General features: G+C 38.9%; 2 protein-coding genes across 3 annotated transcripts in view; both read right to left on the bottom strand.

Annotated features, from left to right (window-relative positions):
• Positions 1–3,111: 3,111 nt before the first annotated feature.
• Positions 3,112–89,584, bottom strand: spns2 (SPNS lysolipid transporter 2, sphingosine-1-phosphate). The gene is made up of 13 exons (XM_055199412.2): positions 89,100–89,584; positions 69,344–69,409; positions 36,639–36,775; positions 29,712–29,863; positions 24,752–24,818; positions 21,990–22,132; positions 20,996–21,148; positions 20,706–20,895; positions 18,076–18,141; positions 17,379–17,477; positions 11,635–11,798; positions 9,203–9,239; positions 3,112–6,078 (listed from the first exon to the last, which is right to left on the bottom strand). The coding sequence occupies exons 1-13, from the start codon at positions 89,329–89,331 to the stop codon at positions 6,067–6,069; spliced, it is 1,518 nt and encodes a 505-aa protein (XP_055055387.1). The 5' UTR covers positions 89,332–89,584; the 3' UTR covers positions 3,112–6,066.
• A 26,866-nt stretch (positions 89,585–116,450) lies between these two features.
• The window catches only part of spns3 (SPNS lysolipid transporter 3, sphingosine-1-phosphate (putative)), a 20,852-nt gene continuing 18,281 nt past the window's right edge, over positions 116,451–119,021 (bottom strand). For both annotated transcript variants that reach the window (XM_055199414.2, XM_055199415.2), the window contains exon 13: positions 116,451–116,888. In XM_055199414.2, coding sequence (XP_055055389.2) covers positions 116,848–116,888 — 41 coding nt within the window. In that variant the 3' untranslated portion in view covers positions 116,451–116,847. The remainder of the gene's footprint in view (positions 116,889–119,021) is intronic.

Here is a 119,021-nt window from a genome sequence, read left to right as displayed (position 1 = left end):
ATAAAATCCCAACAGATGCTCCACTCATGACAGGATGCGATATAGTTTAAATTAGCATTTTAGCTTCCTCTCCATATCACCATCACAGACACATCTTCGTTTATGAACTAATTTTGAAACTGTCTGGCTTGTGAACTTATTAAGCATTGTGTTTTGTATAGATCAGTTTTTCCCAATCCTGGTCCTCAAGGACCCCCTTCCAAAAAGGTTTAAATGTTTCCTTATTTTAAACACCAGATTCAACTAATTAGCCTCCTTCCAAAATGGTAAACATGTCTCCCTAACAAGCGGATGAGTTAAATCAGGTGTGTTAAATAAGGAGACATCTAAAACTTTTTGGGAGGGTGTCCTCGATGACCAGGATTGGGATGCACTGTTTCCTCTAACCCTTAAATGGATGAATGTTTCACTCATCACATATTTGGGTCTTTAGCAACCCGCAATGCATATAACACCGATATACATTGTTAAAATTATGTAGTAATGACATTCCAGGCCTCTAAAGACCCAATATATGTATTTAAGGGTTAAATAGATACTGTAAAGGATTCTGAGGAAAGGTTAGAGGAGGGTCACTTGTGATTAGAAAAGCTGCTGTGATCAATAGCTGTGATTGAATGCAACCATAGATTGTAAGTTTGAGCAATCAATTATGTTTAACTAAAGTTAAACACCTCATCATTATCGGTTGACTTTTTGCTAATATTCTTTCATTTCAAGTCTTTTATTGTATGTGTTTTTTGAATAAAGGCAGAGAATCTTGTCAGTTTTTAGGTATGAGGAAATTGTGTTCTCAGCTGAGGCAACTGTTGCAGATATTTGTGATTTTTCTCAATTTGCTATTATACGCAGTTAGAGTAACACCGTAGGCAAATATTGTTCTTTCATCTGTAACATAGATGAATGTGAGGATGGTTGCTAGGCATATTTTTCTCATATTTTCACCGAAACTCTCATCAATGGGGAATGTAGGTGTTTCATGCCTTAGACTGTGTGTGCGTGTGCTTGCATGTCTTGTCGACACACTGGTGACCTTCTTCATCCAAATTCTTCTTCTCTGGAGTCACAGAAACTGTTGCCGGGCAACAGAGGCGCAGAGTGCCTCCATAAACAATGACGGACTTTATCTAGGCCCCCAATTCTGGGTGGACCCTTAAACTGCCCGATGAACATGAATCCTTACCTGAGCCCACCCCTGCTTTCACCTGCAGCAGTAAAAGTATCCTTTCTATCTTCTCAGGTATGTGCTAATGGCTCTCCATGACATTAGAGCCCATTCATAAACTCTTGAAGTGTAGCTTTGGGATAGGGTGTCCTGCTTCAGTTGACTTAAAAAATTATATATGTATATATATATATATATATATATATATATATATATATATATATATATATATATATATATATATATATATATATATATATATATATTTCAGTTATTCTAGTCTGTAGACTCTCTGTTCTTCATTAATGGGACACTCCACTTTTTTTGAAAATATGCTAATTTTCCAGCTACCCTAGAGATAATCAATTGAGTTACCGTTTTTGGAATCTATTCAGCCGGGGCCTCATTTAAAAAGCATGCGTACGCAGATTTGATCGTAAAGTGTGCGCACGCAAAATCCACGGGAAAGTCCATATTTATAAAAACTGTCTTTGACATGAAAAAAGTACTTAGCGCCACGTCAGGGTCTGAGCAGACGTACACACTTTTGCTTATCCGATTGCTGCAGGTTTTTGGAAATAAATGCCATTCTTGCTGCTCGTTAAAGATTTAAACATTGACAAGCACACTTTTATATGTCTATGACATTAATTAGGCATTGTTTAAAGGCGGAGATCTGAAACTGCTCGGCTGCATACTAAGTTCAAGATCATTTGCGATTTATAGATTTGAAAGGGGTACGCGCGTTTTTTTGCACGAACGTTCGGTTTATCAATCACATGTACGCATTTTTGATAAATGATCGTAAGATCAAATGTAGGATGGTTTTTACACAGCATCTTATAAATGAGGCCCCCGGTCTGGTGGTACCACTTTTAGCATAGCTTAGCATAATTCATTGAATCTGATTAGACCATTAGCATCGCACTCAAAAAACTAAAAAGTTTCAATATTTTTCCTATTTAAAACTTGACTCTTCTGCAGCCACGCTGTGTACCAAGACCAACAGAAAATTAAAAGCTGCGATTTCCAAGGAGATATGTCCAGGAACTACACTCCCATTCCGGCGCAACAATCAAGCACTTTGCTGCTGTAACATGGCTACAGCAGGCGTAGTGATATTATGCATTGAAAATAGTCCCCTTGGTTACTTTCAATTGCTGGGGACTATTTTCGGGCCCTGCGTAATATCATTGCGCCTGCTGCACCCAGTAAGTCCTTGATTATTACGCCAGAATGGGAGTATAGTTCCTAGCCATATCTGCCTAGAAAATCACAACTTTTTATTTTCCGTCGGTCTTAAGACACGATGTAACTACAGAAGAGTCAAGTTTTAAATAGGAAAAATATCGATACTCTTTGGTTATTTTTGGAGCGCAATGCTATTGGTCTAATCAGATTCAATGAATTATGCTAAGCTATGCTAAAAGTGGTACCACCAGACACGGAGATCGGCTGAATGGACTCCAAAATGGTAAAATTCAATTGTTAACTCTAGGGGAGCTGGAAAATAAGCATATTTTTAAAAAATTTAAAAATGGAGTGTCCCTTTAATATTTGTTTTATTTAGCTGTCATTGGGGCGGTACCCTTTAAAAAGGTCCTAATATGTACTATTAGGTACCAATATACATGTATCTTTGAGGTAATAATAAGCTCTTATTGATACCAATATGTACCTTTGAACCACTATGTACCACCATAGTACCACTATGAACTTTTAAGGTGCAAAGCTGTACTTTTTGATGCGCCCCAGTGACAGCTGGGGTACATATTTTTTTTCTAACAGTGTAGATGGCCTTTTTTAACATCTTCCTACCTGGTGAAGAAACCCTAAACCCGTCTAAAACTAGCAAACAGACCAGCAAGCCAGCTCAGCTTTCTTCGAGTTTATTGCTTTAGTATTGGCCCTTGTGCTGAATTGAATAAAAGAAGACAACATATTGCTGCGTTTTGATTAAATAAGTTTATTTTGATCAGTTACATATAGGGTTTATATCCCCGTGGGAGCATCACAGTAAACGTCCTAGATACTTTTCTTCTTTATAATCACATATGCTCTAAAAATAAAATCACCTTTTAACTTCTGCTTAATATCAGAAATAGGTTACATTTTACAGAATTCTTGTATGACAAGAAAATGTGCATTCTGAAATACCCAACTCTCACGATTGATCACGATTGACAATGATCTCACACTTTTTTTGTTGTTTTTTGTTGGTAAACTTGGCGTTAGAAATATTAAGCCATTCATCTCCAGATCACTGTGAGCGTTGCCTTTCAAACAAATAAGCAATAATCATATAATAATAATTGTCAGCATGTAATTTAACTTTTAAAAGCTAGTAGCCAGGCAGTGAATGGGTAATAATCCCTCAAAGCTAGCACTTGATGCCAGTGTCAAACTATTGGATTAGACAGTAAAACAAACCCCCTGATAAGCACACCAGTTACACACCCAGATACTTGTGCAAAAAAACAAAAAACAATCAGGTAAATGATCAGATCATTCTTGTAACAAAAATAATCATACACGTGTCATTTTTTTGGCATGCTGTGCCTGTGTGTGCGCGTGTGTAAATAATTGGCTCGTGTTGATCTGTGAACACACAGATCGCTGAGATGAACAATGGTGATGAGGACTTGTGGGCATTTTTTGAACAAAAAACTGTACATAATATCTATAACATACATTTTCCCTTTATACCATCTTATCAGCACGGGTAGTGAATAAACTTAACAAAAACATAATAAATACATTGCATCAAAGCAGTTTACAATATATTAAAATCGCTGCATAATATAGTTTATCTTTATAGTGTTTATATATATATATATATAAAACTCATATTTGTAAAAAGAAAGAAAAAAGACATCTGTAAAAGAATAACAATACAAAAGCTTCATTAAGATCAATTTGCATGTGTAAACACATTGGATTGGACAGAATCACATTCAAAGGCTTTTCACCTGACTTAAGCTTAGAGGATATGACTGGCGAATAGGGACGGTAACATTCTGACAACTTAAGTCAGACCTTCAAAAAATAAAAAATAAAAGATTATGATAAAGCTTTTCCCCCTTTGATCAACAGGCAAGGTGCTTTTTATGATGGGAAAAAGCCTCTGTTTCCCTTTAAGAACAGAATTGTTTAAGACACAGACACACGTTTGCTTCGTAACACCAGTTTGCGAAAAAAGTGACAGCGGTGTGAACTGAGAAATCTTAATGAAATCTTATGAAAATATTCAAATTATTGCCACTGTCAAAGCTTTTATGTTTTTTTAAAATTGCATATATTACGCACTATATTCTGAAGCCAAACCACACAGGCCATTAACAGCAATATATATTTTCTGCCAGTGCAGTATCCCTTCGTTTCTAAGGCTTTTCATGCAAAATATTCACATTTTAAGCTAAAAACTAATTTCTCTGAATAAAAAATAAAATGATTTGTGCCAAATCTTAAGGGGCGGTTTCCCGGACAGGCCTTATCCTAGTCCCAAATGCATGTTTGAGCTACCTTAATTTAAAAATATCTGACGTATTTTAACATATATCAGTGCCATTGTTTTGTCTCAAGATGCACACCAGTATAGTTTTTTTTAAATGTCCTAAATTAACATAGACCTAGTCTGGATTAATCTAAACCCTGTCAAGGAAACTCCCCCTAAAAGTTATAAAAATGTTTAATCTCAAAATTTAATGTCCCTCTTTTGAAAACGGATGGATTGTAGCAGGCTGACTGAAACATGTCTGAAACATATTATCAGCCTTTCTTTCCCTCTTTTCTTTTCAAATAAACGGATGCGTAAATCCAAAAGGTAACCCATCATACAAAGACTTCATTCTTGTAGACCGAGCTTTGAATCTGGCCTGGCTGGTTGTGTAACCCGGCACTATGGAAAAAAATCTGCACTAAAAAACACAGTTGCAAGATAAGCGACGATAACCTTGGCTTTGTCCGAATACTTTCAGTATTTCTGCTTTTCTCTTGGGCAAACTGTGTGATGTGCCTGTGTCCTATTTAACCTGGCGGACTGCTAGGTTACTTCTGATCGGTTGCTGCGAGCTCAGTATGAAAGGCTTTACAAGTTTTCTTCATTAGAAAAAGATAATATTTACAATCCAGTGTCCTTTTCAGCTAAAGTATACGCTGTCTTTACAAGTTCCTCCAGTTTCGGTTTTATAAACGCACAGTTAGAGAAGAATAGAAACGATAATTTCACTTGTCTCAGGTGTCATGCGTGAGTGCATGATATAAATGGCACTGCATTAAATGGTAAGTGCTGAGAAGAAAGCAAAAATACATAATGAGCAAAGAAAAAGCTCTTTATAAAAGAAACAGAGGACCAGACCTACGCATCTGCTGGAGTTCTTAAGGCAGGGCTCGGTTTGTAGTTATGTTTCATAGTGTATATTACATATTTAGGTTTACCGTTGAGCCCTGTTGACTTGTTAGCATGATCGGTACTGGTCCCCTTTAGGAATGATGCTATGGCACTTGGTGCAGATCGACAGGCAGCGTTCCGGACACGAGTGTGTCCGTGCTGTGTTCAGTAGTATGGCACAGAGAGTGCTAATTCACCCTCGAAATACCCATTAAGAACCCGAGTGGCTCTTTATTTACCCCTCTTACTATACATCATTAAAAGCTGCACAGCTGCTGATTGGCTGACCTTTATACATTGCATTGACTCTTGCCAGCAGACGAGGTGCGATCGAGGTTTCCAAGGGGCAAGCAAAGTCTTTAATCCGAAAAGCCCTCCAACGAATGAGCGGATAAAGCAGAGATGATGATGCAGTGATAATAGAAAATGTTGCATGTGCGTTTTGTGAGTTAGCTGCTAGGTTTCTTCCTTCTGTTTGTCGTCTCCGCTTGCCCACTTCATTGTAGCCTTCTCATTTGGTGATCTGAGAGAGAGATAGAAAGAGAGAAATGTGTAAGTGTCTTCCTGTTGTAGTTGTTGAATAAGATTTGGTGCAATAACATTCCAGTCTCTGGTTTCACAACATGAAGTTTCATTTTAATTATTATAACTCGGTAACCCACCGAGCCATCTGCGTGCTGCTGGTAAGCCAAACCAAACACACTCACACAAACACACATGCTACTGATCTTCTCAGTTCTCTATTGCTGGGTGTAATGCTGTCCCCAGCCCCCCCGCTGACATCCCAATGTGTCTATCCCACATCTGACAAATATTTGATTTAGTGTAATTTTAAATGGGACATTTTGCAAGACCTGAAATTTTGATAAGATCTGAAATAAATCTCTGGTGTCCCCAGAGTACATATGTGAAGTTCTTGCTCGAAATACCATATAGATAATTTATTATAGCATGTTAAAATTGCCACTGTGTGGGTGTGAGAAAAAATAGGGTGTGTCCTTTTAAATGAGCTGATCTCTGCACTAAATGGCAGTGCCGTGGTCGGATAGTGCAGATTAAGGGGCGGTATTATCCCCTTCGGACATCACAAAGGGAGCCAAATTTCAATGAGCTATTTTTTCACATGCTTTCAGAGAATGGTTTACCAAAACTAAGTTACTGGGTTGAACTTTTTCACATTTTCTATGGGCCGGGTACCCGCGGATACCCGCATAAAAGTGTCTACACTCTAAAAATGGCTGGGTTATTTTTGACCCATAATGGGTAAATATTGGACAGACCATGTGCTGGGTTAAAAATTGACCCAATGCTGGGTTATTTTAACCCAACTGCTGGGTTATTATACCCCATGGTTGCAAACAACAAGTCACATTAGCTACAAAAGTGAGCAACACGCACTCGCTTGATGGGCGTTCCTTGGCTAGTTTCTAAAAGCGGTATCAAAAGTCACTTTAGAGGTATTGTTACATTACAAGAACGGTGTTTTTGGATTTAAAAGTATTTATTTCTCAATAAAAGTAACAAAATATATGAGATAAAATGTCAAACTTATCAGATATATACATAAATACGCATTTTCCGCCATCTTGAATTATTTTCTCAGACTTGACCACAGACCTACGTCAAGCTGCTCCTTCACTCCGATTGGCAGTTGCTTTGTCGCATCGCTCAGCATTTGCATAAAATAGCCTGCTTGTCTATTTTGGCCCAACCTTGCTCGCGCAGCGGCGAGCTCATCCCTTGTCTCTGGCAAACGGCCACTCCCATTGAATGAATAGTAGCCGGTCGCTCTGTCTCTGTCTCTTGTAGCCAATGTGACTGGGGGGTTAAAATTTTTTGTTAAATCAACTCAGATCCACAAGTCATGTCAACAGAGATGAGTTGTCACAACTTACAAAATACAGTTGAGAGAAGTCAACTTAATTTTATAAGTTATAACAACTCACCTGTAGTTATAACAACTCATCTCTAGTCAAGATAAATAATAGTAAGTTGAAATGACTTGCAAATCCGAGTTGATTCAACAAAAAATTTTAAGGCAGCAAAGTATTTTTACAGTGTAGCCTATTTAGGTGCCGATGGTAGGCTACTTAAATGGCACAAAACAAAGCACACTTTAGCCTGTTTCATTAGCCCATTCATGGCGCTGTCGTGATGTTGAGAGAGATATGAGATAAAAATAAAGCACTTTAATTAAAATGATTTTAGCGTGTGTGATTTATACGTGTGCGGGTACAGGTCGGGTAACGGGCCAATTATTAACGGGTCTGGATTTAATTTTAATATTATCACAGGTGACGGCTTTTTGTTCTTTCAGTAAAAACATCGAAATATCCCTCAAACAACCTAATCCCTTAAAGTGTTGCATCGCTTTAGCTTTGGATTACCACATCCTCCATCTGCTATATAATTCAAAGGCATCACTTCATTTTCCATTGCCCTCTGTTGGTTTCACCCTCTCTGTACATTTCACCCCTCTCTCACATTTTTCCTGCATTGGTAGCAGGACTTTCCTTCTGCCCTCATCATGACTATCATGCCACAATATGCATTGTCCCTCACCCCCACTATTGTGGTCACATCACCACGCTTCTTACAGCGCACGTGTGGATGTCTGTATATTATGTAATGCTGCTGTTTCCTGTCCACTTTGTGCTTTGACCCCTATACACTTCATTGATCAGAGAACTTTTCCCATTTATATAAGTGACCGGGGCAGTATGTCTTCTCATTTATGCTAATTTACGTGCCTCTAACAGGCTTGCCCTCAAGGCCACGGTTGGTGCTCGGTCCAGCAAAGATAACATATTGATTTAATGGCAACCCAGATGAACATCAGGAGATTGCTGAAGGCTGTGTGGCGTACGCCCTAAGACTGGGATGTTTTTACACTTTCTAATTAAATTAGGGACTAAATGCAGTAAATATGGTTTTGATAATTACAAAGTGAACATGAGTAGGAAGCATAGACTTGGGGCAGCTTAACTGCAACAGACTATAATAGTCAATTTTAAGCCAAATTTAACAATCACAATAACATAAAGAGGGAATATCCACCCTCGCAACCGAATAGTTTGGGGACATGTTTGTTTTAGTGTACTGCTCCCACACACATTGTCCTCCACCTAAAAGTCTGGCAGCCAAAAGCCTGTTTCCTCAAATGTAAGATGTTTTCTTTTTCTTTCTTTTGATGCTGCGTTCGTTCTTCGGGGCAAGTAGAGCAACTGTAATTATACAATCAGACTCATAACACTGAGTGTTAAAAGCTGATAAGAGAAGAAGGAGAAGGGGGCAGGAATAGACCTTGAAGCGGAGCCAGATTTGAGATTATTAACCGCTCAAATAACTTGACTATCAATAGCCCATAGATAATACAATAAACAATTGAATTCTATTCAAAAGAGACCGAACAAGCATCGGTCTGAGGTCTGAAACAAAGGGTAAAAAAAGGTTAAGTGCGCAGCTCTGGAATTTCATAAAGGCGGTATGTTATCATTTCTCCCTCACAGTCCGTCCTAAATGCTTTCCCATAAATAATCTTAAACCATTGTATTCTCTTTTTAAAAGGTCACCAGGACACAATTGCGTAAGGAAATGACCTGGGGGGCTTTGTTGGAGTTAAATACAGGAATTTGACCAGGTCTTACCTTTACTGTAGATGGCGGTCGGGAAAGTTGGTCCCCCCTGGAGAAACAGAGAAAACAGAATAATGAGAAAGCAAAGCTTAGAATGCTTTTGCGATCATATAGGCAAGGTCCATTCAAGTACAAATTTGTAGCAGCAATAATGAAATGTGAAATCTGGAAGCTAAAGCTCTGAGTATGAGGTAACGCAGAGGCAGCTAGCGGTTATGCGAGTCAGTGTGACCACAAACGACTGGGGTAGTAAAAGAACCTGGTTCTTGATGCAGGAAAAATCATAATTCTGAGTTAAATTGACATACGGTTCCTCAATTTGGGGAAAAATACCATTGACATGACCTTTATTTTTGATTTTAAGAATTGAGTTCTTTGCTTTTCTTCTTATCTGTGCAACTGACAGGACATGCAAACTGTTGGCTTTTTCACTTCCAGCTTCACTGAAATGTGCTAGTCTTGCCCAAAAGCAGTTCAGGGGTGTTTACATTTATAAAATGTGTCCCAATGGACGCCATACCATCCGATGCCAGCATAGCAAAGGATATGAGATGAATGCGTTCATTTTTGCGTGACTGCTCGGGGTGCGCAGTGTATTCCCTGTGCTATAAATAGCTTCCTTTCGGCCCAAAGCAGCTTACGAGTTAGAAATAATAAAGCACTTTTCAAGCTCGATATATATTCCTTCGCTTCAGTGAGCAGCTTTCATTTAGCATGGTGTGGTTTATAAATAGAAGAGGACGCATAAGGACAAGGGGGAACACTTTAAAAGATATTGTGAATACAATACTACTGGGCATGAAAAGCACAGTTCTAATAAAAGGTCTATTTTTAGACTCCACTAAAGCGTGGAATGATGCACTGCTTAAGAAAAACTTTTATTGTGGATGTTATATAAAAAAGTATGGGTTGTTTAATGTACTAATGCACAGGATGTTATTTTCAAGACGATTTACTGAATCCACAAATATGAGTGTTTAATCTGAAAAGCTGCTGAGCACTGTGAGTGTATTTCAATACATTGCATATTATAGAAAATATGATTAAATAAAACATTATTGCAAAATATCTATCCCCACTCGCCTGTGTCCATAAATTACTGCGGTGCTAAATACTGGAGCTTTTCCAACAGCTCATTTTCCAAATTTGCTCCCTGGTTGCTGTTTATTAAAAAATGTGAAGCATTAAAGCGCCCGTGCAGGATTATGTGGTTCATACAGGATGCAATTCGGTGGCCAAGAAAGCCTTGCTTCACACTGGTGTGGTGAAACATCTTTTTAAAGTGTGCATCCTACTATATAATGATACTGTAGTTCGCTTCTTTAAATACTATTACTCATATACACATGTATTTATACATATATGTATAGCCAAATGGTTATTTATTTCTGTATCATTTAATGGCAATAATATGAGAAGTGCTATATAAGGTTACTTCTAACTTACAAAGCAATGTTTGTAATGAGTGGCTAGACAAGAGGAAACATCAACCTCATGGGTTGTGTCTCCAAGACCTATCGTGGGAAGATCTTTAGAAAGGCCGCAGTAATCCAAGATACCACCCTGCCTAAAAATGTCCCCAAGCAGACAGGAAGGAAGTCATTTTTGAGTGGCAACACACACAGGAAATCCACTTGATAAAAGACCGCCGCAAAAAAGAAAGTGAGGCGCAGTTCATGTTCATCTTTACCTTTTAAGGAAATATGACTATAATAGAACAATAATTATTTTAAAATGACAGTAAATATACTTTTATGTCTAGCTTTGGCATGTATGGGTGTAGTGAGAATAGCAAATGATAACATTGGTGCTTATTTGATGTTCAGTTTCTCTCAAGTGACTCTGGACAGGGTTAAGTCTGAAGAAAAAGTGGCACTTGTGCTGTTTAGTTACTGTAGCTTTAATGCTGTACTTAAATGATATACAGTATTTTAAAATCTATCCTATCCTATCAGTTATTCAGACTGTCATTGTTAGAATAGACTGAGAATAGATATAAATCTCTGTCCACCTATCGCCAGCCTAACTCGGATTAGCCAGATCCACCTGAGGCTATTCACCGGGCACACATGGATAGTCAAGATAGCCAAAATCACCATGGCAACAGCTATTCTTTGGCCCGTCATTGTAAGTGGAGGAAATGACAAATGAAAACCCATTTAGGAATGTAAAGCATCAAATCTTGGGGGTGAACTAAAGCACCTTGTCATTAGATAACTGAAGCACCTTACAAGCATACAGTAAGTGATCCAGTACAGCATTGTGTTAGCAGTGCAAAAGGTTCCCAGGGAACACGTGTACTTATTCAAATGTATTGCTTTTAATGCATTGTAAGTCCCTTTGGATAGAAATGTCTAACAAATGCATAAATTAAAATGATTTTCATTGAAAATTGAGCTGAATACCGTCAATCTAAGGTTATGGGTAAAGGCACAGGTACTCACTGTTGCTCCGCTTTGTCACGATCATCGAGATAGAACAGGGCGGTGGCGAGGAAAAACATCCCTCCCAGAACGATGACGAAGGGGCAAAGCATGAGGGCATAGCCCAAGCTCAGGAACTGCCATAACTCTGACATGGTATAGCTCTTCTGCAGCGAGTCTGATATCTGCAGGAAGACAAAAAAAGAACACTTGTTAGTACAAGCTAAAAAAAAGGATGTGTTAATTTTTAACACATTGTTTTGTTTTGTGTTATCCTATTTACCACATTATGTGTCATTTTCTGTTAATTTTGTGTTCAAGTAATGAAAGGGACAACACAAGATGTGTTACAGCAACCAACATGCACCAACATGTATCTTTAAGGTACTAATATGTACCCTTTAGGTACAAAGGTGTACTTTTTAAAAAGTGACAGATTTGGGTCCTTTTTTCTGAGAGTGTACAGTACTTCTGATATAATTACTAAATTAATCTGTTATCATAAGAACTAAGGCGCGGGTCCCATGGGTGGAGTGGGAATGCTGATTCAAAAAGATGTGTGAGTGGGTGCTGACAGTGAGGTCTGTGTGTGTGGCCCACACTCCTAGCGTGCACATATCTCATGCATTTAGTATGCCAAACATTAATGTTGAGCTATTTCTTCAAATAAAATAAAATAGGGTGTTTCTAGTGCATGTCTAAATAAATTTTTTCAAGATAAGATTGATGTAGATTGTGGCTAATAGTCTGTTTTTATAAATAATTGCACCACCCACTTTGCTGTAAGTGTGTAGAGCTACAAACAGGTGCTCTGAATGTTTTTATATCAGTTACGGTGAAATGTAGCATTGCAAGGAAAATGCCATTTTGTTCATAGGTTTGGCGCACACAAACAATGTGTGTAAGACAAGTGCTGTTTGCCTAATGCTGCGTTCACACCAGCCGCGGTAGAGGCGTCAAGCGCAAGTGATTTCAATGTTAAGTCAATGTGAAGACACGTTGATGCGCGTCTGAAGGTCTCACCGGGTGAATGAAACGTTAAAAGCGCCGCAGTAGATGCCGATTCCACATCATTCGCACGAAAGCCGCGAATTGAGTTTTGCCGCGGGAATACAATCAGGAGATTGCTTTAGTAGTGACGTGATTACGGGAAGCCAGCGAAGTCGCAGAAGCCCCTCCCATGACGCAAATTTCCACGTGAATGTCTCGATGACCAGAACTTCACACGCGCCTTTCACACGTGAATGAAGCGAGTAAACTCAAAATGTTCAAGCAGCAAACTAGACACGGTAGACGCGAATTTGACGCCTCAAATGCGGCTGGTTTGCACCCACAGTAAGACTACGTTTACACGTGAGCGACTATTTTCATAAATGGACATTTCAACCTCTTTGGTTTCAAAAATAACTTTGTGCACACATGTCAGTTTTCAGAAAAGTGTTTATTGACATGAACTCATGTATATATGCCGTCAAGAGCATGCCAAACCTCTAGGTGGCGGTGTAACGAGAAGCTCAAGCCCACGTAAGCCAATCAGAATCCCGAAAACAGCAACAAATTACTTCCTGTTTAGGGTTGCCCGATAAATCGTATGCGATACCACGCGCATCACGTCAATAATGCAGGTTCCTTGATTAGTATTAAATCGCCAACAGCTGATTTCAGATTGCGTGACATTGACTGCACAGAGCCGTAGTTCCCTGACAAGCTGGGCCATATCGCATACATATCGCAGGCGATACGTCCCCGATAATTAAAGCGAAAATGCCCCGATTGTCAGTGAACTACGGCTCTGTGTAGTTAAAGCTGCTCCATTTGAAACAGCTGATAGCGATTTAATACTAATCAACGAACCGGCATTACTGGCGTGATGCGCGTGACAAACACATGCGATTTATCGTGCAGCCCTATTCCTGTTCCTCTTTTGAACAAGGTCGCACTTTTGGTGTAGGTGCGATCTCTGGCGCATACTGTGATGTTGGCTGCCTAGCATCCGTTTGTCTCAGTTTACATGCAACCGTGTAACCGAAGATTTTTAAAATCTCCACTCTGGATTTTTTTTTTTTTTTAGAGAGAATCGGATTCAGAGGCGAGTTCTCCGTTTGCGTGTAAACGAAGGGCGCAAATGAAGGGAAATGTCTCAGTTTTTCAAAATAACCCTGTACGTGTGAACAGGGCCTAATACATGTTTTAAAGTCTACCAGAAATCTATATTTCTACCCAAATAACATTGCTCCGAGTCAGACACCATGCACGTCCAATGTCTGGAAACACTACAGTGTGATTGTCTAGTGTCAAAGTTCCTGTGGTTATCCTCTAAAAACTCTTCTTGTTGTTCTTTAGCGTTGGAGGACTCAAGTACGTCACAGGAACCTTCTCACCAGCTTGTCAGAAATTATCGAGTATCTGTGTGTTGATGCATGGTTTGGTCACACATTCGTGAATTTGACAGGCCTAAAGATTTCCTTTGAGGATGAACCCCAAGACCATTATTCAGCGTAATAGCACACTTGCTTTCCCAGAAGTAGCTAGGTCACTTTAATTCAGCACAGCCTTCACTCATTGCCACAAAACTAAAACACACAAAATATGTAACAAAACATTTGGCATTGTCATAACCGCACTGCCTTGCTGTCTGCTATAGAGTTACTGAGAACCGCAGGTAGAGAAATTCAAGTAGATGGAATGTGGTAGGTTGCTTACACTGCATCCGAGTGAACTTGACCCCTGCTCTTTGAGAGAAGGCCAACACATTCCTGTCAATTAGGACGGCTTAAGGCACGTCTGGACCCTGAAATGCTAATTTTTCTAACCGTTCTCGTATTTGCATGTCTTCTGGAGTACAAGACTAGTTTTAGTCTGGCTGGAAAATTGTTTACTATCTACCTGCTGCATTCTCTGTAAAGTCCGAGCTATATCCCAGCATAACAATATTGTGGCATAAAATCATTATCTGTGCCAGACAGGTGGATCAAATTCCAACGTCTGTGATGGAATGATAAAAAAATTGTATAAACAACTCACAGGCAGATTAGTCACACTTTTTCCTTTGCGCGGTCATACTTTTAAACAATGTGTGTGTTCAAGTAACAGATAAAGGCCAAGCAATCTCTTCCTAAGTACATGCTGTAAATGTACTTGCACTTGGGGTTGAATGTGATAATGAATTAAGTGAATAATAGGCCTGACCCCGGAGTCCGCATGAACCTGAACCTGTCAAAATCCTCTATAGACGTTACTGTTTAACTTGGATCAGCTCCAATGCCTCCTGTTCAGAATCCCAGGAATGTCTGGCAGGAGTCGGAAGTCTAGGAACCACTGTGTCTTTTTCCAGAGTTGAGAAGAATGGTGGTTACATTGCACTGTGATCGGTTTGGAATTGTTTTGTTAACATGAACGAGAATGGAAATCGGAAATGGGAAACAGCGCCAGGGCCGGCGTTAGAAATCGGAGAGCACAATATCGCACGGCCCAAGGAACGGCGGCTTATTGTAAGACAGAAGTGCTTAAGAGTCCGAAGGGAACACTTGTGCATGAATGTAGCTTTGTAACGCAACAACAGAATTTATGTCTCCTGAGGACAAGTATTACTGGAAAGAGACGCAGATCAGAAAAATAAAAAACCTTTGGAGGGCTTTTTACTGAAAATACGCCATTGTGATCTAAAGAATAGGAGTCGTGTCGAATGTGCTTTTTTGGGTATCTTTACATAAAACCTGAATATAGACATCTAACTCACTTCTGTTTTTTAAACGTCATGTTATCTCTCAAAACTGTTTGTTTGTCAATAAAATGATAACGGTTATCCATTTAATGTGCTAAGCAAAGTTACCCATTGAAACTGAGTGAACTGTACTCAAACAGTAAAAAGTTTATTCAACTTAAGAGACTTGAAGAACTTTGCTAACTCAAAAACTGTATTTATAACTTCCAAACGGAGTCATTTCAATACAACAGCCTCATTTTAACAAACACTGCAAATAATTACAAACTTTTGGTGGTTGTTATGAGTTTCATGGCATTCGAGCTGCCAGTTAAGCTAAGAAAGATTCTGGCACAGCAAATTTACTTCAGTTTAACGTTAAATCAACATGATTGGTTGAGAAGGCATTCCAGTTCACAGCATGCTTAGCATGAGAACGCATTACGAGAGCATTTTTTGAAATGAAGTAATATTTTATGGGGTTTTCATTAAAGAGAAAGACTCAGCTGTTGTTAAACATTCATTTATGTTAGAAAAATTTGCTATTTTTTAGTTTTGTAGTTACCGTTGTTCAGAAAAGTAATGCATTACAATATTAAGGTACTCCCCAAAAAAGTAACTAATTGCATTTCTTAGTTACTTTTCACGGAAAGTAATACTTACGTTACTTTTGCGTTACTTTTTTAACTTAGCGTTACTTTTTTAATTAATTAATTAAACTGAAAAGTAACTCGCATTACTTTTTTGAAAAAAATTACTCAAATATTAATGTGTACATTTAAAAATCGATGTATTACTTTACTCGTTACTTCAGAAAAGTAATATGTAAGGAATAATTGACGACGGACCATTAAATTATAAGAAAATAATGCACACCCAAGGTGCAATGCGGCACGACGCGAAGCAGAGTGTGCATTATTTTCAAATAAATCAAAGGACCGGAGTCAATTATTCCTGTTATACCACGGTTACCACAAACATTGCTCTGGTGCCTATTTTTAAGACATTTGACAAGTTAGGTGTGCGGTTATCAGAAATTAATGCATACCCACGGAACATTTCTCAGCCAATCAAAATACAGCATTCAACAGACCCGTGGTATAAAATTACGTAATGCATGTTACTTGTAATGCGTTACCAACACTGATAAACACTACTTAAAGCAGGGATAGGCAACTTCGGTCTTGGAGGGCCGGTGTCCTGCAGAGTTTAGCTCCAACCATAAATAAACACACCCGAAGCAGCCAATTAAGGTCTTACTAGGCATACTTGAAACTTTTAGGCAGGTGTGCTGAGGCAAGTCGGAGCTAAACTCTGCAGGACACCGGCCCTCCAGGACCGAAGTTGCCCATCCCTGACTTAAAGGGATAGTTCACCTTAAAATGAAAATTCTGTCATTTACTCATCCTCATGTTGTTCTAAACCTGTATGAATTTCTTTTTTCTGATGAACACAAAAGAAGATAATTTGAGAAATGATGGTTAACACACTGCAGATAATGACCATTGACTTCCATAGTAGTAATAAAAAATATGATGGAATTTAATGAGTACCATCAACTGTGTGCTTACCATCATTTATCAAAATATTTTCTTCATTATTTATCACAATACTTCCAAAATATTTTTTTCCTACTATGGCAGTCAATGGTCACTATCTGCTGTGTGTTTACCATCATTTCTTAAAATATCATCTTCTGTGTTCATCAGAAAAAATTAATTCATACAGGTTTAGAACAACATGAGGATGAGTAAATGATGACAGAATTTTCATTTTAAGATGAACTATCCCTTTAAGATGAAACGGTAGTTTTAAGTATAGTGTACTTTTATTTTTTGTACTTTTAAATATTAAAAACAATTAAATGTAAACGTTTAAGTTAGGATTCATTGTAATTTATAAATATTATTTATGGTTTACTTAAAGGTTTTGAGTACTCTGAACTTGTCGGGATTTACAGTCTAATCAAAATATTTAACCTCTAAAAGAAAGTGTTTTTTAAGTTCATGAACTGAGTACTGCTCACTAATTTGGGTTTACAGTGTGTGTTAGATATTCTTACCAGGCCAATGAGGTACGGGCTCCCAGCGTCCCCTAGTAAATGTGAGGTAAAGCCTTGAAAGGCAACAGCAGTGGCTCTTCTAGTTGGTATGACAACATACTACAGAAAGAGAGAAATAGAGAGAACAGGTTCAAGAGAGTTAATGGGAAAACAAGAGTGAAAATTTCACATTAAATCATAACAGGAAAACAAAGAATCCACCAAGTATTTACTTAAGAAGACATTGTTCACCGTGTGACCATTAAAGTTCCACCACTGTCAGACTTTTTCATCCGCTCTGAGGCTGGCTGGAGTTTAAGTATGTAGAAAACGCTTGGCTCACAAAAGTTCACGACAGCTTTTCTTACTAAATCTTTCACTCTGTCTTAAACACAAACACACGCGCTCTCTCTGTGTACTCTTAACACACACACACACACTCATCTCGCCTTTTCCTAATTCATTCGATTCAAACGCAAAAACACAAACTGAAATTGTTATTCCGTTTTATTTTCCACGAGTGGCATTTCCATTAAGAGCAATCAAAGGCAGCAATTTTGTCTTGGGCCCCACCCAGGCCATATACCAAACCTTGTAGTCATGCATCCTAGCATTCAAAATAAGAAACTAGCTTGAGAAGATGACCACTTTTGTTACAGTTAAGGGCTTTAAAGTTTCCACTCAGCCCTGCCGATAAATACAGGCTTTCAATACGTACCATTAAAATGTCCGCAGTGATGGCCCAGTTCAAAAACAGCAGCGTCTCTCCAATGAAAATGCAGATCTGAGAGAAACAGAAATAACAGAAAAAAAGAAAGGTCAATTGCATTTCATTTATAATTTCTATGTAATGACAACTTTACCTTTCATATATAGAAAGCAGTGTTTAATGCTGGTCAAAGGCTACTAAATAAAAATAAACTCAAATTTAAAGCAGTTGCATCAAATGCAATTTTATGTCTGACAACTGAAAACTTAATTTAGCAATATATGTAAACACACTTTTCCAGTTCCATGAGAAGAGACTAACTGACTTCAGGTTTCCCACAAAATTTAACTGCCGTCACACAGCGTCTAGTCCCAATTTCCAAACTGCTTACTGCCAAATTAAGAGAAGTATTGAAAATCTCTGCTAAACAGAGTGACTTGACTGTGTACAAATGTGACTGACGGCAGCTGCCGGGCAGACCTGAGGTCGGTCCAGACGGGATTGTGGGAAAAACCTTACATTGCAGGGGAATTTGATATCTCCAGTGGCTGTTCTGTATCTGACAGGGTTTTGTTTTATGCTGAGAGAGGTATGTTGAGCATAACTGACAGCGGGACAACCTCAGGGTGTAAAGCAGAGGCGAAGGTTTGGCACGTTGTGTGTGCACGTCCACAACATTCCATTTTTAGTATACATCGGTGTAAAATAATACTTAAAAGCATTTTGTGTGTGTGTTTACATGTAAGAAACCCTGTCCCAAAGTGAGTTAAGGCTCAGACAGTGTGACGGACGGACAGCCAGGCTAAAACTGTAAAGCCCTGCAGGACTCTGGTTAAAGGCTGTAGTTTGATCAGTCAGTACACCGAGGAGACAGCAGCTGTCCTTGCTGGAACAGACACTCTCTCGCTCGGCCTCTCTCCAGCACCCTGTCACATTCTCAGACAGCACATCTGTCACTATCACATTTTCTCGCCCCCAAATATTTTCACTACTTAAAGTTTTAGATTCCTTGTTTTTTATACGGTACATTTGGATGTAATTACAGAGGCTTCTTGATAGGTGTTTAAGGGGTGCTTATGTCTTTAGTTGGTAGCTAAGTATATTTTTTTATTTAGCACTTCCGCTATAATGCTACCTTGTTTGAAAAGCTGGCATGAATCAGTGGCATACAGTATTTAGTGGCATAGTGTCTCTGTCTTAAGCTGTTAATAAAGGCAAAGAGAAGATAATCCAGGTATATTTGTACCATTATATAACTAATGGCATAATATAAAAAAGTGGCATAAAGGCATGTGCTTAAAGTTTATGTAGATATGTCTCCATGTTCTGTCCCTGCTGTTAATTTCTATAAATACCCAAAAATCTGTGTTCACGTACTGTTTAATCTGCACAAGCTGTTTCTCTATTTAAGACTGATATAGGACATTGCATGTGACAAATACAACCAGATTTTACAACATTTTGGAAAAGTTATATTCGGATTTAAAGGAAAACACCACTGTTTTTCAATATTTTACTATGTTCTTACCTCAACGTAGACTAATTAATACATACTTCTTTTTATTCAATGCGTGCACTTAATCTTTGTACAGCGCATTGTGAATGTGTTAGCATTTAGCCTAGCCCCATTCATTCCTATGGCTCCAAACAGGGATGAATTTAGAAGCCACCAAACACTTCCATGTTTTCTCTATTTAATCACTGTTACATGAGTATTTACACGAGTAAGTATGGTCGAACAAAATAAAACTTTTGTTTGGAGCCATAGGAATGAATGAGGCTAGGCTAAATGCTAACACATTCACGGAGCGCTGTACAAAGATTTAAAGTGCACGCATTGAAAAAAGAATGGTGTGTATTAATTCATCTAAGTTGAGGTAAGAACATAGTAAAAACTGTGGTGTATTCCTTTAAGGTACAGTTAGTAGCCCAAGCCTTTCATAGTTAAGGCATGGCATTCAAATGTTGTCCAATGTAAATAAAATGTATTAGACGTACAGCAACACCATATAGGTGGTATTATAACAGTGTAACAAGTTCTTTTGTCCACAAGAAAAGCTAACAGTCCCTAAAAATACGTTAAGTAATTTATTGCAGAGCATTGAGCATTTTGTTCTGACCTGTTTTTTAAATGTGAGTGACCTGGTTTAAATTTGTTTTCTTATAAAGCTTAAAACTTAAAAATGGCAGTCCTTTTGTTTCTCAGCAATAACTGCACCCTTTTCCTGGTTTACATGCCAATAAAGCAAGCAGTGCCTGCCTGCCTGCCTTTCTTATTCATTTAGTGTTGGGTTTGAACCTAACAACCCTGCCAAGCAACTATGGGCTTTAAAGCAACTACATGCAAAAGACCTTAAATCGTTTAAACCTTTATACTGAAATTTGAATATAAATGACCTAGCTTTGAGAGAACTTGTGATAAGAGATTAGTAAGATGTGAGTTTTATCAGAGATTGCACATATAGGTACACCACAATAACATGGCAGCCAATAGACGAGAACTATTAAAGCATCTGATCAAAATTAGAACAACAATAGATTCAGCAATAGCCAAAGCACTGCACTGTAGTCATAGACACTAAAACAGCATGTTTTCACTAAGCATAAGAACATTTAACTCAAACAATAAGGCCACTTACGTATGCGCCCACAATGCTCTTCTTGGCCACAACGAAGATGAGGCAGATGAAGATAGCGGAGCCCAGCATGCTGACCGCACACACCAGTGGGTCGGCACGCTCGGTCTTCTGTCGAAAGAGTCGTGTGGTCACAGCGCCGATCACCACTCCCAACAAACCAGTTACACAGGTGATGGCCCCGAATATCAGACTGAAGATGAGAGAGAGACATGTAACCTTTGTGTTTGAAAGTAATGGGATTTTTTTTATTTGAGTGTGTGTGTGTTAAGCGTGTACATGTGTGTTCTGACCTGTCTTTGCTGCTACATGGCTGAGTGGTGCAGCTGTGTGCGGTCTTCTGCACCACCTGGGCTCTGAAAAGGTACTGCGGGATCCAGATCCCAAACGCACCCGTGGCAAATGACACCGCGGCCGACGCCAACGATGAGAAGACGTAACTACGGCTGGGGGGAGCACATCAGGGGTATATTGTTATAAAATAATAAATTTTAATCACAAAAATAATACTGTCTTAAAGGTACACTCCACTTTTTTGAAAATATGCTCATTTTCTAGCTCCCCTAAAGTTAAACATCTGATTTTGGTCTGGCGCTACCACTTTTAGCATAGCTTAGCATAATCCATTGAATCTGATTAGAACATTAGCATCGGGCTAAAAATAACCAAAGAGATTAGAAATTTTTCCTATTTAAAACTCTTCTGCCATTACACTTGTTACTTTTAATAGCAGGGGACTAATTTCAGGCACTACGTTATATCATTGCGCCTCCTGCAGCCATGTTACAGCAGCAAAGTCCTTAATTACTATGCCAGAATGAGAATACAGTTCCTAGCCATATCTGGCTAGAAAATCACAACTTTTAATTTTCTCTCTGTCTTAGTACATGATGTAACTACAGAATAGTCAAGTTTTAAATAGGAAAAATATCAAAACTCTTTGATCTTTTTTTAGCGTGATGCTAACAGTCTAATCGGATTCAATGGATTGTGCTAAGCTATGCTAAAAGTGCTAGCGCCAGACATGGAGATCAGCTGAATGGATTCCAAAACAGTAAGAATCAAATGATTAACTCTAGGGGAGCTGAAAATTAGCATATTTTCAAAAAAGTGGAATGTCCCTTTAAGCCCTCATTATGTTTATTTTCCAAACAAATAAGGTTTTCAAAGTCATTCCTTTACCTTACGTATTTTGAATCCACATACGCACTATTATTTCTTACCAAATATAATCACATTTGGCTTTAAGTTAAAGATCCGGGAAAAAAAATTTTAATATTGGCATACTTTTTGGCAAGAGCTTTCATGTCACAGAGCCAGGAAGTCCGTATCCTTATCCCTCCTCCAAGCTGGTCAGCAGTCCCTCTCTTTGGTTCAGGAACGAATATAAGAATGAGGGTTCCGGCAGTCAATCCCAACATTGGAGAAACCTTGATACAGAAGATACATCTTTATGTAGAGACTAAATTTGTTTATTTAAAAAAAAATAGTGTTACAATTTATCCAATTATAACCTTTAAACATGATATTAACTTGTCTAATGCTACGTACACACCATTGCGTAACTCACTCTAGATTACTTGCGGGATTAAACTTTGTGTCATGCGAATATTTTCAACTTGGGCGAAGACGCGTTTTGAGGCGAATAGTGCATGTTTTCGCGTCATTCGCATCGCCCCACACGAGGACGCGTCTGATCGCATCTTTGCATTGACTTTGTATGTAATCTACTTGCGCAAATCGTTGAACTCGCATCTGATGTGAACCCACAGTTAGGGATCAAATCTTTGAGTGGTCGTAGCCTATTTGGAAATCACATATATTTTCCCATAAGACCGAGTTTTCAATTCCATCACATGGTTTTTATTGCCCCAATCTCCCCTACACTGTACTGTAACTATCCCAACATTTTCTGGTATTACAATGAGTCAGTGCCACTGTCAAACAAAATCTCGTCTATTGAATAACTACAAGTTTAGTCTAGCGATTTGTTTAACATTTTGGTCCATACTATGGTGCTTTTTTGTGATTATCTGATGTTTACTGAGAAGATTTTTGTAAAATTAAGTCAGTTTGTATACCGCTGCTGACACTGTACACTGCTGTGTCAATAGGACTTCAGTAGGTGTTTTTCTTTCCCAGTTTTTCTCCCTTGTGTGGAAGCAGCTGTGATCCACCAGGCCATGAGCTATTATCTCTTTTATCATCCTTCCTGATGGCTGCAGCAAGGCAGTAGTGTGCATGTGTGTAATGCGAGTGTATGTGTGTTAGTCGGTTCGCTCGCCCACATGGACGGCCCTCAGTCGCTCGTGAAAGCCAAAGCAATTCTGTCTGTCAGGTGCAATCCTCCAGGAGATCATTTATAGCACATTAATGCAAAGCTTTGCTGTAAATGCCGTGCCTTAGTGTATACTGTATGCATGCGACTATGTATGTACACTTGTACTGGTGTTGTAATCTGCAGTGCAAAAATCAGAATTGCACTATACCGCGATTCAATACTTAAATACATAAATGTGTCTCTATGTGCTTTTGATAAAGAGCTGCAGTTTTTCTTTAAACCCTGGATTTGGTCTTGTTATCGCTCCATAACTAGAAAATCCAGCAGCCGTCAAAGAGGTCTTTGCAGTAAACCTTTTTTGGGGGGGGGGGGGGGGTCATACTGCAGGGATCCCTCCTGTACTCTTTTGGTATATATCAAAGCCTGCGTTGATAAGTCATCTGAACTCTGACTCCGTCCCGTGCTCAGCTTTGGTATTTCCTGCCAATCTAAAGGCTAGCATGGTGGATTCCTTTGCGCCAGTTAAGGTTAAAGTTGGAAAGGTGGACACCGGTTATAGATCAAAAGTGTCATCAAAGAAAGAGAGATCAGGGTGTAATTTCCTCTCTGATCTGCAGAAGATTGATACGTGTCGCAATAATTACGACATAATCCCACACGTGGAACACCATATAGTCTCCACTCCAAAAAAAGGCACCCCACTTGCTCCCTCTTCAAGAAAGGAAGGCCACTGAGTGCTTTTGAAGCCAGCAAAACAAGCGGAAGGTGGCAAGGAGTGTTTTTTCCCTTCTTGGAGCAGGATATGACAGTCTGTTTTCACACTCATTTAAAGTACTAGTGATGATTAATTCTCCTCTCGACCCTGAGCTTTGTCCTCGCAGGGAATGTTTTACCCTAGTCGTGTTAACGCTTAAACAATGGTGCTCTGCTACTGTTTGCAAAAGCGTTCCCGAAAAGTAACTCGGAATAAAGCCATCCACGTCTCCGAGGGCCATAAAAGTGTCATGTAGAGAGGTGTTTTTGTTAGCTCGGGGGTTTAACGCTCCTCTTAAAGTCTGCTATTAGCCCTAAGAGCTTGACAACCGAATGGCACGGGTGTTTAAAGAGGCAGCCACACACGGAGCATAATTCAGGTTCACGATAAGACCCTCTGTGCATTCTTTATGACCACAATAGGAATGACTAACGAAGTCCACCTGTTAAGTTAAGCATTCACCTGTTAAAGTTAAACGGAGCAAGTGAAAGGCCTGGCTTTCTAAAATATTTCTACTTTCATTACAAAGTGGTCGAAAAAGATCCCTTCCCTTTATTCAGTATGAGTTCTACTATTAAAAGGTGCTTGGTTTGGCTCTTTGGTTAGGGGCTGTAATACCTTAGGAATATCTCCAACAAAAGGGTCTTTGTGCTGCCGAAACCGAGGCAAAGAGGGGGTTCGCTTACAAAGACTGCAGTGAGAACTGTGTGTGAAGAGGTTGTTATTGCATTAAATGAAAGACTTAAGGATACCGGGTGTGAGAGAGACCCAAAGGAGTTGGCGGTAATGCTAAATGAATGCGCTTAAGCTGGCTGGATCGTCAGTGGCCAGCGCCGAGGCTTCAAGGGAGTAGGAATGTAGAGACGATAAAAAGTATTTTGGGATTCACCTGTCTGCCATGGGTTTAAGAGATATTTAGACAAAAGGAAATGGTGGGTATTTCTGGAAGCTACACGTGCTTCCTCTTAAATATTGATACACATACAGAGGGATTCACACATGAAAATCTCTTACCCTTAGTGCCCAGAACCAACCCCCTCCAGCATCTTTAGCTATGGATCCTAGGATGTATCCGAGACCACTGTGGAGGAGAGAGTAAAACATATAATCACATATATAAATGTCGCTAGATGATACACAGAATGCATACGCAATTAAAATAATAATATATCATTGATGATATAAAAATATGATGTGCACTTTAATTATATCACCTATTTAAGCACACGTTATATTCTAGTCATAAACTCCCAGACATTGGCATGTCTGGCTTGCTCTCTTTCTGCTTCTCATGCCCATCTGTCTTCCCCACCCAAAGCTGTGTCATGCACCCTAAAACTTTCATGTGCTGGCTGTGCTCAGCATGCATACTAATGCGCCTGATAATGGATTTACACTGAACATCACCTCTGGCTATGTAAGTGAGTCAACCACTTAGCTTCACTCAGGGACCTAGAGTGACAGATCGGCTTTGGGAGCGAGCGACAGATAAAGGCAGAGAAGATCATTAGGGATACAAGCCAGTTTTCCAAACTGATTCTAGATTCGGGGACTGTGGTGAAACGCCAACATCAAATGTTCAATTGACCTTATTCTCATAAATTTAACACTCTGAATTCCCGTCAGTAGTTAGATGATGTGGCTGCACAGTGCATGAACTTTTCTTGGAGTTTTTAAAGGGCATGCAAGTGCCATTATAGGAATCGGATGAAGAAAGGCACTTAAGGTGGGATGTCGTGAGTCACGATTCTTCAGACGCAGACCAAACTCCCTCAGCTGTACGTCCTGTTTACAGTCTGCTAAGGTTCATAATTACATTGTTATGATCTCAGAGTGGATGAATCACACAACAACTATTCTATTTGCTGGCCGATTATGTGGTTCAAGAGACGCTAGATGTTATTTGACTAGCTGTCACCTGTCGATATATATAAATAGTTTTGACGTCATCACTTAAAGATGTCTATTGGGTGTCCCGCTTTTTTCTTTCTGGGTGTTTTCTGCATTCCATCAAATAATTTATTGTCAGGTTTCTGCAAATGGGTAGGGCGTATGGTTACATTAAAGGAATAGTTAACTTTAAAATGAAAATTCTGTCAACATCACCTGTATGGATTTCTTTTTTTCTGATGAACACAAAAGAAGATATTTTGAGAAATGATGGTAAACACACAGCAGATAGTGACCATTGACTCCCATAGTAGCAATAAAAAATATGATGGAATTTAATGGGTAACGTCAACTGTGTGCTTACCATCATTTATCAAAATATTTTCTTCATCATTTATCACAATACTTTCAAAATATTTTTTTCCTATTCCTACTATGGAAGTCAATGGTCACTATCTGCTGTGTGTTTACCATCCGTTCTCAAAATATCTTCTTTTGTGTTCATCAGAAAAAAGAAATTTATACAGGTGATGTTGACAGAATTTTCATTTTAAAGTTAACTATTCCTTTAATGTAACCATACGCCCTACCCATTTGAAGAAACCTGACAATAAATTATTTGATGGAATGCAGAAAACACCCAGAAAGAAAAAAGCGGGACACCCAATAGACATCTTTAAGTGATGACGTCAAAACTATTTATATTATAAGGTTTAAAACCACATCAGGATGAGTAAATGATGACAGAATTTTCATTTATCTCTTTAACCGTGGGTTCACACCAGCCGCGTTTGAGGTGTCAAATTCGCGCCTACCGCGTCTAGTTTGCCGCTTAAACATTTTGAGTTTACTCGCTTCAGTCGTGCGTGAAATTCTAGTCATCAGGATATTCACGTGGAAATTCACGTCATGGGAGGGCCTTTCATAGGCTTCTGCGCCTCCGCCCGCTTCCTGTAATCACGTCACTACTAGAGCAAGCTCCTGATTGGTTAACGCGCCGCGTTTTTCTGCCAAAGTTCAAATTTTTCAAGTTGCGCGTTTGCCACGGCAACCCTCAATTCGCGCCATTCAGGCGGAATCGTGTCTACCGCACCGCGCTAAACGGCTCATTCACGCTTGACGCCTCTACCGCGGCTGGTCTGAATGCAGCATATGAACATTTTCCATCCAAAAAAACTTTAAAAGGTAGGAAAGTAATGATATTTTAAGAACCTTTGACTGAAAGGTTCTTTGAAGAACCAAAAAATATTGCTTTTCTACGGTATCACCGTGAAAAACTATTTTTCAAAGCTTTATTTCTAAGAGTATGGTCTGTCTCCCATTGCGTCCTTGGCCATTTTAGATGAACAAACTCAAATACAAACATTGGAGTTCAAGATAATGCAATATGAGTCGGTGAAGTTAACCTAAATTAAGATCTATGTGTTATAGGATGCAGTTGTTATTGTGGATGTTTAATGTAAATTAAAAACACTTAAGGATTACAATCTGGTACAGTACTCAGTGTTTCAGTGTTGTATTGTACATTGGGTCCTGGCATAACTGCGGTGTTTTAATCATCCTGTTTAAATTTGGGTCGACCCTCCCAGCATTTAACCTCACACACAGTTCCTGTGTTTCCAGACACCCGCGCCAGGCTGTCGCTCAGCAGGTAAACTGCATTGTTTTCCTACAGCCACCCCTGGTACATCCAACTGATGTCCAGCCTGATCTGACCCACGAAACAATGACCCACGTTAGAGAACTCAAGGGTTTCATCATGAGCAAATTAGAAACCCTTGAATTTCCATAAACATAAGCATGATGTCTGAACATATGTTGTAACAGTTGGCCATTTTTATTAAATGAAAAACGAACTTGCCACTGTGTTGATGATCCGGATTGGTTAGTGATGCTGCTTTTACAGTATGTTTGTAAGGAATCATACCGTTTAATAGTAAGCTAATACTTTCATTTTTTTATCAAATGAATCATGTTTCCATGTTTGTTAGCAACTGAAAAGTTTTTCCATGTCCATAAGAGGACTTAAACCTTTCTCTCATGGCTGAAGTCACTTCCTGGAAACAGTAACAACCTGACTGCAGATAAACAAGGCGCTGGGCAGGAAGTATGGCTGCAAATGGGAGGGCTGCAGTCTTTCACCCCTTATTGTTCCTACTGTCAATCGCTTTGTTATGGCCGAACCCTATTAGCCAGCACATACCACAACTCTCTTAGCCCTACACAATTTTTCCATCCTGTCCTTTAACTGCACTTAATCTCTCATCGATACCATTACTAACCCTCAGAACAAGCCTGATAGCGACAGCTGCTGTGCTCAGATATTTCTCTTCCTCACTTGCATTTTTAAATTGACAAACAACTTTGTCGAAGTTGAATGCGCAAGTGATTAAATATCGCCAAGCTGAAAGCCCTCCATGCTATTAAACGTTTGTGGTTATTGTTTGTCTTGGCCATCTGGATAACGGGTAAATTGCATGATGCGTGTTGGCTTGCAAACGTTATTCCGCTAAAAATGCTACACACGTACATGCATACATTTTTTATCACCTTCCTTCTGTTTATTTTCCTGTCCATTTTCTCTCCCCCTGGTCTTTTTCCACTTCGGTGAACAAAAGAAAATGCCACGGCTTTTGTTAAATGATCGAATAGACAAGCTTTAAGTCTTTCCATGGTAGCATCAGTATCTATTTGTCCCAGGCTGATCCGACCGTAAGTCTCTGTGTCTGAGGCGGTGACCATACGAAATTCTCCATGGACTGACCTTGTGTCGTGATGGTAGCTGAGATTATCTGGCTGTCAGAAGCTACTGTATTACCTTCAATTGCAGTTCACTCGATCTAACTTTATTCACAGCAAAGTCTCAATGCACATTTCAAATTCTTATTATTAAAAGTACCAGGATAATATTTTAGGCCGACACACTCAAAGGCATGGAGAATGATGTTAGTAGTGCTACCGTAATTATACAATCATATCTAATGAACATCTACAATTGAATTGCCTTGCAAAATGAAATGCTTTCACTGAGGCTCTGTCCTTCCCCTTGCCTAAACCACCAAAGCCTCGTTCTCACTGACAGCATTTTAGGTTGCTAGTGGACTTTACGTTTCGTAGATTGCCTACCATTATTGGTGGGCTGTAGCTTTTCAATGACCAAAATATCGATAAGAAAATAACAGTATTTATTGCTAAATATTGACCTAAAGAGATCGGATACAAAACCCTTTAAATGCATCTGACATGTTTTCTTGTAAATTAGCATTTTTTATTAGACTCTTATGCTACGTACACACCAAACGCGTAGCATCGCGTTGCTTGCTCTAGATTACTTGCGGGATTTAACTTTTTGTCATGCAAATTTTTCACTTGAATTTAATATTTTCAACTTGTGCGAATGCGCGTCTGAGGCGAATAGCGCGTGTTTTCGCGGCAATCGCGCCGCCCAATTTCCGTTATTCGCATCGCCTCGCGCGAGGACGCGTCTGATCGCGTCATTGCATTGACTTTGTATGTAATCTACTCGCGCAAATCGTTGAACTCGTTCGTTTTGTGTGTATGCCCCATAAATGCATTCTTCCAACAAACCGATATTTCTGTATGACTTGAGGCCGAGATTAAGCGGTTTTGAAGTGAAAGTATTTATGTATATAATGTGCACTGAAAAAAAATTATTCATTCAATTTACTCCTTGTTTTTAAGGTAAGTGCTTGCAATCAATTTATTTAATCTTCATTTAAACAAACATTTTTTTTTAATAAAATAAAATAAAAAACTTTTGTTTAAACGTAGCTTACTGTACATAAATTGATTGCAACCACTTACCTTAAAAAATTGAGTAAATTGAATAAATTCGGTTAATATCATTATCTCATTTTTGACAGAGATGGTGTCTAGCGGCTTTTGAGTCTGTGCTTACGTTCAGGGGAAGGTGTTTGTATATAAATGCTGACCATCTATTGGTTTATTTTTTAATCATATTGCCTGTTTTCAACACATGCAACTGTTCACATTTTAGTCACTTTGTAGCTATCAGTTCAAATGATCCTAATTTCAGTCTAATAAGCCAGGCATAAAGACTCACCTTCCCAGTGGGATGGCCAAGTAGAAGACAGACAGCATCACAGTCCTTTTGTTGTTGGTGAACAGGTCTCCAATGATGGTGGGAGAAATTGACGAGTAGCTTGATTCTCCGATACCCACCAGACATCTGGACACCACCAGCAACCAGTAATACTGCAAACAGAGAGGTTTAGTGATTAAAAAAACGGTCAATGCTTCAAATGATGAGGATGTGGTATTTTGTTCAATTGCCAATTGATTTGTAATAAGGATTATATTGAACTAGACTAAATTCTTGAAGCCTAATTGTTTTACTGTAAATAGTCATGCAATAATTCATTGACATTTAAACATAATAGATCAAGATTTTCAAGTTCCATTGTAAATCACATTTTTTCTTCCTTCAGCTGCCCTGTTGTACATAAAAGATGTTCATTCTTGAAAAGAAATAGCTTCTGTCAATTGTGTCTGAAACTCTGGTATTTAGTCCGCCCTTTTTTAGTTCTCTTCCTTAATTATGATCATTTATATTGATTATTAACCCAAAAAAGAGGAACCTTGCTCTACATATTACTGGCAAAAGCAGCAAGTGTGTACATTTCTGATAACATTTCTGGTAGCATGTGGCTGTTGTCCTCTGACCTCTATAGGGTTACGTGCAATAAGGGAAGGAAGCCAAATTAAGAAACCACCCTTCCCTGAAATAGCTTAGACCCATTGTATATGTAGCCATTCATGTGAAGACATGTGGGTGTGTAATGGACGTCTATTTTCATGTTGGAGAATTTGGGTCAGTCACCCAAGTAAAAAAGCTTAAAAGGTTATTTCTCTCTCTCTCTTTGTTTTATGCTGACACGGTATGATTCTCTTTAGCTTATGATCTTTATTTCAAGTGGTTTTCACTCCTAATGCACTGCTTTGATTACATCATGTACTGTATTCAGCATTTATAGGGTTAAGTATAGCTCAGTCATTTTAAAATAGATATTGTACTTAAAGGAATATTCCATTTTCTTAAAAGAAAAATCCAGATAATTTACTCACCACAATGTCATCCAAAATGTTGATGTCTTTCTTTGTTCAGTCGAGAAGAAATTATGTTTTTTGAGGAAAACATTGCAGGATTTTTCTCATTTTAATGGACTTTAATAGACACCAACAATTAATACTTAACTCAACACTTAACAGTTTTTTTCAACGGAGTTTCAAAGGACTTTAAACAATCCCAAACGAGGCATAAGGGTCTTATCTAGCAAAACGATTGTCATTTTTGACAATAAAAATAACAAATATACACTTTTAAAGCACAACTTCTCCTTTAGGTCCGGTCCAGCGCGACCTAACGTAAATGCGTAGTGACGTAGGGAGGTCACGTGTTACATATATAAAACGCACATTTGCGGACCATTACAATAAACTGACACAAAGACATTAATTAGTATCAGTTGACAGACAACAACGTAGGAACGGTCCTCTTTTACCACACTTGTAAACACTGGGGCGGAGTTTCGCGTTCGTCCTCTGTGACCTCTTGACGTGATGACGTATTGCGTCGGGTCACGCTAGCGCATGAAGACCGGATCTAAACGAGAAGTTGTGCTTTAAAAGTGTATATTTGTTATTTTTATTGTCAAAAATGACAATCGTTTTGCTAGATAAGACCCTTATGCCTTGTTTGGGATTGTTTATAGTCCTTTGAAACTCCGTTGAAAAAAACTGTTAAGTGTTGAGTTAAGTATTAATTTTTGGTGTCTATTAAAGTCCATTAAAATGCGAAAAATCCTGCAATGTTTTTCTCAAAAAACATAATTTCTTCTCGACTGAACAAAGAAAGACATCAACATTTTGGATGACATGGTGGTGAGTAAATTATCTGGATTTTTCTTTTAAGAAAACGGAATATTCCTTTAAATATAAAAATGGTTTAAGGCCATTTGGACCTCACTATATTTGTGTTTAATTCTCTAAATTGGTGATGTATATGTGCACACGCATTCACACATGAGTAACAGTGGGGAGTCTAACCACACCCAGCACTGATGGAGTGAGAGACAATTTGAGGAGCAAATATAGATGGTCTCTTGAGACACCCGGTCATCCCATTACGATATGAAGCACATATACAGCAGAGAGACAAACACACGTGGATAAAGAAAAAAATGTGCCACATATCAGACTTTCGAGTGTAATATCTCCTGAGAGGAATCACAAAGCCACCTGACCAGCCAGATGCTGTTGTGGCAGACATTTGTATACTTACAAGCTTCCTGCAAATGCTAATGAGACCAAAGGCATGTGTGTGTACGCGCAAGGGTTACTTAACTGTTTTGTTATTTGTATCAAGTCATCAATCTTATGTTTTCAGTTTTTTATTAAACATCATATTGTTATCTGCAGGTGGGATGTTTTCATATCTGCTGATTACACTGTATATGACTTTATATACCCAAGTACATTACTCTAACTCGTGTTCTTCATCACTTATTGTCTTCCACCTGACAGTCTTTGGTGTGACAGCAGTCAGTTAACATACTGCCAAAAAACAACTTTACTGTAGTTGAGCATTACATAATTCGCAACAGGGGAATTTCTTTAGTGTACGTGACAGCAATCAGCAATAGGACTTCAGACTGGATTATCCTCTGCCACGGGAGGATTTCCCTCTCCCTTTCCCTCTCTCTCTGCTGCTATCCGTGACTTTGGTCGAAAATGACAAAAGCTATATGTTGTTTGCTTATGGACAAAAGTGCTGTAAGGGAATAAAATAACAAAGAGATGGATGGAAGGAATGCAGACAAATGGTTGTTTGTTTGTTACACAACCTCCCCCTTCGTCACCCCAGCGCACACACACATGAAATATTAATGCTTACTGTCACTTATTGTACATGCACGCATCTGGAGGGTGACTAGTTGGGATGAGACACACACACACACATACACAAAGACATATTTCTTTCTTTGTATGCCCTGTCACACAAACATACAGTGTCATATATAGGAGGTGACATAGCCCTGAACTAAGAGTATATATATATATACACACTCTTTTTGCCTCCCCATTTAAGTATTGTATTTTTGTAATTTTGGCTTGTAAGTCAAACTGAATTTATGCATTGATTACATTTATAAAGTCTAATGCATTACTTCTAACAATATTTTATAAAAAGTAAATGAAAAAATACCAGCCTTGTATTTTCACACACATGCACACTTCAGCCTCTATATATTATGTGCATATGTTACTAAACATCACCACCACCGCCACAGTCACCCCCTGACGTTTTGTTATTTAGACATTTGTCAAAAGCAAGAAATGCGATCATTAACTAAATAAGTGAGTTTGCATACCCAGAGGATACATTGCATACATTTTATTGCTCAGGGGTTGCTATTTCATAAAGTAGCTTGAAGATTTGATGGCATACTCAGTTGTGTTTCATATCAACTTAAAGTATCATTTAAGTTTCAAGCCTGGGATGGTTTTTATTGCTTTGCAGAAATAGATACAAATAAGATAACAGTGAGTAGAGCTATAAAATCACTGTGATTGTAGCAATAAAAAAGGTTTTGATTGTTTGATTTCATAATTATCTCTTCAAGCACTTCTTACTTTTGTACCTGGTAATTGTTAATTGCTTGGTTTACACACTGTAACAAAAGCTAGATGTTTTCATACAAGGAAAGTAAATAGCTAAATCTTTTGGTATTTTTAAATCTAAGCTTAAAACAATTTTTTAGGTTAGCTTTCAATTGATTTATTGTCTTTTATGTTTATTTTACAGTGTATATTATGTCTATTTAATTTTAATCTTTTTGTGTGCTGTATTTTTATTGTTTTTAAGAGCACCTATTTCATTGCTAAAAACAATGTTATTTTGTGTATTTGGTATAATACAACGTGTTTGCGTGGTTTATGGTAAAAAAAAACACATTGTTTTCCACATACCGTACATTTTTGTATCTCCAGCTTTCACTCTCTTCCTGAAATGCACGGATTTGAAAAGCGCTGTGTCCCCGATTGGTCAGCTAATCTGTACGTTGTGATTGGCCTGAATACCTCTGACGTCAGACGGAAATTTGACGCTCCTTACCATGTTTGCGTCGGATGATAACAGGGGTTAACTTACAGGCTGTGAGTCCAAGCGGAAGGAATTATGATAATGTTGGTCTTGTCTACATCACCAATCACAGGAAGTAAACTGTTGCCTACAATCCATGTGTTTGTTGTAGTCCAAATAAAGAAATTTACGTTGGATACGATAACTCGCGTCATCGTTTACTTTGGGGTATGTATTTTTTGCATATCGTTAACATGTACTAATACACACCTACACACCAAAGGAAATGTAAAAATGTGAATCGGACAATAGGTGCTCTTTAATTGTTTCTGTACAGCGCTGTGAGATGTACATTTAAAGGTGCTATAGAAAATAAAGGTTGTTATTATTATTATTAAATAGTGACCTTAACAGTCCATTTTCATGGATTACACAAACAGAATAGCTTGGATAATGGGCTGATAAATACTGATTTTTGTTTTTCACAGATGAAAAATATATATTTATGCGTTTTTAATAACTTTGGTTTGGAATCAGATGACGATGAGTATGTGATATGTGTGATATGCATGTGTTATTATTTTGGGGTGAACTGTGCTTTTGATAATAACTTCCATGTTCCTTTCACTTTTTCAAAGAAATCTTGTTATAGGAAGAGGAACATCGAGTCCTCTGGAATTTTGGATTAGGTCAAGATCAGCCAGAGGCCAAGAGGTTAGTTAAAGCAATAGAGAGATGTAGTAGATATTTTCTTTCCAAACCAAAGTGTGTCAATACAGGGCAATATGATATTTCGACAAAACACAGATTCAGCCAAACAAATCATCGACCATGTTTTTTATCATTGAAGTGAATCCTATGAGGAAAACATTGCATTAAAAAATGAATGCAGGTCCTGCGGCAGCTGCAGTAATGTTAATGTGATGGTTATGATGGTGATAGATGATCTCATATGTTAATACGAGTTGATCTGTAGCCTGCTGTTATATAACAGAATAAAGCTGTGGGTAGGATGATTGACAGATAAAAAGATATCTGCAGTCTGTGTGCTCATATATGCATCTGTGCATGTCTGTGTATGTTCTCCGAGGAATATGTGACTGTGATGCAGTCTGTGTCTCCTGTCAGTGTCGACTCAGCATTACAGATCAAGATTAAAGTGTTGAGATCCCCCCGTGGCATTCGGAAGCTATTTTCTGACCACAAACATATCTTCCAGATATAAACACTAATATCCTAACACGCTCATAGAAAGCAAAAACTTGCAAAGGCTAACGGCGACTAAACCGCACACACAAAGGCATCATGTCAGAGAAGATATAAGTCAAATCTGTTGTGTTAGCTACAATGTTCCTCAACTGCCTTTTTCTGTCTTTTTCTATGGCCTTTTAATAAGCTGTTATTGCAATAACCTCCCTGAAACTGTGCTTGCAAGAAGCCCTAATAGACTAAATAGTTTTAAGCTTAAAATAATTATAGCTATTGTATCCTACCCCTCTCCTGATATGAATCTTGCTTCAGCTGGCCAGATGATCTTTTAGCATTTTACTACATTTGTATTTTCAGTAATGTCAAACGTATTACAGAAGTGCCTGATAAGTCAAGGGTCTGTTTTTTAAAGTTATTTACACTGGATGGCTTTTCTAACCTCAGCCTGCTTTCTACAGATTTGTGTCAACCCGAGAAGGAGGTCAGGTCTTCCCCGACTGAGTCTTAATTCCTTTCAAAGTTTATATGTTTCAACATATTTGGGAGGTTTTATTGCCTTGGCTTGCTTAGCGGGGTGGGAGGTTGTAGTTTTGTAAGCATCTATTCTGCACTATAGCTGCATTGGCGCAACATACACTACCAATCATAAGTTCAGGGTCACTTATTTATTCTTTGCTTACTGTATGTTGTTCAGAATAATTGTAAACCCATCAAAACTTGCAAATAACACAAACGCAACTATGAGAAATATGTTATACAAAAATGCATAGAAACTAAAAGTATGCTTCAGTGTAGCATTTATATATTGGGATGTGGTCTACAACAATAATGTCAAATATTTAAAGGAACAGTATGTAGGATTGTGGCCAAAACTGGTACTGCAATCACAAATCTTGTGGCTAAAACAGGTACTGCAATCTCACAACTAGTGGCCAATACACAACATGACAACATAAACATCAGTTGAGAGCTGCAACTCCACTTTTTGAATGACAATATCCTGGCTGGACCACTGTTGTGAGTGATATAAGTATTTGAAATGAAAATGATTTCTTAATGTCTAGTGATATATCAGGGCCATTTTATGATTAATTGATATAAAATTCGTACATACTGTTCCTTTAAGCATACACGTTTTTTTTATCATAATAATAAAATTGTGTATTGACTCGAAGTAAAGCGAGTAGGGTTGGAGCAGAATGAAGTAAGATATAGGAAAAAAAACAAAGACTAGCAGCAGTAGAGCTTAACAAGAGGTCTTTCGAGATGGGGGTATTGTTATGCTAAGTGAGCATGTTATTTAATCATTTCATCTTTGCAAAAGAGAGGCAGAATGGTTGACAGAGAGCAAGAGAGACATCCAAATAATAAAGAAAATTTTAGTTGCAAAGGTTTTTTTAAATAGACTGCAGTTCTGAATAAGTCCCGCTATGCTTAATGACTCAAGTGTTCTTTCAAAGCTCTCTCAAATGAGCCAGAAACCGCTGTAGAGATGCTGCTGTCGGGCTGGGGTGATTTACTTCTATAAATACCCAGCTGGCACTGCAAGAACCTCCTACCCTAACCCTTTCTGTTCTCTTTTCAAGCGTTAAAAAGTCAATATTTTCAAAAATTTGTAATGTTAATCGCAATGTCTTGAAGAGGTTCTGAGGTTTAGGGTGCTGAGGCACGTTTACTTACCTCTTTGGGGATGAATGAGCTGAGCAGGGTTACGAAGGACCAGAAGAAGATGCCACAGCTCAAAATGACCTTTCGGTTAAAACGGTCCCCCAGGTAACCGAAAATGGGTGCCGCCACCATGAAACTGCAGATGAAGGCTATTGAGGGAAAGAGAGAGAAGAAGATATATTTTATTAACTTTTATGCTCGCCATTTATTAAATAATTTTGTACATTACTATTGTTACTATACAAACCCTGCTAAAAAAAAACAATAGACACCATCACAGAAATTCTATTGGTTCTAATGGAATATGGCCCAAAACACACTACAGTGTATTGTTTTTTGGTCTCTAATGGTATGTATTGGTTCTATGCATTGATTCTAATTGAATATGTATTTGTTCTAATTGAATATGGCCCAAAACACACTACAGTGTAGAGGTTTTAATGGTAAAAGTTAATGGTTCCTATTGGTATTTTAATGGAAACCAAATTTTCTGTAATGGTTTTATTGTTTTCTCAGCAGGGAAGATAAGCTTGTGTGAATGAAGAAATGGCACTTGTCTTTTAAATTTTATTTTAATAGTTTTTATTTATACACATTTTTATTCTGACTATATATTGCCACATGATAACAATACATGAAGTGAAAGTGACCCATACATTGTGGTTACCCATACAAGTCTTGAACACACACACACATAGCAGTAGGCAGCTATCACTGCAGCGACCAGGGAGCAATGGGAGACAGGTGCAAGTCGTAACCTTCCGAACTTGAGACTCGACTCGGCAACTCTCAGGTTACAAGCTCGACTATTTAACCATTAGACCACAACTTCTTTTGGGAAGTGAAAGTGACGTAATGACCAATGTATGGTAACCCACATTTGGAATGACATACGGTGTAAATCATTTCTGTGAAAGTGCCCTGAAGATGTCATTTCAGTTCCTGACAGAAAGTTACATTTGAAATTCATAATGAGGATAAATGTCCTGGGGTACTAATACTCATCTGGAAACAACGGCGGAGGATTTTAAGGAACTGTGCCATCTGCGCATTACGGTGTGTGTTTCTGTGTCTGTATTATGCAACATGAAGTTGTGTTTGCAGGATTTCCGAAATAAAATGCAATGCAGTCTAGTGTCTGTAAAAGAACCAAATCAAACACTGAACAATGCTCAGGTATTGTACACGCACTACCAAATGTTTTAAACCTTGTGTATGTGTAGGTTGCGCATGTCCGTATAGAAGTATGTAGTATGTAGGCTACGAGATGTGTATTGCAATTTGTCGCAATGAACTATGCTTTCAAGGCTGTGCGGATATGCTCACATATGCATAAAAACAGACTCACAAAGGAATATACAGCCACAAAGTCAGGGCTGAACCTCCCCGCCTCGATCAATGGTCATGTTTTGATACTTAATAACCCCTTTTTTGGGAAGGTTGAATTTGGTGAAGCCACTGAAACATCGCCCTGTGTTGTCCTTGGCTGCTTGATGAAGCCATAGCCTGACCCGATTGAGTAAATCCACTCTGGAAACAGGCACGAAGCCCACACCGAGCCTGCTGGGAAATCAGCGTTCCCTCCACACACTCATATCTGTACAAATTACAGTAGCACTATGCTAAATTATCTGCTATTTCATCCCTGAATTCTCTCATTTACTGTTCGTAATTAGGCAACCTTTGAGATCGTCCCAGCGATAAAAATGCTTCTGTGCTCTGAATGTTGAGTACATAGAAACCAAAAGTGAATTAATTGTGCTATTGTGGTTTAAATTAATCAGATCTGGACATGTTTACACAACATATAGTAGTGCTGAACTGGTGAGGAGGATGCTGAAATTGCGAATGTCTAGAGATATGTTCTGCAAGGTGGTCTAACTGGGAGTTTAAAATGATCCTGCATGCTATAAAAGTGAAGATGCAGTATCAGGATATGTCTTTGTTGTACTGTATTTTGACAGATGGAAAGTCTAGTAATGGAACTGTTTGAATGTAGTAAGTGCCACACGTTAACACTGTTCTCAAATATCAAAAATGTTATGCACTGTAGTAAACAGATGGTTTATACATTAATGGCATTTTTTACTGGATATGTAATGTTGTTTCTTAACTTATTTTCCATTGAGCACTACAGGCCTGGCATGAGATACAATTTTGCCATGTTTAAGTTAAACCCTTTTTCAAAACTGACCATTATAAGTACTGTTGTATGCCAAAATCAGTTTTACAGTCAACCCTTAGTTAGAACAATAAGACAGGTCAGAATTTTTATTTTTTTAATGCAAATAATACTATACAATAAATTATAATATAAAGAAATCTCATGATCCATTAAACCACAGGCCAAGCAATCAACACCTCTCCTTCTTTTTTAAATGAGAGAAAAAGATGATTTTGAACCCATTAACCTCTCTCTTCTGTGCCGTGTCCCTCGTGCCTCACTCCTTGTCTGTGTTCATCACATTTCATAGCTTTTCACTACATTTACACCTGTGTGTATGCTTGTGACTGTGAGACATAACCGCACAGCATCCACAGAGAGAATGAACATATGGACTACACACATGTGCAGTAAAAAGCTCCTGAAAATTCACACTTCATTCATTTTTCCCTTATGAAGTGTTCATTCTGCCAAGTCTAAATGAGACAAATCTGAAGGTTCGTCAAAAACTATCAAAGCACAAAAACTAGATGAGTTTTAAAGCTTTTTCCAGCATGCTTTATACTACAACGAAACCACATTATTGATTGTAGCAGCGCTATTTTCTTTTTTCGCATAATGAAAGAATTCAAACTGAACTTGAAATGCCCTGATGCCATTGTAGAAATGCACCATTCACAGTCGGCCGTGATTTATTCCACAAACAAAAGTGTCGGGTAATGGGGGGTACTAACATAAAGCAAGCTATATTCAGCTAGTCACATGTCAGCCCCATGCTTTTCTGTGTAAAGTATCTGCAGGTCGCAGTGTCCTCAAGTCATTTGCCTACAGGCTCTTTATCAACATACTTTCTCATTACATTATTCAAGCATGCATTTCTGAGATGTCACACACCACACCTGGCCTTCCAGGTAAATACTGCGAAAAATGTATTTTCTTTTTGACCGGCCAATCATTTTATTCTATTTTTTATAAAATAGGCCTACTCACTGATTCAAATGTCTGAATCACATCCTGTAAATGTCATCACAGATTCGTCCTCATTAGGAACGCAGTGTTCCTCTGTCACTCTGCTGCTTGCCTTCTATTTAAAATTCAGTCTTGTCAGAAGAGCTTCTGGAAAGATGAGTGTACACACATGCTCCTCTATTAATATGTTTTTTCTTACTTTCGGACAAAAAGATGATAAATTATAGAAAGATATATGACACCCTGACAGATAATGACAGACACAGCACCTTCACACCATTCTGAATTGCATTCATTTTAATACATTAATTTAACAGTAACCCTTCACTGGCTGCTGGTATTGGGAATATTTATCTGGCTTTGCATTATGTTAGCTAGGGCTGCACGATATTAATAATGCAATACACAATCTGATAATGCTTTAAGTTTGTAAAATCAATTTGAACTTATTAAAATATGTTCAAAACCGAAAACAAACATGTGTTTCACATGAAATTTCTGATCATATTCCACACGACAGAGCACACACAAGTGCTCATTCGTAAAATCTTGAGCATCTGCCCCTCCAAAGGTCTCGGCACGGCACTGTCCTTAAAGGTGCAGTGTGTAAATTTTAGCGGCATCTAGTGGTGAGGTTGCGAATTGCAACCAACGGCTTGGTCCACGGCTCACCCCTCACATTTGATACACATAGAGAAGCTACGGTAGCCGCCACCGGACAAACATGTCATCGTTGGAGACAACTTAGTAAAAAAATTCCCTTTAAGGGCTTCTGTAGAAAAATGCCAGCACAAAATGGCGACTTCCATGTAAGGGGACCCTCGGTGTATGTAGATAAAAAGGTCTCTATCTAAGGTAATAAACACATAACGGTTCATTATAAAAGGTCTTTATACACCCCTGATAATACCTGATAATAATCACCTATATCTGAAAACTTCTTAAGAACAACTTTCTCCAACTCCGCTGTGACTTTAATCCAGAGATAAAGCGTGAACTTGACGAGAGATGCTGTCCGCAGCGAGGCGTTGCCAAGTCCTCTGCTTTTTTCGAGTTTAGATTTGAGCTACTGTTGTTTTTTTTCTGCGGGTTAAAGATGAAGGTATTTCGTTCATTAGTTGTTGGTATTTGGGCTGTGGGTGGTCATTGGGATGCTTTTGGACTGGTTTTGAATGTCCATTTGGGATGGTTCTGATATGCGAATCTGGCAACCGTGGCTGTGAGCTTGCGTAGACGTTCGGTTCGGATTCTATAGAATGTACATGTAAACGAACATTTTAATCAGATTGCAATGTTTAGGGTGCATGTAAACTGGATCGTCGTAACCTTCAGTCGTATTTTCAATCGGATTGACAAAATTTTGTGCATGTAAACACAGCCAGTGACTGTGGTTCAATAATTCAGTCTGATGATGAAATATATTTCCTTATGACAAGCACTCACATGGCGCACACTACATGCTAAGAGTAGAAAAATGTAGGCAAAATAGAAAAATTTAATATGTATCTTTACACCCTCTCTGTGTCTACCCATGACCCATGATAATGCATTCATAGATTGTAATCTAGAATACAATGTACTTAAAGTCTAATTGCAACATACCAAACCTGACACAAGCAAAAAAGGTTCACTGACTAAAAATAGCAAAAAAATATTTCCCACAACATTTGAGATACCACATACCTGAAACCTCTCTGTTTTCATTTGACAGCTGGCACTTGACAACAAAATCCGACAATAAAATAGCAAAGATGCCAGCTTGCATTCCGCTACCTGTAAATCACTGTGAACTGTCGAAACCCAACCTGCTTCTATTGATGCAAATCATGGCCTGATATACAGTAAATTATTATTACCTGCTATCCAATATTAATGCATTGTTAGGTTTGCATCAAGTTACTTAATAGACTCTGTATGTATGAGCTATTTTAAACTAGAACGTACATATTTGAGCCATATCGAAATGAATTCTGCATCCACAGCTCATACATAGCCTGTCCAATACAGCCAGTAGCGATTTGTGACAGTGTGGGTGAGGGCGATTTAATGGCCAGAAGTGGGATGTGTGTTGTGGGCTAGTGGTGGATGACTAATCTAATGAATTACATCATTTTGTATTTAATTGCTTGCATATCTTTTATTCGCAATGCTTAATAAGGTCTAAACTTCGTGAGTCAGCCTTCAATCACACTGAGATAAGTAGGAGTGAGCGATTTTATAAGTGTAGGAGTAGCCTTAGAAAACAGCATATCTAAACCAATTACTGTATTAGATCTTGAGGACAGAGCTTTCTGTACCTGGAGTTTGTGTGACGTCAGTATTGAGTTTTAAAGTTCTTTTCACGAAACAGGCGAGGTTAAATCTTATCTAACAAATAGCACGAGAGGCCATTAGTTTTGTGTTTTTGAGTGGTTGTGTAGGCAGACTCCCTAAGCAGATGCCCTTCTTTGATCAAATACCAAAGCTTTAATAGAAACTTGTTACTATGACAACGGTGGACTATACCTGTATGTGAATTTATCCACTGCTCTCAAGGAGAATCACGCTCGGCCATAAAGCCTTTACCTTACAATTCTAACTTCAATACAAAGATCTTTTAGACAGCATTTGAATGGGCACATGTGCACAGAAAGATCGTGACTAGTCATATAAAGCAGATCGTAGAGGGGGCACACATACAAACGCATCACCTTGGGAAGGCAATCAAAGCAACTTTCACGCCGCTGCTGAATGCACAAAAAGTATTTGGAAGGCTGACTCGTCTGCATCCAAAAGTTTGCCATTCAGAAAGTTTTAGGGAAGCCTCCTGCATGCAAATTGCTACTGTTTAGCATAATACCACAGGTTAATAGGGGGAATACTGAGCCCGGTGAACACATCATTAGTATGAAAGTGTCACGAACACCCCTGGTTTACCGACTTGAGTGTTGATTAATCGCAAGAATCTGACATTTCTCCAGCTCGTGACCTATTAAGCTATCTATGGAGGCAGTATTTTAAGGCACTATTGGTGTACTCCTGTCATGAAGACTGAGGTAAAGCTTTCCAAATCAGTTGCTGATAAGGCAGTTGTCTCTTTAAATGGGAAATATCTCAATAGGTGTGCTTGACAGTACATAGAAAATGGACACATGGATGGTTTACATAACTGAGATGTAGGAGAGATTAGCAGATTGCTACGTTCAGGACTAGAAACATCTCACTTGTTTTATGTTTGTGATGTGAAATGAAAGAGAAAGTGCTGGTAAATAAGATAAGAGGTTTTTTTTGTTTATGGCTGATAATAGTGTTGTTAAGGATATAAATACACAATTCTCCTAGTTGTTATTAAGCTAAAGAGCTTTTAATTTCCCAGAGTTTAGATAAATCTGGGACTATAGGCCTGTTTTACAAACATACCTTACAAAAAACAATAACAGTATTATTATATTAGCTATTAAATTGCTTAAAAAACAATGTTATTTTGTGTATTTGGTATAATACAATGTGTTTGCGTGGTTTATGGTTCAAAAAACACATTATTTTCCACATACCGTAAATTTTTGTAGCTTCAGATTTCCCTGTCTTCCTGAAACGCATGGATTTTGTACAAAACTGTCCCTGATTGGCCAGCCAATCTGTACGTTGTGATTGGTCCAAATACCTCTGACGTAGGCCAGAAATGTGACGCTCCTTACCATGAATGAAAGATTCGTTTGGTAACAGGAGTTAACTTGCAGGCTGTGAGTCCGAAGCGGGAATTATGATAATGTCGATCTTGCTACATCACCAATCCTAAGAAGTAAACTGTTGCCTACAATCCGTGTGTTTTTGTTGTAGTCCAAGAAAAGAGATTTACGTTGGATAACTCGTGTCATTGTTTACTTTAGGGTAGGCCTGCCTATGTACCTTTTGCATATCATTAACATGTACTAATAGACAGTTACACACCAAAGCAATTGTAAAATCGTGAATCGGACCATTGGTGCTCTTTAAGATATCTTCAACACATCTGCGTTTAAGTATTTGTTGTCATACTGATTTACTACTACTGTAGGTTACTAAACTATTTTGCTGACCCTTAAGTCCATGAGTTGTTACTAAACCATCTTATCTAATTAGGTCACTGCAACATTTAAATTTATGATCTGCAAATGTGTTCATAGCCTTGTGATCTTATAGATAAACTGTTAGAGTAGTTTCACAAACCTTGTACTCTGGGAATTTTTCGTTTTATAAATTCGTAAAAATATAAAATTTGGGACACAAGCCAAAGACAAAACTTGTATTTGCATGTGTGTTAATGGGTGCAAGGCTAGTTTGACAACACATTTACACATTTTTAAAAGTTTTAATTATATCAATGGCTCTGTTAAAGGAATAGTCTACTCATTTTCAATATTAAAATATGTTATTACCTTAACTAAGAATTGTTGATACATCCCTCTATCATCTGTGTGCGTGCACGTAAGCGCTGGAGCGCGCTGCGACGCTTCGATAGCATTTAGCTTAGCCCCATTCATTCAATGCTACCATTTAGAGATAAAGGTTAGAAGTGACCAAACACATCAACGTTTTTCCTATTTAAGACGAGTAGTTATACGAGCAAGTTTGGTGGTACAAAATAAAACGTAGCGCTTTTCTAAGCGGATTTAAAAGAGGAACTATATTTTATGGCGTAATAGCACTTTTGGGAGTACTTCGACTCGGCGCAGTAACACCCTCTAGAGGTCTACACGGGTCCAAAAATTCCTACCCGAACCCGATCAGACCCGTAAATGTGCTACACTGAACCGACCCGGACCCGTCTGTTGTTTTGAAAGCTGGACCCGGAACCGACCCGGACCCGTCTATTATTTAAAAGCTGGACCCGGATCCAACGCGGACCCGTCTATTATTTAAAAGCTGGACCCGAACCCGTCCGGGAAGAAACAGACCCGACCGGCAAATATTCTTTATCTAAATGTTATTAATAAGTCAATAAACAAGTAGCGAAAATTAAACTTTTTGTCTTACCCATAACGTTAGAAGTTAGTCTTCTCCCGCCTTGTACCTGACTGTGTGTGATGCACAATCCTTATTTCCAAGAAAGTTCCATCCATGTTATTCTTCTCTTGACGATTGAAATGTTTAATGCTTATTCCAGCTTTAAAAGTCCACTTTGTTGTGTATCGGGTCAACTTGCTTAATAATGTTTGCCCATTTGGATTATAATAACGATTGCTCGTTCGGTGTCATAGCTGCTTTCGTTAGCTTTACTTTGCTATCATCTCTGTGCTCTTTGAGCAGAGTCGCGAAAACTTTAGATATAACAGCAAGACGGTCAATTTATAATATTATTATACAAATTATAGAAGTCACGTCAGTGCAAAATGCGCGGTACGGTGGAATAGGTCCCGCCTTCTAAATAAAATAGCCAATTGTCAAAGGTAAAGTCATTGCGTCTCACTGCAGAAGCTCCTGACTGGTAGCCAGAGAAACATTACAAGAGCGCATGCGCGTTAGCTGCCTGGTTGGAGCAACCAAATATAAACTTTTTAACGCAACTTTAGCGTCATAGAAAAAATGTATGCGACAGTTCATCTAAGTTTTTGTTGCTGGATAAATATTTTATTTAAATGTGAGTGTGTGTTCTCCGAGTCCGATCGACCTCGGGTATTACCCACAATGTTAAACAGACCCGGACCCGAAGTAATAGATTGAGACCCGACCCGGACCCGGCTGATCATTTAAAATATAGACCCGAACCCGTACGGGTCCCGGGTCTTCGGGTCTCGGGTCTTCCGTGTAGACCTCTAACACCCTACCTCTCCCATTATGAGAGTGAGAAGGGGAGCGGACTTTTCAGGCGAGTGGAAGCGTCGCAGCGCGCTCCAGCGCTTACGTGCACGCACACAGATGATAGAGGGATGTATCAACAATTCTTAGTTAAGGTAATAACATATTTTAATATTGAAAATGAGTAGACTATTCCTTTAAGTAGTGTTTAATACATTGTAGGACATTGTGATTTTTAAATGTAAGGACGGATAACTATGTGTTCATTTAGAGATTAAGATACACAAAGCAAATGAATAGACACACGGTTAGTAACCGATCCGACAAAGGTTCCACAATAACAATTTGGCACTCATGGAATGTCATTGAATTTTACCTTGAATTCATTTGTTAACCTTAATGAATGGAATATTTATGCTGTGATGACAAGCAGTATGCTGTGTCTTGATATGTTAAAGATTTTGAATCCTGCCAAGAAACACAGTTGACATATTTTCAATTTCGCTCTCTTGATGGATTTACTGATGTGTTGACTAATAATAGGTGATTATTTAAACATCAATGTAATAAGATGAAAACAATGCCTTAGATGGTTAGACCGTTGATCTTTACGGAAGCTATTTGTGAAGGAGGTGCTTAAGGTGTTGTCAATGAGTTCTTAAAGGTTGACACATCTGAATGTAATTTCCACCGGACAAAGGTTGATTTAGTCAGGTGTGTGACAAGAATAATATGCATATGCTGCATTTCTTGTGAAATAAAGGCTGGCCACTCTTTAGTCAGATGTTTTCAGTATGTCATGCATTCAGGAAAATGCAGTCATTGTAACACACCTTTGGTCCCATCCAGTCCAGAAAACAAAAGCAATACCTTACATGGATGCATTTTGGCTTTTAAAGGTCCCGTTCTTTCTGTGTTTTTAAAGCTTTGATTGTGTTTACAATGCACAATATAACACGTGTTCATGTTTCACATATAAAAAACACGATATTTTCACACAATTTACTAATCTCTATAGCGCTGTTTTCACTGTCCTAAAAATGGACTGATGTCTTTCTTATTCTATGAAGTCCCTCCTTCAGAAATACGTAACAAGTTTTTATTGTGTAGCTTGTTTAGTGTGTTGTGATTCGACAGCAGCTTAGCTTGCCGTTAGCTTAGCTGGCGACTGACGTATTCCTGTGGGCGGAGTTTAGTCAAAAAACTGTTCTACTGACATCATAAAGCAGGAAGTAGAGGGCTGTAGTCCAAACCAGCCATTCGCTGTAGGCTTTGAAAGGCGAATTCTGTTAAAGAAAATATATCGCCTGGCAGTGAACTTTGAGCTTTATCATTTTACAGATATTATTTATGCTATTATAGCAACATTACACACTAACTAGGGTTTGGGATCAGAAAGAACGTGACCTTTAATGTTACATTTCATGGGAAATAAAAAAAGATTGTAGTATTTACTATACACTGTTTGCTATACAAATATGTTTGAAAACCACATTACAGACACAGTGAATTATTCACGTCTGATCTATTCATACCTCAGCGTGTTCTGACAAATGACAGTCAATGGACATCGCAGGTGCAGAGCAACAGATGCTGAGGAAATTACATTAACGGAAGTTCTCCTATGTGTATTTCTGTGTGTGCGTGTTTGAACGCATGCGCCTTTTCTTATTGTGTGTTCACGATCTATAAAGGCTTCAATGGAATAAAGGGGGATGTGCAGTTACCCGAGGGAAAATAAATAAAACTTAAATAAACAGATGAAAGTATAGAGTAAGCAGTGTACAATGAGTTTCAAAGCTCAGCTTCTTTCATGAAAAACAGAATAACGTTCATTAAACAGAGGTTTCTTTATGTACTTTCTCTGTTTATGGTTGTAGCAAGATAAAAACCCACTCTAAAATCCCAGCGTTGGGTCAAAAAGGGATGAGCCCAGCCCCTTGGGTTGTAATTTAACCTATGCTGGGTTGTTTTAACCCAAAATGCTTGGTTGTTGTTACCCACTGTTGAATCAAATTTTCTGGGTTAATTTAACCCAACGACTTGGCTTGTCCCTTTTTACCCCAATGCTGGGTTGAAAGTGTGGTCATAAAGCATACACTCTAAAAAATGCATTGGTTGCTGGGTAAAATATGGACAAACCATAGAAAAAATTCATATTTTACCCAACCATGGTTTTAAGCAACCCAGCATTTTGAACTGAAACAACCCAACATAGGTTTGTACCCAACTGTGGGTTGAAACAAACCAGCATTTTTTAGAGTATATTTAAAATGGCAAAAAGCACAATCGCTTCTCATATCCTCCTATCAGTGCAGCAAGGAAAATGGATGTGTCACAGCTGCCAACATGGAAAGCTTTTAAGCGACTATTACTCTGTTCTGCTCAAAACTTAATAGCTGATGACAATTCTTTGCCATAAGCACAGGGGCAGAAAGTCCACAAACCACCCACCCCCACGTCCTGTTGAAAGAAGGTTCATAAAGATTTTTTTCCGCACCCCCATCCCATTGTAAACGTGCTTGAGCGAAACAGGCTTTGATATAGACGAATGGGCTCATGTCAAAACGATGAGGTTGTTGTATATTTATAAGGCCAGGGTGGCAACAATTATTGATTTCGGTCAAACTGACGCCACAGATTCAGACTTCTTATTTCACATTCATGTGAAGAGTACTACACTGCAAATACACAATGTTTTATAAGACATATGGGGGTCAGCATAAAGTGAAAGACAGGAAGGACGCATTGTTTTCTTAAGAACAGACACTTTCATGTGTATTATGCTGTTTAATGGGCTGTACATCACTTGTAATGTCCTGTTGTGTCTCTGTAGTTTTGTGGTGCATGTGGGTGTTTGTGGGACTGTGAGCGGGAAATGGTAATGCGTTTTGGTGCTGGTAAATGAGGCCGTCTATACCCAGGTTGTTTTTAGACACAAAAATGGCAAATTAGTTATTATGAAAATGCAACTTAGGTTCCAAACTACAACAATTACAGGTATTATTAAAGGAAAAAAACACAGTTTTTCAATATTTTACTATGTTCTTACCTCAACTTAGATGAATTAATACATTCCTTTCTTTATTCAATGCATGCAATTTTAATCTTTGTACAGTGCTTGGTGAATGTGTTAGCATTTAGCCTAGCCCAAATTCATTCCTATGGCTCCAAACAAAAGTTTTATTTTGTGCCACCATACTAACTCGTGTAACTACTCATGTAACAGTCTTTAAATAGGGAAAACATGGAAGTGTTTGGTGGCTTCATCCCTGTTTGGAGCCATAGGAATGAATGGCGCTAGGCTAAATGCTAACACATTCACAAGGCGCGTACGAAGATTAAAAGTGCATGCATTGAAAAAAAGATAGGGATGTATTAATTCATCTAAGTTGAGGTAAGAACATAGTCAAATATTGAAAAACGATGGTGTTTTCCTTTAAGGGTGTTGCATGCATTGTAAAACACCTTATTAGTATACAAATGGTTTGTTAGAGAGGAATGCACAGGAAATGCCACTCGGTCTCTGTGGTAATAGAGACAATGCATAAAACTGTATTCATAAAGCAGAATGTATGTATCTAAAAGAATGATTTGTCATTAAACTATTCTTCATCACTTTGGAACAATGTACATTGTAAAAGTATACAAATAAACTGAAACAAAAAAATGGAAGTGACTAACCTTGAAGACACCCATGAACACACATTCTCACATGCATAACACTGAATGAATGACAAATATTCCTTTTCATGTGACACTGCGTTCCTACCTGAATTCTACCCTATTTACAGGAAATGTGTAAGGGAGGTGTTATATATATTCTCCTATTGGTTTGGAATTACCAAAGAAATGCCACCTTAAACACTTTAAAGTAAAACCTGACAGTTCCTGTTGAATTCTTTATGGAGGCTGTCAGAAACCTGTTCTGAATTGCTTAAGATTTTAACCTGATGTTTTTAAAGCCCTTCTATCGGATGTGTGCTTATATGATTTAAAGGTGCAGTGTGTAAATTCTAGTGGTAAGGTTGCGAATTGCAATCAACGGCTCAGTCCACTGCTCACCCCTCGCTACGGTAGCCACCACTGGAAAACATGTTATCGGCGGAGACAACTTAGTAAAAAAGTTTGTCCGTTAAGGACTTCTATAGAGACATGGCGGCACAAAATGGCGACTTCCATGTAAGGTGACCCTCGGTGTATGCAGATAAAAACGTCTCATTCTAAGGTAATAAAAACATAACGGTTCATTATAAAAAGGTCTTTATACACCCCTGATAATATAGTTTTGTATATTATTTTGCATTTCTGTCAAGAGTTAAAAATTACACACTGCATCTTTAATGCCAGATGAATCTCTGTATCTGCACAAAGTGGGACTCATTCCACCTTCAAATTTTTCTCACCTAACCTTCATGCATACCTCAGTCAGAATTTCCCCTTAACTGACGTTCATACCGCAACACAAACACACAGGGCTGCCATCACCGGCATTCCTTTCAATTACTTCATTGCAAACCATTTCAAAACAAACTATTTTAGGCTTCAAGCTCGCTAAAGTGGGTGTGTACAATGTATATGTGTTTTTGGTGCATTTTATACGGGTTGGGCCGAGGTTCCCTGTATTGAGCCACGCTGTATGGAGCTAAACAGGATGACAATTGGTGCTGCCAAAGTTGGGGTGAACTCTTGTATTTAAGTGGTTGTAAATGTGTCGGGTCATTTCACTTTTCATCACCACATCTCTGTTCTCAGTATAAGCCTTTAGACCCCCTCGTACCTTTCAGCAGATGTAAGGAGGAGAAAAGCTGCTCAGATAAAAGAGATGAACAACTCTTAAGAACGCTTTTAAGTCTGGTGGGGAAACCAACACATTTATATCCAAACAGCTATGGTGGTCTTTTCTTTGATGAACTGAAGTTGGACTTTTAAACACATCCAAATATAGACTAACGCCGCCACAAACTTCACTGGATGCTTTAAATTGAATCCATATGAAAACATACATTTAGAAGTTTAATCTGTTTTGTGCACGGGAAACGACATATCTGATATTAAAAATTCTTGATAGTAAAGATATAATTAAACTGGGCATTCATGGGAAATTTTTAACTGTATTTTTACTGAATTTGTCTCGTTAAAAACCAGAATTGAGACGTGAAACGATAATATCCTGTAATTTCCTTGCTTACAGCTGGTTAGGCTCTGCGTGATAGCTGGTGGCTGGTGTGTAAGGAGCGTGGGATATGAGCTTTTTTAAAGCGGGTGTGGAGTTTTCCTCTTTGACACGGAGCTGTACGTCTAATGATAGGCCAGCGTTCAAATGACAGAGTGCGTAAATGTGCATGTCTGTAAATTGAGGTCCAATTTTTTTTAAATCAATGTGACAAATTTACTCACATATTGGTATCAAACACTCGTAAATGTTGACATATGATTTATTAAAGGATCACACCCACGTTTCCCCTCTCTGAATGCAATAAATGGTTTGACCTTGAGAAACAGAGCTGTATTGTGTGTGGATGGGTGGTTCTGTACATTGGAGACAGAAAATAGACGGTCAGCTTGTATTGATTTGTTGACGTTTTTGTCATGCACGAAAATACTATGCAGGGAGCTGGATTTGTGCAATGTCTAAATCTTATTATAATGTTTGAGGGACTTTGGGTATTGGTGTGATGACCACTGAGAGATTTTTCAGGACAGATGATTTTGTATTTAGTCTATAATGTTCTTAGACAGCTGAGACAGTCTGATGTTTTTTTACTCTTTCTATTCCCGTGATTATTTTTTACTGTAAATGGAAACGGTCCAAGACCTTTAAACAAAAGGAAAGAGGCTGTTTTGAATCAAATAAGTGGTGGGATGCTTGTTGGATTTGGGGATAACGCTTGATTTGATTGGCTGCAGGTTTTTTATTGAATGGGGATGGATGGGGTTTGGCTTTGTGCCCTCTTTGATATATGGCTTAAAACTTTCATTATTCCACATAATATGAAAAACCTTTTTTGTTTCTCAAGAAAACAAAGCATATTTTTGCACTATTAAGATAAGTTGGCTTATTTCTCCTAAAAATCTCCTAAAATACATTTCTCATCACTACAGCCACCAGTCATGCAGATCTGAATCAGTAAGACCTACATATCTATTCATAGCATTTGTAGAGATGTGAATGGTGTATTGATTGTTCATTAGCGCCGTCAGACTAGGTTGATGGAAAGAGAAATTGGTTTTGCTTTCTTTGCATTGACTCATTTTTGGATCATTGCATATCTATGCCATTGGCATTGTGACTGACAGGCAGATGCCGTACACCTCCGCATGCGTTCCATCTATCCCATTGTGTCTCTGGCCATATTTATTAGTGGTGCTTGCATTTATGCAAGGCATCACTATTACTATTGCTCAGGGATATTATTAGTGGTGCTTGCATTTATGCAAAGCATCACTATTACTATTGCTCATACTTATTATAATTATGTTGGCTTTGAAAAAGCCAATATATTGTTATTGCTATTAAACTTATTTTTATTATGTTGGCTTGACAAAGCCAACATACTGATATTGTATTTAAACTTATTATTATTATTATTCTTTTTCTTCTTCTGAGACTAAAATTTCTGCGGCTAACTCGTCCGACAGCTTTCAAGCTACAACCACGAAATTTTCCACGGACATTCTGACTGGTCTAAAGAAGTGTGCTATATCTTTTTGACGGGATCCGACTTACAGAATTCCTAAAACGGGACATAAAACTTCCGAAAAGTCCCATTTACTTAACATTGCGACAAACTTTGACAGGTCATAGCTGCAAGCGAGTAATTTGTAGAAACTTGTGGGTTACCACATTTGAAGAGGGTGGCAGGCACTGTGAGAACATACATCACATTGGAGTGTAAGTTTCACCCCTGGGGTGTAAGAGGCCCCCAAAATTCCCCATTGACTTATAACGGGGCAGGAAACACGCCCATATAAGGGAATAAAAACGTTCCAGATGGAATATCTTCGCTTTACAGTATCATAGAGACATGGGGGTGGGCTCATTTTACTCAGGCATCCAATCAGTCTCTCTGGATCGTCCCATAGCTATTAAGCCACGCCCCTAGCAACCATTTGTGGGCACCCTAGCAACATCTCCCATAGACTGCCATTATAAAATGCCCAGATGGATATCTTTGCAGCACAGTGTCACAGAGACATGGGGGTGGGCTCATTTTACTCAGGCATCCAATCAGTCTCTAAGGATTCTTATTGAGGTATTAAGCCACGCCCCTAGCAACCAAATATGAGCACCCTAGCAACATAATAAACAAAGCCTTATATCTCTGGATCCGAACATCATAGAGACATGGGGGTTGGGTCTTTTGGTCATGTTAGCTTCATGCTAGCTTCATGCTAAGTCATACTAGCTTCATGCAAGTTTCATGCTAGCTTTATGCTAATTTCATAATAAATCTTGCTAACTTCATGCTTATTCATGTTAGCATCATGCTAGTTTCATGCTAACTTCATGCTAATTCATATTAGCATCATGCTAGCTTCATGCTAATTCATGTTAGCATCATGCTAGCTTCATGCTAATTCATGTTAGCATCATGCTAGCTTCATGCTAATTCATGTTAGCATCATGCTAGCTTCATGCTAATTCATGTTAGCATCATGCTAGCTTCATGCTAATTCATGTTAGCATCATGCTAGCTTCATGCTAATTCATGTTAGCATCATGCTAGCTTCATGCTATATCATGTTAGCATCATGCTAGCTTCATGCTAATTCATGTTAGCATCATGCTAGCTTCATGCTAATTCATGTTAGCATCATGCTAGCTTCATGCTAATTCATGTTAGCATCATGCTAGCTTCATGCTAATTCATGTTAGCATCATGCTAGCTTCATGCTAATTCATGTTAGCATCATGCTAGCTTCATACTAATTCATGTTAGCATCATGCTAGCTTCATGCTAATTCATGTTAGCATCATGCTAGTTTCATGTTAATTCCTGTTAGCATCATGCTAGCTTCATGCTAATTCATGTTAGCATCATGCTAACTTCATGCTAACTTCATGCTAATTCATGCTAATTCATGTTAGCATCATGCTAACTTCATGCTAATTCATATTAGCATCATGCTAGCTTCATGCTAATTCATGTTAGCATCATGCTAGTTTCATGCTAATTCATGTAAGCATCATGCTAACTTCATGCTAATTCATGTAAGCATCATGCTAGCTTCATGCTAATTCATGTTAGCATCATGCTAGCTTCATGCTAATTCATGTTAGCATCATGCTAGCTTCATGCTAATTCATGTTAGCATCATGCTAGCTTCCTGCTAATTCATGTTAGCATCATGCTAACTTCATGCTAATTCACGTTAGCATCATGCTAGCTTCATGCTAATTCATGTTAGCATCATGTTAGCTTCATGCTAAATCATGCTAGCATCATGCTAGCTTCATGCTAATTCATGTTATCATCATGCTAGCTTCATGCTAATCATGCTAACTTGATGCTAGCTTCATGCGAATCATGTTAGCTTCATGTTAGCTTCAGGCTAATCATGCTAGCTTCATGCTAAATCAGGCTAGCTTCATACTTAAACATACTAACAGCCAGATAGCCTACTAAACTAAACTTCTGTCAAACCGTTTTAAACGTTAAGGCCAGGCTTTGTCAAGCCAACATAAAGTTTGTCAACAAACTTTTCTATCTAGTTATTATTATTCTTTTTCTCCCCCCAAAATTTCTGACACTAACTCGTCCTAGGGCTTTCAAGCTACATGCACCAAATTTTCCACAGACCTTCAGACTGGTCTGACTTAGTGTGCTATATCTTTTCTAACTGATGGGACCTTCCGAATTCCTAAACGGGGGTCTCAAACACCCCAAAATTTCCATTGACTTAACATTGAGACAAACTTTGACGCGTCATAGCTGCGAGTGAGAAACTTGTAGAAACTTGTGGCTTACCACATTTAAGGTGGCTGACAGGCTCTGTAAGAACATACATCACAATGGGGTGTAAGCTGTACCCCTGGGGTGTAAGAGGCCCCCAAAATTTCCCATTGACTTATAATGGGGCAGGAAGCATGCCCATATAAGGGAATAAACGCGTCCCAGATGGAATATCTTTACTTTAGAGTGTCGTAGAGACATGGGGGTGGGCTCATTTTACTCAGTCATCCAATCAGTCTCTTAGGATCGCCCCAAAGCTATTTAGCCACGCCCCTAGCAACAATTTTGGGTACCCTAGCAACATCTCCCATAGACTACCATTATAAAAAGCCCAGATGGATATCTTTACACCAGAGTGTCATAGAGACATAGGGGTGGGCTCATTTTACTCAGGCATCCAATCAGTCTTAATAGGATTCTTATTGAGGCATTAAGCCACGCCCCTAGCAACCAAATTTGAGCACCCTAGCAACATAATAAACAAAGCCTTATATCTCTTGGTCTGAACATCATAGAGACATGGGGGTTGGGTCTTTGGGTCATGCTAGGTTCATGCTAGCTCCATGCTAAGTCATACTAGCTTCATGCTAGTTTCATGCTAGCTTTATGCTAATTTCATAATAAATCTTGCTAACTTCATGCTAAATCATGCTAACTTCATGTTAAATCTTGTTAGCTGCACGCTAAATAGTGCTAGCGTCATGCTAATCATGTTAGCATCATGCTAATCATGCTAGCTTCACGTTAAATCATGCTAGCTTCATGCTAATCATGCTAACCTCATGCTTACTTCATGCTAATCATGCTAGCCTCATGCTACCTTCATGCTAATCATGCTAACATCATGCTAGCTTCATGCTAATCATGCTAGAATCATGCTAGCTTCATGCTAATCATGCTAGAATCATGCTAGCTTCATGCTAATCATGCTAGAATCATGCTAGTTTCATGCTAACATCATGATAGCTTCATGCTAATCATATTAACATCATGCTAACTTCATGCTAATCATGCTAGCATCATGCTAGCTTCATGCTAATCATGCTAGCATCATGCTAGCTTCATGCTAATCATGCTAGCATCATGCTAGCTTCATGCTAATCATGCTAGCATCATGCTAGCTTCATGCTAATCATGCTAGCATCATGCTAGCTTCATGCTAATCATGCTAGCATCATGCTAATCATGCTAGCATCATGCTAGCTTCATGCTAATCATGCTAGCATCATGCTAGCTTCATGCTAATCATGCTAGCATCATGCTAGCATCATGCTAGCATCATGCTAGCTTCATGCTAATCATGCTAGCATCATGCTAGCTTTATGCTAATCATGCTAGCATCATGCTAGCTTCATGCTAATCATGCTAGCATAATGCTAATCATGCTAGCATCATGCTAGCTTCATGCTAATCATGCTAGCATCATGTTAGCTTCATGCTAACATCATGCTAGCTTCATGCTAATCATGCTAGCATCATGCTAGCTTCATGCTAATCATGCCAGCTTCATGCTAATCATGTTAACATCATGCTAGCTTCATGCTAATCATGCTAGCATCATGCTAGCTTCATGCTAATCATGCTAGCATCATGCTAGCTTCATGCTAATCATGCTAGCATCATGCTAGCTTCATGCTAATCATGCTAGCATCATGCTAGCTTCATGTTAATCATGCTAACATCATGTTAGCTTAATGCTAATCATGCTAGCATCATGTTAATCATGCTAGCATCATGCTGGCTTCATGCTAATCATGCTAGCATCATGTTAGCTTCATGCTAATCATGCTAGCATCATGCTAGCTTCATGCTAATCATGCTAACATCATGTTAGCTTAATGCTAATCATGCTAGCATCATGCTAGCTTCATGCTAATCATGCTAACATCATGCTAGCTTCATGCTAATCATGCTAGCATCATGCTAGCTTCATGCTAATCATGCTATCATCATGCTAGCTTCATGCTAATCATGCTAGCATCATGCTAGCTTCATGTTAATCATGCTAGCATCATGTTAGCTTCATGCTAATCATGCTAACATCAGGCTAACTTCATGCTAATCATGCTACCTTCATACTTAAACATTCTAACAGCCAGATAGCCTACTAAACTAAACTTCTGTCAAACCGTTTTAAACGTTCAAGCTACGCTTTTTCAAGCCAACATAAAGTTTGTCTTCAAACTTTAATATCTAGTTATTATTATTCCGCTTTCTTCTGAGACTAAATTTCCGACACTAACTCGTCCTAGGGCTTTCAAGCTACATGCACCAAATTTTCCACAGACCTTCAGACTGGTCTGACTTAGTGTGCTATATCTTTTCTAACTGATGGGACCTTCCGAATTCCTAAACGGGGGGCTCGAACACCCCAAAATTTCCATTGACTTAACATTGACACAAACTTTGACGGGTCATAGCTGTGAGTGAGAAACTTGTAGAAACTTGTGGCTTACCACATTTAAGGAGGCTGACAGGCTCTGTAAGAACATACATCACAATGGGGTGTAAGCTATACCCCTGGGGTGTAAGAGGCCCCCAAAATTTCCCATTGACTTATAATGGGGCAGGAAACATGCCCATATAAGGGAATGAAAGCGTCCCAGATGGAATATCTTTACTTTAGAGTGTTGTAGAGACATGGGGGTGGGCTCATTTTACTCAGTCATCCAATCAGTCTCTTAGGATCGCCCCAAAGCTATTTAGCCACGCCCCTAGCAACAATTTTGGGTACCCTAGCAACATCTCCCATAGACTACCATTATAAAAAGCCCAGATGGATATCTTTACACCAGAGTGTCATAGAGACATAGGGGTGGGCTCATTTTACTCAGGCATCCAATCAGTCTTAATAGGATTCTTATTGAGGCATTAAGCCACGCCCCTAGCAACCAAATTTGAGCACCCTAGCAACATAATAAACAAAGCCTTATATCTCTTGGTCTGAACATCATAGAGACATGGGGGTTGGGTCTTTGGGTCATGCTAGGATAGCTAGCTCCATGCTAAGTCATACTAGCTTCATGCTAGTTTCATGCTAGCTTTATGCTAATTTCATAATAAATCTTGCTAACTTCATGCTAAATCATGCTAACTTCATGTTAAATCTTGTTAGCTGCACGCTAAATAGTGCTAGCGTCATGCTAATCATGTTAGCATCATGCTAATCATGCTAGCTTCACGTTAAATCATGCTAGCTTCATGCTAATCATGCTAACCTCATGCTTACTTCATGCTAATCATGCTAGCCTCATGCTACCTTCATGCTAATCATGCTAACATCATGCTAGCTTCATGCTAATCATGCTAGAATCATGCTAGCTTCATGCTAATCATGCTAGAATCATGCTAGCTTCATGCTAATCATGCTAGAATCATGCTAGTTTCATGCTAACATCATGATAGCTTCATGCTAATCATATTAACATCATGCTAGCTTCATGCTAATCATGCTAGCATCATGCTAGCTTCATGCTAATCATGCTAGCATCATGCTTATCATGCTAGCATCATGCTAGCTTCATGCTAATCATGCTAGCATCATGCTAGCTTCATGCTAATCATGCTAGCATCGTGCTAGCATCATGCTAATCATGCTAGCATCATGCTAGCTTCATGCTAATCATGCTAGCATCATGCTAGCTTCATGCTAATCATGCTAGCATCATGCTAGCTTCATGCTAATCATGCTAACATCATGTTAGCTTAATGCTAATCATGTTAGCATCATGCTAGCTTCATGCTAACATCATGCTAGCTTCATGCTAATCATGCTAGCATCATGCTAGCTTCATGCTAATCATGCTAGCATCATGCTAATCATGCTAGCATCATGCTAGCTTCATGCTAATCATGCTAGCATCATGCTAGCTTCATGCTAATCATGCTAACATCATGCTAGTTTCATGCTAATCATGCTAGCATCATGCTAGCTTCATGCTAATCATGCTATCATCATGCTAGCTTCATGCTAATCATGCTAGCATCATGCTAATCATGCTAGCATCATGCTAGCTTCATGCTAATCATGCTATCATCATGCTAGCTTCATGCTAATCATGCTAGCATCATGTTGTCACGGTTCGTATAACCGGATTATGGAAAATTAACAGAAGACGAACCCAAATGCAAGATGTACAAAAATAAACTATTTATTAAAACTGAAACTGAAAACACCCACGAGGGGGTAAAAACAGAAGTAAACATAAACACTGTGTAGGAACACAAAATAAACAGAATACGAGAAACACTCGGAAGACACTGGAGACAAGAACACTGTATCAACAGACATCAAACAACGCACGCACACCACACAGAGAACACAAGGGCAATATAAAGACACCACATCAATGGGGAACAGGTGAACATAATTAATCACTTAAGACATGATTACATAAGGGAGTAGGGTAAAAGTGACAAGACACTGGGAATACGTGTTACACAGATATGATGTGAATACACACGTATTCCCACATAAAACAATGCTGCCCTGGTCCTGCCCTCTGGATACTAACCAAGGTCAGGCAAGACCATGACAGCCACAAAACACTGGGAACACGTGTCACACAGATATGATGTGAACACACGTGTTCCCACATACACACACTGCTGCCCTGACCTTGCCCACAGAACATAGACCTGATCTACACTAAGGTCTGGCAAGATCACGACAGCAACAAGACACCGGGAACATGTGGCAGCCACACACAGAATGTGATCCCACATGTCCCCACACAGAACATGATACTGCCACGGTCCTGTCAGATGCACTCAGACCTACATCTAGCACGGATGTCTGACAGGACCATGACACATGTTAGCTTCATGCTAATCATGCTAACATCAGGCTAACTTCATGCTAATCATGCTACCTTCATACTTAAACATTCTAACAGCCAGATAGCCTACTAAACTAAACTTCTGTCAAACCGTTTTAAACGTTCAAGCTACGCTTTTTCAAGCCAACATAAAGTTTGTCTTCAAACTTTAATATCTAGTTTATTTATTATTCTTATATCTGGACACTTTTTCGGCGCGTAACTCGTCCCACACGGTTTGTCGTAGACCAGTGAAACAGGGCTCAAAATGACCGGCTTATTGAGGACACGTCTGCTATGACTTTTATAAGGGATCGGGTGCAGGATTTCCGAAAGGGGGTCGAAAAACCACCCGAAAAATCCCATTGACTTAACATTGCGCCCAACTTTGACGAGTCATAGCTCCGCTCGAGGATTTTATAGAAACATGTGGGTTACAACATTTAAAGAGGGTGGTAGGCTCTGTAACAACATGGATCACAATGGGGTGTAAGTTGTACCCCTGGGGTGTAAGAGGCACCCGAAAATTCCCATTGACTTATAATGGGGCAGGAAACATGCCCATATAAGGGAATAAAACAGTTCCAGATGGGATATCTTTGCTTTACAGTGTCGTAGAGATAAGTGGGTGGGCTCATTTCACTCGGGCATCCAATCAGTCTCTCAGGATCATCCCAGAGCTATTAAGCCACGCCCCTAGCAACAATTTTGGGCACCCTAGCAACATCTCCCATAGACTGCCATTATAAAATGCCCAGATGGATATCTTTGCACCACAGTGTCATAGAGAGATGGGGGTGGGCTCATTTTACTCAGGCATCCAATCAGTCCCTCAGGATCCTTACATAGGTATTAAGCCACGCCCCTAGCAACCACTTTTGAGCACCCTAGCAACATAAAATTCAAACAGTTATATCTCAACATCCGAACATCGTAGAGACACGGGGGTTGGACCATTTTACTTGTGACTAGGGGTGTAACAATTGGGCACATCATTGGCCACCTCCAAGCCACGCCCCTAGCAACCAAATACAGTACCCTAGCAACAGAGTAAACAAAGCCTTATATCTCCGCATCAGAACATCGTAGAGACACGGGGGTTGGATCGTTTGACTCGTGACTCGGAGGGTAATCACTAGTGGATGCCGTTTTTTCCCTAGCAACCAAATACAGTACCCTAGCAACAGCATAAACAAAGCCTTATATCTCCGCATCAGAACATCGTAGAGACACGGGGGTTGGACCATTTGACTTGTGACTCGAAGGGTAATCACTAGTGGATGCCATTTTTTTCCCTAGCAACCAAATACAGTACCCTAGCAACAGAGTAAACAAAGCCTTATATCTCCGCATCAGAACATCGTAGAGACATGGGGGTTGGACCGTTTGACTTGTGACTCGGCATGTAATCACTAGTGGATGCCAATTTTTTCCCTAGCAACCAAATACAGTACCCTAGCAACAGAGTAAACATATCATTATATCTCCGCATCAGAACATCGTAGAGACACGGGGGTTGGACCGTTTGACTCGTGACTCAGAGTGTAATCATTATGGGATGCCAATTTTTTCCCTAGCAACCAAATACAGTACCCTAGCAACAGAGTAAACAAAGCCTTATATCTCCGCCTCAGAACATCGTAGAGACACGGGGGTTGGACCGTTTGACTCGTGACTCGGAGTGTAATCATTATGGGATGCCAATTTTTTCCCTAGCAACCAAATACAGTACCCTAGCAACAGAGTAAACAAAGCCTTATATCTCCGCATCAGAACATCGTAGAGACACGGGGGTTGGACCGTTTGACTCGTGACTCAGAGTGTAATCACTATGGGATGCCATTTTTTTCCATAGCAACCAAATACAGTACCCTAGCAACAGAGTAAACAAAGCCTTATATCTCCGCATCAGAACATCGTAGAGACATGGGGGTTGGACCGTTTGACTTGTGACTCGGTGTGTAATCATTATGGGATGCCAATTTTTTCCCTAGCAACCAAATACAGTACCCTAGCAACAGAGTAAACAAAGCCTTATATCTCCGCCTCAGAACATCGTAGAGACACGGGGGTTGGACCGTTTGACTCGTGACTCGGAGGGTAATCACTAGTGGATGCCATTTTTTCCCCTAGCAACCAAATTCAGTACCCTAGCAACAGAGTAAACAAAGCCTTATATCTCCGCATCAGAACATCGTAGAGACAAGGGGGTTGGACCGTTTGACTCGTGACTCGGAGGGTAATCACTAGTGGATGCCATTTTTTTCCCTAGCAACCAAATACAGTACCCTAGCAACAGAGTAAACAAAGCCTTATATCTCCGCATCAGAACATCGTAGAGACACGGGGGTTGGACCGTTTGACTCGTGACTCGGAGAGTAATCACCAATGGATGCCAATTTTCCCCCTAGCAACCAAATACAGTACCCTAGCAACAGAGTAAACAAAGCCTTATATCTCCGCATCAGAACATTGTACAGACACGGGGGTTGGACCGTTTGACTCGTGACTCGGAGAGTAATCACTAGTGGATGGCAATTTTTCCCTAGCAACCATATACAGTACCCTAGCAACCGGATAAACATAGCCTTATATCGCCGCATCAGAACATCGTAGAGACACGGGAGTTGTATCGTTTTACTTTTGGCTTGGAGGATAATCATATATGTTACCCAGAATTTTGCCACGGCAAGCACCACTTCACATTTTCTTCAGGAAATGTACCTATCTAGTTATTATTATTATATTTTATTCTTACATCTGCACGTTTTTTCGGCACCTAACTCGTCCCGCACGGTTTGTCGTAGACCCATGAAACAGGGCTCAAATCAACGGGCTTATTAAGGACACGACTGCTATGACTTTTATAAGCGATCGGGTGCAGGATTTACGAAAGGGGGGCGAAAAACCACCCGAAAAATCCCATTGACTTAACATTGAGCCCAACTTTGACGAGTCATAGCTCCACTCGAGGATTTTGTAGAAACATGTAGGTTACAACATTTGGAGAGGGTGGTAGACTCTGTAAGAACATATATCACAATGGGGTGTAAGTTGTACCCCTGGGGTGTAAGAGGCGCCCAAAAGTGCCCCAATGAAAAGTCAATGGGGGAAAATCCCATAGACTTAACATTGCAAAAACTTTGACGGGTCATAGGTACGAGCGAGGATTTTGTAGAAACATGTGGGTTACATTATTTGAAGAGGGTGGTAGACTCTGTAAGAACATGGATCACATTGGGGTGTAAGTTGTACCCCTGGGATGTAAGAGGCACCCGAAATTTCCCATTGACTTATAATGGAGCAGGAAACATGCCCATATAAGGGAATAAAAAAGTTCCAGATGGGATATCTTTGCTTTACAATGTCGTAAAGACAAGGGGGTGGGCTCATTTTACTCAGACATCCAATCAGTCTATCAGGATATTCCCAAAGCTTTTAAGCCACGCCCCTAGCAACCACTTTTGAGCACCCTAGCAACATAAAATTCAAACAGTTATATCTCTGCATCAGAACATCATAGAGACACGGGGGTTGGACCGGTTTACTTGTGACTCGGAGTGTAATCATTATGGGATGCCAATTTTTCCCTAGCAACCAAATACAGTACCCTAGCAACAGAATAAACAAAGCCTTATATCTCCGCATCAGAACATCGTAGAGACACGGGGGTTGGACCGTTTGACTCATGACTCAGAGTGTAATCATTATGGGATGCCATTTTTTCCCTAGCAACCAAATACAGTACCCTAGCAACAGAGTAAACAAAGCCTTATATCTCCGCATCAGAACATCGTAGAGACACAGGGGTTGGACCGTTTGACTAGTGACTCAGAGTGTAATCATTATGGGATGCCATTTTTTTCCCTAGCAACCAAATACAGTACCCTAGCAACAGAGTAAACAAAGCCTTATATCTCCGCATCAGAACATCGTAGAAACACGGGGGTTGGACCGTTTGACTAGTGACTCAGAGTGTAATCATTATGGGATGCCATTTTTTTCCCTAGCAACCAAATACAGTACCCTAGCAACAGAGTAAACAAAGCCTTATATCTTCGCATCAGAACATTGTAGAGACACGGGGGTTGGACCGTTTGACTCTTGACTCAGAGTGTAATCACTATGGGATGCCAATTTTTCCCTAGCAACCAAATACAGTACCCTAGCAACAGAGTAAACAAAGCCTTATATCTCCGCATCAAATAATCGTAGAGACACGGGGGTTGGACCGATTGACTCGTGACTCAGAGTGTAATCACTATGGGATGCCAATTTTTTCCCTAGCAACCAAATACAGTACCCTAGCAACAGAGTAAACAAAGCCTTATATCTCTGCATCAGAACATCGTAGAGACACGGGGGTTGGACCGATTGACTCATGACTCGGCGTGTAATCACTATGTGATGCCATTTTTTTCCCTAGCAACCAAATACAGTACCCTAGCAACAGAGTAAACAAAGCCTTATATCTCCGCATCAAATAATCGTAGAGACACGGGGGTTGGACCGTTTGACTCGTGACTCAGAGTGTAATCACTATGGGATGCAATTTTTTCCCCTAGCAACCAAATACAGTACCCTAGCAACAGAGTAAACAAAGCCTTATATCTCGGCATCAGAACATCGTAGAGACACGGGAGTTGGATCGTTTTACTTTTGGGTTGGAGTATAATCATATATGGTCCCCAGAATTTTGCCACGGCAAGCACCACTCACATTTTCTTCAGGAAATGTACCTATCTAGTTCTATTTATTCTTGTTTTTTTTTATGATGTCTATCAAATTGACAATGCAGCAGAAACAGCCACAAAGCAATGTGTCCTGTCAAACACTTAATCAATCTGAGACAGACAGAGAGTGAGATGGGTGGGTGGGAGGATATTGGGGTACAGTCGAGGTTTAAGTGTGAACAGCTGATCATACACAGATACGGTAGCTCCCCTCCGCCCAGTGCAAAGACATCAGAAACCGTAGGGTCCGCCATTAAAACGAAATCCGAGAAGGGAAAAATTGTGCCTGTATAAACATCCAATGGAAGTACAGTAGAATAGGAAGCCTGTGTGAATGTGCGGTAAGACATGTCACCGTTGAAATAATGTCTTTTGATGGCTCATGGCTATGTAAGTCAATATCCTGACACTTAGAAATTTCTTCCACATTCAAAGTCCTGAATATAGCACATTCTTTGTCCGGGTGGATATAGTCATGCACCTGGGCTACAGTCGCTCGGCACAGACTAACTGGCCACAGACGGCTGTTATATGGGACACAAATGCTCCAGACTGAGCGGCTAGACAGAGACATGGACACAGCGGAGTCGTGTCAGGGTTCAGCACCGGCCCTCGCTCCAGAAGCGACAGATGGCACAGGGAGCAATGGCTGTAGACGTACACCTTACATGCAGACAAGACCTGCCATCTTTGACTGAAGGGCACTAACCTCTTGACTCTTGGGTTGGTAAAGTGTGTGAATGTAGTGTGGTCTAGGATGGAAGAGCGTGAACTGATTTTATCTTATTTCATCCATAGGCAGCCTACAGTAGCAACTGCACAGTAATACACTAACTGCTCACGAATGTTATAAAATATAGTGTCTTGTAGTGTATGTAAATGCTTGAAACAATTCCAAAATACTCTATTATAAAAGCCAGTCCATGCTTTTCGGTTGTATTGGACTCCAGCCGACAGACCACCCCTCCTCTTCCACACTAAACTGACCTGCAGGCCTCAGGATATTTTAACATTCACCTGTCTGAAACTCCTCTCCATCCATCTACAGCAAATATTTCTCTAATAGACGTAGAGTGGCCATCCAGATTTCCCACACCCAACCCCCAAATGCCGATGTCACCTACCAAACAAAAGAACGCAAGGTGCCCTCAGGACAGTAATAACAGCCAAGTTAACACTCTCCTCTTTCCTCATTCCATCTTATTAGTTCCATTTCTTTATCCTCTTTCACATCTCACAGATATCCAAAACAGCCTGAGGGTTATGCGCCTGCAAACATTTCATTTCAAGTTCTGAGTCAACAATAATTGCTCTTTCCCACCTATCTGAATTGAGGATCTATGAATAACGGTGATAAAGGTAGGGGTCAAATTTAGCCAGGGTAAGGAAATGCATAAGTAATCATTTTGAGTACATTCTGTATAGCCTGGTAAAGTCAATATTGTCCAAATAAGCTTACATGAGGGCTGCCTACGTGTCATTCTTAAGTATAGACATGCATTTGTTTAGAAAATAACACTGGCCATCACTCAAAAAACTAACACAGTATGCATGCTGTATTGTTTTTTTGACCATTATTTTACATACAGTACCCCTATTTAGACATATCAGACAGATTTAAACATGAATGAATGTAGGAAGTGACTTTTTTTTCAGTTCATAAAAACATTTCATAAATAGATGTTTGATGTTTCAAATGATTAAACAAGACTATTGTACATAATAAAGCCAAAAAATGACACCTTTCTGGTTGTCAAACGTTTTTTGCCCATAGGTAATATGTACACCTGGACTTACAAATGCGAGTACACCTGTGTAAACAGACTTATCATATCCATGAAAATCACTTTTGCTGTGTTCAAATTTGCCTACTTATGCTCTTATGTTAACTCATTCCCCACCAGCCTTTTTAAAAAAAAAAGTTGTCAGCATTTTTGTGATTTTCACAAACGTTTCACAAAATGTACAAAAAAATTTTCTATAAATATACAGTACTGTGCAAAAGTCTTAGGCCACCACCACCAGCTTTGTTGTTTTAGCAAAGTTTTAATGTCCATCCATATTTATTTTTCACTCTTTAAAATACAAACAGAAAATACAGGAAATTTGTACACAAAATTAAAAACAAAATAATTTTCAGAACTATTTAGTGTGACCCCTCTTGGCATGAAACACATCTTGAGCTTTTTTGAGGAGACTGAAGTCATTTGTTTAGAAATAAAAATTAGGATTTAATTTAATTTAGGTTTAAGAGATTCTGTAGTTTCCTGCTATTGCTCAAGTGAAAGGGGAGTTTACCTTAAATACTTGACACTTCAGCTTATACTTTTATACAGTTTTTAATACTACATACACATATCCTGTATTTTCTGGTTGTATTCTAATAAAGAACCTGAGAAATATTTATATAAGATTACTATAAAATTGCAAAAATAACACATCTAATGGTAGCATGGTGGCCTAAGACTTGCACAGTACTGTATAAACATACAAATATATCAAATGAAAGAACAGACCCTCTGCTTTCAAAGAAAAAAAAAATGGGGAAAAAGTTTCATCATATCTTTATATGTTCTCTTTTTATAACCTCTCAAATATGGGACGGTTTCTTAAAAAATACCAAATTTGGAGCAAAAAGCTTAAATAACTGCATATTTGTAGAGGAATTTTCTTAGAGATCAGATTTAAAACGAATATCAAAACATACACAGAGTTTAAAATTAAATAAATTCATTTTTGCTTTTTTATAAATTGGATCATCTATAGGAAAATATCATAATTACAGATTACCACAAAAATACCTTTAAAAGATTACCGTTAAAATGTTTTTTTCTGAATTAATGAAATAACTTGTCAATGGCGTAGAAAGAGTTAAGAGAATGTATATACATTTATGTGCAGGGCAAAAGAGTATGCTTGTACTTGGAACATTAACCATACAGCTTTTAACAAGGATATGGGCATACAATTCTAATTTCGAATACTATTTAGGATACAGGACTAAATTTATTACAAAAATGACACAGAAAACCGCCAATGGTCCTGGTTTTGATTTTAATGAAGTAAATTTGTAAATCATTGATGATGTCATAAAGTGTCCATATGCTTTTTATGACCAATTCACATAAAAATATGTTTGCAGAGTGTTGTCACTGAATCACTCGTCTCCTTTGTTTTAAAATATACATGCTTTGGTAAATCTGTGATGCAGCGAGCCTGATTCATGTGTTGAGGTAACGCCTGAGTGTCTCTTTGTTTGCAGTATGACATCATCTTTGTGGTACCTGATACTCCAGCCATCCCACAGGCCATCATTCAGAGATTTTACTGTGTATTTACAGCCTTTTGTTAATAAAATCGCACAGCATAATGACGGATTGATTCTCAAAAGAGTTGAATTATATTACATTAAGCTTTCTCCCCAAACCTGTCACTGTATTTCACCTCCTGTGTTTTATTGCATAGTGGCTATAGTCAGCTATTCCACTATTCATTTTTAAAATGTTAATTTCAACATCTCTTCATGACACGTGCACTTTGCTAAAGTCAGTAGATTTTGGGAAATCTTGCTCACCAAAGATGCGTATGGATGAGGGTGTATGTAAAGTGGTAGCCAAGCATCAACAGTCAGACAAGGACTTTGGAGAGACTGCTTCTTTTAAACCGCTGGAGAGTTTCTGGATGTTCATTTTGTAAACTTTCAGGAGTACACAAGCAAATATACTTAAATGCAGACACAGGCAGACTAAAAGTGCAGTTTTGTGAAGCAAATGTCATAATAGGACACGCTCCAGCTGATCTCACGCCACCCAATACAAATCTTTCACACAGTGGTTCACAGTCATCGGCTGAAGCGTCTGAAATTCCGTTGCGTTGTGTGAAGACTGAGGTCAGACCGGGATCAGGGGCCAAACAAAGCCAGCCACGGGCACTTTCTGTCCTCTGTAAACATGCACTGCTGAACAAAGGGACTTTACCCAGCTCATATTTCTCTAGGTGGCAGCTGAGTGGTGTAGGATGCGGGCCACTAACTACACATAAAATGTTTGGATGGTAACCCTCATCCCACAGAAACTCTGAGCAGAAGAGAAGGGTTGAGATTGAATTTAGGATTTTATATGGATTCCAAAACCTAAAATTGGTCAAATGTGATGGGTTTGCCCAGATCACATCACATATAGGCTACTGAAGTTTATATTGCTAAGCCCTCTATCTCCACTCTTAAATACTGGAAGTATGATTTATGAGTAAATGTTTGTTCAGGCCGGTTATTTTATTATTTTTAATTTAATGAATGGAGCTGGATCTAAATCCCTGACATCACAGACTATGCAGCTTGTCAATGAGGCTCTGTATGTGTTAGAGTATGTGTGCTTGTTGTATATATTCTTGCCTATGTGTATAACACAGTGGGACTGTGAGTGTGTGTTCACACAACCACATATGCATGTGTGTTTTGAACATGCAGACAGGTATGGTTTATGTGTGCTAGCGTTTGAATCCCAGCTCTCCAGAAAGACCTCCACACAGTGACTCTCCTTTACAAAAGCCATTTGACGTGGACCCAGCCCAGTTCAGGAAGCCCAACCCAACAGCTTCCAAATACCCCCGCCTGACCCGACTCGCAGCATAAACCGTTTCCATAGTTCAGTGCTGTTTCAACACTGAATCCTCTCATTCAAGCCCCTCTTGTATACCTCTACTGATTTGTCACCAACCACAAATAACATTTAATGATGTCATAACGCGTTACACATCACTGTCAGTTGCGTATAATGTGCAGACAATTTATAGCCATTTTTTTATTTTAGCCATTATAAAATACGCATCGCTGATTTAACAAAAGCTCAGTGTGCTCCAGAATAAACTCGTCTTTTCCTCCCATTAACAAAATCCACTCGGCCATCCGCAGCAGTACCAAAACATTAACTGTTTCCTCTGTACCTCACTGCAGTGGGGCATTTTGAGGCGTACTGGAATCTTCCGTATGGAAATATCAAAAAACCGTGTCTTGTTTCCAAACAATGTACAAATGGTAGGATCATAGTACAACTGTGACAGTCCCCTGGTTTGTTAAAGCCAAACAAGTGCATCAAGTACAGTCAATTACACAGGCTTTGGGGATGAGGGGGGAGTGGTGGGCACCACCTGATCCATAGTTTTCCTCTTTTGTTACCCCCGTCACTCCAGCTACAGGGAGCTTAATGGCTTCTAGTTCTCTCTTCCAGTTCATGTCAGTGATTAGTCAGTGAGTTTGTCTGTGTATGTGCACACTGCATGATTGCAAAACCACATAATTATGGGATTATTTGAGACTTACCTGTTTGCAACAGCCCTGCTCCACTGTCTTTAACATCGAAGTGTTTCTGGATGTCAAGCAGTACACCTAAGAAAGAGGGAGAGAGAAAGATTAGAGATTACTTTAAGTAACTACTGTTTAACTACCTCTCTGGCCTGCCGAGTTTATTTCCTAGTACTAATTTAGATGTGTGCAAGAGTCACAGTGCTTTATCTTTTGCATCAACTGAACATACATACAGTCATGTTTTCCTGTAGTGTATGCTAACCGCAGACCTCTCGATCAGGACGTTACCCCCTGTTTTGTGTAATTGCAGCTTTTATGTATAGCTGCCTTCAAATCAGCGGTCTCTCGTCGTGACATTCTTTCATTCTGATGACTTTAAAGTGTGTCTAACTCTTTAGACATACGCTTTGATCTTCCATTTGTGAAAAATCAAACGCGCATTCAGACACTTGAAGAATGGTCTGAGAGGCTGTAAACATAGCCTGTGATTGACAGGCAATGAAATTAGACAACGGCAACAGAGACCCAACGGGTGAACAAACGCCCCTGACGTTGTCGTACGATTAAATCTCTCTAGATCACTCAATGGCCTTTTAAGATAAAGATCGGCTTCACGCTTTCCTGCAGTTCAAACGCACCCAGATCACCTAAACACCTAATGCTACTGAAACCTCTACTAATTGCCTTCTCACCACTGATTATTATGTCATGCTTTTTAAGGTCTTAGAAAGAGATAGACACACAAGACAGGAGTGGCCCGAGTCATCCTCGAGTTTCGTTTCGGTCGGCGTGCGGTTTCCCATCGCCACCCGTTTTGACTTGTCACTGGCACGTCGTGAAGCAAAGACGCGGTGAGAAAAGTGCCCGGGCAGGTGCGGGCCTGTCCCCGCGTGGCGACAAATGCAACATTCCTGTCACACGAGTCACACCACCTGCTCGCATTCCAGCACAGCTAATGTGCCTTTTCTTACTGTATTAATTCACTGAAGTAAAAAAGGTACAAAAGTTGTCACTGGGGTTTCAAAAAGTACATCTTTGTATCTAAAGAGTGCTTATATCTGGGACATTTGTGTCCCAGTGACATCTTTTGTACCTTTTTCTAAGAGTGTACATTTAAAGAATGTTTTTTTAATGCATATAAAGCGGATTAGACAAATTAGAAGGTTAAATATAAGATAGAAAAATTCCTATTTGAAGCACAGACCACACAGTTTTTCTCCAGCAAAACATTTTCACCCAGTTGTCTTCGATGAGCAGATATGGGGTGTTACAATTCTACCATCCTACCCTAGTACGCACACTATCGGGGGGTTCCCTCCCTTTCTCCACCACTCTAATCTGAGGCGCTGTAGTAATTACCTTGATCATACTCCTCCGCTGCCCTTCATCCCTCCATCTCACCCTCTCCTCCCACCGGGACGGGGATCCCTGTGCCAGATGGTGCTGCGTTTTCTCTTCAACTGAGACCGCACCTGCCCACCCTCACGCCTGCCAAACATGCAACCTCAACCACCGTGCTCTTCCCACCAAAACTCCCACAAGCACAACTGATGCAAACAGTGTGTATCTGCGTAACTGTGCGCGGGGTGAGAATCTGCAGAGATCTGGCAATGCAATATTACATCTCTGAGTAATATCCAATTTTGTTTAGTTTAGTTTTTATATATTAATGTGCACAGTATAGAATCAGAAATGTGCATAGTCATTGCTTTTTATGTTTTATCTCCATTGGTGGTTTGAGCAATTATATTCTCCTTTTGTTTTTGAACAATTGAGTGTGCTTCACCCTAATGCTACAGTATGTTTTGTCTTATAGAAATGCTGATCTTGCTTTTTCCAAAAATATTCATATGAAAAAGACTGATTCCTAGCATAAGAAAAATATTACAGTATTGGGAATATCTAATTGTCTCCCAACACCTATAGCTCAAAATGATTTATTAAAGTATTTTTTAAACTAAACCTGATTCTTTTGTATTATTTATCACTAAACCTACAGTAAATGATTTCATGTCATGAGGTTCAACTTTATGAAGAGAGGCACAACACTTTACAATTACAGCAAGATTCATATTAAAGAAAAAAGTGTTCACTTTGTCACGCATTATCATTCACACATGAATTGCACTAAATTCTTCCTCTCTCACTCTTTATCTTTCGCTTTCCTTGAAAACCTTTCAAACAGACTGTCAAGAAGCACTTAAGGTGCAAAAGCTCTGACTACATATTGCATCATATGGTAAAGGCTGGAATATGTGGGAGAATCTGCAAGGTGATGCAAATGCCCCAAACAGCACGGGTAGATTCATAGACCTTTCTGTGCCCGCCTTGTTGCTGCCAACCCCCTGTTGCCATAGTAACACCGGCCAAACTGACGATTAGCCAGATCAGATCGATGAGGGCGGAAATAGGAACTCTGTGACTTGTAGGCATCTACGTTTATCTTGCATAACCAAAACTTTATCTGATTCTAAAGGAGCAGTTACAGAGAAAATGCAGTTTTTAATGCAATCACCTGAGTTGCAACCTACATCAAAGAAACATGAGCGCTACTCTGATTGCCAAAATGTATAACTGCAACAGATACCAAGAGGTAGAGGAATGTTGGCGTGCCGGTTGTGACTGCTTTGTTATCTGGTAATTGCATGAAAAACATCACTTGGATAGTAGCCAAGGCTAAAACACTGTACAATAATAACTTTAGAGAAAATATGTAGTAAAAATATTTTTCCTTCGTTTTGCTTTTGATTTAAACTTAATGTCTGTTCTATAGAAGATTATCTCAGCATGTATTTGTTGTGGGTGTGTGACTGTGTTTAACTACTCTAATAATCTATATGATTATGATGGTAGATAAGTGATGCTTTATTTAATCTTACTTAGTAAATAATTAACGTTAAAAGCCCCTAATGTTCATTCTGCAGATTTCATAAAACATTAATGAAGTTGAGCTTAGTAATAATAAAATAAGGCGACACAAATACATTTGCTCGAAATTCGCAGTAATACAAACAGATGACGGTGCCTATTGTTTGTTGGCACACTAGTGTCATTATCCTAAATGCTAATGTAACATTGACCCATTCATGTGGGTTTCCATCTTATCAGCTGATTGGTTCACTGGAATGGCGATATGCTAATACTGAGGCCGCCATGGAGCGAGAGACTCTTGCGGTGCATATGAATGATGCCTTTCGGTATGTGGATCCAATAATGCTTTCACTATAGCGGCTTTCCCAGGAGACCCATTGGACATTGACCAGTAGGGTCAACCAATAGCATGTTTGAAGGAAGCTCTGAGGGTCAAGATGAGCAAATCAGTTTTGTTAATGTGTCTAGTGCTATTTAAAATCTCAGAGGGATTCTGCAGAGGTTCAGCGAAGCTGTTTAATGGATCCTGAAAGCTTCAATGCAGCAGCCCTTTGCAGTTGATTTACTCAAGGCATGATGCTATTTTAGATTGACATTGTTTAGACTCATATATAAGTCGAAGTGATGTACAGTATGAGCTCATGTTGTAATAAGATATTTATAGATATTTAATAAGATATTTTGTAATGATATATTTGAGTTAAGATAAAATGGAGATGTCAACATGTTTGAGCAACATGTTTGAGCATGCGAAAGCATCTATATGTGTAAACTATCCATTCTCTTAAAGAGGATGTGGTTGTCAGGCTAAAATTCCAATAAGGTCAAATGGTTTCTGGAACACAAACATCACCTATTCATCTGTCAGACGCTCAGACAATGGCACAAAAACTGGTTAAGGTTGGTAAACTGCATTAACGGGCACGCTCGCAAATACACCCTGTGTATTTTTGAACACAGAGATATGCCACTGCATAAACCCAAAGGACCGTCTGGGGAGACGAAATGAAAACGAGAGGCAAGCTGTAGGACAGACCTCATTTTCCAATCCCCAAAAGAGGTCTGATAGACCTGAGCAACCCCCAAGTGCTATTTCAGGGCTGGAGAAGTAGGTTAGGATACAGGCATAGCAACAGAGGCTGGCCGGCCTATATAGTGTAACTGAGAACAGAAAGAGAGGTGAGAGGAAATGATGGAAAATTTGATGTCTGTAAGGGGGAATTTACTAGGAATGATTTGTGGCCACTGATCAATCCGGTTATTTGCACAAGCAGCCTGCTTTGTTATGCAAAACTGTGCTCGGCGCAAATCCCACACCACAATTCCCAAAATTCTTATCGGTCTTAATGTGATCCAGAATACTATTTTACATTATTTGCATTTGGCAGATGCTTTTTCCAAAATGACTAAAGGCCGAATTATAGTATACATACATTTTTACGTGTACGCAAGGGTCGGCGTACAGTGCGTGTGACACAATTTTCGTCATCAGAAAAGTGGGTACAGTATGCGTACCAGTGGCGGCTCGTGACTGCTCTTCTGAGGGGCGCAAATTCAAAAGATGTGTCACTCATGTGTGTTGCTCGTTTTTTCAAAATATGTGTTTGTTGTGTCATGTGAACCATGTGCATCACGTGTTTTGTCAAAATAAGTGCCTGCTGCACACGAATCAAAACCGTTTATGATAAAAGAGATGCTCACGTTCAAAATACATGCAAGACACCCCCTTTAAAAGTAAACTCTAATTACGCATGAGATTATCCGAGTATCTGGCAAACGCGAGCGTCTCTTTTATCATAAATCCTTTAGATGCGTCTGCAACAGGCACTTATTTTGACAAGACACGTGATGCACACACAGGTTCACTCGATGCAACAAACACATATTTAGAAATTACGAACCACACTTGACTGCATGGCTACATCCATGTTGTGACGAACTTCGCATCGTCCACCCTTAAAAAAGAAGTCACCGGCCCCCACTGATGCGTACCACCACCAGATTTTTGAAATTCTGTGTATATTGCATGCATAGGTCGTGCGTGTGTCTACAGGAGAGTGTAGTATGTAGACCAGGTGATTCATTGCATTTTGTCGGATTCGCATGCGGCGAAAATTTGTGTACACGTGCGAGTCAAATAAACTATATTTTGCAAGGCTGTGCATTCGATCATGCATGTACGTTCGTGTACACGTAAAAAACAGACAATACTCCGGGCTTTAAATGGAGTAAAGCAGTTTAGCGGTATGTGTGTACTCTTATGGTGCATTCACACCAACTGCGGTAGAGGCGGCAAAAACGCGCTATTCGCGCATAGTTGGACGCTTGAACATTTGAGTTTACTCGCTTCATTCGCACGTGAAATTCTAGTCATTCGAGACATTCACGCGGAAATTCGCGTCATGGGAGGGGCTTCTGAGACTCCGCTGAGACTCCGCTCGCTTCCTGTAATCACGTCAGTACTAAAGCGGCGCGGAAATCCGTCAAAGTTTAGATTTTTTAATTCGCGTATTGCATTCCGCGCAATTCGCGCCACAGGATGCCTAATCGCGTCTTTGCATTGACTTAACGTGCAAATCACTTGCGCTTGCCACCTCTACCGCGTCTGGTGTGAACCCTACATTATGATATTACACAATACTCTACCAGTTGAGCTACAGGAACACCACATTGGGAATGTATGGAATCGCTTTCCATGCATAATTTGGTGATTTACTTCCTCGATAAATAAAACGTAAACAAACATAACTCGTCAATGGTAGTCTATTTACGACCTGCTTTATTCCATCCACACAATGGAGGTTTTTGTGTATGTGTAACAGTGTATGTAAATTCATCCCTGTGTGTGTGTGCGGTAGGTCAAACTGCAGTTAAAACGTACATTTCCATATCCTGTGTTATGCTATTCTCTGCGGTAAGAGAATGTTTCCTTTCTGCTCCGTGTCATGCAAGTTTCCCCCTCATTCTTTGCATTCTACCAAACCGCTGGTACATTATCCCGTCGCTGCCCTTCCTCCTGTTTTCTTTTGCTCCATTCCCATCCCCTTTTTCTCGTTTTCTTCTCTGCTTCTCAGCTAGGGGGTGATTCTTCATGAGGTGTCACAAGGATCAATATAACAACAGCTCGGCTCTGAGAAATTACACGTGCGGCTTTCGCAGGGAAGGTGGGAAAAAGCGCTTCCATGTTAACCCTCCCCACATCTGAGTTTCCTTCTGTTCTGTTGCAGTGAGCGAAGCTTTATGGAGTGCAGAGGCAGGGTAGGACCTGACCACAAGTATGCATCTCTGTTTTCGGCGGGCTCCCGACCGACGGGTCCGTAGGTCTCCCGTTGGCCTGCGCCACAAGCAAGGGCCGCCTTTCCACTGGGCCTTAAAACCACTACACGGCCAGTATAAACACAATACAGATGTCTGAGAACTGGGGGTGTGTTCGAGCGAGCGTTTGCGGGTGTTTCGGTATTCCCATAGCCTTTTACCAGTAGTTCCTCATTTCTGCCTCGCCCTGCCAGTGAAGCTTAGTGTGTTGTGTTTTTCCTCATTCTGCTGATCTGAGACTGGTTTTGAGGTGTGTGCTAAAAAATGACAGACTGGTCTGTCTTCAGGACAGAATGCTGACACGGTTGTGTAGTTTGTTGTTGTGTGTATGGTTAATGCAGTACTGATTGATAAATATTTGATCATGCACATACAGAATTATAAATAAATTCTCACAGAAATTTGATCTATGTGTAGCAAAACAGTCAGCCTGAAGAGTGTATATAAGGATAGTGTGTGTACTTTTACCAACAAAAGTGTGCATCGCAGGGCATTCTGCAAAAGTAGTCCACAATCACACGCTTTTTAATAATGCATTATAAAAAGAAAGGAGGGAGTGAGACTTTTTAGAAGTACCATGCAGGAACAGCACATACTGTAGTATAGGGCATCAATAATTCATCAGTGAATTATTCTCTTGAGTGTGAGCCAATGTGGACGTATAGCTGGGCAGCGTTGCGCAGCAAAGCTCTCCCAGACTTCCTAATCTTCCCTTAGCATCACGTTCAGTACGGCTGGTGTCTATACGGTATGTTTAATTGAATTACATGCTGCAGTAGACATATAGGAGACATATACAGTAGCTGCTCAGTACACTTGCTCTTTAGATAGTGATACAAAAACGCCAGTAGTGGTCTCATTTAGACCTTTCCTGTGACAGGCAATATTATGCATCCTGCCAGGCTATGGCACTGAGCCGCATGCATACAGCATGGGTCACAGATGTGCAGGAACACTAAATATTTATAGCAATATACAGTTGTGCACAATTTAGTAGATATTTTTAAATTCACAGAGGCATTCATTAAATGAGCTACTGACTGGAGTAGAGTGGATAAGGATAGAAAAGCAGTACGACGTTGCACTAACAAACAGCGGAGAGCAATTACAGCCGTCAGCCTGTTCTGATGCTAACCTTGACATCCATCCTGTTTGTTTCATGCTACTCTAAACAGCCATCCAGAGACCTCATTTGCATTTACGCCTCCTCAATGCTAAACAGTTTAAACATCATGTGATGACGTACAAACATTAGCCAGTACTGTATATATTCCGCGGATTACTAACAGATGAGCATCGTAATCCTAATGCTTTGCTTTTAACGTGTTTTTTTTTACATAACACACACAGGGATTACTGTAATTAAGAGGGCTTTTTGTTTTTGCACGTAATGTGATTTTCACCATTTCTCACCCATTATACGTCTTGCTTATTTTCTTTTTCTTCTCTTTGTTCTCTAACAGCTGTGTGGGAGTGGGGTGGGTCTCACCCATGAGGGTCAACAATGCCTGATTCGGTGAACAATTAGTCCTAATAAAAGTGCTGAAGTGTTTCATTAGCTCTGCCTTTCCCATTCAAAGGACAAACTTACAATAAGCTTCATTAATTCACAAAGAGACTTTGAGATTTATATTTAAGAATTTGGCAGATGTTCCTATCCAAAGCGACTTACAGTGCATTCAAGCTATTGGGCTACAGCAGCATAAGTAACCATATAAATATTTTTTACAGTTATAATTTTTTTAAAGTTTATGTCTGTTAATGATGGTTTTCCATATTGTGACATATATCCAAGTGAAACAGACTATGGAATGCTAAATAAAGTAGAGCAGGATTTGATTTTGTCCTTTGGGAGTTGATTAGATCACTGGAAGTTGGAGGTCTGGCCATTGGACAGTCATTATAACCCCGCCCTTAAGCAGAGACATCAACAGATCAACGGAAGACATGTCGTTTTGAGGGGAAATGCAAGTTAATGCTTTTGATTAAAGATTATAAGGGCACATAACTAAAAGCAATAGTTCACTTTGAAATTAAATTCTGATATGTTTTAGCTTACCTCAAGGGCATCCAAGATGTAGGTGTGTTTGTTTCCGTGGTAGTTTCACTTTTGATGTTTTTAGGTCAAACCGTTCCTGTCTGTCAGTCATATAATGCAGGTATATGGTCACTTGGTAAACGTTACCTCAAAAAGCATTGCACATTTAAGTCCAAATTAAACAACTGTCCATCGTAAGTACACAATGATGGCCTAAGACACGAAACAAGTGGTTTGTGTGAGAAAACAAACACTATTTATATTGTTTTTGCCTCTTGTACACAACCGCGTCTGTGCTTAGTCTGCGCATGCGCCGGAAGTGATCTCTCGCGCGTGTACGTCACTCATTGTTTACACAGAACAGAGATTGTAGGTAAGACAGCTAATTGAAATTATACTAATTTGCGCTTATCCGGGATGTTTAAACCGACGTAAAAGAAAACAATTACATATGCTCGCGCAAACTCATCCAGGAGATCACTTCCGGCGCATGTGCAGACTAAGCACAGACGTGGTTGTGTACAAGGGGCAAAAACAATATAAATAGTGTTCGTTTTCTCACACAAACCGCTCGTTTCGTGTCTTAGGTCATCAAAGTTTACTTACGATGGACAATTGTTTAATTTGGACTTCTCTGTGCATGCCCTTTGAGGTAACGTTTAGTAAGTGACCATAGACCTGCATTATATGACTGACAGACAACAACGGTTTGACCTAAAAATATCAAAAGTGAAACTACCGCGGAAACCAAGACACCTACATCTTGGATGCCCCTGAGGTAAGCTAAAACATATCAACATTTTATTTCAAATTGAACTATCCTTTTAAAGGTGCCATAAAATAAAAAAATGTATTTACCTAGGCATACATGAATAATAAAAGCTCTGTACATGGTAATGACATATCGTGAGCCTCAAACCGTTTATTTCCTCATTTTTATGTTAACCTCGTGCACGGAAAAAATCTCAACGTAACACTGACTGTGACCTCACTGTCAAGATGTATGCCCATATGTATAATAAAGGCTAGATGTGTTACGGCTGAGTCTATAACGTCATCACCTGGCGGCCATCTTACCTCAGAAAGCTCGCTCACTTGTAGCATTGTGTTTAATGGTGCGGGTACTTTTAAATGACCTTAACTTGCAAAAAAGTTATGACCTTAACTTGGATGCTTTAACATGATTCATGAAAATTATTCATTAAGTATAACAAACCAAACCATTTGAAAATCGGTAGAAATTTGAGCAATTTATGGTCATTTAAAAGTACATGCTCCATTAAACGTAATGCTACGAGTGAGCGAGCTGCCTGTGGTAAGATGGCCGCCAAATGCGGAAGTTCCACTCAATTGGCCAGCAGCACGGGCAAGACATCTAGCCTTTATTATACATATCTATGTGTACGCCCCAACATTAAATGAATTACAATGTTATTACAATGCTAAAAACAAAGTTGTGACTGTTGAGTTGGCGTCACATGCTAATGCTATATGCTAGCGTTTAGGCAGTATAAGTTCTACTATATATAGCAGTAGTAGTTCTGATAGCAGATTTGATATTTGGCAAACATGGGCACAATCTGAGATATTGTTAAAAACAACCTGATCTCACGAATTTCCGTGGCATAGTCACGGAATTTTGTGCTCATTTTTCCGTGGCATTCTCACCGATCTCCGCATTTTTCCGTGGCCCTGCTACGGACTGTCTTTTTCGTGGCATTCTCACGGATTGGTTACTCAACTGTTTTGTCCTATTTTCTTACCATTTTCGCTTCGGTTTAGGGTTAGATTTACATGAAATGACATCCCTACCCAAACCCAACTCTGACCCCAACGCCAGGCAACAATTGTTTAAAGTTTAGAAAATATAAAAGAATAAAGCAGAAAAAATAGTATAAACCAATAGTTAAAGTGACATATTAACGCAAACACCAAATCTAACCCTAAACCGAAGCGAGAATGGTTTGAAAGTGGGAAAGAGCAGTTGAGTGGCCAATCCGTGAGAATGCCACAAAGAGGACCGCCCGTAGCAGGGCCACGGAAAAATGCGGAGATCCGTGAGAATGACACGAAAAAATTAGCAAAAATTCTGTGACTATCCCACGGAACTTTGTGAGATCATGTTGGTTAAGAAGCAACTGCAATCAAGACCATGAAACATGGTGAAAAGTGCCAATGGATAAAGTAAAAGAAAACTGGAGGCAAAGTAGGAAGAGATGGAGAAAATGGCCAATAAAAATAGGAAATAGCTTTTATGAGCAAGCAAAGGGCTGTGAAAGCCTGGCTGAGTGCTTGTTCTTCAAGCACAATTTAGCATTAGACTGTTGCCACGTTGGTCTGTGTGAATAGCCAAGAGGTAAATCTGACATCTTAGGGATGGTTGAAGTATCTTAGTTAAAGAAATGTGTGCGATAACATATAAATGTGTGATCTTATGGCTTATTTTATAGTCAGGTCCTCACTTAGGTCAGTCAGTTATACTGGTCAACTGAATGAAAACTACACAAAGTTTTTTTTTATGATGTAAAGACCAGTTATAGCTATACTAAAGAAGATCTTGCTACTTGCTAAGAATATTGTTCAAGGGGTCAAAAGTTTTGAGACATGCTTCTTTCAAAGGCGTCCTCTTTCAGAAGAGACAGGACATTCATAACTCCAGAGGACCTTAAGGGGGAAAAGTAATAAGGACACTTAAGTGCTACAGTATATGGATTGGAATGTCATCAATCTCACTTTACTCAGGATGGATCAGTACTGCTGTTTGATCTCTCAGTGGACTCCTGAGGTGACTACCTACTGTAGTGCAACCCTATCTCCCACTATTTATTTGTGTGGTACCACATACTGTAATAAAAAATACCATCATATCCCACATGATTCTGCTACCCACATGTCAGCAATCAGTAACGGAGTCAGTGATGATGAACCCAAAGATTGCAAAGCACCACAACTGAGCTGCTTGAAATGAATATAATATCTATAGGAGATCCGCATGTGGCTTGGATTCAGTGGCTCCTAGTCTGATTGCAGTCTCATAAACCTTCATTTTATCCAATCAATATACAGACACGCCTACAAGAGCACGCACAGATGTCCTGATCACACAAATCTCATTACATATTACATCTATTTTCCCTCTATGCAAAGCATTTTTCTCACCCACTCACTCAAAATTCCTAATGGGAACATCTGAGGCCCACCAGCACGGTAATCCATCTCACTTTCACCTTCATGAATTAGAGATTAATCCCATTTCTTGCTGTTCTAGTTTAATGCAGAACATTGCAAGACACTCGAGTGATGTCTTATATTCATATTTTTTCCTACAGGCAATGCTCTGCCATAGAAATCCTGAAGGAACAGCGGTGAAACGTTCAACGCAATAAATAAAACAAGCATATAAGGGTGTGTGGGGTTTTGCCTGTTTGTATTCAAATGCTTTGTGGGGCGTCCTGTATTGATTTTGTACTGATGTAAGCCCTTTGGTGGCGTGGGCTGAGAATAACTGCTAACTATAGACTGGCGGTGAGGTAACTGTGGGAAACACAATAATCACATCGCTGGAATTCCAGTTCTACCTCCACATTCCACAGCAGTGAGGTGGAGACACACACACACCTCACATATATACACACACATACACACACAGGTATTTCAGGTGTTAGTTCTAGATAATTATAATGTTTTTGGTGTGGCCAAAGAACTCAAACTATTGTGGCTAACTTGCAAAGAATGCAAAATTAATCCTTAAAGGAAACAAGGTGTTTGTCACAGCCAGGGAAGGACTGGGCCCGCAAAACATGCAGTATGTCGGCTTGAACTGCTTTAGTTGCATTGGCTATAGTTTATAGATACTGAATTAGGATATAAGTAATAAATAAGTAATAAATCAATAAATAATCAAGTAAATAATCGATTAACTGAGTTTTGCATTTAAATGCATTCTACTGACTTGGTTCACTTCAGTACTGTAATAAACAAACATCCACTATCATGTTTGACCTCTAGCAGGTGAGAAGTGAGAATTGCAGTGCACTGAATTCATATGGCCTGTACAGTAAATCATTTTGATTTAAAGAATGGAGAAAGATCTGATATATGCACATGCTTGCACCATTATACAGATGCACACAGATACACACACACAGGCACTTGTACACAAATGCTTAAAGAGATGTGGGATAAACAGGTTACATAATACCTGCACTGATTATTTGCTCAGTCACTTTTCAATAGAGGGAAATATAACATATTCTCCTGCTTAAATAAAGACTGTGTAAACATAGACATCCAGTCAAGTCCAGATTAAATATTTGCCCTGGCAATGTGGAGCGCATCTAAGGGCTACTTTAATGACAAAGGCAAGCTTATAGTAGCTTGCCTTTCACCCTTCTCTTGGATTTGTTTGCAGAGGATATTTACAGGGAAATAAAAAGGCGTATGTGAAGGAAAACATTTTTAATTCTTGTGAAAAAAATCTTGTGGATATTTTATCAGGAGTTTTTAAGTCAGTTTACGTTGCTGTGCATGCAAGATGCACACGATGGGGACTAGCATGGATTTAGCCTTCGGTCTTAGCTGTGAATGATTTTTTCTTAGTATTTTTCTCTAAACATAACAAACAGATGTGCTATGCACCCATGTTTAAACGGCACCAGTGCTACACTACTTACACTATCCTACCACAGTGTGTTAGACAAGTTGCTATGAAGCAAAATTCAATTTTTGCTTAAAGGAATAGTCCATTTTCTTAAAAGAAAAATCCAGATAATTTACTCATCACCATGTTATCCAAAATGTTGATGTCTTTCTTTGTTCAGTCCAAAAGAAATTATGTTTTTTGAAGAAAACATTGCAGGATTTTTCTCATTTTAATGGACTTTAATGGACACCAACACTTAACACTTAACTCAACACGTAACAGTTTTTTTCAACGGAGTTTCAAAGGACTATAAATGATCCCAAACGAGGCATAAGTGTCTTATCTAGCGAAACGATTGTCATTTTTGACAATACAAATATACACTTTTAAACCACAATTTCTCGTCTTCCTCCGGTCCTGAAAGCGTCAGCGTGACCTCACGCTATACGTCATGACGTCACAGAGGATGAACGCGAAACTCCGCCCCAGTGTTTACAAGTGTGTTGAAAGAGGACTGTTCCGACGTTGTTGTATGTCAAATGATACTAATTAATGTCTTTGTGTCAGTTTATTGTTTACAATGGTCCACAAATGTGCGTTTTATATATGTAACACGTGACCTTCCTACGTCACTACGCATTTACCTTAGGTCGCGCTGGACCAGACCTAGACGAAAAGTTGCGGTTTAAAAGAGCATATTTTTTATTTTTCTTGTCAAAAATGACAATCGTTTCGCTAGATAAGACCCTTATGCCTCGTTTGGTATCGTTTATAGTCCTTTGAAACTTGAAAAAAACTGTTACGTGTTAAGTGTTGGTGTCCATTAAAGTCCATTAAAATGAGAAAAATCCTGCAATGTTTTCCTCAAAAACATAATTTCTTCTCGACTGAACAAAGAAAGACATCAACATTTTGGATGACATGGTGGTGAGTAAATTATATGGATTTTTCTTTTAAAAATTTGACTATTCCTTTAAGTTAAATTTAAAAACAACTTTGGGGCACATTGAGCTTCTGATATCCATCCTCTCTGAGCTTTATTTGGCCTGGGATTGGAGGTCAGGCTTGAGTAGATCTCCCACACTGATATTCATAAGTGCTGTGAAAATAGACCTGATCTAATATACTTTAACATACCTGAGACTTCACATCTCACAGGTGCACTATCCCTAAGGCACCCCTCGCCCCCTAGCTCCACCTTCTTCTACGGCAGTCTGTCAAACTGTCCGCCCTTAATCCCTTAGATACACTCTATTAAAAAGACACATGGTGAGGCCAAAAATCACTGCCAATCTTTTTTTAAAACAGACATACACCCCGATATACCCATGCACACACATTGCGAATCTGTTTGGACACGCTACAGTATGGGCTAAAAGCGGGCCACCGATCAAATTAGCAGGGTCAATGCAATTTAAACAAGCATGGTAGCCGTCGCTCCGGTGGAAAAACAATAACAAACGGTGCGCCTTGTTTGGATCCTCCACGCTTTATTAAATGAACATCAGATGGGCCAAAAGAGCAATCCAAAGAAAGACAAGTCCATAAAAATAAATCAGACAAATCGCATCCCAGTTCTCAAAGGCAGTTTGTGGACACGATCATGTCAGTGTTTATTTTAAGACGCAGGTCTGTTGAGTCGTCGGGCTGCCTTGGCAAATACAGTCTCTCCAGAGAAAGATAAGAATTTCTCCTACTGAGAGTCACACAAGTCTATATATATTTATATGCTGACCTTATTGTTGAGGTCAGATAGGTGAACATGGTTGTGTGCTCTTCATAAGGAAACAGCTGAGGCAGATGAATGAAAATAAATGGGTTTGCACTTCCTCTCTTGCTTTCTTGCCCAACTTTTAAGACTAGGTCAGACTTAAGAAGTCAATCTGTAGTAAGGAAGGAAAGTAGTGTCTTTCACTTAAATGGCTCTTCATGCTTAAGTTACTAGATGCCGCGGGTGCATGAAAAGCAAAGTGTCAAAAGGGGGACAGATGTCCTGTCTAATTCTAGGCACATGCATAAGCTAACACGCCTACATCCTCAAAAAACACATGCATATATGCGTACAATGAATAGATGGAGCTCTAGAATGTCATCAGCATTAGAGAAGCCCATTTGTTTCTCAAACCCTAATGCATATTGCATAGTTATGAAGGATATTAAATAATCCGTGCCTACATCTATACCCTCCAGCATTCGGAGCAAAACTTGTAATTGCCCTTTAACGCAAGTTTAATGAATTTACATTTCAAGTTTGAGAAAAAATCAGTTGTAAAACACAATGGCGCTATATAGCCGCATCTACGAGGAACAATTACAGTTGCATATGGGAATAACTGCAGGAGAAATGGAAGCCATTTGTTCTGCGTGAGGGTTTCAGAGGAGTGAGACGAACTCATAAACTCAATTACTGAGAGTTTTTCCATTACTCTCATGTGTTTGTTGTCGAGAGTGCTTTAACAGTGTAGTAAAATGAGTGAAAGTAGAAGAGACTGCAAACCTCAAGTGACTAAGCCAGCCTTTAAAAATTTAATTTTAATACAGGGATCCAATCTGTTGCAGGTATATTAAAAATGTACTGTTATTTGCAATATACACATAGACATGTCTATTCAACCTAAGCTTTATAATGACTTTCATGGTTTAACCAAATATAGTCAGATTGATGAAATACACTGTCAGACAAAACGGTTCCTACCTGTCACTGGAACAGTATGGTACCCTTTCAAAAGCTACATCTTTGCACCCAAAAAATTTATATTAGCGTCTCAAAGGTACAAATTGGTAGCAAAGAGTGCATATTATTAACACAAAGGTACATACTGTTACCAAATATATGGTGCATATTAGGACCTTTTAAAAGGTACTTCCCCAGTGACAGCTTGGGACCATTTTTTCCATGTTTTAAGTGTAATAAAAATTTATCAAATTAATTAAAAACAATTTTATGAGGTAAATAAACAGACATATTTATATTTATCTAATTTCTTATAAATAAAATGGAGAAATGTAAGCTATCACATCATCTATAAAAGACCAACAATATTTAACTACTAATTACACTACCAGAAAAAATGATATTATCTAAAAATTATTGGATAAAATTAAATTATTATTTACTATATTTGTTTGCAAAACCATGATGTAACTAGAGTCAGTGCATGTGTGTCGCATGTGCTACGTGCTACCGGTGCTGAACTCACACTGTACGGGACACTGTGGTGCTGCTGATAGCCCTTATCACACCTTCCGCTCACACTATGAGGGGCACTACTCAAAAAAGTGTGTATATGTGCGCGTCTCACTGAGGGGATTGCCAGAGAGCGTGTCCAAGCAGAACTAAAGCTGAGCCAGCTAGACTGGACCATCTACTGTACAAGAGCAATGCAGCAAAATATACACCAGTCTAGTCGCCAATTCCCATCATAAATGGTGCATCTAAAGGCGCAGACATACCCATTTCCCTCAGGGAGATCCTCGGGCTGCTAGACTACCCATCACACTCAATTAACCCCCTAAATATCCTCATACCTCAGATGCCTTTAGAAGAAAAAACTAAACCATGCTGCACCTCATAATCCAGATTACCAGTCAAACTGCCTTTAATTCGGCAGGCATCAGGCTGGTGGGTCAACGGAGGAGGAGACAGAGGATCTTAGATCGAATAATGTTAAGTGGCATCCATCTGTACATCCCCGTGGTGTTCCCCTCATTTCCTAATTCCTGTCTTAACTATAATCTGTTGTTGAGCTCAGCCTGTCTGCTGGAGGGAATGTTGCCAGCTAGCTTCCCCGATTCTGTGCCATCACAAGCAAACCACAAATTTAATCATACTAAATGGTTCACAACCTCAGTCTCATCAATCTGATCATGCAGTCCCACTGGAGGCTACGTTGGAGACAGAGAAAGTGGGCAGCGATATGAGTCCAGTTGGAATGGAAATAGAAGGTAAATCAGCCCAATCGTTGCAGAGCTGCTCCCCAGTACGATCATAAAGAAGGAAAACAATGCTCATAGGACTGTAGAAAGGCAGATATAAGTTAGAGCAAATTATGCGCCAGACAGTCAGGCCACCAAAACCATACACATTTGAGTCTGCTGTGACCATGCACACATACCCACATATTCTTATAATAAAAAATCTATATTTAACACAAATGATGAGCAAGATGTTTCCCCCACACACATTCACACATATATAAGGTGTGTTGACAGTCTAGATGCCTTTCACCTAGTGTGTCATGTTTCCTCATTGACTGGTTGTCTGTCTTTTACTTATAAAGCTGCTCAGCCACCAGTTTTGTTTAGCCGACCAAATTGTAGCTGTAATGTTTTTTATAACCATAAATATAAAAAAACCCTGACAAAGCCAAAATAACACACTAGAAATTAACCACTTGTCCTTTATTCGTTCTTCTGTGAGAATTTACTTGTACACAGTTTTGGCAGGTTTGAGACGTTGCAAAATGATTTCAAGACAACCACAAGGCTTGTAAAAAGGCCTGTGACTGAAGTGGCAAAAATCTCAAATGAAGTGTTTTCACCATACTGTCTGTACTTTCAGTCTTTGTAAATATATTTCCAGTAATGTAACATAAAGAAATATGCATTTGGTATTACATGCAGTAGCTGGATGTACATTTTCATTCAGTTTGTGTGTGAGTGGCACCATTGAATCTACCTCATAAAACCACAATGGTCATAATGATGACCTCATCATGGCATGCCAGACAACATTTAATCAATTTCTAGCCAATTTTTACTGCATCGCTGAAAACCATAAGACACTGTGGCATCAAAAATTATTTCTAAATTATAGCCAAACCCCTCTAGTAGCCATAGCACAACCTCACACACACAAACCACACACAAGCTGTCTCTCCATCACTCACACACCCAGCACGGCTGAACTTCATTGCCATGATACATGTAGTCTGACTGCAGTTTTCTCCCTCACTAAAAAGTGCTGCTCACCACTGCAGGATGGGTGCGTCAGTTCTCTTCTTTCTTTTTTAACCACGAAGGGGGCTTCATACTCACATGCACCCTTCCCATGTATAATGCATGAGGCGCAGAGGAAACCCCCCCTATACACTGCAACATATGCGATTCGACAAATGCATTTCACAAAACTCCTCTCTTGAGAATTTGACATTTTTGCTGCAATCTCCCTGCAGTCCACATCAAGCACGTTTATTTATCTATTTTTATTTTTAGACGCTTTAAACGGTGCATGTTATAGCCTACGCAGTACAAATGCGATTGAATAACACGAGGAAAAAATCTCGGTTTTATAGATACAAAATGGGCCAATAGGCTACTTGACATTTTATATAAAAGAGGATGGTAAAGATGCCACCAATTAGATGGGGTGGTCCACGTAAACGCGTCCTTTTCAAAAAGTTATCACATCTCTGCAATCTTATGTAAACCTGAACTGTGTGGTCGGTCGGCTACTATCGAGCGTTACAATCCACCGTGAGGTGATAACGTTTTCTTGTCTGACTTCTATCACGTCTTAATCCTATTAATTATTGACTGACATCTTAAAAATTCTACACGTACCTGGTGTAAACCCTGCCATCTTGCAATTTAACACAGTTTTGGATGTTAGTAACGGTTAAGCTTCAAAGCAGACTTTGCTAAAACAGCTACTGATTAACTATGGAGCTTTCCCGGGCTTTGCTGAGGAACCGCAACCAAACATTACAGTACATGCTGTAGCGGCGGGTTCAGTCGTCTCGCGCTGTCAAATTATGTGTGATGCGAGAACTGTCGTGAACGCGCAGTACACAGAGACAAGCTGAGGCAAATGTCAGCATGTACTTTAGGTTGACCTTATATAAAACAGTGACCAAATTTGTGATGACATTTACAACAGTACAATCTTGTACTGCTTTCCGAAATCCATAGCCAACAGCACTTCGCTCCAAATCTCTAATTGCTTATCATCAGTTATTCATGAAAATTGTCACTCTTCCTATTTACTAATTCCAGTACGACTTTAATAAACCAATTAATCCGTAGTACTTCTGTGGGATGCAAAGTTTTATCTTGATTAAAAACTAGTTGATTAAATCTTTTCTAGTTTCTATGGAAACCGTGGCTGCGCTCAGAGTCAGCGCTCTGCCTTATTTGTGAATAACTTCTATCTGGATTCAAGGGCATATTGTTGGTAGTGCAATAGAGTAGCTACTAAGGTTACTAATAATACAAGCTTGGCAATAAGATGCGTCTCTCGAGAGGTTTGCTCTAAATTACTTCGCACTGCGATATCTATAGTGATAGCAGGTGTTTAAAATTGGGTCTATCATGTATATTACAGCCTCCTACGCTGCACTTCCCATCACCTTATATACACAAAACAGGTTCGTTATGGCAATACTCAATTACACTCAAAATTGAAATGTTGTTGTTAATTCCAAAATAAGTAATACTGGCTATATAGGTATGTATATTATTTTAAGGTGATGCCTGTGCATGGGTATTAGTAGGATAATAGAAATTTTTACGAATTAACAAAAAAAACTAATGACAATCACATACAGCACTTGTTATGTGTTGTAAATAGAGGCTTTGCTATATTTTGTCTATCAGACACAATGGTCAGATTGGATTGATCTAAGATCACTCTCACAATTGGAATCAATAACATGTGAGAAGAACCCTTGTTACCGTTTATAGTTTGATTAAATCAAAGAGACCCTCAGCACGTGTGCACATAAATATTCAAATGATCACTTGACTTCTGTCAATTATTAAATGTGCTTTTTACTGGACAAAGTGTTCAACTGAAATCTAAGTGAAACATTAAGCAAATCAAAACAGACACGGACCCTGTCATATGCTATAGCCTATATTCTAAGCTTTGTATTAAACACGACAGCAACATAATACGTCTCTCTTACCTGCTACGGTATATCTGTCCATGTAATTGAGCACATTTCCAAAACTCAGAATCCCAGCAGCAATAAACGGAGACCGGCATCGAAGAAATGCGGCACGAAATTTCTGTCCTGGTCTGCAAGGATGCATATCAGGACTGGATTTAAGAGTCGGAGTCATGCTTCCAGACAGCGTTTGCACCTCATCCGAACTACTGCACCCCTCGATTTCACATCCATCGCTCTCCACGCACATCTTCTTGCACGACAGATCCAGCGCAAACGATTGAATGATTCCTGAACACGGATTCAAGACGGCTCGGCGTAAAAGTATAGCACCTCTTATCGGACTTAACAAAAACAAGTGTTAGTCGCGGAGGAGAAAATCATTGATTGAATTATTGCTGGCTGAACTGCGTACATGTCTGTTCAGTGACAGGACTCTGCGCTCGGGAAGCGTTCCGATCGCTCCGTAGTGTTGTGATGGGAGGAGTGGCACTGCGCGCTAAGCCACGCCTCTGAGCTCCTATAGCGAATGAAAGGTGTAGTGCGGAGAAGCGCAACTGGAAGCTTGAGGAATGTTACCGAAATTTGCCGGTGACAGGACGCACCCAGAGTGATTATGCGAAAGGCTGCTTTGTGCTCTGTTATTTGTGTTGTTGAGTTTAATGTACCGCGTGCGCAGTGCAAACCATCGCGTGAGCCCAGCTCTACAATGCTCTCTGTAAATATGTGAATAAAGAGAAAGCGCGAGACCCCTGGGGAAATATTAGGCTTAAAAACCTCAGAAAAACATAAAGGAATAGGTGTCATTGGGGTAAATATCAACAAAACATATACATATGTAGGCCTACTAAAATTAAAAATGACAATTATGAATAAATAAGTAAATACATATTTACTTTGTCTTTATAAAAAGTTGCAATACAAAATATCAAAAATACCTTATACCCTGTGTCAAATCACATTTTGATCGACGTGACATCAAATAATTTTAGTTTTAGTTAAGAACACTAGTTCCGTACTTGACAATCCCAAAGATAATCATAGAGGCTGTTAATTGCAGCTTGTCGATTTTTTGACGAATTAAGGCACAGCATTCATTCGTGTATTCAAGTTATTAGTATGTAATTTTTTGTTTAGTTTGACTCAAATGGTCATTAAACTATTCAGTAAATCTAAAAGCCACACGTCATCTTCAGCACTCTGGACAGCTCATTATGACGATATAAAATTCCATAGAGTCACCAATAATTGTGTAATAAAGCATTGTTTCACCTCAGCACGTTGTAATATTACAATGTATTTACTTGATTCAACAAATCTTTAGGAAACAGACATGGCCTGATAAATTATGGTCATCTTTGTTTAAATAATTTTTTCAGTGTAGTATTCATATTTTCTAAATATATTTAGGATTAGGGTAAATAAATTCGGGCTTTGTTACTGTAAGTGCTCACGGTTCGATTTTCACCGAAACCCATCAATTAGAGAAGATCACATCAAATCAAATCACGCCATTAAGTACATCTTAGTTTTCCACTCCTTTCTCCTTCATTGTTAATGCGATAATCACTTGAATTTGACAGCGCGACATCCGTAACACGTTGTCAAATGCTAAGGAAATCAAACGTGTCTAACTCCCCTCACATCAGCTATCCATCTCTCAAATGAGCAGTTTTCCCAAGTGTCCAAATATCACTCTGCTGGCAGGAAATGTCAAAATGGAGGGGGATTTACAAGATTTATGTCGCGCGCAGAAAATCTTTTAGGAAATGCACGGGTCTGCCTCATGAGAGAACCCTGAAAGATTGAAGGAAGCTACTCGTTATTTTTGTCCTTATTTATCTAAGCTAATTTGGGTCATTATAAAAAGTCTAAAATTATTCATTTTTTAACACAAAGCTTTTAACATAAGACACTTACTTTAACATAATTGCACAGTAAGTTCAAGTTTAGTAAGAAAACATTCATTCCTGTGATATTAAATGATTGTATGTATGATCCCAAGTTGTCACTGGGGCAGTACCCTTTAAAAAGTTCCTATACATTTGGTACCACTATGCACTTTTTAGGTACCAATACTCGGAATATGAATATTTAGGTCCAGAGCTGTACTTAAGGATATCACCCGAGTGACAGCTGGGTTACATATTTTGACATTTTTTTCTGTCAGTGTATATTGTAGGTCCTGTAAGTGACTTACCGGTATGCTTTGCACTGTAAAAAAAAATCATCATTCTTTATCAGTGGACTATCTATTGCATAAATGACCTTAGCATCCTTCATGAGGAACTTAGCAATCTATATCTATCTTCTGCTTTATATCAGCTATTCTTTAGAAAAGACTGGATCACAGATAAGTAAAACAAACGCATTCCTATGTTGGCCTTTGTCATCAAAATTCTGAGTTCCTTCTTGTTGGCTTAATTAAGTTTTTTGCTTCATGATAAGCAGAATCAGTATGCATATGCACTGATAAATTACAGAAACACGCACGCATAGGAGAATAATAAGATGTGTTTTTGGAGACGTGTAATAGAATTTAGTTTTTGTGGTACACATAATTTATTATCACTAAAGGAAGCCTTTGCAACTCCTGTCTCTCAAATAATGACATGATAAGCAGAACGGGACGGAAGGGGCTAGTCCTGTTTGACTTCCACATCATTTATCTGCATTTACATTCCTCACTGTTAAAAAGCTGAACCTCAGACTTTTGGTCCAGAGTACAGAAAGTGTATGTAACATGTTTTAAAGTAATTTTCTCTGACATGTCATGTTGAGTATTTCACAGAATCCTGCTGCGTATAGACAGCAGTTAAAAAAGAAACAAGCTGTTCCATGCTGATATCATCAGCTATTGCAAAAACAGTCAAACAAAGTTTTTAGCTTTTGTATGAGTATTGAATGAGTTTCATTCTCATCTAATCTTGACTGATCCAGCTATTTGGTTTGAATTTCCATTACACAGAAACAGAGAATGTGTGATACATGGGGTCAGCCCACCTCGTGCAATGCTATGATCAATGTATCACTGCAAAAACAAAGTGATGACACATGGAGAAAACAAAAGGAGAGAGTGAGAGAAATGGAAAAGAACAGAATAGAAAGACTTACCATGATTTAATAAATATTGCCAACCAGCCAGAAAGTGAAAATTATAAAAACATTCATTCTTTTGCATGAGGGCATGATTTGCAAGAAGGGACAGATGGAGAAGTGCTATGACCTGCTGGTTTATAGTATAAACATGCTGTTAGACTAGACAACAAACAAAACAGAAAATTGAAGGGGAAAAAACATTTTAATGAAGCACACCTCAGCTTTGACTGTATTATCTAAATGTTAAAATTGAAAGGAGAACTCTGTTATTGGTAAGGTAATAAAACCCTTTGATGTTTAGTATCTCTGTTTTATGTTAATTTTTCTATATTCTATTAATCACATTTTGATAATCACAGCCATATATATATATATTTTATTTTTTTTTCTGGCTGTGATATATACACTCACCTAAAGGATTATTAGGAACACCTGTTCAATTTCTCATTAATGCAATTATCTAATCAACCAATCACATGGCAGTTGCTTTAATGCATTTAGAGGTGTGGTCCTGGTCAAAACACTCACCTGAACTCCAAACTGAATGTCAGAATAGGAAAGAAAGTTGATTTAAGCAATTTTGAGCGTGTCATGGTTCTTGGTGCCAGATGGGCAGGTCTGAGTATTTCACAATCTGCTCACTTGTTACAACCAAGGTATGCAGCAAAGCATTTGTGAAGCCACAACATGCACAACCTTGAGGCGGATGGGCTACAACAGCAGAAGACCCCACTGGGTACCACTCATCTCCACTACAAATAGGAAAAAGAGGCTGCAATTTGCACGAGCTCACCAAAATTGGACTGTTGAAGATTGGAAAAATGTTGCCTGGTCTGATGAGTCTCAAATTCTGTTTAGACATTCAGATGGTAGGGTCAGAATTTGGCGTAAACAGAATGAGAACATGTATCCATCATGCCTTATCACTGTGCAGGCTGGTGGTGGTGGTGTAATGTGTGGGGGATGTTTTCTTGGTACAATTTAGGCCCCTTAGTGCCAATTGGGCATCGTTTAAATGCCACGGCCTACCCGAGCATTGTTTCTGACCATGTCCATCCCTTTATGACCACCATGTACCCATCCTCGGATGGCTACTTCCAGCAGGATAATGCACCATGTCACAAAGTTCGAATCATTTCAAATTGGTTTCTTGAACATGCCAATGAGTTCACTGTACTAAAATGGCCCCCACAGTCACCAGATCTTAACCCAATAGAGCATCTTTGGGTGCTGTGGTTTTGGCCTAAGATGCACACCTTTAATGTTTTTTTCTAACATTTGCTTGTAAAAATGACTTAAATGTCGTAATATAACTATAAGGCCTAGTCCTGGATTCATCTAAACCCTGTCTGGGAAACTGTCCCGTAGCACAAATTTAGACACAAACGTTACAAAATATCAGACTTACACTTTACCAGTTTAACACGCTTGTATATTAGCTGACATTAATTAAAGAGATAAATAATCATCACATTTCATACCACCAAACCTTATGTGTCAAATGTTTCCAGTGGGATTTAGCAGAGGCCCTTCATTCATTAGTGGATAATGTCTGACCATACAGTTTAATCCTTTTTATTTAACAACACTGTAGTTTTAACTTGCTCATTAAGAGCATCAAAGTTACTGTAATAGTTCTTGTCCACATTGTCGGGTCGAGGTCAAGTTGTGCAGAACTCTGTCTAATGATGCTTGTGGTGCCTGTAGTCATGGCGAGAGCGGGGAGGGCGGCTCAGCATTATGCAGTGAATGAGAGGTTTCTGGCAGGCTGGAGATTACAGGCTTTTTAGCTGTCACAGGGCATTATGGCCTCAAGTGGTGAATGGCTACTGACTCAGCTAAAAAGGCCTGTACATAAAAATTAAGGTGAGAGAGAGACAAGAAACTTGGGAAATTTATTTACTTAATATCAAGGCTTTGCAAAAGACAAAATTGTTTAGAGCACATCACTTATTCAGACAGTTTTAAATTAGTTTTTGTAATTATCTAAAAAAAAATTACTCCTTTTCTTTTGTATTTTGCAAAAGTTTACTTTACACTGTATTGTACAGATTTCTTTCATGTTTTAAGCAAAAATAAACTCGAACAAGTTACAAAACTGTCAGTGTTGACAGAGTAAACTTATATATGATATACATCCCCTGAAGTCTGATTATCTTATCCAGTCTTGCTTCACATTTATCTCATTTTAAAGATTTTTAGATATTTTTACTGTAAAACAATATAAAATATAGGCTACTGGTAAGAATAGGGTGCTTCTGTGATTCAGTTCCATCATATACAATTCTCTTTTGTTTGTATTGCTTTTACTTATTTATCATTCCCATTTTAATGCAACAATCTGTTTGATCTCTTTGCTTATTCTTCTCCTCTAGCTGGTCTGTTTCTTCTGATTTTGTGTTGGAAGATCAAACTTAGGATCACAAAAATGTCTTTGAGTTCTCAGTCTTTTTGATCTCTGTTCTCTTTTTTCAGCTTTCTCTCTTTGCAACTTGTTTATTAGTTGCCCATGTCTTCTTTACATGGTGCAGCAAGCCAATAGACGGCAAGAGACAATTGTGGTCAATTTCCATGCATACACAAATGTGTTATGTTTCCTGTTGTCGCGTATCTATCCATCAACATTGTTTCGGTCTCTTTGGAATGAACTATTTGGAAGAGATGATGTCTGCTTATGTAAATACTCTATACTCTAAAAATATTTTCAACCCAGTGTTGGGTCTTAATTGGTTGGCCTGTAATTTTACTTACTGTATGCTGTGTTGTTACTGTTAACCCTATGTTGTTTTAATGTATTGATGGGTCAAACGTGAACAACACAATGGCTGAGTTTGTCCAATTTTGACCCAACGCTGGGTTGAAAATAACATAGTATTTTTAGAGTGTATATTACAGTATTCTATATTATTGTTTAGTGTTGAACAAAAGCATGCTGGGAGGCGTCCAGATTGTTTTGGAGGATGTCTGTTTCATAAAGGGATAGTTCACCCAAAAATAAAAATTCTCTCATAATTTACTCACCCTCATGTTGTTACAAACCTGTATACATTACTTTGTTAGGATGAACACAAGAGATGATTTTTTGAGAAACCCAAGTGGATCATAAGCCCCATTCACTTCCATAGTATAGGAAAAATAATACTATGAAAGTGAATGGGGCTCATGATCGGTTTGGTTTGTTTGTTGTTTATTTGACAAAGAATGTAAATATACAAACAAGCCCAGAAAGACAAATTCATACACATTTTAAAACTGTCGAGGATGATATACACAAAAAGACCATTGGCTTATTTCCATTGTGGTCCTCGATATTTAACAAAAGATGAATGAACAAATCATAACTAGATAAGTTGTCACATGGGTAAGTTGTCACACTGTTCATAACTCCAACACTAGAGGCTCTATTTCAAAAATCAAATAGCCACTTTGTGTGACGACTTCTTTTATAGTCAACTTTGTGTTCATTGTGGTCAAGATCGCTCCAATCTGACGTTAGCACAATTTTCTTATTTTTGGGTTAAAAAGTAAAAAAAAAATGCACTTTACATTTTACGCAATACAACTTTGTTAGGTATGAATGTTAAAAAATAATTATTAGATAATACCGTGTCTTTTGATATTTTAGCTGACGTGCTATGTTGAGCTAACCCTGAGATTTAGCCAACATTAGCACATATGTGAGTAGACTTTAATGAATTTGGGGCAAGTCGTCACAAGCTTTTCACCCTAGAAATAGTTAGCCCCGGGTTATTCTAAACCCTAAGATAATGGAATCCTGGGTTATCTGTTTCACATTTCACACTGTTCATACTTAACCAGGGGTTAAGAGATAACCCTGGGCATTCATAATTGGATGTTTCAGGTGTCTGAAACCCTGCTCATACACTAATTATCAAGCAACCGAACACCTTGATTATCTGCTTCAGCTGTGTTTAATTGTGGTCATAACCTTGCTCCGTTTGCATGCGTTTGGCACCACAATGCAGGGTTAAGACCACAAAAGCAGGGCTAGCAGGCAGTGGCGGCTCGTAACTGCTCATCCGAGGATGCGCTAATTCAAAATAAGTGTTCGGATTGTCACGTGTGTGGTTCCCTTTTTCAAAATATGTGTCCTGGGTGTCGAGAGATCCTGTGTGCATCACGTGTTTTGTCGAAAATAAGTGCCTGCTGCACATGCGTCAAAACCGTTTATAATAAAAGAGACGCTCACGTTCCCAAAATACACGCTAGACACTCCCTTAACAGTAAACTCTGATTACGCATGAGATTATGCGAGTATCTGGCAAACGCGAGCGTCTCTTTTATCATAAACCCTTTAGACGCGTCTGCAGCAGGCACTTATTTTGACAAGACACGTGATGCCGAACACATATTTTAAAATTAAGAACCACACACATGACGGGCCACATACATGTTGTGACAAACTTCGCATCGTGCGCCCTCAAAAAAAGAAGTCACCAGCTGCCACTGCTAGCAGGGTTTTATAACCCTGGGATAATTTCTGGGATAACCCTCTCTTATAAATGACAAGTATGAAAAGATCCTTAACCAAGGTTTAAAAGCAGGGTTTAGGACAAAGATAACCTAGGGTTAAGTGCAATGTGAAAAGCCCTAGAGTTAATATTTCCAGTTCTGGTTTGAATTTCAAAATTAAAATCAATAATCACAATTAAGTTGTGTTCTTCTTTCTAGATAATCTTATGTGAGTTTTCCTGCCGATGGGGCAAATTGTCACAAGTGAACATTCTCTATTCAACAGTCTACAATGTAATGAATACAATTATGTGTCCAAGACTTCCTTCTTTCATTTGGCATGAGATTTATACCATTGTGATGTATGGTGCTCAGTAAATGTTAGACACTTAAAATCACTTTAAAAAGCCATTTTTTAACTTCCCTTCTAAAAATGCTACCTTCTTGTATCTGCTTTATCTGACTAAGTAATTAATTCCAAGCTACTGCACTAGTATATAAAAATACATTTTCACCCATTACACATTTAAACTGTAAAACAATCTGTAAAAAAAATATGTGATACAAAAATATATTTTTTTCTGTAATTATACCTTAAGGATAAATATCAGTACTACTTGCTCTAGCCATTTTACTTTACATTATAAAACACTATTATCATTTAAAAAAAAATTTCCCTTTTTTTCAACTTTAAAAAAAATCTATTTCTCTATATGATCATCACTTAAATGCACCTGTGGATGTACTTTCAAAATGATCTTAGACATTTTTGAGCAGTCTGCAATTTATTCTTTTAGTATGTTTTGTAATACCACAATACCAAAATAAAGCTGCATAATCATAGCGAGCCTTTAAATGAATATAGCTCCAAAAAGCACATACACAGTAATGCTGAATGTCTCTGTTTTTTGCATGATGTGATAAGATTTGATGAGTTATCAAAGTACAAGTACAGCATATTTAAATGTATCTGTATGCTACCATAAATATGTAACATATTTAACGCTAAATAAGCTCAAAAATGTTTTCTTTCACAAATTTAATTTGTTTCTTCAGTACTGGGGGGTGTGAGACGGTGCCAGGGAGATTTTATGGCATTTTATAAAATACATTAATTTATAATTTCAATTTAATTCAAATTTAATTCATATTGGAGATTGTTTTATGTCATGAATAGTCTTTTGGGGGGGCTCCCTACACAAGGGGGGGGGGGTGCCGAAAAGTAAAGAAAAACACTGCTTTAATGGATATATAAATGTGATATTGGAGCTCCACTATGCTGACCCCATATAAGAAGATAACATGATAACATTTTAATATAAAATGATAAAATGATAAAATAGCATGTACATCTTGGATGGCATAGGGAGGGAGTAAATAATGAGAGAATTTTTAGATTATGGGTGACTTATTCCTATTGAACGTCTTTCTGGCTGAATGCCGTCTTTGGTGGACATCCCTCATCTAGCTGGCCGTCCTACTGATGCCTTCCTTCCTGTGAATTGGAGCCACAAGGCTATATCGCAGATAATACATTATCAGCACACAATGTGTTTGGAATGATAAATTGGGTTGCTTTTAAACATATCCATGTGTGAATATGATAACAGGGCCTCTGAACTGTTCCAGCTACTATATTTCTATCAGAAAATAGTACTTCTTGAGCACAAAAAAGTTGCATTACAGTAAATTGGGCTTGAACACTTCAAATTTCACTTTTGATAACCGCATAAACACCTTTTTACTGAGCGTCCATATACATCCATTCAGTCCACATGATTCTCATTTAAGAGCATATGCATTAGCTGAGGTTCAGGAAGCACCTGTTTATGCAGGAATTCCATGAATTTCTCTGTGAAGATATATTAGCCAAGTTATTTTTTCATTGCCACAAAACCCTACTAAAATCCTTTTTAGTTGAATTGAAGCCCAGGTTTTATCTAGTCTTGCTGGCTCTGCGCCTTTACAATCCAGCTTGCACTGGTTTTTAGTTTTTTGAAAAACTTGTACCAGCTTCTGGAATCAGAGAAGGGAGTTGTATGGACATGCATATCAAGTTTCCTGAGATATCAAACTCTTATAACTGTATCTGCATTAATATGCAATATGCTAAACTTTTCCTTAATATCAACGGTTTGTCTAACATATCTGTGAATAGTTCTCTCCTTATGATTTATAAATGGTTTATTTTTAATAAAGAAACAAACATCTATCCCAGTTTTGTGTTTTTCTGGTCTTCTTTGTGTTATTATCCCTACTGAGACAAAAACAGCTGATTTGAAATGAGTTGTAGCTCCACAGCCGCTTCCTGTTTGTTATCCAGACACGAGAAACCTCAAGCTGTTTTTTATTCCGCCTTCATCATCATGTTGTGAGGAGTTATTCTTGCCATAGCCCATACACATAAATGCGGTGACACAGATAACTTGCTGAATACAATATTTAGCTGAGGCACTTCAGTCCAGGCCACTTATTTTCGGACCGCAAAGACGCAGAGTGGCAAATGAAAATAGAAACTTTGGCTGTGAGCTTCGCAATGTCCCTTAGATGTGGCTTAAATGTGTTTAAGGGTTTTGTCTTTTTGCTTTCTTTCCCCTGATCTTCCTTCACTCCTTGAAATAGAAGATTTATTAGTAAATTATAAGCGCTGTTAAACAAAACATGCCCTTTGTGATGCCCGTGCTGGTGGTTGGGTGGCTCTCACGTAAAAACATACTGTAATAATTCAATCTGAATATCTTTATAGATCCTAACAATACATGCAGATGTGCAATATCAAGTCTCTGTAATTGTACTTGGGGTGATGCTGCTTCATACACCCATTTGTTTATCTCAACATAGCCATAATCTGTCTGTAATTGCAGACTGAAGTTTGTGTTTATTGTTTGTGTGCAAAACAGTACTCGTTGCCTTATAAAGCCATGTCATATGTTATATGCTTCAGCACTGTGTTTTTTAAGAAATGACAATAACAGAGAAAAATAATAAATGAATTTTTTCGATTGTTTGAAAATATGCATACGTGTGTGCACAATGTCCATTTATGTATCTCAATATCAAACCTACACTCACCTAAAGGATTATTAGGAACACCATACTAATACTGTGTTTGACCCCCTTTCGCCTTCAGAACTGTCTCAATTGGCATCTACGTGGCATTGATTCAACAAGGTGCTGAAAGCATTCTTCAGAAATGTTGGCCCATATTGATAGGATAGCATCTTGCAGTTGATGGAGATTTGTGGGATGCACATCCAAGGCATGAAGCTCCCGTCCCACCACATCCCAAAGATGCTCTATTGGGTTGAGATCTGGTGACTGTGGGGGCCATTTTAGTACAGTGAACTCATTGTCATGTTCAAGAAACCAATTTGAAATGATTCAAGCTTTGTGACATGGTGCATTATCCTGCTGGAAGTAGCCATCAGAGGATGGGTACATGGTGGTCATAAAGGGATGGACATGGTCAGAAACAATGCTCAGGTAGGCCGTGGCATTTAAACGATGCCCAATTGGCACTAAGGGGCCTAAAGTGTGCCAAGAAAACATCCCCCACACCATTACACCACCACCAGCAGCTTGCACAGTTGTAACACGGCATGATGGATCCATGTTCTCATTCTGTTTATGCCAAATTCTGACTCTACCATCTGAATGTCAACAGAAAACATTTTTTTAGTCTTCAAATGCTTTGCTGCACACCTTGGTTGTAACGAGTGGTTATTTCAGTCAAAGTTGCTCTTCTATCAGCTTGAATCAGTCGGCCCATTCTCCTCTGACCTCTAGCATCAACAAGGCATTTTTGCCCACAGGACTGCCGCATACTGGATGTTTTTCCCTTTTCACACCATTCTTTGTAAACCCTAGAAATGGTTGTGCGTGAAAATGCCAGTACACTCTAAAAAAACAAACGGTGCTATATAGCACCAAAACTGTTGATTTGAATCGTAATCATAGAAGAACCGTTTTTAGTGCCATATAGCACCGGTGAAGCACCTGTGTAGAACCATATAGGTGCCATATAGCACCACTATAGCACCACATTTGGTTCTACATAGCACTATATGGTTCTACACAGGTGCTTCACCGGTGCTTCACCGGTGCTATATGGCACTAAAAACGGTTCTTCTATGATTACGAGCAAAGAACCACTTTTGGTGCTATATAGCACCGTTTGTTTTTAGAGTGTAACTGAGCAGATTGTGAAATACTCAGACCGGCCCGTCTGGCACCAACAACCATGCCACGCTCAAAATTGCTTAAATCACCTTTCTTTCCCATTCTGACATTCAGGAGATTGTCTTGACCAGGACCACACCCTTAAATGCATTGAAGCAACTGCCATGTGATTGGTTGATTAGATAATTGCATTAATGAGAAATTGAACAGGTGTTCCTAATAATCCTTTAGGTGAGTGTATACCTGCAGGTTTGTTGCTTTTTTAACCTAAAACTGGCTAAAACTCACATAAACTGTCAGAAAATAAAGTAAAAACTGTAGCTTTTTCTGTCTCTGGGGTGGTACCCTAAGGTTCCATTTTGTACCTTTACAAGTATACAAAACTTAATACAATGTTGTACCTTTTTGGGTACATTACTGTACTTTAAGGACTCATTGTTTACCTTTAAAGGTACAGTTAATTTTTTTGTTACCCCAACATTTAACTGCCACACAGTAGGTACTTAGGGTATAATATTGTACCCCAAAAGGTACTACATTTCAATGTGTTGTATACCCATAAAGGTACCAAAAGGAACCCTAGTGACAGAAAAGGTACAGTTTTGACTGTGTACTTACGGAGAGCCAAGCAAATAAATCACAGTTTTGTTTTACTGTTATGTGCCATTAGGGGCGGCCGGGGTTATCAAAATATACTAAACCACAGCCAGTAAGATTAGCTGTTACTAGAACATCTTCTCAATTTTTGTTTGTTGTATGTATGAGATGGTAGCAAACTGATTTTGGGTGGTCCGTGCCTACTGAGAATGAGAGAAGGATGCATGTGTCTCTGCCTTTATAGCTGAAATGTAAGTGGCATACATACCTGTAGTCGTTTACAAGCTTGAGCTTCAGACACATATAAATATGCACGCAGGCATTTTTGCTCATGTTTTTGGAGCCAAAGGGACGTCTGGAGTGTGCTGTGCAGGAAGGCAAAAACCATGTCACTTGTGACCTCGGTGACCTTTTGACCCGGCTGTTTAAGGATGTATGTGTGACCACATCCATGGGCAGCAGGGGGTACAATAGGGAAGAACGTCAGCCACCATGAATCACAAAACAGCAGGATACTTACAAGAAACAGGTTCATGGTCAAAGCAAGTCCACAAACATACTTAAACACAGTCAGATTTCATGAACTATTATAACACTGCTATCAAAAGCCGCCTTGTATTTTTATGTTACATGCCCAAAATGCTAAAAAAAAATTAAGCCAAAGGTCTTAGCTGGTTTGATCCAAATTTCAAGTTAAAGTGATAGTTCACCCAAAAATTAAAGTTCTGTCATAATTTTTTCTCATCCTCCTGTTGTTCTAAACCTGTATGAATTTCTGTTCACCAAAGAAGATATTTTGATAAATGATGGTAAGCACACATCTGACTGTAACCATTGATTTACATAGTAGGAAAACAAATATTATGGAAGTATTGTGATAAATAATGAAGATATTTGGATAAATTATGGTAAGCACATAGTTGACGGTATCCATTGAATTCCATCGTATTTGTTTCAATCAGCTTTGTGCTTACCATGGTTTACGAAAATATCTTCTTTTGTGTTCATCACAAAAAAGAAATTCATACAGATTTAGAACAACATGAGGATGAGAAAATTCTGAAAGAATTTTCATTTGTGAGTGAACTATCCCTTTAATATCTCAAAAATTAGGTTTTGTTCCACTTTTAGTGATTTTACCAACAAAGGCCACTAGGTGTCATTGGTTTGCTGCATACTATCGTCACAAATTAATAAATTACTGTCACTGCATTATTATTACAAAAATATTATACTTTTCTCAAAATAGTGATGAAATATGAAAACTACATTCTTTTCAAACGATATGTCAAGATTATTTTCGGTTACAGTTTAATAGTTATGTAAACAATTTTGGTGACAGTTAAAGGCAGGGTGCATGATCTCTGACAAACTTTGGTGTGTAACTCATCCCGCATGGTTTGTCATAGACCCATTAATAAGGACTTAAATTGACCAGCTAATTGAGGAGAGTTGTGCTATAGTGTGCGATCAGGTGCATGATGTTCGCATAGGGGGTGAAAAATCACCTAAAAATCCTATAGACTTAACACTGGAACAACATTTGACTAATTGAGTTTTTGTAGAAACATGTGGGTTACTATATTTAAGGAAGCTGGCAGGCTCTGTAAGAACATACCTCACATTAGGGTGTAAGTTTATCCCTGGGGTGTAAGTGGTGCCCGAAATGTCCAATAGATAAACAATGGAGCGAAAATCCCATTGACTTATCATTGCGAGAATATTTGACAGGTAAGAGCTCCGAACTAGGATTTCATAGAAACATGTAGGTTACTAAATTTGAAAAGAGTGGTAGGGTCTGTAAGAACATATCTCACAATTTTGGCACAACTTTTTGGCACCCTAGCAACCAATTCCATAGACTGCCATTATAAAAGGCCAAGATGGACATCTTTGCAGCACAGTGTTACAGCGACATGAGGGTGGGCTCATTTTACCCAGGCATTCAATCAGTCTATCAGGATCCCCATAAAGCTATTAAGCCACGCCCTAGCAACCAAAATCCAAAAAGTTATATCTTTAAAACTGAATGTCATAGAGACATGTTAGTTGGTTTATATAATTCAAACTGGCATCATTATTGGCCACTGCCAAGACACTCCATAGCAACCAAAGACAGTACCCTAGCAACCATCTACCAAAACTTATATCTCTGCATCAGAATATTGTAGAGGCATGGCAGTTGGATTGCATCACTTAAACTGGCATGCAGTCTTTGGAGTGTCATTGGCGCTACAAAGCCCCTCCCTAGCAACCAAAGAGAGTACCCCAGCAACCTTTTACCAAAACCTATATCTCTGCATCAGAACATCATATATTAGGGCTTGATTTAAAAATTGGTGGATGCCAATTCTCTCCCTCGCAACCAGAGAGAGTACCCTAGCAACTATTTAGCAAGACCTACAGTATTGTTCAAAATAATAGCAGTACAATGTGACTAACTAGAATAATCAAGGTTTTTAGTATATTTTTTATTGCTACGTGGCAAACAAGTTACCAGTAGGTTCAGTAGATTCTCAGAAAACAAATGAGACCCAGCATTCATGATATGCACGCTCTTAAGGCTGTGCAATTGGGCAATTAGTTGAATTAGTTGAAAGGGGTGTGTTCAAAAAAATAGCAGTGTGGCATTCAATCACTGAGGTCATCAATTTTGTGAAGAAACACGTGTGAATCAGGTGGCCCCTATTTAAGGATGAAGCCAACACTTGTTGAACATGCATTTGAAAGCTGAGGAAAATGGGTCGTTCAAGACATTGTTCAGAAGAACAGCGTACTTTGATTAAAAAGTTGATTGGAGAGGGGAAAACCTATAAAGAGGTGCAAAAAATGATAGGCTGTTCAGCTAAAATGATCTCCAATGCCTTAAAATGGAGAGCAAAACCAGAGAGACGTGGAAGAAAACGGAAGACAACCATCAAAATGGATAGAAGAATAACCAGAATGGCAAAGGCTCAGCCAATGATCACCTCCAGGATGATCAAAGACAGTCTGGAGTTACCTGTAAGTACTGCGACAGTTAGAAGACGTCTGTGTGAAGCTAATCTATTTTCAAGAATCCCCCGCAAAGTCCCTCTGTTAAAAAAAAGGCATGTGCAGAAGAGGTTACAATTTGCCAAAGAACACATCAACTGGCCTAAAGAGAAATGGAGGAACATTTTGTGGACTGATGAGAGTAAAATTGTTCTTTTTGGGTCCAAGGGCCACAGGCAGTTTGTGAGACGACCCCCAAACTCTGAATTCAAGCCACAGTACACAGTGAAGACAGTGAAGCATGGAGGTGCAAGCATCATGATATGGGCATGTTTCTCCTACTATGGTGTTGGGCCTATTTATCGCATACCAGGGATCATGGATCAGTTTGCATATGTTAAAATACTTGAAGAGGTCATGTTGCCCTATGCTGAAGAGGACATGCCCTTGAAATGGTTGTTTCAACAAGACAATGACCCAAAACACACTAGTAAACGGGCAAAGTCTTGGTTCCAAACCAACAAAATTAATGTTATGGAGTGGCCAGCCCAATCTCCAGACCTTAATCCAATTGAGAACTTGTGGGGTGATATCAAAAATGCTGTTTCTGAAGCAAAACCAAGAAATGTGAATGAATTGTGGAATGTTGTTAAAGAATCATGGAGTGGAATAACAGCTGAGAGGTGCCACAAGTTGGTTGACTCCATGCCACACAGATGTCAAGCAGTTTTAAAAAACTGTGGTCATACAACTAAATATTAGTTTAGTGATTCACAGGATTGCTAAATCCCAGAAAAAAAAATGTTTGTACAAAATAGTTTTGAGTTTGTACAGTCAAAGGTAGACACTGCTATTTTTTTGAACACACCCCTTTCAACTAATTGCCCAATTGCACAGCCCCAAGAGCGTGCACACCATGAACGCCGGGTCTTGTTTGTTTTCTGAGAATCTACTGAACCTACTGGTAACTTGTTTGCCACGCAGCAACAAAAAATACACTAAAAACCTTGATTATTCTGGTTAGTCACATTGTACTGCTATTATTTTGAACAATACTGTATATCTCTGTATTAGACATGTAGGTGGTCTCGTTTTCTTCGTGGCTTAGACTGTAATCATTGGTGAATGCTAATTCACTCTTAGCAAACACCACGGGTACCCAAGCAACCGCATAGCAACACCCTAGGAACCATCTAGCAACCAAACAGAATACCCTAACTGATAAGCAGGACCTATATCTCTGAATCAGTACATCGTAGAGGTATCTGTGTGCACACTTTTGACTCATGTTAGCAAACAGGACTTGCACTTCACATTTTCTTCAGAAGGATTTACAGTAATTGTTTTTGATTCTCTTACGTTCTTGTTGTAAACACAGATGTGTAAAAAACCTGTGTTTGCTCTGCTGTGAAGCCGATACGTTCGGATATGTCAGGTCTGACATCTTTCTCCTCGGATTTCCATCTGTAATATTTGCATTTTCACTGGAACAAAAGGCACTAAATATAGCCCCCAGAAAGAGACCGAAATACATAGATGTTAGAAATAGAGACAGTCTTTCATCACTGAGTTTAATAATGCATCAGGCATCTCCGTTCTAGACGGCCCCGTCATTCCTTTCAGTCTGCGTCTGTAGACAGTGACACTGTTTATCCTGATCCGACCCCAGTCAAACATTCACACTCTGCTCTGAATCCGGATTCGTACCTCTGTATTATTTACAGTAAACGGCAAAGGTTCAGAATGCTGTGGACCCTTGATAAAATAAAGATGGTGTTTGAGACATTTCTAAAAAAAAATGTTCAGTAATGTGAAGCTGGTCAGAGTCATGGTGGAGTACTGCATATGTTTTTGATGCATTCCAGCATTAGTGCTCACGTGGATGACGCAGGTTTGAGTTTTTTGAAGCCAAAGACAGATTAAAAGCAAATACACAGATGGCTAAATTTTCAGAGACAAGTATTTCTGTTATTTTGCCCCCCATCTCTCAAAGCTCTTCAGTTTCGCTCTCTCTGAAGGGTCAGAACTCATGTGCAGAGCTCGCTTCGAGGACAGCAAGCCAAGTTTGTTTACCATAGTCATTAAGATTGAATGCGAAGGTGAAATAGCGAACTATCATTTTTTATTTGTGTGTATTTGCTCATAAGTGCATGCCTCAGCAAACACATAGAGCACTATATTGAGTTATGGAATGAAGGCATCGTGTAACCGGATCTCAGTGGTGGTCAATATTTTTAGTCATTGGGTCCTTTGTAATTACCCTCCTTTATTTATGTGTTTGTATTCTGGATGGTGGCAGGAACACAGGGATAAAGAGAGTGATAGAGAAAAGAGAAAGGCGATTTAGAGGCAGGAATGCTAAATACATGGGAGAGCGCACTCACCGCAGTTATACTGTGTGATTAAGGGCTTGACCTCAGCTTTGGACTTATTCGTTTGGGTTTCGGCTTTTTTAATGTGCTCTGCACGAAATGTGAACGAAAATATGGAACATGCCTAAATGTACACCAAAGATTGGCATATGGAAAACTTAAGAGCGATATCTAAGATTAGATTGTTACACAGAAAGTACATTTGTTGTTTTACAAGATCATAAAGTGTGTCGGAGATTCTTTATAGACCATGCAATAGATCCTAAGAGCAAGTTATTTTAAGGCAAAGTCTGAGGGTTTTGGTGTAATTCTCAACCTCATACATTTAATACTCAAACATACATTTATATGCCACTAAAGTGTATTCATTTTTTGTTAGACACCAATGGTACAGTCAATAAAAATGTATTATAATCCTCAAGCCTTGCAAAATATCACTGCACTACCCACACAACATGTTTAAACCCATAATTATGTGTAATGCCATATTATATATAATTATTTTCACAGATTGAAACATGGCCAACATTTTTCTTTCTTTTGTCTTTATATTTAATTTACTTTCAATCTAATATTAATGACCAAACATCATCAAGATGAATATACACTGAGTATTTGGAAGTTGTGGTTTTAATTTCCACATATTTGCAAATAAATATTACTGCAAAAAACACGATACTTAACCCCTTTGTTCTGAGAACAGTTTGCTTTAGTTAGTTTCTCTCACTGCCTCATCACAGCAATAATGGGAATCCACGTGCTGATAGCTGACCGTGGATCAGCACTGTTGAAGTGAATCCGTCAGGAGTATTAAGGATCTGTAGTTCATTATAATGAACTGTAGACAGTTCCATCACCACATTCACAGCAGAGTAGCAGAAAAGAGACTAACACATAGGCAACAGATTTAAAAATAGCTCACTACAGAACGCTGAATACATTACACTAAACCATAAAGTACAACCTACAAAACATATAAATTCATTCAAACAAAAATGTACAAAAATAAATATTTGCTATGGTTTATATTTGCTTTTTGCACTCTCAGAAGAAATGGCCAAAATGGTCCCTATAGCTGCCCTTAAAAAAGATCTTAATATGTACCATTTATATATACGACCCTCACCTAAAGGATTATTAGGAACACCATACTAATACTGTGTTTGAAACCCTTTCGCCTTCAGAACTGCCTTAATTATATTGATTCAACAAGGTGCTGAAAGCATTCTTTAGAAATGTTGGCCCATATTGATAGGATAGCATCTTGCAGTTGAAGGAGATTTGTGGGATGCACATCCAGGGCACGAAGCTCCCATTCCACCACATCCCAAAGATGCTCTATTGGGTTGAGATCTGGTGACTGGGGGGGGGGGGGGGGGGGCATTTTAGTACAGTGAACTCATAGGCATGTTCAAGAAACCAATTTGAAATGATTCAAGCTTTGGGACATGGTGCATTATTCTGCTGGAAATAGCCATCAGAAGATGGGTACGTAGTGGTCATAAAGGGATGGACATTGTCAGAAACAATGCTCAGGTAGGCTGTGGCATTTAAACGATGCCTAATTGGCACTAAGGGGCCCAAAGTGTGCCAAGAAAACATCCCCCACACCATTATACCACCACCAGCAGCCTGCACAGTGATAACAAGGTATGATGGATCCATGTTCTCATTCTGTTTACGCCAAATTCTGACTCGTCTCAACGGAAATCGAGGATTATCAGACCAGGCAACATTTTTCCAGTCTTCAACTGTTTAATTTTGGTGAGCTCGTGCAAATTGTAGCCTCTTTTTTCTATTTGTAGTGGATATGAGGTGGGGTCTTCTGCTCACATCCGCCTCAAGGTTGTGCGTGTTGTGGCTTCACAAATGCTTTGCTGCATACCTTGGTTGTAACGAGTGGTTATTTCAGTCAAAGTTGCTCTTCTATCAGCTTGAATCAGTTGGCCCATTCTCCTCTCACCTCTAGGATCAACAAGGCATTTTCGCCCACAGGACTGCCACATACTGTTTTTACTTTTTACACCATTCTTTGTAAACCCTAGAAATAGTTGTGCGTGAAAATCCCAGTAACTGAGCAAATTGTGAATACTCAGACCGGCCAGATAGGAATGTGCACAATGTAGAAAATGATGTGTTGGGTTTGCTTAAAATCAGTGGTGGCTCGTGACTGCTCATCCGAGGTGCGCTAATTTAAAATAATTTTTCGGAGTGTCATGTGTGTTGCTTGTGTTTTCAAAATATGTGTTTGTTGCGTCATGTGAACCATGTGCATCACGTGTTTTGTCAAAACAAGTACCCGCTGCACACACATCAAAACCGTTTATGACAAAAAAGACGCTCACGTTCATAAAATACACGCAAGACACTCCCTTAACAATTAACTCTGATTACGCATGAGATTACACGAGTATCTGGCAAACACGACGTCGCTTTTATCATAAACCCTTTAGACGCGTCTGCAGAAAGGGACTTATTTTGACAAGACACGTGATGCACACAGGATCTCTTGTTGCGCAGAATACATATTTTGATAAAAGGAACCACACACATGACGGCTACATACATGTTGTGACAAACTTTGCATCTAGTGCCCTCGAAAAAGAAGTCACCGGCCGCCACTGCTTAAAATTATATATGCACCATTTCTGCATCATGCTTTTTAAAGGGGACATATTATGAAAATCTGACTTTTTCCATGCATGTTAAGGTGCTATAATTGGATCCTCAGTGCTTCTATCAACCTAAAAAATTTAAAAAGTACAACCCAGTAACATAGTTTTCTCTGCAAGCATGTGAAAAAATATGTTATCGAAATGTCACCCTTGTGATGTCAGAGGGGGATAGTATTATAATAATTCCGCCCCTTAATCTGCACTATCCAACCACGGCACTGCCATTTAGTGCAGAAAGAAAGAGAGAAAAAAGCACAATTGATTTTCAATTTCAACAAACCACCATCATGGCAATCAATGTTTGCATTTCATCAGCTTATTTGCATTTAAAAGCACACACCCAAAAACGGCACATTTTTGCTTGCACCTACAAAGTGGCAATTTTATCATGTTATAATAAGTTATCTATGTGATATTTTGAGCTAAAACTTCACATATTTACTATGGGGTAGGGATGCACCGAATCCAGGATTCGGATTCGGATTCGGCCGAATACTGGGCTTTTTGACGGGGTTCGGGTTCGGCCGAATCCTAGATTTTTTTTCCACCGAACCGAACCCTAGGCTTGCGCTACGCTGGTCGACGTCATGCGGCCGTTGATTACACACATCGGGTGCTGACGTGGAGATGAGCTTTTTCTTTCGGTGAGCCTTAGGGGCTGGACACACCAAAACTTTTAAACACGGCTGCAATCGCCTTGAGGACGCCAAATGCCAGCTGTTTTTCAGCCGAGCGCTTGGTCGCAGTGATGCTTCAGCTGTGAGCCGGTTGATTGCTGTGGTAAAGTCCCGCCCCTCCTCCACTGTAATTGGACGGCCGTGTGAAGACTGTGACATTGACGAGCGGAGCTTCTCACTCAAAGTATATAGTTTTCAGCGCGGAGCTGCTTGGTTATTGGAAAAACGAGCGTGTCGCAACGCATCGCTTTTATTATGCATAGGCTTATGGTAATTGTCAAAATAGTTTTCCAACTTGTCATCCTGGCATAATGTACAGTTAAAATTAAAAAAAAATAAAAATACACTGCTGTGGACGTTGTTTACATCATTAATGTGCCTTACTGTGTTAATGGAATAAGGATGCGAGTAGGATTCGGTATTCGGTTTCGGATTCGGCCGAATCCTAAACGGTGGATTCGGGATTCGGCCGAACCTAAAAAATCTGGATTCGGTGCATCCCTACTATGGGGACACCAAAGTTTTATATTACATCTAAAAAAATTCCTCTTTTAAGTAAATTTCATTTGAGGTGATTTTAAGTCAAAATAACAAAAAAAACAACATTATTTTTGCACACATATTTGGGTTTACTCAACCTTCTTTACTAAAAAAAGTAACACCTCATCACTTAACTTATAATGTTCATGTAGACTTTAATCAAATTGTTAAATTAATTTAACTTGGTGTACATGTAGGATACTAATAAGAAGAGTATAAAAAAAAACTTCATGACTGCTTCATGGCAGTTATTTAATGGACCTGCCACAGAAATTCACAGCAAAGTGCAATTTTTGATGTAGGTCTTCATTATTGTGGAAGTATAATGTGTTTAATGGAGTCCATGATTATCAAAGCAACGAATGATTACATGCAAGGTAACCAGCTTTTTTCGTCTTATTAACAACTATGTCCCACCAGTTCTTATTGTTTGAAAAAAACACGAATAATCAAAATATTCAGGTCCTTTACTGATAATTTTAAGTTCATTCTACTTGAAATGTATGTTACATTTATTAATTTTAACTTTAGTTGAAACAACTCTGTTTTTTCAATTCACTATGCATACCTGTAGTTAATTTTTTTGTGTTGCATGAAGAATGCATTTCAAGTTATGTCAAAAAATGTTGTAAATATGTATGTTTTAAAGTAAAAGCTACTTCATATTTGTTGAGACATAATAATTGAGACATGAAGAATAATGAGCAATTTAATTGCTGAGTCTCAAGACAAACAAGGGGGGACAACAATCACAAAATAAAAAACTATTTATATAAATATAAAACTTTCACAATATTCAGAACCAGGGGTCTAAACTTTAAGTAATTTTTGCAGATTTATCTTGCAGATTTATTATTGTGTGTTTTGGAAAATATGCAAACATATTACACATATCTATTATGTAAATTAGCTTATTCAGGGCAGTACTAAATAAAAACAAAAATGCAATTTTGTTAATTTTAAGCTAGCATTTTGTAAAATCTGCAACAGGGTATATACTGTAAACTTATGACCAGAACAGTATATGCCAATTAAATCAGCTAACATTTGGTAAAAGTCCAAATGAAACTGCAACTGCAACCCAATTGAATTTTGTAATGCAACATATTTCTAAGAGAAACCGAATATTTAATAACAAAAGTATGTAGGCAAGGTCTCTCAAAATTTTACTGGATTGTGAAAAGTTTTCTCTGTGTGAAAGGTGACCTGATGATATAAAAGTTGTTTTAGAAAAAGAGCAAGTTGTGCAATACTTTTAGTAAAATAATAAACACTTTGTCATTTACAGAAAACATGCAAAGGTAAAAACTCATTGTTTTATTCTATTTATGTTTGATGTACCCTCACAACTGTTTGCTAATAACCAAAGTTACAAAAATAGATACTGAATTTGGCATTGACCTCGATCTATGTCCTCTGCTTTGCACATGAACAGTGTGATGAGTATTACAGTGAAAATGACGGCACTGGACCTCTGTGATGTCATTGGCACAGGGTGATAAGACAGGGAGTAGCCTCTTCCTCCCTGACACGAGAGACACTGATAAGGAACCTTTCATCTTGTGCCATCTGGGGCATATCTGCCTGGATACACGGTGCCTTAAAACTGGTCTGAGATCATTTGAAAGTGTGGTGCTATACGAGCCGGCATGAAGGCAGCAAAATGCAATTCAACAATAATTAACCTACAGCACTGTAAAGCAGAATGTGAATTATGATGACCACAGCATGAAGCTAGGACAATGCAATAATCAGCATAGGATCTATCTATCTATCTATCTATCTATCTATCTATCTATCTATCTATCTATCTATCTATCTATCTATCTATCTATCTATCTATCTATCTATCTATCTATCTATCTATCTATCTATCTATCTAGATAAAATTTATTTACCGTTTATGAAACTGTCAGCTTGTTTATTGCACATATTTTTATATTACAGTGTGCTTACATCACTATGTGCTAACATAAGGTTATGAAATGCACACCGTTCCTAAGTAAACACGGAGCGTGTCCGATCTCCCTCATTCTTTCCCTCTCCTGCTGGCCCACCACAGCACTTTTCATTGATCAGCCTGTAAATTTATCAGCCATTGTGACAGTTTCCTGCCAGGTTCAGCAGGCAATCAGGGGAAGCACACAAACGCTCAGATAAAGTCTGCAGAAACCGGGAGGGTGCACAATACCTATTGTGTGCAAATTAAGGGTCATGCTATTACCCTTAATGGAATGTTTATCAGCAGAGATTGTGGGCATGTGCGCAAGTCTGCGTCCACGTCTATCTCTTGGCATGTTATGTATGTACCTCCTCATCAACGGCAGCAGAAGAATAGATTGGCGCTAGAAAGTCTCAAAAATTCCAATCACAAGGTCAGAAAAACAGAGTAAAGAACAAAACAAGGTAGAGGAAGTGTGTTCTAGCCAAAGAAAAACAAATGGCATGACAGCGGCTTTACATGAGTTACCTCGACCTTTTGTAGTCAATAGCATGAGTTTAAGTTCTGTGTTATGAAAGTATTTGGAAGGGTGCGCAAAGGACAACTTGTTACATAAATGGAAAATTACTTTATATTGTCAAAACCGTCAAACATGACCACTAGAATATAAAAAAACGAACAAATCTGAAATCTTGACTGTTACAATTATTATTATTAAAAGTGCGTTAACTCTTGACAGAAATGCAATCTACATAACTATATGATCAGTGGTGTAAAAAGACCTGTATTGTTTTTATTACCTTAGAATGAGCTGTTTTATATCTACATACACCACAGGTCCCTTACATGGAAGTCGCCATTTTGCACCATCATGTTTCTACAGTAGCCCTAAATCGAGCCCTATAAATCGCGTTTTGTCTCAGACGATGACTTGTTTTACCCAACATAATCTCACGGCAAGTCGTGCTATAGTCACAAAAAATTTGATTACTTTATTGGTGTCACTCAAGCACAAATTTCTATAAATAGTTTTTCGTGTCCGTGGCACAATTTTTTTCGTGTTACTTTATGCATTGTTTTCTCTTTTATTTTCTTCTTATTTTTAAAAAATTGTAGCTTGGGTTGGGGTTAGATTTGGGGTTTGGGTTAGGATGTACTTTTATGTATAGTTTTTTTTTTACTTTTAAAACTATTCTCGCCTGGAGTTGGAGTTTTGGAGTTGGGGTTTGGGTTAGGATGTCTAAAAATGCTACAGAAAGTGATTCTAACCCCAACCCAAAGCGACAATCGTCATAAAATAGGGAAAAACAATAAGAAAACAATAAATAAAATGCCACAAAAAAGAAAGTCGTGCCACGGACACAAAAAACTATAAAACTATAGAAATTTGTGTGAATTGACATTTGTGCTCAAGGCATGAAAAAATGCAGAATTTCGTGCCATGGACACAAATAAATTAATCAAATTTTTCGTGACTATAACACGACCAGTGGCGGATTTAGCAAATTAGGGGCCCAAGGCGGATGTATGTATGGGGCCCCCCTATCCAATCTATAAAAAAAGGGGAAAAATTACTCCAAAATGAAGATGGAAAGCAGAGAACACACAAAGTGTAGCACTACAAAGGCAATTATAGCAGAACTAGGCGGTTAAATCACCAAAGCCCCATTTCGCGTTTATATTTGTCTTGATTCGTCTCTATTCCTGTACTTTCCCAGTCCTCCTGTCACTCTGTGTTTATCTTTCGCGCCGTTATGGACTAGTCCATTTCTTTGTGAAAGAAGGGGGTGTATGTGTGTAGTGACAGATAAACATGAACTGGACATTTTAAAGTTTCAACGTATTTTTAAGAAGATTAATACAATTTACAATGCTTTTGAAGTGTTCATGATGATACGGGTTTTATTTATTTATTTATTAGGTTTGTTGGGGGGCCCCCTTATATGACCGCTGACTGATAGGGGGCCCCAAGCAGCCGCCTACCTATGCCTCTATGTTAAGACCGCCTCTGAACACGACTTTCCGTGAGATACTATGCGTTTTGAAAGGGACCGGTTAGCAGTGGACTGAATTGTTAGATGCAATTCACAATCTCACCACTTGATGCCACTGAAAATCTACACAGTGGACCTTTGAACTAATGTTCTTCTCATTCCTTTATTTCTTTACACCATTCCAGCATCTAGGCTATATTCATGGTGAAACCAGTTAATTCATACACAAGTTTTATTCTGACATGTTAATCCAGACACAGGTTGGGGGGGGCAATTTGGCATCTCTAATTTGCTTAACTTGCATGTTTTTGGCCTGTAGGAGGAAACTAGAGTACCCGAAGTAAACCCACGCTGACACAAGGAGAACATGCAAACTCCACACAGAAAGGCCACATGACCTAGCCAGGGCTCGAACCGGGGACCTTCTTGCTGTGAGGAAACAGTACCCACTGTGCCACCCCCTGAACTAATGTTAAATTGTGTGAATGAGCTTTAAGCACCCGGTTTCCACCACAGCAATGCGATAGCAAGCTGACCATGTGACTGTACATTGTCTTAGTTTATGTTTGGAAGTCTCTGTGTATTTGCATTTATTTTTATAGATTTATTTTATGGTTGATTCATGCCTGAGAAGGGGTTTGGGGCTTAGCGTGTCAGGGCTTGTTTGTGCAAGTTTATATGTGCCATTAGACACTGACCCTGGTGACACCGGGTTTAACAGGATGACTGACAGCTCCTAGTTTCAAAACAAGCAGTCTCTTACAGGCACAGAAATACGCCCATGTCACTTCAGTTGAGTTGAGGCTATGAGAAGGTTACTAGAGTTTCTCCTAAGGGCTGTAACACAACTTACTGAAGCTTATGTGAGTTATACTCGTGGACACATCAGCACTAGTTATTCGGAAATAAATCTATTAATAAGCGTAATGGTGTCGGCTGAACTGATAACACTTGTACAGGCAGCTCGTGACTCAGTTTAACACACAGTACAGGACTTTAATTACCTTTATCAGATTTACTAATGTGTGTGTGTGTGTGTGTGTGTGTGTGTGTGTGTGTGTGTGTGTGTGTGTGTGTGTGTGTGTGTGTGTGTGTGTGTGTGTGTGTGTGTGTGTGTGTCTTGGGCCTACCCAAGGTAATAATTGTTGCTTCTGAATTCACAGTAACATTTATATTTATGCATTTGGCAGACACCTAAGCGGCTTACAGTGCATTCAGGGTATACATTTTATCAACATGTGTCCCCAGGGTTCGAACCTATGATCTTTTGTGTTGCTGACAAAACGTTCTACCACTGAGCTATAGCCTACACAGGAGCAAATAATATTATTAAAGAGAAACCAATCCAATAGGGGAAAGGCGAGTGTTTGGAAATGTTTATCATAAAAAATAGTTTTCTATAATAGAGGATTTTAATATGACAGTAATGCATCATGTGTTCCTGTAGCTTATTGGCAGAGCATTGAATTAACAGCACAATGGGTTCAAATCCCAGGGAACACACTACTGACAAAAAACTATACATTGATTAAACTGCAAATGTAAATGTATTAATTATTATGAAATTGTTTAATGCTTGTTTGCTGAAATATACATTAATAAAAACCGCATGTGGTTGATCTGAATTGGCTTTTACTCGTGTCTGCCTATATAATGAAGATGGTGATGCAATAGCGCCTCACAGCGTTCACTCCATTACATTACAACATGTACATACATGACAGTAGTTATTCTGCATTAATTTAAACGTAATCATTGTTTGTCCATATTTGACTCAACCATGGGTTGAAACAACGTATTGCGTGCGTGCGTGCGTGTGTGTGCGTGCATATTCATAAGCACGATATGGACGATGTAGACAAAGTGCATTTATTTAAAAGTAAAAGTAAAAATAATTTTGATAATAAAAAGCATATTAAAGCCTATTAACACATTTTCTGTTTCAGTCTGTACACCTTAGTATTCATTTGGCACAAAATACATTCTTTTTTTTTTAGAAAGGGAAGCCCCCTCTAATATTGTTCCTCTGAGCCGGTTTCTGACAGAATCAGCTCTAAAATGGTGACGAGCACACTTTCTCAAAATACATCAGTAACAATAACAAAATATTTCAATGTAAAAACAGCTCATCATTGCAGGCCTATATATAAAAAATGTGTAAGAGATGACACACACAAGTATGACTCATTGTCATTTAAGCATGTCTAAAATCTGTCCATCGATCCTTGTTTGTTTATTATCATTGTCATGACACTGTGGATACTGTCGGTTCTCTGGTAGTCTGTCCTGAATTGGAGAAGATAAAAAGGAGGGTAATAGTCAACATTTATTTTAAAATATGCATACTGCTATGGAAAAATAGATAAAATAGACAAAATTTTTAGTTTTTTTCAGTTGTGATACAATTATATATGGACAAGTTTTGGGATGCCCACTTCTAAAAAAAAACAGGTTTACTTCAGTCATTTCAGTAAGCAAAAAATCTATATCATATAATAATATTCTCTCGAATTGTGTGCTTTTAATGTCAAAATTTGAACAGTTTAAGCAGAGTTTTTTTTATTGTAACATGACAATGCCCTACAAAGCAAGGTTTAAAAAGCATAAAGCCCAGACCTGAACCCAGCTGAACACCTTTGCTATGACATGCAGGCTCTTAGCCAAACATTTATCACCCAAAGCCATGACTGATTTAGGGGCAAAGATAAGTCCTTTCCAAATAAAAAATGGCTGGGTTATTTTTAACACATAATGGATAAATATTGGAAAGGATACACAGCTTGGTTAAAACTGAACCAATGCTGGGTTGTTTAAACTCAACTGCTTGGTTATTATAACCCATGGTTGCATAACAACAACCCAACTCCTTGGTCATTTTTAACCCAGCACATGTTTTGTTCAATATTTACCCATTATGGGTTAAAAATAACCCATCATTTTTTAAAGTTTATGGTACTGCATTCATATTTGTTTTGTCTAAAATAACTGGAATAGATAAACATGTTTATTTTTTACTTAATGCTTTTTGAGCATCTGCACTTTAAATTCTGCTGGGTAATTTTTAACCCAACGCTGGGTAAATATTAAAGGAACATGCCCAGATTTTGGGAATTTAGCTTATTCACCGTATCCCCCAGAGTTAGTTAAATACATACCTTTCTTATCTTCGTGCGTGCTGTAACTCTGTCTGACGGAGCCCCCGCTAGCTTAGCTTAGCACAAAGACTGGATATGAATGGCTCCAGCTAGCACGCCGCTCCCAATAAGTGACAAAATAAGGCGAACATTTTCCTATTTATGTGTTGTGATTTGTATAGTCACACCATGTACAAATAACAAGGTCATCAGCGATCTTTTAACAGTATACATACTGGGAACTATATTCTCAGAAAGCGAAGCACTGCTACTTGGGCGGAGATGGCTGTGTCTCATATGACTTTGTTATTTGTACACGGTGTGACTATATAAATCACACCACATAAATAGAAACACCTTCGCGTTATTTTGTCACTTATTGGGAGCAGTATGCTAGCTAAAGCCATTCACTTCCAGTCTTTGTGCTAAGTTAAGCTAGCGGGGTCTGCGTCAGACAGAGTTACAGCACGTACGGAGATGAGAAAGGTATGTGTGGACTTATCTAACTCTGGGGGATACGGTGAATAAGCTAAATTCCCAAAATCTGGGCGTGTTCCTTTAAACAAAACACATACTGGGTTGTTGTTAACTCAACCATGAGTTGAAACAACCCAGCATTGTGTTGATACAATGCAGCATTGCATTAAAACAACCCAGCATAAGTTTATTTAATAACCCAAATTGTTTTATGTCCAATGTTTTGCCCAGCATCGGGTAAAAAATAACCCAGCAGAATTTAAAGTGTGTATGGCTATATTCATTGCGAGAACTGCTTATCACCAGGTTGAAAATGCAGGTTAGGCAATAGCAAATGTGATTTTATCCACAAACCTGAGGATAAATACTTATCTAAAAGTTGATCAGCTCAGGTTCGAAGTACAAGTTAATGAGAGACTTAATTAATTGAATTAATTGAAATAAATTAATTAATTGAAAAAATAGATTGTTAGCACAAAACAGCTGCAATATAAAAAATGCTTCACATAAAAAAGGAACAAGTGGATTAAACATCATCACAGAGGAAACCACTGTGAACTAATCTCTCTTACACAGAATTATTGCTAATCTCATCTAACACCTTTCCTGCCTTTACACAAAAAACTCTTAAAACTATTACAATATACACACTCATCCCACACACACTCTTTATATTGGCCATCAGTGGAAAAGATCCAGCATGGGGGACAATAAAGGCTTTTGTCCTACACTCAACTGTGTGAAAATCCCATCATATGTTAGTCCTACATTTGGTCTTCATGATTGTCAGCTTCTGCTTAGTCATCTC

This window comes from Misgurnus anguillicaudatus, chromosome 22 (assembly GCF_027580225.2).
Source record: "Misgurnus anguillicaudatus chromosome 22, ASM2758022v2, whole genome shotgun sequence".
Classification (NCBI taxonomy): Eukaryota; Metazoa; Chordata; class Actinopteri; order Cypriniformes; family Cobitidae; genus Misgurnus; species Misgurnus anguillicaudatus.
The sequence above is the reverse complement of the archived record's forward strand: the minus strand, read 5'-3'. Positions and strand labels throughout refer to the sequence as shown.

Excerpts from the sequence above, each read along its gene's own strand:
- spns2 (XM_055199412.2), bottom strand. The coding sequence starts at position 89,331 with ATGTGCGTGGAGAGCGATGGATGTGAAATCGAGGGGTGCAGTAGTTCG. Across the intron at positions 24,819-29,711 it reads TTGGCCATCCCACTGGGAAG|TGGTCTCGGATACATCCTAG; the intron begins GTGAGTCTTTAT and ends TCTCCTCCACAG. Across the intron at positions 17,478-18,075 it reads TCACTGCGGACATTTTAATG|TATGTTGTCATACCAACTAG; the intron begins GTACGTATTGAA and ends CTCTTTCTGTAG.